Source organism: Sciurus carolinensis, chromosome 6 (assembly GCF_902686445.1).
Source record: "Sciurus carolinensis chromosome 6, mSciCar1.2, whole genome shotgun sequence".
In the NCBI taxonomy this organism is placed as follows: domain Eukaryota; kingdom Metazoa; phylum Chordata; class Mammalia; order Rodentia; family Sciuridae; genus Sciurus; species Sciurus carolinensis.
Window position 1 is genome coordinate 107,060,890 of NC_062218.1, and position 116,508 is coordinate 107,177,397.

Sequence of the window (116,508 nt, forward strand, 5' to 3'; positions counted from 1 at the left end):
AACACAGTCTTTGGGCAATGACTAAATATATTCATGGAATAGTTCTATTAACTTACTTGAACTTTCTCCCAGGCGGGGGGGAAATATATATATATATAATGTATATCTTTTCTCCAAGCGTTAGGACCTAGCAAGTTATCTGCAACTTGAAAATTGAATAAAGAATCTCAACATGACTGTGTAGGTAATCTCTAGAGAGATCTTTTGGAATAATTTAAATATTTATTAATCACTTATTGTTTTAAAAGCTATTTTAGGTCTCTTGTCTTTTTCAACAGCAAAAATCTGTTTGCAAACTCACAGGAATAGCTGTTTAAAAGCCTAAGCAAGGGAATCCATAGCCTAGAAATCTTTATTCTTTCTGGTATCTCAGGGCTTGTTATATATACGAAAACCCGAAAACCACTGTGAAGAGGTTAGGGCTGCTTTTGCTCCCACTCACTGGAAAAAAAAAATCTTAATAAGCTATCAAAATATGTTCCAAATCCATTGTTCCTTCAATTTATCTAAAGATTCTTTAATTGCTATCATGCTTTGGGATCATAAGCCATATTAAAGTTTTCTACCTGTGTAAGATAGAAATACTGGACTTATCTAACAGGTGTTTTTTGTCCAGTTTTAAGAGGGTGGCTACTTTACCTTCCCTGATATGCCAGACTCTAGTGTGTTGAGTTACTCTTACACAGGACTAAGCTAGAAGTGAGATCTGGTTCAGGTCTGCCAAAAGATGCTGTGTCTCATAAATCAGAGAGCGATTCTGGCCCACTGTTTCCTTGTCTATTAGTTGAGGGTATGGTATTCTGTACATGTTCTTAGTTAATGTCATTAATTCTATGGACAGGGATTTTCCCAATCTTGTTTTTCAACACTGGAAAGTCACACTACATTTATCATGAATTGAGTTCAGAAGGTGGCGGTATTAGTAGTCACAGGAATGTAAAGAACCCCACCCTATTTTGGTTAATTGTGACTAAAAATATTCAGAAAATAAATTTCTATGATACACGCCTATAAGAACTAATTACCAAACTAACAATAATAATAATTTGGGGTAAGAGCTAGTTGACCATGCAAAAGCCAGGGTGGATCTGTGAGGTTAGTCATGAGGTCATATACCTGCTGTTTTCCTCAAAGGGGGAAGTGACTAGAGTGGAGGTGCCCACTCTACTCTTAGAGCTGTGTAGTATTAGAGTCAAAAAAGATCGGGGACATCCTGTCCCAAAATATTTATTGATACCTACTGTTCTAGGTAGTGGGGGATAGGAGGTGAACCCTGCTAGCAAGACCATTCCTTCATTGAACCAAGGTTCTAGTAAGGAAGAGATGAATCAGTGATAAGGGCACAAAGAGAAAGGATGGGAAGTGGGGACATAGGTAGGAGACTGTAGGAATCCCAATACCTCACCCGCTGGTCCAGCCGCCTTCCTCAGTGAGGAGGACCAGGCCCACACAGCAGTGACAAGCTCAAGACTAGACTACACCCGCCTTCTCAGCACCAGGGCTGGGGTGGGAACCGTCTTCCTGCAAAGTCTTTCCTTCACAGCCCCTCCCAACAAATCTCTTTCCCTCTCATTGTCCAGCCGGTAGAGTCAGTATCAAGAGAGGGAAGACAAGCACTCAAGCACCCTCTTGTTGGTCCCAGGACACAGGGTCCCTTCCAAGCCCCAGGCCCCCAGGAGCCAGGCAGAAGCCCGGCGGGGCGGGGCCTCGGACTCGCGCCCGCACGTCCAGCAGGTGGCAGCAGCGAGCGGCCGCGCCCCCCGCGCTGCCAGCCCGTGAGCCCACATCATGGATGGCGAGCTCTCCTATTTCGCTTTGCTCGCCCTGGAATCCCAGACCCCAGGTGACGGGCAGGATTCATGAGCCGGTCGCAGGGGCCGGGGCAGGAGCCTCTGGCTCCCGACGCGGGCCGAGAGGTGGGTCCCGGGGCGGGTCGCTGCTGCCCGAGGCCAGGCGGGGACGCGCTGCCCCCGCCCTGCCTCCCTGTGGTCCACACCCCCTTTGGGCTCCAGAGCCGCTGGGCTGGAATAGTGCGGGGTGCGCGCGAGCAGGCGCTGCCAGTCCCGCCGCTGCCCGGTGTTCGGGTCCCGGGAGCGGGGGGACCAGGCCGCCGGTGTCCTCCCCACCTCCTCCTCCTTCCTACTCTCACCTGCGCCTATTAGTCCACTCGCCTTCCAGGCCAGTGGCTCCAGCCCAGACGGAGAGGGGACAGCAGAGGGAGAGAGCACCTGAGGACACAGAGCTGGCCCTGGACTGCCTTTTCACCCCCAGGTGATGAGTGAGGTCGAGAGAACGGAAGATTTAAAAAGCAACCGGGGCCTCCGTATTGAATGAAAGACCCAGTGCAAAGGCATCACCATGAACACGAGCAGTAAGTGGATCCTCCTCTCCTTTGCCATGGGAACAGGGGTGGGGGCGGGAGGTGCAGGAGCCTGCGCGGGGCTGCCTGGAAGGAGGAAGGAAGCCTGCTGGCATCTGCGTGGACACCTGACCCCAGACTCCTTTGGGTGCTTTCTGAGTCCCCTGACAGAGGAATGGTTTTTGGGTCTGGCTTTTCGTGATGATTTTGCTAATGTTTAATCAGCGGCGCCAGTTGCCTCTATCGGAAAGGCTGCTGTCTCCTTCTAGCAATGCCTGAGAAGGCCTAGGCAGCAGTACGTGGCCATTGTCTGATGTGGGGGCTCCAAGAGACCTCCCCGCACACATCTGGAAAACCGTGGAGCTTTTATCCATGATCTGCAGAGAGCAGGGAAACTGGCTGGTGGGGTGGGTGGGCATGGACAGGCAATGGGATAGGATAGAGCAATTTCATAAACAAATCCTCATGAAGCCACCTTTGAGTCTGGAGGCTGTGACAGATCCAGTCCCTGTGCCCCTCAGCCCAGTGAAGTTGGGGCTGGTTTCTCCACCTACCTACAGGCTTGTTGGCCATCCTGAGAACCAGAGAAAGGGCAAGGCCTTGGGGCCACAGCTCTAATGTGCCAGAGGTAATAGTTACAGAACCAGAACCAGACATTTTGCTTCTGGGTTGGGCCTCTGCTACAGAGAAATGCATTTGGCAAGACAAGGAGGCAATCTGTCTCTTCAATGTAGTCCCCTGACCATGGACAGAAGTTGGGGTGTTGTGACCTGGGCGATGACCCTGGGAGGGCAAAACTAGGTTCAAGCCTCACTCTCCTGCCCCGTTGTCAGCTTGGATTGTCTAGGTCACTCCAAAATCAGGTTGGGGCTGTTGAAGCAGAGGACCCCTACCAACATTCTCTTCCCTGGGTCTCTGACTTTGTTATTAGTCCTAACTCCACATTTCAGATTGTTCATCTGTAACATCACAGTGGTTATGTTAGAGACCCTTCTAATCTAAAAACCTACAAGTTTTTTTCTTTTTTACTTTTTTTTTTTTTTTCTGAAAAAGCTAGAACTGAAGCAGGGTTGGAAAAATCAGTACCTTACTGAGGTCTTGTGCAGCCCAAACCTACTATTTCCTCACCCTCCCTCCATTTCAAGGCCGTTGGCATAGAGAAGAGGAAAACAAAACAAAAGCCACTGAGATGGAAATTGAAATATATTTATTTACTACGTGTTTGTATGACTCATCTCTGCTGTCTTCCTTTGTGTATTGCATATCTATGCTAAGCAAGAGAGTGAGGCTGGACTCCCTCTGCCTCCTACAGCCAAAAATTTTGCCTCTGATTTTGACTGTCTAGAAGGATGTCTGTCTTCATACCAAGTTCAGGAAAGGAGCAAAACCCTGTAAACCTATTCACCTAGTGGGCCACATGTTTGCATCTGTGTGCCTCCAGGCAAATAAAGATGTGAATTACCTGTCACTTTTCACTAACTCTAGGGGTAAAAAAATATGTATTGGGGGGAGTCCTTTCCCACTAAGTGATAAAAGAGAAAAATGTCTATTACTCATGGAACTAAGGACAGCAATAAGCAACTGATTATGCACTTTCCCTTAAGAAACTCTGTCCTGTTAGCAACACTGAGTATTCCAGAAAGAAATAGAAATTTTCCTTTTTTTTTTTTTTTAAGAAATAACAATCAGGAGAGTTGAACACTGCAGATGAGGATGGGCAAAAATGCCATTCCAACTTCATCTACTTTTTCTAAGCAGGGAGAGTGTTTATTTTGCAGAAGTGGTAGAAAATAAACAAGAATGGCTCAGGTAGCCTCAAGAGCCCCTGAGTTCCCCATGAGAGGAAATGCTTCTCTGAGTGGGTACCTGGGGGGACACTGTGGGGGAGTCTTAGGCTCAGGGCTTTGCAACTGGATCCAATCATCATTGAGGTTCCTCCCAACTCTGAGAGTCTGCAAATGGAGAGACTAGAAATCAGACCTCACAAGAACGACAAGGCCATAAGGTCACAGGGACAGAGCATTGGCAAGAGGTCCTTAGCAGAACCCATCTAAGCAAAATGCTCCCCTTTGAGAAGTGAAATTTCATCTGATTCTTATGCCTGAAATTGTCCCTAATAGAAACTCCCACTTAGTTTCTTTATTTCACTTTCCAGTCCTGTGGTCTTCACTCTTCCTTAGGCCACAGCCAGGCACTTCCCTGCTGGCTCTCACTGGACTCTCCCACCAGAGCTGTGGCATGCTATTATTACTCCAGTTTAGTTAGGTGACTTTGTGGCTACTATGTTGCAAATTCAAGTCACACTGTTAATTATTGGCTTGTAAAAGATGTTTGGAAGTCTAACATATTTAGTAGGGGGTACAACCCCTAATCAGTGGTTCAAATGCCAACAATGAAGTGCAGATGAAGCTTGATTTTGTAAAGTTAGTTTAGTGATAAATTTTCAGTATAATTTTTGATACCAGTATAAAAGTGAATTCTGTAAATAACTATATAGGCATGTTTATGGGAAGAAAGCTGAGAATTTTCCGACTCTGGTTTGTCTTTAGAACCCTGCATGGGCTCCACAAGGGGCATTGCTGGCCAGTACCTGAGCTGTAACAGTTTATGTCTGGGCCAGGTGGGCAAAGCCTTTTCCTCCATGTTGCAGAATAAAGCCTGCTTCCTGGGGGGGCGGGGGGGATCCTAATCACTTCATCTGGAGAAGAGCAAGGGCTGTGGTCTTTGGGCAGCTGTTGGTGTCAATAGGGCTCAGGCCCTGGAATCAGTGTCCTGAGTTCCGTTCTTTTTCTCTCATTAGCTGTGTGGTTTTCAGCACAGTTGTCTCATCTGCAAAAATTAGAATGGAATGAAGACTAAATGTTCATGTTTCACGTAAAATACCAAGTGGGGCACCTTAGCTGTGGACATAGCTGCCTCCATGTCTACGAGGGGGTGGTCAGGCTGCCATTGTTACTCTGGGAGTTGTTGTGGCGATAGTCACTGTTGACTTTAGGACATTAGCAAGGAGATCACTCAACCTTGCAGATGTCACACCTTCACTATGAATTGAGAAACATACCTGGAATGTGAGTTTTGAGGATTAAATAGGATTATGAGGAAATGGTTTGTAAACATGTGTAAACTATAGTTATTAGTAAGAAACCCATTTCTCAGTGACAGGAAGAGGAACAGGCTCAGTCAGTGACTCCCCAGTGTGAATTTTAGAATCCCTCCTTCTGAAATCACACTGAGCATCAGTTTGCTAAACAGCAGGCACCTGGGAGAAAAGGGGTAATTTGGGAGCTGATAGGACAGGGTGGCAGACAGACCTGACTCTGGCCCTCAGAGCCACTGAGGGAGGGGGAAGAAGGGCCCTTAGAGGAGAGAACAAGACTCCAAAGGCAGGAACAGGCCACCAAGGTTCAGGAAAGCCTGGACTCCTAGAGTGCTCCACTCCCTTGGGTGGAGGACTCCAGAGGAGAACAAGGGAAGCAGGCCACTCATTGCCACTTTGGCTTCTTGGGATGCCTCTGCCATCTGGCCTTTCTCTCTCCTCTTGCACGCTCCCCACCTAATTCCAAGACTGTCATTTATCTGCTGATCTCCTGGGGCAGCCCCTAACCAGTCTCCCTTCACCCACTCCAGCACCTCCAGTCTTCCCTCATCCACTCTGCAGTTCTCCCTCTGGGTCCACAGCCTGTCCTGCCTTCTCAGCAGCCTGCTCCTCCACACTGCACCCTTCTCCCTGCACCTGTCCCATCTGCCTCTTTCTGTTTCCTCTACGGCCTTGCTCCTGCCCACTCCTCCTGGAGAGCCCCTCCCCCACAGCACCAGCCCCGCCTGCTCACCCTCGGAGCTGCAGAAGCCCTCCCCAGCCTCCCCGTCCGGCTAATGACCCCCTGAGGTATGCCTGCAGTGCATCTTGCCCTTTCCTTCAGAGCCTGGTCTCTGTCATTATACACTCCCCGATGTGGTCACCGCATTGAAGCCCGTCACCCTAAACAGCCTACTCCACACAAGCTGTGGCTTATAGCTGTGGACTGCAGCCCCCAGCCATGATGCATTCTGGGGTGTTTCTTCATTCCGGTTTATACATTGGTCATTTTCATGACCCCAGACCACTCACTCTCACACAGTCCAGATCCACAGGGGCACCATCCATCAAGTGTGTAAGTTCTCAGAAAACCATCGATCTTTGGTTATTCCCTCTGTATCTTCCATTCTATGTTGACACCAGGCATTCCAAAATCATGGGAGCCTGGGTGAACCCCAGTGAGCCAGAAACCCTGATCTGTGTTCCATAAAACATCTTTCTCCTCACTCACAATTCGCAGAGCTCCTGAACACTGTGGCTTTCCTATGTACAAAACCCAGGGCTGGTTCATCATCAGGGTTGGGTGAGCATCGTGTGTACCATGGACAACGGTACCATCCATCCTCCCTGGTCTCATAGGCTTCCTCCTGCCTCTGGCCCTTTCTTTATTGTGGATTGGCATGCTAATGAATTACTTTCCTTGGAGTAGACCTTGTTTTTGTTTAAGAGAGTATTCAAGGATCACATAATCCCACAAAGGTGTTACAGGGCATGAAGAACCTGAGCTTCAGAATATAGATTCCTGAGTTCACATTTGGGGTCTATGATATACTCTGTGCTCTTGGACAGAATGGATTGTTTCTCTGAGCCTAAATTTTATCCAGTATAAAATGTGAGCAATAATATGCCAACTTGCAAGGTTCTTATGAGGATCAAGTGGAATACCATGGGTCTCAGGGAGTGGAGTTGAATCTGAGGTTGAGTTGGCACTGAGTAAAGCAAAGTTCTGAAATGACAGTAACATAAAAAACCAAACTCATAGTGAAATTGTGCCTGTTTTGATGGTACAGTAGCCAGTGCAGGATTTTGTACATAGGAAAGTAATAAGCTTCAGGAAAATCATTTACCTGGTGTTGTATGTGGTTTGGGTTGAAAAGGGCAAGATAGGAAGTTAAGATCCTAAGTGAGGCTGGGCGTGATGGTGCACGCCTGTAATTCCAGCAATTGGGGAGGCTGAGGCAGGAGGATCAAAAGTTCAAAGTCAGCCTCAGCAACTTAGTGTGGCATTAAGCAATCCAGCAAGACCCTGTCTCTAAATAAAATACTTTCTTAAGAGGGCTGGGGATGTGGCTCAGAGATTAAGCACCCCTGGGTTCAATCCCCAGTACCAACAACAACAAGGTCCTAAGTGAAAGACAGTCGCTCTAGTTCAGAAAAGATAGATGAGCCAGGATTTGGGAGGTTATAAGATAGAAAAAGAGGGAAAGAACCTTTAGAAAATAGACTGCACAGCCTACTGCCTACTCCTGCTGTGGGACAAAGAAGAGGATTCTTTCAGCTAGGGTCCTGGCAGGGCATGACAGGTAACAGAGAGGGCTTCAGTAGAAAAAAAACTCTTCACATGTGTGCAGGAAGGATGTAGAAAAGAAAACAAGGAGAAGCAGGGGTGGCCCAGTACTAGGAGGCTTATTACCTGCTTCCCCCCCCCAACTGCCCCCAGCATGAAGGGGTGAAAGAAGGAGCCCAGAGACCCAGCTGGCTGTGGGGTGAGGGCTACCTGACCAGACCCATGGCCCTTGGCTTCAGGAAGGCAACAGCCTAATTCCAGGGAAGGAGCCAGGAGATAAATATCCTGACCTCTCTCCTCCCTTCCCCTGGGGACTCCCTGTTGGCCCCATTCAACCAGAAGCCAGAGGATTAGGAAGGCAGTTGACGCCCGTGATGGTGCGTCCCAGGGTACAGTGTGAGTAGGAACAAGGCCAATGGGTCTGGAAGGACCAGGGGTTTCAGAACAGAAGCCACCCCATGCTGGAGCAAGATGAACTTCCTCTCTCAATGCTACTGCCTAGATCAGGAGTTCTAAGAATTCCTTAAGAAAAGGACCTGTTCCAGACACAAGCACAGGAGGGTGCCTTAAATTTGTGAAACAGATAAAATAGAGGTGATTATACACATTATGAAGGCAGAGGATTTTTTTCTTGGGGGAGAGGGCATTTTAACAGTGCTTCCCAAATGCGTGAAGCAATTACAGATAAATGATTACTTGAGACTAAGGGGGCTTCCAGGAATAACGTAAGCAACAATCTTAAAATCATCCAAAATGAATATAACACATCTCTGAAAATCACAATGTGATTTCAAGAGCACTTGGATTACATACAGGAAGTGATATCAATTCTGAACTCCAACTTTCCTATCTGGCAAAGCTTTATCTTGCTGAGATAGCATCTGCTGTGGTGAATGGTCACCAACTGGCTCTCACCCAATGTTAGCCAGATACCATTGTAAAAGAATAGAAAATAACCAGAAGTGTGTGAGCACCTTTGACTTTTGGGTTACTTTGCCAAGTAAATTGTCGTCCTGTGGTTCTTAAGGGCACAGACTGGAAGTAGATGCCTGGGTTTAAATACCATCCCTGCCCCTTACATGCTGAGTATCCTTGGGCAAGTCACTTACCTTCTCTGTACCCAAGTTCTTCATCTTTAATGATAATCAGTGGGGTGGATAATAGTGCCTCTCTCATAGAGTCATTTATTAAAAATAAATAAGTTCATAGTTGTGAATTGCTAAAAACAGTGTCTGGCATATTGCAAGTGTTTACAAAATGACTAAAATTAGTATGTGTTAGTTTACTAGGGCAAAGTAGTATGAACTTGGTGGCTTAAACAACAGGAGCATATGGTTTCACAGTTGTGGAGGCTAAACATCCAAAATCAAGTGTTGGAAGGAGTGGTTCCTTCTGAAGGCCTCTGTCCTGGGCTTGTGACTGGCCCTCTTCTCCCTGTCTCTTCAGCTCTTCCCTCTGTGTGTGTCTGCGTTCACATTTTTCTCTTTTGATAAGGACACTGGTCATATTGGATTAGGGCCCATACTAATGACCTCATTTTAACTTGATTAAGCTCAGTAAAGACTATCTCCAAATAAGGTCACATTCTGAGAAACTGGGTGTCAGGACTTCAATGTATGAATTTGAAGGGGACACAATTCAATCTCTAACATCGTTTCTATTAAGGAAATGACTATTTGAGAAGAATACTTCCCTGTGGCATGGCTTCCCCCCTGAATACCAGCAACTTCCCTGGGCGAGTATGAGATGCTGACAGTTAATTATTAAATACAGATGTCACAAAAGCTATCCACCTATTCCTGATGTTTAAACAATAGTTTTGTCATCCCTAATGAACAGAGGTGGACCCTCTTCCCGTGAGCCTGAAGGAAAGAGTTCACATGTCAGAGGACCCCACATGGGAGGACTGCAGGTGACTTAGTGTGTCCACAGGCAGTCTGTTTGCTGAAACACACTCCCACCCCACCCCCACAAGGGTCGTTATGCACAACTGTGGTGTTTGGATAACACGAGGGAATTTACAGGCAAGGTATTAGTTTTCAATCTCCTTAGTTCCTGGGAGTGTCCAACATGGGGAATAAGAATTGGATCATTTGTTCACTCAACAGATATTTACTGAATACAGGTTTGCACCAGGCATGATGCTGAGGACATGGAAGCAAATATAACCAATATGGTTCTTTCTTTCAAGGATCAAACAGGTGGGCAAAATGTGCCCTTTGTGGTCAGCATAATGGGACATGTTTTATTTGCCCTATGACAAGTGTTGAATAAATTTGAATTGTTCACCGACATTGAGAAATTGGGAAATTAAAACTTGGATTTCTAGCTTCTCTTAAAAATATAAAGCTGGGAAAACTGCAGCCCTGACTATTTTCCCATGAGGCAATGGTCGGTAGGAGTGCTGGCTTTGGATGGGCATATAGTCATCTCTACTTTGCCACAGTGCTGACACTTCCTATTTAAATTACACAATGACAGCTTAATATTTTTACATTACCTTTCCACTGTAGGCATCTGAATTTTTAAACCCCAGTCTGGTAGATGACCCATATAACATAAAATGTGGAGAGTGTATCTTCACACAGGCCTGGAGAAACTGCTGCTGATCCATTGGATTACGGTAGCAGGTCCTTGTCTGGAGTTGGCAATTAATTAACACTGCCCTGCTACTGAAGTTCTCTTGAAGGGAGCAAAACCCCACTCCAGGACCTTATTTCCCCAGCTGGTTCATTCCCAGAAGGGCAATATCATATCCTGCAGGATAAAGTTGGACAAGTAACAGGACACACAGTGTCCTGCCTCCAGCTTACTTTAGGGAACCGAAAGTAAGTAGTAGAAGGGACCCAGAGCAGAGGAGGCAATTCTGGATCAGTGATCACACCTCTGGGTACCTTTTCCAGCCAAAGAGAAGGCATCCTTGGAGACAGAGACATTCCAACATTGTTCTGCCATAAAGAAAATGTGTGTTCCAATTGAGGATATGTAGTCAGTGGTATGGGCTGTGTGTCAACAAAGTCAGTTGAAATAGCCAACCTACCAGGGGCAGTGCTGGAAGCCCACAGCAGTGATCCCACATGGTCATCAAATACCTTTCTGAAGATATAATTTCTTCCATTTAAGGCGTATTCTTCCCTATTGACATGGAAGAAATCAAGGTAGCAAATAACTCACAGAAAGCAAAGTACAGTGCCTGTTACATAGCAGGTGCTCAAAAGATATTTGATGAATTAGTTCATTAATGAAAAAAAGAAACCTGCTCTCTCTGCTAAGCTCTAGGATAAAGACAATCAAAGTATCGCTACTAAGCCTTAGGTTCATCTTTCTGACTATCCCTTGAGATTCTAATCTGGATAGCCTGAGGCTCTTCAACCTCAGAAAAAAGCCTGCTTCAATTCTTGTGGTGCCAGCTGATCCACAGAACCCCCATCTACTCGGTCACCTAAGTTGGGTAGGAATGCCATCCTCTTAGGCCTTTCCCTTTTCTCCACTCTTCCATGTTCTTCTAGTTATTTGTACCTTCAAAACATGACTTGAATTCTTCCTCTCCTCAACCATTATCACTTCCCAGCATCCACAACACCAAGCAGGACAGCCATGGTAGTACCCAGATGGGGAAGGTGAGGCTGGGTCTCAAGCTCAGCAAGAGGCAATAAAGCAACATAGGCTGCTGGAAAATGTGATTTCAGGCTTTGTGGACTAAAGGAGATCAGAGCACCAATCTGCAGAACTCCATTCATGCTCTTTCTGAAGCATTGTGTTCAGGAAGGACAGTGATCAATGGGTGCATGCCTGGGAAGGGGTGACCAGGGTGGTGGAAGGACTTGAAGCCTGCTAGGGAGAGGGCCTTGAAAGACAGAAGACAGCAGTCAGATCCACACCTTGGTCTGTCTTCCTGAGAGTGTGGATGACCCCTTGTCAATTTCAAACAATGCTACTGGATTGTGCCAGCTCCCTAGACATCTCCAGGCCTCTTTTCTAAGTGTCTCAATAGTCAGACAAGGGGTACACGCAGGCTTCATATTGCTGTTGCCTTACTCCCAGGCTGTGGTTTCTGCTCATGTGCTTGTACAACAGCCCCACCCCCATCTCCTGGCTGAATTCCACTCTCTCCTGCCTGTATCATTTCCAAAGCCTCTTCCTTGCATCTGCTTAATTTTGTGCAAAGCACAGGTCTTTCTCCATGGGCTATTATCTCTTGCCCTCACCAGCAGGGCCAATGAAACGACTGCTTTGCAATAGTCTAATGACACCGTTGATCTATTTTAAGCACCTGAAGCACACTCCACCAAGTGTCAATCTCCCTGCTACAAGCTGCTCTCAGCATGCAAGAGCAGGGACTGCCCAAGGTCTGTCCCTGCGTTTTGAAATCTGTCCCTGCATTTGGAGACACAGCACAGGGATCTCAGTCCTGCCTGTCTGAAGATGGTCTAAAGTAACCATAACATTAGGTATTTTCACAGCCAGCATGAGTCATTCTGGAAAGAGAATTGCCTGGGATGTCAGTATTGTATGGTTCAGGTACCTTAGGCAACCATAAATCCCTCTTTCAAAGGGCAGAGACAGAACCTGGGACTGACACAAGTACGGAGAAGGGACCGGGCAGACAGCATTTCTGAAACAAAGATTAGTCTAACCCCATCAGAGATTCCTTAACCTGGGACTAGATTTTTCTTGCCCTCAGAATCAAAAGACATTCTTTTCCATGCTAGTCTATCTGAAAGCAAATGGTTAGCATTTGGATTTACCTTATTTAATTCTCAGAACAATCCTACATGGGCCTTCCCTGAATTCTATGTCTAAGGAAGATCCCCACATTGCATTGGATCTCACCATTCTTCATAGAACTAACCACAGTCTATAATTATTTCGTTCATTAGCCCACTGACTTCATTGGCATCCCTATCCACTTCGTACTCTAAGCTGCGTAGTAGCTGTGTGGCAGACCTGCCTGCTTTGCTCACTGCTGAGTCCTTCCAACACAACACAGTGTTTTGAGGGGGAGTGATGGAACACAGGCTGACCTCCTCACTGGCGTTAGCCCACTTGACCTCCCAAGAGTCCTGTGAAGCTGATGCTCATATTATCCTCATATTATGCTCAGAAAAAGAAATGGACTCCAAGAAGGAACAGTTGGGTCCAATCTGAAATTTAAAATAGAACCTTAAGTGAATATATAAAAGGATGAATCTAATGGGGACTATTTCAGTATTTTCATTTTACATAAAAGAAAAATGAGACTCAGGTAAATCAGTTGTACAGGGTCTGGTGAGCGAAGCAGCAGTGATGCTAATGTCTAAGCTATGTCCGTCTGACTCTGGGGCCTCCTGGCCCTCCTTCCTGCTCCTCCTTTTCACCATCTTTCCCTTTTTTTTTCTGTGATGGAGGGCACCAAGGGAACACATGGGTGGGATGCTGGTCTAGCTGGTGGCCACCCCAGCACCCTTGGCTCATTCCATTCCTTCACTCAGTGCTCTCCTTTTATTCCAACTCCTGAGTCCTGGCCCCTTAGGTAGAAACTGGGGTCCAGAGCAAAATACAGAGGCACAAAGCATTTTGGGAAGTATCAGGAAGATCAGTTTGTGTATAATTTATAGGGTGTGAGGACAGTGAGGAACTAAGACTGTGGGCTTGATGAGGATCAGATCTTTGAGTCTTAGATTCTAGACTGAAGAGTATTTGTTACAGTTGATAGACTGAGGAGTCCTGAGAGGTTTTGAGCCAAGTTGTGACCTGACCAGAGCTGTGCATTATTTAGGAAGATCTCCTGGCAACACAGACCTGATGCATCACACAGCCCAGAGGCAGTGAGAGGCCAGGGAAATGCAGTAGAGCTGCATGAGTGGACGATAGGGAGAGTGTGGGCATCAGCAGGGATGGGTGGCACTGGTTCTGCTAGTCCACTGGGCAGCATGGTCCGCATCACTGCGCTTGGGCTCTTGGTGGATCTGTTATCTGATTCTGATTTCTGGGACCATGCAAACTGATCCTTTGAACACTAGGTTACTGACCCAGTTGGGAAGCCTAGAGAGTGTGTTTAGTGAGTGCTTGAGCTGTGTGGGCAGACACCCGTGTTCACTTTCCAGCTTGGCCACTTACCTGTGCAGTCTTCAGGGAGGTGCTTGACCTCCTCCAACCTAAGCTTTTGTCTCCTCTCAGGATGGGAATAAAAGGTGAGCACCGCGTGAGAAAGTGAATGCAAAATGCTTAGCCCAGAGTCTGGAAGGTGGAAAATACTCCTTAATGATTGGTAATGATAAAATGATGAAATACATTTGAATGTACTGGGAAACTTCTTTTAAATATACAAAGTAATCACCATGTGGTATTGCCATGATACTGTCACCTTTTGAACATTCCATTAGAAATGAGGAACAGAGGTACCCAGTGATATCCTAGGACTTAGTTAGCTAACATTGAAGGAATATTTCATTATGTATCAGATCCCATTCTAAACACTTTCCCTGTATAATCTTTTATTATTCCAGGCATGAATCAGGGGTGAAACTGATGTTGTAGAGGGCAAGTATAAACTTGACAAGTCTATCCATCACTAGTCCCACTATAAGACCCCTGTTACATCAATACACAAAAATCAATTCTGAATAGATCATAAACATAAATAAACTGAAAGGTAAAATTGTACAACTTCTAGAAGAAAATAATGGGAGAATATCTTGTAACCTTAAGGTAGGCAGTAACTTTCTAGACACTAAAATCAATAAAAATTGGTAAGAAGTCTCACCAACACGTCACAACACAGATGGTCAATATGCACATTAAAAAAGAGCTCAACATCATTAGTAATCAGGGGAAGGCAAATTAAAACCCCCTGTTTACACCAACCCAGTGACTAAAATTTCTCATATATTTCTGGTGGTACGGTAACTTTGGAAAGCTCTTTGGTTGTTTCACAGAAATTTGATAAACACCTACTTGTGATCCAGCAACGCCTTTCTTAGCTATTTACCCACGAGTGATGAAAACATACCTGCAGAAAGATTTATGCAAGAATGTTCCTGGCATCTTAATTCATAATAGCCCAAAGCTAGAAACAACCCAAATGTTCATCTACAGAAAAATGGATAATCAAATTGTGTTGTATTTACACAATGGGTTAGTACTTAGCAAGAAAAAGTAGCTAACTATCATTACATGCTGCAACATGAATGAATCAAAGAGATGCTGGGTGAAAGAAGCCAGACATAAAAGTTCATAATGAAATTGACCAAATTATATTATGTGCATGTGTGAATATATCACAATGAATTACACTATTCTGTATAATCATAATGCACCAATAAAAATTTTTTTTGAAAAGTTCACATACTATATGATTCCAATAAAACTATACTATGGGAACAGAAATTACAGTTTGCTTTAGGTTGGGAGAAGAGTGGTTGATTTCAAAAGATTGCAGCAAGTTATCTGGAGTGATGGAAATATATCCCATCATGATTGAGATCTTGTTTCTGTATGTGTCGAAATTCTTTGTATTTAAGATCTATATGTTTTTTGTTACTGTAAATTGTACCCAGTTGTGTGTGTGTGTGTGTGTATGTGTCTCCTCAGAATTTTATGCTTGCAAACATAACTGACTTCAAATCACTGCCCAGCTGCTAACTCTGGGACCTCTGAGGCTCATTTTCTCCTCAGTTCCACTGGTCCATCAGTCTAGCTTACCTCAAATGGATATTTCTACTATACCACCTGTAAAAGTTCTTGGTAAACCTTTAAGCATCATACATTTCAAAAACCTCCTCTCCAAATCATCCTTTGCTGCTCTCCCTGGCCCCAGTGTTCCAGCCCTGCTAGCCTGGGGCTCACCATCTCTCCAGGGTCAGGGCCCCTGCATGTGCTGTTCCTCCAGCTAGATGGTGCTTACCCCTGGTCTTCCACAGCCAGCTCCATATACCCACCCTATCCTCGCAGTCTCAGCCAAAATATTTTACCTTCAGATTACCTGTGCCCCTTACACATTTCCTTCATTCTACTTGCCCCATTTTATAAATACCTATTTGTTTAATTACTCATCATGGATCTTTTCCCATGGAATTATAAACTCCTGAAGGAAAGGAAATCTGGCTGCTTACTCACTAGTATATCTATAGTCCCTAGCACATAGAAATTATCCAGTAAATATTGATGAATAAATAATTGGGCCAATGCGCAGGAGCTTTAGTACATGGACTTTGTAATTTGGTACTCAGTGGGGACTTTCTACTTGGAGCCACATCTTCCTTGGGGATTGGTGGATGCCCAAAAGAGTGACACCATGATAACGCTTACTCAGGAAAAGCTTTTTGTGTCAAGGAACTCAGAGAAATCTTAAGACATATTGTCCTTAGGAAGACTGGAATGCTGTTTATGGCTATGCTGCATGGATTCTCTGTTGGGCTACAAACCTGGGAGTTCTATATGCATCTCCAGGTTGAGAGGATTCTGAAGCACAAACAAGGTAACTACATAACACACAGAAATTGTCCCCCATCTCCAGGGCTCTCCTTTTCTCACACCCCGCAGTGGGACTAAGAGCAAGTGGAATGAACAAATGTCCATATTTGTCTTTTTGTTCAGCACCTTTCAGTCCTCTGGCCAGTCGTGGGCCTCTTAGTCCTAATTCCCTTGCTCTGTTTTCCTATTAAACAGACCATCTTCTTTTGGGTATTTTCTGGATCTGATTGTCTCTGCCCTTACTGAGGTCATCTCTCACCAAGTTAACCCCAGGTCCAGAAGCTGCCCTTGAACCTAGGGTAACTGGGCATCCCCTGTAGGTCATCTGCTCAGGGACCTGAAACCTTCTGTTTGCAGCTGGAATGGTGTGCTGACCCAGATTATTTTGGCATTATGACATCAGTGCTATGGGGAAATGCTTCTTAACTGGTAGCAAAGTCCACTTGAGAGTACAAACTCTAAGAATGCTTTGGGGAAAATCCAAGGTGCTTTGAACTAGATGAGAAGTCCACCCTTCCTCCCACCTGCTTCCTACATTGACAGAATTCTGCTTTCTCTCTTCCTGGCTGTCTCCCTTAAAATCCGTATTCTTTGCAATAGGTAATGTCAGTGAGCCCTTTGTGTGAGTGGGATTTGGGGCTTCTGTGTTTCTCATCTGAGAATCATCCTGTGCCAACGAGTTTGGGCTCTGGCCCACATGTTAATTATTGTACCAGAGTTCCTGGAGTCAGCTGAGGACAGGATGCCTCTTCAACTAGGAGAGAGATATTTTGGTAGGGTTTTTTTTTTGTTTTGGTTTGGTTTTTTGTGGAGTTTTTGTGTTTTTTGGTTTTTGCATTAATCTGTTTTATAGAGGCTGAGCAGGTAAAAATAATGGTTTGCTTCATTCATATCTGCCCTTTCTTTTCTTAACACCACACTTAGCTTAGATTCGAGAACCAAATGTTAATGAATATCTTGAGGTTTTTTTTTTTTTTTTTTTTTTTTTGCTGCCAGTAGTGCCAGGAAAATCCTCCCGTGTTTTAGGGAGCAGGACGATAGAAAGGGGGCTGCTTGTGTGCATATGGGTACGTATGGCATATGTGTAGAAAAGGAAGCTCACTACCGAGGCCTGTGTTGGCGTCTGGCACATCTCTTCAGCTTCCTGTGCCTCAGTCTGCTCGCCTGTTGAACAGGTGGAGTGATCCTTGCCTCACCCACCTCATATGGGTGGTGACGACCAAATGAGGCAATGGATGAGAAACCTCAGTTAGCCTCTGTTTTGCTAGTTATTAAACAGATGCCCTCCTTGGCTGTTCTTTGAGAGAAAGAGAAGCCAGCAAACATTTGAATTTTTTTTTTTTTAGTACCAGGGATTGAGCCTGGGCTGATTAACTACTGAGCCACATCCCCAGCCCTTTTTATATTATATTTAGAGACAGGGAGACAGGGTCTCATTAAGTTGCTTAGAGCCTCACTAAGTTGTTGAGGCTGACTTTGAACTCACAATCCTCCTGCCTCAGACTCCTGAGCCACTGGGATTATAGGCATGCACCACTGCACCTGGCTAAATTGCTTTTTTATTCTTTTGATTGTTGGCTATATTTCTTTTTTTTTAAGATGCTCTACTTGTGGTTATATTTCTTTTAACCATTAAAATTTAATACAGAAACTGAGCACAAAGCAAAGCCAGCTTTATTTGGGTTACAGGTAAATGGGGCAAAGTCAAGAGTCACTTCACTGTGGGTCTACTGTGCTCACATATGACTGTTCTAATTTCAAGCATTTTATCCCCTTGTTGGGCCATGCATCTGATCATGTATTTCAGTGCCTTATTCAGAAAGCATGGTCTGTAGAACTAAATGATGATAAAAAGAGATAGAACAGTAGCCATAGGAGAGAGGCTTGGCTGCTTCTCTTTGTGTCTGGAAGGGCAATGAGCAATCCAGACCAAAAAGAAAGAACTCTTTGATCGCACCCAGCAGAGCAGGTGACTCGTTTTGGCCAACAGGCCCAGAATGTCACACTTCAGCTCCTTTTACAGCTCCCAGATGAGTGATGCTGGCACAAGAGCTTAGAGGTGTCTAGGTTGGGAAGAACATCCTGTGTACCACTTGGAGGCCTCTTTTTACCACTCCTCTCGTGCATGCTCTTGACACTTGGCAGCTCCTCCTGAGACAGTTTCTACCAGTGGCTAACCTGACACAGGCAGCAGGACCTGCGCAGTCAGGACCTCTCCCTGCTGAAAGCCGTCTGCATTTTCCAGGACGTGGAGCTGGAAGTAACTCTGGCACATCTCCTTTGCAGTGGGAATCTCTCAGTAAGCAAGGGAGCAGGAAGCACTGGAGGGAAAACAAAGAAGGCCAGTGTGGCTGCTGGGTGGGAGCAGTTTCTGAGATGAGGCTGAGGAGGCCAACGGGGGCCAGATTGCACAAGACCTTGTAGATATTGGCAAGGAGTCTGACTTCATCCCAAGAGTGAAGTGAAGCCTTTGAATGGTGTTAAATGCCACTGGAGATGGTAGGAGTCAGGGTTAAGCATCACTGGATTTGCATTTTGAAAGCATCATTCTGACTGCCATGTGGAGAAGGAATGGAGAAAGGAAACCAGTTAGAATCTGTTGGATCCTCCAGGCAGAGGATTATGGGGCTGGGACTAGGAGTAGATAGGGCAGGGTTCCTTCTCTTCTTGGGCCATTCCACAGTCCTGGTTCTGAGTCCCTGGCATCTTTTATATCCTCTGTATACTACTTAAAATAAATGATTGTGAGCCTATATTAGTTTGTGTTATGTTGGAGATCAAACCCAGGACCTCACCATGCTAGGCAAGTGCTCTATCACTGAGCTACTTCCTCAACCCTGAAGTCTATATTAGTTTGTTAGAGCTGCCATGACAAAATACCATACAACAGGTGACTTAAATGTAAGAAATTTACAATTTAAGAATTGACTTAAATTCTTAAATTGTAAGAAATTTATTTTCTTATAATTCTGGAGGTGTAAGTCCAAGATCAAGGTGAGGCAGGGTTCTTCTGAGGTCTTTCAGCTTACAGAAAGTCCACCCTCTGTTCCCTGTGCATTCACCTGGTCTTCCCTTGGTACATGCCTATGTCCTTATCTCCTCTTCTTATGAGGGCACTGATCACATTGAATTTAGCCCCACCCTCATGACCTCATTCTGAATTAATTTTCTCTTTAAAAATCCCTATTTCCAAATATAGTCCCCTTCTGAGACACTGGGGGTTAGGGCCTCAACACATGAATAAGGGAAAGGGGTACATAACAGTCCCTCAAATTTTGTCTTCTCCTAGTTTGAAGTCTGTGCTTCTCTGTCAGTCTCTGGGGAATGGGGGTGTCTCTGCTTCCTCCGTTTTTGTTTTTGAAGAAGACAGTCTTTCCCCAGGTGAGCCCATCTCATTGGGTCACCCCCAAGATGATCATTTTTATTCCAAACATACCATTTTTCTTAGATTCCCTATAAAGGGTATGTAGGCAATCTTGAGTGTTTCTGTTAGTTGTCATTGTGCACACCCATTCCCCGCTCCCTCGTTCCCCCAACCCCGCCCCATCCCCACCACACACGTGCACACACACATACGCAGGAACCACCCAGTAACCACGTTACTGATAGTGGAAGTTACATGATCATTTGATGGATTTCATTTGGGTTTTGGTCTTCCACCAGAATGGTAAACTTGACCATGTTATGATTTCTATTACAGCGTGGTTTAGCCACAGGAATTTCCTGTACTGGTTGCTTCTTGGGAACGGGTTTGTTGCATTTTACCTTCCTTGTGGGTTCAAGAAATACCTGTTGTAGGAAACCCATGTCAAGTTCATCCTGACCAAAAACTTGACTCCTTATCTCATCCATGGGTGTGTCCAAATGTCCCTTGAGTTTATTTAGTACCCTCCAGGATATATAGATATGAGTAACATCCTCAAGTAATTTACAATCTAATGGTGTAACAAACAAGTGTAAAAGTAATTATATGACAGGTAAACTGTGCTGTAGGTCAGTGGTTTGCAGATCTGGTCCCCAACCCACAGCATTAGCATCATCTAGGAACTTGTTAGAAATGCAGATTCTTAGCACAGCCTTAGATCTGCTGAACCAGAAACCCTCAGGGTGGGGCCCAGCAGCCTGTGTTTCACAAGAAATTCACAGATTCTGATACATGCTCAAGTTTGAGAATTCTACTGAGTCCTAAGAAGCCCGTCACAAAGCTTTAAAGAAAGAAAGCTCATATGTGGAGGGGGATGAAGGGAGAATCTGAGAATATTTCTAGAAGTGTGGTGCATATGAGATGGGCCTTGAAGAATGGGTAGGCTTTTTATATTTATATGTAAGATGATCATATTTACTACAATTGCCATCTGCATGTTTATGTATTTCTTTCTACAAAAGTAATTAACAGCCTGGACTCTAACTCAGAAGATCTGCTAGCTGTCCCTTCGTTGCATTTTAACTGGCTTGCTGTGAATGGAGGCTTCCACCAACATATGCTCAGTTACAGAACTGGTAATTATGGTTGGAAGCATTTTGTTGGAGGACACATTCCATTCCAAACATAGCTTGAACCAGAGGTGGGGATTCTACCTCTATATCCAAGACAAAATCAGTTCAAAGCATCCTTGAAGCTCACAGTGGGAAAAGACTCTCATAGTCATTTAACATAGCCAAATAACCTCTGAACTGATCTTGAAAGATAGTCAATATCGGGACACTCTGCACAGACACACACCTCTTCCCCAGCCCCCAGTGATCCTATGTCAAGAATGGAAAAAGTACAATCAGAAAAATGAGGTATTATACTCCGTTTATGTATGATCTATCAAAATGTATAAATGCATTCTACTGTCATGTACAACTAATTAGATCAAAAATTTTAAAATATTTTTTAAAAAGAATGGAAAAAAGTATGACTTGAGGGTAAATTCTGACCTACTGCCTGTCTTTGTAAATGAAGACATGTCTATTCATTTATATATTGGCTACGGCTGCTTTTAAGCTATAATATTCAGGCTTTTAACCCCCTTCTTAAGGCTTTATATTAGTAAGAATTACTAATGTAAAGATTATAGGTGACCAAAGTTCAATTCAAACTATAGTTAAAGAATCAATTAACTCCTGTATCTTTGAAGTCCAGGGAGGAACTGCCTGTAGTAGCTGTTCACTTAAGATCCCTATGCTGGTTCCAAATGGATAAGCTTTTGTGTAGAAGCTGCTTAAAATGTATCTACACCTCCTGCCATGAGATTTCTCCCTGGTCACTTGGTCTGTTTAACTGCCTGACTTCCCTGCCCATACCCATTTCATTCCACCCAGACCACTCTGCTAAATGCCCATGTTTCTACTGGGCTAGTGGCATCTGTAGCCATCATATGAGCACTAGACTTGGAGTCAGAAGTCCTGGGTGCTAGTCCTGACTGCCCTACTAAATCGCAAAAATATGAGCCAAGATGACAGGATACTTTGAAAATTAAAAAGTCTCAATAAATGTAGGGGTGGCTTCCATTCTCTTAGAATCAAAGCATATTTAATCTGGCAACAGGATTAAAATTCATGTTATCCTTGTTGATATCCTTGGTCTTAATGAAAAAAAATGATTCATAAATGTGTTTTAGTTGGCTCGTATAGTATTATTTTGTTTGTTTAAAACTTGAGCCAACATATAAAAACTAAGAGTTTTACTTTAAAATCCAGATTTTGATTTCACAGAGACCTGTCCCCACATAGCAGAAATCAGTTGGCACTGCATCCATGCCATGCCTGTTTGGCCACTGTCTTCCATTCTTTGTCTTGTCGCAGCATATATCCCTTATTTGCCCCTGTTAGCACTGAATTGATGCTCCCTGACTTAATACAACTAGCATCTGAGTCCCAAAGAGATGATTTCACATGTCTCTGTACCTCATAATCATGCAACCTTAGCCAGTGCTAGAGGGGCAGGCCATTATATCATGGGGCTGCTCTAACATCCAGGAAGTTTTCTATATTGTTCATCCTACTCAGCATCACCAAATGGGCATGTGACTTACCTCCACGTCTCCCAGTGTGTCACAAGTTGAGAAGTCAGAGACCCAACATGACTGTAGTCTTTTACCCCATCTGATGGAGGTATGTCTATCCCACAGTCCTTCTCCAACCGCTTAACTCCTGTCCAATTTAGGGATGGTGATGCATTTAGAAAGTCACTTGGCATCAATTTTTTTTTTTACTAAAATCTCTACTTTTACAAACATTCTAAAGAACAAGAGTTGGCACATTGTTTCTGTAGAGAACCAGATGGTGACTATCTTAGGCTTTGCAGGCCATATAGTTTCTGTTGCAACTATGAATCTCTGCTGTGAAACCACAGAAAATGCATTCGTGAATGGGTGTGGTTGTGTTCCCATGAACTGATTTACAAAGGCAGGCAGTAGGCCAGAACTTATCCTGAGCTATGGTTTGCCCATTCATGCCATGGAATCATGCAGTGGTCAGGAAAAGAGGGTGGGTCCCAATGCCATCGGATTTCAAGAGTAGCCCAGCTGGAACATTTTCAAGGAGTTCACCCTGATTACTTTGCAGGATGTTACCTCTATAGCATCAAGATTCCTATAGTATAACACTTTTCAAAAATATTCAAGGTATCTCTGAGAGACCTTGAGACCCTTTGAGGGATCCAGAAGATCAACACCATTTATATAATAATCCTAAGAAGTTATTTTGCTTTTTTACTCCTATTCTCTCTTGAGTATACAGTGGAGTTTTCCAGAGGCAATAAATAATGAGGTCATCACTCTGATAACAATGGTACCTGTTTTTGTATATTTTTGTTTTTAAAAATTTTCTCAAATATGATAAATATTTACAGATGCAACCCACATAAATAAAAGCTCTTTGGAGTTCACAGTAAAACATAAGAGTATAGAAGAGTCCTGAGACCAAAAATTTCCAGACCTGCTGGCCTTATAGGACTCTGACTATGCTTTCTCTATACTACAAAACACTTCTCATCTTAGTATATAGGTTTTTCAGATACTCTAAACAAGAATGTAATTTTCTTATAAACAAGATCTATACTAATCATTGTATTTCATGATTGCCCATGAGCTTGCAAAATACAAATTCATTTATTTTACAAATACTTATTGTAAATCACTGTGAACCAGGTATATGTAATGCCTGACATTGGGACTAGAGAGGTGAGCTCAATAGACAACATCTCTGTCCTCTTCAAGCTTAGGATCTGATGGAGAAAGCAGAGATTAAGCAAATAATCACAACCCACTATATCAGTACATATTGAAAAATGTTCCCAGGACTATGAGAACAAATGGCAGTAGGGTTTATACTGTTGAGGGAAGCCAATGAAGGAGCCATAGGTGGAGGAGATCCTTCTCAAGATGAATTTCTCAGTCTTGGCACTATTGATTTCTTGGACTAGATAATGTCACATGGAGGAGAGAAGGAGCAAGTGTTCCACATGCTGTAGGATATTCAGCAGCATCCTGAGCCTCTACCTGCTAGGTGCCAATAACATATGTGTACACACCCCAGTTGTGACAACCAAAAATGTCTCCGGGAATCATAAAATGGCCCCAAATGGGCAACTGTCCCTAGCTGAGAACTGGTTATCTAGAAAAGAGGATAGAAATGTTATTCTGGCAGTCCAGGTGACAGAGGCTTATGACTGGGACAGGGCTGGTGGGGATGTAGAAAGGAGGCTGAACCTGGAGAGCTATGGAAGGGGTCCATCTATCTACGTACAACTTAGTAACAGGTAGACTATGAGAGGGCACAGGAAGAAGGGGTCAAGGTGAATTTCATGGTTCAGTATGTTGGGTTAACTTTGGTTTGCATAAATGGCACTGTCACACACTGGATTTAAAACCTCAAGGTCCAGGGTTCAGAATCCATGATAAAGTGAGGGAAAACACCTTTAGCCATCTCTCTGCCAGCACATCTCTCTATTCATCTGTGCCTGATGGGAGATGGCTCTAATAACAGACCAAAACAGCTCTTCCTAAAAGAAATGACAACTTTAGAAAAACCATCTGCCAAGACTGAGTGAATTTGATGTGTGTTTAATCTAGCTGTACTAGGACATTATTTCAATGCCAGTTGACTTGTTTAAACATTGAAGATTGGCAAACACATTGGAGAAAACATACTTTGCAATACTAAGAAGGAGATTGGCACATTATCTTATGACTTTTAATACAAATTAGTATCAAATATCAAGATTTCTGAAATTCTCATCTCAGGACTAAATAGTGTGTGGATCTTCCTTCTACTTGCTAAACTAAGAGTTCTCAACCTTGACTGAGGAAAAAACCTTCAGAGGAGTTTGTTCAAAATGTAACATCTGAGTGGGGCTTAGGAATCTATTTTAGCAAAATACAGGTGATAACCCTCAGGTGATTCTGAAACAACTAGTTAACTGACCACTTTGAGAAATCTTGTGTAGTGAGAAGCACCTTGAAGGAATTTACTGCAATTCTTTCCACCACTGAATTTTGCATTGTGACTCCTTCATCTCATTCCAGGTCTGAGGTGGCCAATATGCTCATATCCAGAGCTGCTCCCACAAGCTTCTTCAGACTGCATAAATGCTGACCCTCCACTGGATCAGTGAAGGGCTTACAGTAACAAGTGACTGGCCCCGACTGAAATTGGCCAGACATATTTATTTTACATTGCAGGAAGCCCAGAGAGGGCCAAGACAGATGAATTCAGATTCAACAACACCATCCAGCCCCCAGATTCTTCCACCTGCAGCGACTCCCTGAAGAGTTCATCAGGAACATACAGTTGCAGTCACATGTCACATATGGATGACAACATCCATCAAAGAAAATTTTCCTGGGGCCAGTTCCCCCTCCAGGAGACCTCTGCTCGAGTCTCCTTGGCCAGGAGTGTATGTCTGCCTAAATCAACTTTCTAACAAAGGAAGGAGATTACAATGATCTGTTTTCACCAATCAAGTTTCCCTCCCCAAATCTGGGAAAGGATACAATCTTTCCCAAAAGACTAGGCTACTCCAGGAAGAGTCCCCTAAGAGAGAAAGTTTCTGTTAGAAGCAGAGGGAGGAACAGCTATTGGAAAGGCAGCAACTGGATCTTCTTTCTCTCTTGTGCATTTTTTCCAGTCTTTCCTCCTCTGGAGTCCAAGTCACATGTGGGCAGGGGCCAGGTCTACCTCTTTCATCACTATGTGTTCAGAGAGATGCTACTGATCATGATAGATACATGAAGTCCAGCATAAAGTGGCCTTAAAGTATTTGTTTCATTTAAATTGATGGAAGATTATAATTTAGATAGAAACTATGAGTATTAGGATATAACTTAATTAGTTGCAAGTGAGAAAAATCCCAACTCAAATTAACTCCATCTTTTTTTAAAAAAAGGAATACACCATATTAGAGATTGTCTAATTGGGAAATTCAAAAGCTCAGTGGCTTCAGGCCCATGAGGATCCACAGATTCAAATGAGGCTCTGAGGGACCTGTTCACTCTCACTTCACCTGGCTCAATGTGGGGAGCAAGATGGCCCCAGGAACCCCAGCCTATCTCCTCCTGGCTTAACAACCCAAATGGCTTCCCAAGAGCTCTTCTAGGAGAAATCCCAGAAAAAATTAGGTCATATGCCTGCCATTCGCACAAGAAGAATTTTGTAGCTCTCTGCATTAGCCAGGTCTGGGCTACTTGCCCACCATGTACATGGACAGGGTCAGCCCCACCCAAACTCCACAGAATGGCTTCCCTACAGGAAAGAGAGGTTCTTTTGCCAGAAGAAGCAGAGAGCAGATGCTGAGCAGGCAAAACAACAGATGTCCACTACACTTATGGATAAAAAAAATGTTAGCAGGGCATTATACATGGGTGAAAACATAGCTGAGAACTGCTCATTGATACCCACAGAGATTAACATTTCCTCCCATCCCCCAGAATGTACAGGTTAAATTTGAAACTTCGAATGATACTTTGTTTCCTAAAGATAAATAAGAAAATTTGGTCTGTTGATTTGGGGGGAGGATCTTCAAATTCTTTTCTCATAAAGGATGTCTTAAAGTGTTCTCTATCTTTCCTCTGTTATCTTTTGATTTTTTTCTCTCTTTCCTTGATTACTTATCATGCCTTGACTTCTTAGTCTTACAGATCATGAATCATCAACCTAAAAAATATTAAAAAAGCACCATCTCTCCATGGTGCTTTCCCCAAATTTACTCTTTCTCTATTCTCCCCTTCCCAATCAGAAATCATTTACAATCTTATCACTCCATGTATAGAGCCTTGTGATTTTTTTACCATGTTCTACCTTAGATTGCAGTGACTTAGAGATATATTTTAATCAGTCATTCACTTGACAAATAGGAATTGAGTGTCTACTAGTACCAGGTACTGGGTTGAACCTTTGAGATTCAGTAAAAAGTCATCTCCCCTACCTCAGCCTGAAGTTTCCTTTAGGGTAGAAGCATCTCCACCATGTTTACCTTCGTTGTAGCAGCAGCAGCAGAAGTGGAATTACTATTATTATATTATAATCATTATCGTTAACACCATACACTAGACAATGTACTAGGTGCTTTATGCATATTGCTTTCTGATTCTTTCAAAATTCCTGAAGAATAAATACTATTAATCTCATTTCAAAGATGGAGAAACTAAGGCTCAGTGACATGAAGCTCAAGCTCATACAGCCTGGGAGGTAGAGCCTGGATTTGAACCTGTATCTGACAGATTCTTTCCAGCTCACAGAGCTGCTCCATAAGGGCCCAGTAGAAAATGGAAATTGGCTGCTGTTCTTCTGTGAAGGTTAAGGTTTGGGTCCACCACACTACCTGTGAAATGCAAGATGTGGACTTTGAGTTGCGATTCCTGTAGTGAGGGAAAAGCTACAAGGGCTACTCCTTACCCTTGCTCCTCTGATGACAGACAGACATCCTGAAGTTTCATCAGTTTGGCCCAATCCCATGCATTCCTAAACTCAAATATATCTCTCTGAAGAAACCTGGGCCTCAGTTTCTTCATTGGCAAAATCCTAAAACTTATTGTAGAAAAACATGTTATTTCTGCACTGTCAATACAAAAGCCACTAGCCCATGTGACTGTTGAGTACTTGAAATTGACTAGTGTGACTCAGAACTGAATTTTTTATAGTAATTCATTTTAAATATCCATATTTAACTAATGGCTGCCATAGTGGATAGTACAAAGCTAGAATCATCTTTGTCATTTTTTTGACCACTATGTATAGCCCAGAGCAGCATTTTTTAAACGGTATTTTGCAACCCATTAGCCAGTACAGAAATCAATTTATTTGGTTGCAAACAACATCATTTAATAAAATGGAATAAAGTAATGAAACAGAATGGAACAGAAAAAGAAAAGAAAATATCAGTATATATTATGCATGCTAAGAAAAGTTTTGAATGTGAAATTTTTGTTTCACATATTAGTGCACTACAAAATAAATTTCTTCCATTATGTCATGGTCAAAAAAAAGTTTGAAAACCACTGCCTACCCCTGAGTAATGTCACTGAGACCTTGAGAATGACATGCTAGTGTGACACTTCCTTATTCAGCCTGGGGCTCTACAAGACCTCATTTCAGGAGTATTCTGTTCTTCCAGATTCTACCAGCATGTGGTGAGCATAAAACTTCCCTCAGATAGTAATTTAAAGAGACTTTGTGATCATCTGTCTGCCTAGATGCAGAGACCCAAACTAGTGACCCATAGGCAGAATCCAGCTCACGCAAATAGGTCTCTTTGGGCCCTGTTTGTGCATGACTACAATCCCCAGAGGTCCAGTAGCTTCTTCCACTTTAGGTAGGTCAGTCTCTTCAGCTCGGTCCCCTTGTTGGATTTTGCCATTTGCATTACCTTCCTGGCCCCTGAAGGTATTGTGTGTTGGGTCTTGTGTTTCACACACATGGAATAATCTTACCTGAAAGGAAACTGCAATCACCAACTGCAACCATTCTACTTTATGGATAAGAAAACAAGGACCCAGGGATGGGGAGCAGCCTGGTGAGGCCCATACAATGTTAATGGCTGAGAAGAAGATGGTCTTCTCATAAGGAGAGACTGCAATAAGACAGACAGTCAAAAGGAAGGAAGGGAGAGAAGGAAAGAGGGATGCAGAGATGAGTGAATAGGGAAGATGAAGAAGGTGAGGAGGAGTTGGAAAGATAATGAAGGTTTCCTCCCAGCCTGGGGAAGGGAAGGCCTGACCTACAGGTGGGATTTTTTTTGCAAGGGAGGTCCTCTCACAGTTGCATGATCATGTCCAGTGAGCCTCCAGTGTATGGATAACAGCAGAGGCCATCTGGGGGATCCATGCTGAACTTTGAGCATGATGGGACAAGAAATTTAGATCCCAAAGAGTGCCCTTAGGAGACCTCTGTCATCTGAGAATTGAGTGTGCTTTAAATGGTAATTCCACAACTTGGACCTCATCATGCCCTACCCCTAGGGAAGTGTCCCTAACTTGAAATGATGGCATTTTTCCAAAGTTTCCTACTGGTCCTCCTGGGACCAGCATGTTGAGGACCCTAAGAGAATTCTCCCATCATTTAACCTCAGGGCTGCTGATGGTGGGCACGTGGGTGAGATGGGGCAGAAAGTTCCCTGGGGGCTGCCTTGGCGTGGGTTTGGGTCAAAAGTAAGTGGCCCTACTCCACTTCCATCATAGAGGCTCTGAGTCTATCTGCCTGGGTTCTATGCTGGGATCACAACTCCAATGACTTCAAGTGCCTGCAGTGCAGGAGAAAAGCCAGCCAGGAATAAGGCAAAAGGATGAGGTAGGAACCATGGTGATCAGCAGGAACTTGAAAACAAACACCAGAGCACCCAAATAAAGCATGTCTGGAAGCCACATCCAATGCAAGCAACCCTGGTCTAGGGAATTTCCCTGAATGACCACCAGGTCAGTGTATGTTTGCATTCCATGCATGGTTTGCAACAGAATCAATATAACCTAGAGGCCATTTCTTCATTTCATTTTCAAGATAAAGTGTTCATAGCTTAAAAAAAAAGTTCAGAAACTCAAGACTTGATGTTTTCTGTATTTCCTCCACTGTGATGCTGAGAACTTGTGAGTCGAGGAGAGCCAGGCTGACAGCTGATACTCCTTGGATTTCCCTGCAGTATAGCAGAGCTTGATGGCCTGCCAGTGTCTCAGGAAGCAAACATTGTATAAGTATTAAAACCTCTGGCTCGGAGGCCAAGGGACTTAGTCACCCATAGCACAAAGACAATTGCTAACTTCCTGAAACAGTTCCTCTATTTCCAACATGGTTTCCAGGGCCCCAGACGAAACCCAAATAGTATTTTTCAGATAAGCTGTACAGACACTGGAAAGGTGCTGCCAGGCTTGGGTGCAGGGCAACCCCATTCTCCCTCTTGGGGATGCATGGGCAAAGCCCAGGCAGCTCAGCAGGGAGTAGACCCCTGTCCTCTCCCACAGGATGCACTGGGCAGGTGAGCCTGCTGGAACACCCCACAGCAAAGGGAGGAGAGAAGAGAAAACTGAGTCTCTCGGATCTGCTCATGCCCATCTGAACCCCAGCTCTGACCTTTACTTGTAGGGTAACTTCAAATTAATTACCCTCTGTGCCTCAGATTCCCTATATAAAATGGGGATCACGTGGTGCTATGCTCATGGAGTTGTGAGAATTAAATGAGATGACACCTATGAAGTAGTCAGCACAGTACCCACCACACAGCAATTGCTTAGTTGATCTTAGCCATTTTTTAGCTACTTTTCCAGACTCCTCGTTATCACTGACTGGGAGCTTGTAGAGGTAGTGATGGATAGTCAGAGTGACAAGAGAATTAGTGTTGATTGACAGGAGCCCACTCCAAAGTAGAAAAACAGCAAGGTTGGCAGACACCCAGGTATATTTCCCCTCCTCTGTCAAGCCTTCTTGTCCATTCCTCAGCCATTCGTACCCAGCTCTGTATACCAGGTTTTTCTTTTGGTTGTAGATGGACACAATACCTTTATTTTATTTATTTATTTACATGTGGTGCCGAGAATCGAAGCCAGTGCCTCACACATGCTAGGCAAGTGCTGTATCACGGAGTCACAACCCCAGCCCATGTACCACATTCTTAAAACTCATGACCAAGAGTAGCCAGAAGATATTTCTGAAATATGAACTGGCCTCTCCTTCGCCCACCCCTCTTTCTCCTCCTCTTTATTCAGTGAGCGAGCCTCGGGCCAGGATGGGCAGCAGAAAGCAGAGACAAAGAACAACTTCCTAGCTTTTGAATTTCAAAAGCCTGTGCCCTCAGAAGAACAGCAAGCCTTCCCTACAGCACCACAAGTTCTGGACAAAGCTGAGCAGGGAAGAGAGAAAGGGCTCCCATACCCAGGCTACCAAGATCTCTTCCCTGGCCCAGGGGTAGGGAGGAGGATCTCAGGAAAAGAAAATGAGAACACAGATGCATTTGAGTCCTGAGAAAGAGGCGCTGTGCTGGCCCTCTGGGTTGAGCCCATGGATGCCGACCCAGTCAACAGGGAGGAAGGGATGGGCGGACTGACTCAAACATAGTTTCCACTTATCTTGAAATAGATATAGATATAATTCACCCAAGTTGAACTTTAAGAAATAGAAAGCTCCCTGGCATTCTGGACTGCACGTGTGCCTCCTTGCTGGTGAGGCTCCCTGCTGTGGGGCTGCTTGGTCTCACCCAGATGCTCTGACTACAGCTGTCCCAGGGCAGGGGGACTGTCAGACACAAGTGTCTGTCCGGCCAAGACCTTACCATTCTGACACATGTACTGGCCACTCCCCTGGAAGAAGGCAGCTCAAGCCACGTTGCCAGCTACAGGCCGTGACCTTGGAACATACTGATGAGCCTGGCAGGGAGGCTGCAGAGGAGGACTCACTGTTCCTGCAGAGGTTTTACAATATCCTCTTGGGTGTCAGACTGTGTTCCTGACCTGCTGGCATGGGAAATTGTGGTCAGGCCAGGGTCATCTGTGGAAGGACCCTGGGATTCCCAGAGGACTCGTAGCTCTGCCCTGCTGCAGCTGCCAACAGCTGCAGAGCTTACCTCTCTCAGAGACCGGCATGCACACCTGTGGCCTGCCCACGCCAGGCAGGCTGCTCAAGGCTGCCTGGGAGCAGCAATCAGCATCTTCATCCTCCCTCCAAGGATGCTGATGGCTCTTCCCTGCTTTCCTCTCTGTAATTGCCTAACCTCCAGTCATTTTTTAAGTAATTTTTAACCAGCTGAGTAATGGATGATGACTATTGGGGGGAAAGTTAGAGACTCCTGTAGGTCCCCTTCCCCAGTGCCAACCCCCAGAGGTAACCACTGCTGGCACATCTGTGCTGCAGGCAGTTAAACTCAGCCGTAAGAGCCCAGGTGTAAGGGTCAGACTGCCCAGGTTCAGGTTGTCTCTGCCATTTACTAACTGTGTGACCTTGGACAAGTGGCCTCAGCTCTCTGGGTGCTGTTTTCTCATCCATCAAATAAGGAGAGTATGTTCTTTCTCATTACAAGAGATGACAAGGGCGATGGCATATGTAGGTTGCTGAGTACAGTTCCTGACACAGAGAAACCCCTCCAAATATGACCTATCAACCTTCCAGAGCTGCACCTATCCATTCTTCCCCCACTTCTTCCTACACAGCTTCAACTCCAAATACTCTCCCGTGCTTCTGCATCTTGGAACACTGACCCCAGGCCCCCCCCCCCCCGCCACTCCAATGCTAACCCTCAGCATGACCTCCAGATGTGGGATAATTTAGCCTTTCTGAATTCTCTCCCCACCTTTCCCTGCCTGGCCCTGGGCTTGGTGCCAGCCCAGTCCACCCTCTCAGTTGCCCACCTTCATCCTGTCATCCTAGGACACATCCTTGTGCACTGAGGTCAGCCTAAACTGCTGTGCAAGCAACGTGAACTCCCCAGGCCCCTGGCTTAAGACTCTTATTCTAGTTATTCTCTCTATGAACATGGATGTAATGACACAGTGAAATGACACACGCATGGCCCTCAGAGGCTACCAAAAGCAGCAAATCATTCACTTATTCTAAGTTAGCACTCGCAGCAAACACCAAACACATCCCCCTAGAAACCGCAGATGTTCCCAAAATACACCAACCCAGGATAACATAGATCATAGCCTCTCATTCCCACAGCAGGAAACACCCAATTCACACATTCCTCTGCAGGATATATCAAGAGCATGTCAGCCACCCACCTCTGCAGCCCACAGATACCCATAAACAGAGCTCCAGGAGAAATAAAAGGTTGCTTAAGGTGGCGAAAGGTCTGCAGCCAACAGCTTTTATCTTGACAGTCAGCAGGAAGAGAAAACCAGGAAACAGACCTTTGTTGGACTTGTCTAAAGAAGGATTGGAGAAATGTTTGAGCCAAACTCAGGTTAGCTGGTAGGGGTGATTGAGAAAGAGTTCCTGCACTGCATTTGAGGTGAGGATACATAGCTTCAGAGATTCTTTGCCATTAATGATTGCTTATTGAGTCCAATTTTATGCAAGCAATGCACCAACCACTTTTATATGATTTAAGTAATTTAATACTCAAAATGACTTGAGTTATTCCCACTGTAGAGATAGGGAAATTGAGGACTCAGAGTTTTGTATCTTGCTTCATCATACAGCCAGCAAGCAGCAGGGCTATGATTCAGCCTCAGCCCACCTGACTGGAGATCCATATGACATAGCCATCCCGTGTGCTTCTCACCCCTTCCAACGCGTGTCTCAGCAGTCTCTACATAGAGACAGCATGGTGCCACCAATCCTGATTTAACTCTAAATTCATACCCAGTGCCCTGTCATGAACTACAAGACTTCCTATACAGACTACCTTAACCTTTCAGGCTGCTGCTTCCTACCTGAGAAATGCCTGGATCCATACTTGGGTCTCCTGAGTATTTAGGGAATCACTGTGAACACACTCAGGGTACTTTGGGCTTTAATGAAGATGTGTGAAGCCTCAGTGTGACAGATGCTGCTCCCTGGCCCCTTAGGTGTGCATTTCCCTGGCTCCAGGTGGCTGCTAGCTCATTGCTGAACTGGTGGCTCCTCTGCTTGATGTTTCACCTTTCAACCAGAGCTCCTCTGTTGTTGTTACACTTCCAGCCAATTATTCACAGTTGTGATGCTATCTCCAAGTCAGTTTTGTCGCTTTTTAAATTATGCTCCAGCATGGCGTAGGTACTCCTACCTTTCAAAGACTATTTTAAAGACACTCTATTAAAATGTGGGAACATTTTTATCTACAAGGTCAAGTGACCCTAAAGAAATTGTGCAGGAGGCACATGAGTAAAACGAACATACCTTAGTTTGTAGTGCTTACAAGAGGAATCATGCATGATCGACTTTTAAAAGAGACTAATAAATCTGATAGCATAGGACACTGCCTAGTTTAAAAATGGGTCCAGTTAATGGAGAAGAGAGATGGTGGAGGGAGGAAAAGAAACAGAGGTGGACACACAAAGGCAGAACCACTTGTTAATCGGAGGAAATCTTATAAGTCATTTGGTCCAATCTCAGTGATAGAAGTTAGATGATTTACCCAAGTCCAGAAAACTAGGTAAAAGCAGAGAAGAAGTTGAAACCTAGGTTAGTGCCAGTACTATCTGTCGGAGAGAAAGAGGCAAAGGTGAAGTCAGTGGGTGGGTGGGGAGAGGGCAGGTGCAAGAAGCAGATCACAGCCTCCTAGCAGGCTCAGTCTCACTTGCCCTGCCCATGTCTTGTCTTGGTCCAACATAAATAATCTTCAGATGATCTCTGTAATATATGGGGAAAGCTTTTAAAAGATTGGTTGTGAAATTGAGGCACATTTTCTTATAGAACTCTAAAAATTCACTATGCATATAAGAGAGAGCTTGCTGTTTCCAGTCCTTAATTTTTAATCTCAAAGTGAATTGTCTGTCTTAAAAAATTCTCCTGACTGCATCGCCAACTGATTTTTCTTGCTTTTGTTCTTGGAAAGATTAAAATTGTTTAATCATTCAGTGCCTGAAAAAGTGTGATTTTTTTTTTAAATCAGTACTTACTACACTGCTCAGAATCTTTTGTTTCCAGATCAAATTCAGGATGGGTGAATGTGTATGTAATTGATTCCAATTGCAAATCATTTTTTAATTACAACTTTAGAATTCTTCAGGGATAAAAATGAATAATTTAAGTCAGAGGTCGTATTAGTGACTTAATTTGTACTTGCTATTTATATATGACTAGGACTCAACCAGGTTTAACTTCTTATCCCCTGCCTGGTGTTCTATTTTTTAAACTATGTGGCTGAACTTTTCAGTATGGTAGCCACTAGCCACATGTAACTATTTAAATGTAAATTTAAGTAAAATTTAAATTAAATGAAAAATCCAGTTTCTCAGTCACACTAGTCACATTTCAAGTGCCCAATAGTCAAATGCGGCTAGTGACTATTGTGCTGGACACTGTAGATATAGAACACTTCCTTCATTTCAGAAAGCTCATTTGGAGAGCACATCTTAAAGACTGGTAATGGGAATGTCTTCCCTGGGTGCCCCGTGCTGGCCAAGCAATTCTAAAAGAAGCCAGAGATTTCCTGTATGCATTTTAGGAACATCTCACGTAAGCCGTGTGTCTCAATTTGGTAATACTATGGACAGTCTTGTGAGGCTTATGGCTGTTCTTAAATGGTGCTCTCAAAGCTAGAAGTTTCTAATGTACGAAGTAGTTTGAAATTTTTCATGTTGTTTTAGTCAGTTTTTTTCACTTCTGTAACTAAATGACTTGACCAGCACAATTGTACAGGAGGAAAAGTTTATTCGAGGGCTCAAGGTTTAAGAAGTCTCAGTCCATAGAAGGTTAACTGCATTCCTCGGGGCTCGATGAGGCAGAACAACATGGCAGAAGAGTATGGTGGAGGGAAGCAGCACACATGATGATCAGAAGGCAAAGAGAGAGACTCCACTAGCCAGATACAAAATATATACCCTAAAGACATAACCCCAAGGCCCACCTCTCTAGTCATACCCTACCCACCTTCAACCACTCAGCTAATCTCCATCAGAGGATCAATTCACTGACAGGGTTAAGACTCTATAACCCAATCATTTCTCCTCTGAACCTTCTCACACATGATCTTTGGGGGTACACCTCACATCCAAACCATAACACATATAAATCAATTATTTCAAAAGACATTTTGCCCCTAATACAAATGTTGTAAATCATGTGAGTGAACTTTAATTTTAATACTTACTGGGATAAACATTGGTGGAAATAATAATCAGCAGAAAATCAATAATCAAATTTCAGCATTCAGGGGATGTGACTCAGTGGTAAAGTGCTTGCCTACCATACACAAGGTCTTGGACTTGATCCCTGGCACAACAACAACAACAAATACACACACAAACATACACACATATCAGCATTTCAAAGGAACCCCAAATTGGTGGAAAGAAAAGACAAACACTTCCCCCCAGAAATACCTACACAAACACAGAATAAGGTTGGATTATGTTCCTGATCTAATTAGCCAAGAATATAAAATCTTATTGGAATGAGCTGGCTTCCAGGGTAGCAGCAGATGCAGCCGATCTCAGCCTAGCTTCCCTGACCCCCACATTTCCTATTGCTACTGTCTGGAGAGGGAAAGGTCTTGTCACACGTGTACAATGGAATCTTACTGTCCTTTTAGAGTCACAGCTTGCATCAGCAATCTGGAAGAATCTGTGCCAACGATGCCTGGAAGCATGAACTTCTGCTTTGGGGCCTATGTACAAGCATCAGACACTCCTGGATCCCTGGTCACACTCAGCATCACCAAAGCAACATCCTCAGCCTAGGGCAAGCCACAGAGTTATTCCTTCTGCCCCAACAGGCCTGTTTTCCTAATCCATCCTCTCTTTCTGACTGTATATCTTTTTATCTGGGTGGTTCAAAGACTGAGTTCTGACTGAGGATAATTCTCACAGATATATTTCCCCAGAAAATCAAATCAAATTAGAAAAATTAAATCGATTTTGGAAGTTAATTCTTGAACCATAAGGCAGGTCAAATTAAAAAAAGTAGATGAAATTCTGTGCAAGTGACTCTGGAGGGACTTTAGGAGACATTCAAGAGCCCTTGTCACTGGTGGGGATGATTGGATTATTTGTTCTTATTTTATTTTCAAACTCTCAGCTTTGCTTCCCTTGGCAATGGTAGATCACCACACTGCTCATATAAAGAGGATTTATATTTTTCTCATAAATGGGGAGGGGAGAGTGAAATATTTTCCTGGGGGCATTGAGCAGGAATCAGAAAAAGAAGAAAAGAAGATTGGGCTGAAGAGAATATTTATGAACATGCTAGGGATGGGGAAGAACCGCTCTGAGCTATGGGAAGGGTGTGATGGTTGTGAACTGGTGAACATTTGCAGTATATCTAATGCACTTCTTCATGTTAACCCACTTAAAGAGTTAGTTAAGGCTGGGGTGTAGCTTAGTGGTAGAGTGCTTACCAGCATACATGAGGCCTTGAGGTTCTATCCTAGCACCACAATAAATAAATAAATAAATAAATAAACCCAAAGAACTAATGATTTAGTTAGCTAATTAATTTGTTTGGTTTTATCTTGCATTTAAGACAAAAAAAAAGAGTTGCATAGGAAGGAGAAAGATTGTGAAATGGATATTTTTCTCCCACCCTACTTAGCAACATTGTCAGAAGCCAGTTTCAGGGCTCAGTGACCAGCTCTTTGCCCTGCAGCACACTTTTATTCAGGAGATAACCAGAAGTCCTGTTTCCTTGTTCCCTGTTTTTAAATAGAGGGAAGTGGTTGAAATCAGTTATAGAGACCATAGTCCTCTTTGAAAGTATGAATATAGTTATAGGAAAATGTACATAACATAAACTTTATTTAGACAGAAGAATCCAATCCCAGGTGGATGAAATGGGACAGTTTAGGTTGTGCTGCAGTAACAAAAAGTTTTGGAGGCTATGACAACAAAGACTTGATCTTGTTCATGATAGATGCTCATCCTGAGTTGGTGTGAAGTTCTGCTCCATGATTCCTCTTTTAGGGATCCAAGCTGATGCATACTGCACATCAGCAGAGACATCTGTCTCTTGTTGGCGGGTTAGGGAAAAGGTAATATGGCAAATCACCTGCTGACTCCAAAGGTTTCCAACCAGAAGGGACACTTGCTGGACATGCAATTCTTCATGTGCCTGGAGGAAAACATTCAAATTTCAGTTAACAGACAAAATGACTACTACACTGTCAAGAACCCCTGTAGGGTGTGATTTCTAAATTCCTTTGTAGTTCAATGTTGCTGTGAGTCCAGATTAATTTACAATATTCTTATTTAGAATTTAATCAGGAAGTCAATGTATATAGGCAATAGGTATTAATTCCTCTTCAATCAGGTAGTTATCTTTATAACTCAGAACAAGAGTAAGCCTTCTCCTAATAGGATCTGAGCAGATGTTTTTGGATTAATCATCTTCGAATGTGAATTAAGTAACTTTCTCCCCAGACCATTAGGAGATGCCTACAGGAGAGGTTTGGTTCCTCACTGGCAAAATTATCTTGACAACTTATCCATAGTGAAGTTGGACCAGACAGCTTATAATATCTCTTCCAACTCTGGGGTTCTGTGATCTAGGCAGATCCAATTATTAAATGCCAGATAAACAGATTTAAGATGGTCATGCTGAGCATATTTCAGGGAAAGGAGATATCTATTGGTAACCAGGAGCAGGTTAACAAGACTTAGTGTTTTTGTGGAGCTCCTCAGCATCATCAAACGCTGTCCACAGCAGTCTGGTTCACAGTGATTTCAGCCCTATCACAGTTACTACCAGCCCTTTCTTCTCAGTTGCACACATTGAACATTTTCTTAATATTGTGGAAAGTACTATTCAAAGGCAGCTTTAAAATGAGTCCCTTCAACAGCCCCTTCCAGCTAGGATGACTTACTTCATGCCTCCTGTACAGAAAGTCTGTGCTACCATTGACCAACCACCTTCATTTTATACATGTGAAAACTGAGGCCCAGAAAGGGACTGTAACTTGCTTAACTCAAAGGCCAGATGGAAGGAGAGCCCACATCATTCCTTTGAGACCCATAAGTTACTTTCAGGATCCAAATTCCCCTTGACAAGTTTGGAGCCTAATTTTGATCCAAAGATCACTTAAGAAATGGTATTTCTGGATGATTTAACCAGAAATACAACCATGCATAACTTACTGAGAAATACATTTTAGATGATTTTGTGATTGTGCAAACATCATGGCATGTACCTATTCAAATCAAGATGATATAGGCCAATCACCTGACATGGTCTCTTAATATAGTCAATAAACCTGATAAACACAAGATGCATTAGACTATTGCTAGCATACTGTTCTATGGTAAAGTTTTTCTTTTAAGTAGAATGATCCCCTTCTAAAATAAATAACAGAAAGCTAGCATGATATGACCCAATTATTCCACTCCTTGGTATTGATCTTAAAGAATTAAAGTCATCATACTATAGTGATACATGTAAATCCATGTTGACAGCTACACAATTCACAATAGCCAAATTATGGAACCAGCCTGTGACCATCAACAAATGAATGAATAAAGAAAATGTGATATAAATATATAATGCAGTTTTATTCAGTCATAAAGAAGAACAAAATTATTTTCAGGAAAATGGATGGAACTTGAAAGTATTATGTTAAGTGAAATAAGTCAGAATCAGAAAATCAAGGGTTGTGTATATTCTCTTATATGTGGAAGCTAAATAAAAAAAAGGGGGGTGTCTCATGAAAGTAGAAGGGAAACCAGTAGAATATAGAAAGGGAATCAGGGAAAGAAAGGAGGGAGTCATATATTATCATTGTCAAATAATATGTCCTGTACATAATTCTATATGCTATAGTTTCATAGGATTAGCAATGCAGCAGGTTTGTTACACCAACATCACCACAAATACATGAATAATGTATTGCACTAGCACATTACTACAGCTACAACACAACCAGGCAATAGGATACCCAGTGGCATCCTATTCTGATGTCATTCTGATGCCATGGGACCAGAATTATCTGACATTGACTGAAACATTGTTATGCAGCACATGACTCCACTTTATTGCCTCTTTTATTTATTTTTCTATTCAGGAATTTAGCTTACCTTACTGCAAAAAAAACCATGCTCTCTCCTAAGTCTTTGTTTGCTAAAGGAGGTTTATGAACTCACATCCTACTGCAACTCAATGCTGCTGAGCTTGGCACACTCACCAAGATGATGGGTTTGGGGTAGGGGGGCAGCTAAACATTTCTACCCTTTCTGCTTTTCTACCAGTTAAATTATAATGATGTCTTATGGAAGTTGTTTTGAGTTTCTGGTTTTGTTTTTGTTTTTAAGAATTTGCACCTCCTGAATAGTGACCTCTTGTTTCTTTCCCCAGTTCCTTATCAGCAGAATCCTTACAATCCCCGGGGCAGCTCCAATGTCATCCAGTGCTACCGATGCGGAGACACCTGTAAAGGAGAAGTGGTTCGAGTCCACAACAACCACTTCCACATCCGATGCTTCACCTGTCAAGGTAGGAGGCCTGATTTCCCAGCTCGCTGCTCAGATTCCTGGTCATGCTCTCTGCTAGAACATGCCCAGGGACAGGAAGAACAAATGCAGTTGGGATCTGTAAAGGCCTGAAGAGACTTTCCCTGAGCCTGTTCTCATGAAATTCTCCCTTAGACAGTGTGGAGTACAGCAAGTGAGAGCGAGGGCAGTACTAGGTGGAGAGCCAGGGAGCCTGGTGACCTTGGAGGAGTGGTGTCCACCCAGGGGAAAGGCCATCCTGCAAGCTTAATTTACACATCTGAAAAGGTTCCTGGCTTGTGCCTGCCTGTAAGTCAGCTTGAGAGTAAATGTAGTACATGCTATCCTGGCTAAAATCAGCCTGGATCTGATGAGCACCTGTTAGGTGACAACATGACAGTCCTTAAAGAGTAAGTTTAACAAGGGAGAAGAATCATCTTGACTTTAGTCAGGTTTGTAATGTGGAAGCAGGAAGATGTTTGGTTAGCGCTGATTTGGTACAGTTGATCCATAGCTAATTATAGGACCCTAGACTCAGCCTAGTTTCTTAACTTACCCTTCCTGAAGAAGGGTAATGGAAGCAGGAATGGAAAAGGGCTCAGGTGAAAGAGGACAGGGAGTCCTCTGACCTAAAGGGCAATACACCCTTCCACAGTGTACTGACAAATGTCTCTCCTGCCTCCATTTCCTGTTCTCCATATCCAGGCCTCCTTGCTCACAGAGTGGACATTCTCATTGTGGATTGTTTGTGGGTTTAGAAATGTTTGGCCTGAAACCTGTAATTCACACTTGCTGATCCTAGGTTTGTCCTCATAAAGTTTGAAGAACATTCTGTGTTTGATTTTCTTGGTGACTGCCATTCAGATACTTGTAGCCAGCTCTTCCTATGTTGAATGATACTGCAGGTCCTTGAATCAGGCCTCATCTGAAGTGATCCCTTTGGACTACATTTCTTCTAATGTGACTGATACTGAATTGACTTCCTGATGAGTCACTTCACACAATTGACTTATATTGAATATATAATTGAAACTCCCATATCTTTTCATATCAGTAACTACTTCAGTCTCATATATTTGAGATTGGCTTCCCCAATTTTTCATGGAGAAAAATCCTGGACTTCTTTCTTTGTGATCTAATTGGACACTGTCCTGAGAAAATAAATTATACATTCATATTTCCCAATTTGTTTATAGAATCATGTATGGGATATATTTCAATTGGTGTGATTTAAGTTTTATGCCAATAATTGGTAAAACCTGTCAGTCCAAAGTGAACTTCAGTAGTATCTCTGTGAGTGACTATTTTTACATCCTCAGAAATTAAGGCAGGACAAAGGATATAGACAGTAAAATTGTTACAGGGAGGTTTGGGATATGACTTTGCAATTATATTCTTAAGAGAATGCTATTACCTGTTGTTTAAGCACCGTTGACTTATACTTCCATGTGGCTTCTCATCCTCCAGCAGGCTAGCTTGGGCTCATTCTTATGGTGGTCTCAGAGCTCTAAAGTTCAAAAAGAGAGCAGGCTTCAGTAAGTTAGACCTTTCAAGCCTTAGCCTGTGTCACACTGTTAATGTCTTGCTATTGGTAAAACAAGTCAAATTACCAACCAGATTCAAGATCGTGAGATCATGATTCAAGAAAGAGACTTTGCCTTTTTTGGAAGGATCTGCAGCATCAGTTTTCAGGAGTGTGAATGCAGAAGACGGGAATAATTTGACCATTGTGACAATCTACCACAAGGAGGTCACAGAATCTCTTTCAATGGAGATTTTATAGTGGGAGTTGGAGGGATGAACCATCATTTTTCTGAATATTTTCCATGTCAGCTTGTTTAGAGGCAAAACACCTAACAGGATTTTTACTTCCAACAGTAACCAGTAAGTAAGGAGATTGGTTACCTTAAATAGCCTCCTCATTTAGAAATTCTAAAATTATATATATTTCTTTTACTACTCTTTTAACATATGATACTGTACAGGCATGAAAGGAAGGAACCTACAGAAGTTAAAAAAGAAAAGAAAAAGAGGAGAAATCCTGGTGTGACTACCAGTGCCAGGTTTCATCCTGATGGGTTTTGCTGAACCTTGGAGACCTTGAGCTTTTACCTTTGTGTCTAAGTGGATCATGGAGATAAAGAGAATCCTAGAGTCTGGACAAATGGGGATATAATAGGAGACCTCTGTGTATATCTGAGATTTCCCATAGAAATCTTACTTTTAGTGTATTCTGGGTGAGAAATAAATTGGTTCTGGAGAAGGAGACAGCAAAGAAACTTGCCCGACCCAATTCTGGCACAGAGTAAAGGGGACTAAAACTTGTACAAAACTATCTCTCCATTACATGACTCATGGATGATATTTATGCTATGTATTTGGTGTCAAATAATTTTTTAAAAAGTAAAACAGAGAATTTAAAGAAAGTCACATGCTTGGCAAATGGCAGAAGCAACTGATAATCCTCTTGGGAGGGAGTCGACTTTACTCCAGGTTTCTAAAATATTCCTATAGATAATGTTAGTAGGAAAATGAATAAATCAGTTCAAAACATACAAAGCATAATGGAGAGTGAACCAGGAGAAACAATGGTGAGAACCAGAACCTCAAAGACTTTGTACACTGAAATTTTCTACTATTATATTATAACTATATAATAAAAACCTTTCAGGAAAATATAAAAGAAACACACCTACACACATCAGAGTGAAACCTTGGATCATCAAAAACAAAGAGATAATGTTAAAGGTAGCCAGAGATAAAAGACAGATCATCTGCATATGAATGGTAAATAGGCTGACAGCTAACTTTTAATAGCAACAAAGAAGCCAGAAAATGGTAGAATAATATCTTTAATGTACTGAAAAAAATAACTGTCAAGGTAGGATTATGTATTCAGCAAAACTATCTTTCTAGAACAAAGGCAAAGCCACAGATAAACATTATTCTTAATGGTGAAAGATTGAATGTTTCCCTGTAAGATCAAGAAAAAGACAAGGATGTCTGCTCTCACCATTTCTAGTTAACAGTACACTGAAGGTTCATGCTAGGTTAATTAGACAAGAAAATGAAGTAAAAAGCCTCCAAATAAAAAATGAAGGCACAACATGATCTTGTGCTTGGTAAATCCTAAGGAATACACTAAGGAACTATTAGAACTAATAGACAAATTCATCAAAGTTTCTATAGGCAAGATCAAAATATCAAAATCAATTGTTATTTCTATGCACCAGCAATGAACAACCTGAAAATAAAATTGATAGAGCCATATGATTTACAATAGCATCAAAAATAAATACAGAAATAAATTTAATAATATAGGTGCAAAATTTATACTATAACACCTACGAAAGAAATCTGAAACAAATAGTCATCCAATGTTCATGAATCAGAAGATTCAATAATGTTAATATGTTTATACTCTTCACAGGGATCTATAGACTTAATGGTGTCTTAACTCTTCATAACAAAATACTACAGACAGGGTGGCTTAAACAACAGAAATTCATTTTCCCACATTTATTTCTCCTCCCCACCCCATCTTCTCACATTTCTATAAATTGGGAAGTTCAAGATCAGGCTGCCAACATGATTGGGTTCTGATAAGGATTCTTCCTGATTGAGGATGACCACCATCTTGCTGTCTTCATATGGCAGAGAGAGAGGAAGACAGAAGGACAGATGGTTCTCTGGTTGTAAGGGTACAAGCCCTCATCTGAACCTAATTATTTCACAAAGTCTACATCTCCAAACACAATCACATTGGAGGTTAGGACTTTAGCATTTGAGCCTTGGGGCTGGCACAATTCAGTCCATAGCAAATGTAATCTCTGTCAAAAGACTTCTCTGCAGAAATTGACAGAAGGTTCCTAAAAATGCATATGGAATTGCAAAGGACATAGAATAACCAAGCAATCCTGAAAAAGAACAAAATTGCAGAACTCATACTTCTCATTTTCAAAACTTGCTATAAGATTGCAATAAACCATACAGTGTGGTAGTAGCATAAGGATAGACATAAATCAATTGAATAGAATCAAGAGTCCAGATATAAACACTTACATTTATGATCAGTTCATTTTCAGCAAGTTGCCAAGATAATTCATTAGGGAAAGACTAGTTTTCTCAAAAACTGGTATAGAAAAAGGAAATCAGACTTTTTTTTACACATACATAAAAAATGAACTCAAAACAGATCAAAGATTTAATAAGAGCTAAAACTGTAAAACTCTTAGGAGAAAATATGAGAATAAATCTTTGTGACTTTGAGTTGAGCAATATCTTTTTAGATATGACATGAACAAAAGAAAAAAGAGATAATTAAACATCATCAAAATTTAAAGTTTTCGTGCTTCAAAATACACCATCAAGAATGTTGAAAGATAACCCAGAAAATGGGAGAAACTGCAAATTATCTGAGAAAGCACTGTGGGCTGAGCTATATAAAGAACTATTACCACTTAACAATAAAGAGACAAACAATTCAGTTTCAAATGAGCAAAGGATTAGCAAACACATTTCTCCAAAGAAGTTATACAAATATTCAATAAGTCTATGAAAACATATTTAATATCATTAGTCATCAAAGAAATGAAAACATCCTCTAGGACAGCTACAATCAAAAAGATAATACAAGTATTGCTTTGGATGTGGACACATTGGAACCTTCATACATTGTTGGTGAGAACATAAAACAGTGCAGCCACTTTGGAAAACAGTCCGGCAATTCCTCAAAAGGTTAGACACATGGAGTTACCATATAACCCAACAATTCCAAATTTTACTCCTAGGTGTATACTCAAAAATAGGAAAACACATGTTCACACAGAATATTACACGTGAGTGTTCACAGCAGCATTATTCATAATGGCCAAAAGAGGGAAATAACCCAATATCCCTCAAGCAATGAAGAGATAAATATGTTATATCCATACAGTCAGATAGTGTCCAGCAATGAAAAGGAATGAAATACTACAATGTGGATGAACCTTAAACATGTTAAAAAAAAAAAAAATCATGGGCTGAGCTTGAGGCTCAGTGGAGTGCTTGCCTAGCATTTGTGAGGTAGTGGGTTCAATTCTCAGCACTGCATATAAATAAATGAATAAAATAAAGGTTCATCAAACTATAAAAAAAATCCATCACAAGAGGCTACATGTTGTATGATTCCATATAAAAGAAATGTTCAGAATAGGCAACTATGTAGAGACAGAAAGCAGATGTGGTTACCCAGGGCTGGGGGTGTGGAAGAATATGATGAGCGATGTCTAATGGGTTTGTGGTTTGGAGGTGATGAAAATTCTAAATAAATTAAAAATATATTAACTAATGTTGAATTGTATGCTTTAGATTGTTGAGTTATATGACATATAAATTGTATATCATTAAAACTGTTTAAAGAACAAAGACAAAGTAAAAACATTTCCAGACAACAAAAACTGAATGCTTTTCAATAGATCTTCACTAAATAAAATTCCAAAGTATGTCCTATAGGCGGAAGGAAAATGACCCCAAGACAAAAGAACTAAGATGTAAGGAGGAATAATGTAGCAAAATCTTAATTAAAACTGTAAAATGCATAGAAGAGAAAGATAACAAAAATACTATAAATCAGAAACTTGCATCATGAGGGACTAAGGCTATAACTCAGGAGTAGAATACTTGTCTTACATACACAAGGCCATGGGTTCAATCCCTAGCTCTGGAAGATAGGAAGGAAGGCAGACAGGAAGGCAGACAGGAAGGAAGGAAGGAAGGAGGGAGGGAAGGAAGGAAGGAAGGAAGGAAGGAAGGAAGGAAGGAAGGAAGGAAGGGAGGAAGGAAGGAAATGAAAACTTACATTATGAAATGTAGTTTAAAGTGGTACTCCGAGAAAAATATATAGCCTCAAAAAAAATCACAATAAAACTGGGCATGGTGGTTCATACCTGTAATCCCAGCAGCTCAGGAGCCTGAGGCAGGAGAATCACAAGTTCAAAGCCAGCCTCAGCAATTTAGCAAGACCCTGTATCAAAATAAAAATAGAAAGGCCTGGGGATGTGGCTCAGTGGTTAAGTACCCATAGGTTCAATCCCTGGTACCAAAAAAAAAAAAAAAAAAAAAAAAAAGACACACACACAATAGATTAGAAGTTTAAAAATTATTGAACTAAGCATTCAACTCTAAAGGGTTGAAAAGCAGACTGAATCCAAGGAAAATAGAAGGAAGGAAATAATAAACATGAATCAAAGAAAAAATATAATGAACAGGATTAAGAATGCCAAAAGTTGGTTCTTTAAAGAAACAATTAAAGTAGACAAAATTCTGGCAAAACTAGGCATGTAAAAAGAGAAAATGTGCAATTGAGCAATCTTAAAAAGAAAATAGGGACCTAACTATAATTTCTATTAAAATTAAAATCATAATAGGAAATATTAGAAACAATTTTAGAATAATAAATTTTAAAACATAGATAACGTTGATATCAATTATCAATTCATAGGACATAACCTACCAAAACTTACCCAAAAAGAAATTTTAAAACCTAAATTAGTCCTAAAACCATCCAAGATATTGGACTACTGAATTAGTAGTTAAAACTCTTCTATGCCAGTCATGGTGGCACGCACCTAAAATCCCAGAGATTCGGGAGGCCGAGACAGGAGGATCACCAGTTTGAGAGCAGCCTCAGTAACTTAGCAAGTTCCTAAGCAACTTAGCAAGACCCTGTCCCAAAATTAAAAAATAAAAAATAGAAAGGGCTGAGGATATGGCTCAGTGGTTATGTACCTCTGGGTTCAATCCCAGTACCAAAAACAGACAAACAAAAAAACTCTTTTACAAAAAAACAATTCAGCATCTCAATCAAGTTCTACAAAACATTCAAAATCGGATCATTTAAATCCTTCAGAAATTCTTTCAGAGAATGGGAAGAAAATATTCCCAAACTCATTTTTTGAGCCAGCATAATAACAAGCAATGTAAGATAATTATACATCAATAAAATTCACAAACATGAATTTTTAAAACCCTAAACAAAATGTTAAAAATCCAACTCCAGAAAATTACAAAAAAAATATAACATAACTGAACAAGTGGGGTTTATTTCAGAAATTCAAAACCGGCTACCATATTAGAAAATTGTGTAAGACATTATGAAGGTATCAGGGAGTAAAAATCATCTGGATATCTTAATAGAGGCAGAAAAATATTGGATACATTTAAAAATAGTACCTATCTATGTGAGTTTTTAAAAGCAGGACTGATTGAATAAGCCTATCATACCTGGCACATGCCTGTAATCCCAGTGATTTGGGAGACTAAGACTGAGACAAGTTTGAAACCAGCCTCAGCAACGGAGCAAGACTCTGTCTCAAATTTTCAAAAGGACAGGGATATAACATCTCAGTAGCAAGGCACCCATGGGTTAAATTCCCTGTACAAAAAAATAAATGGCATATAGCTTCATGGTAAAACCCCACTGGGTTCAATCCCCAGTACCAGGAAAAGCTGTCATAGCTGATGAATGATGCTTAATTAATTAATTAGCTAATTAATTAAAACATGTTTAATGGTAAAATGTTGAAAGCATTCCCTTTGATACCAGAACAATGCTCACTGTCACATTCTGATTCAATATTGGCCTGAGGGTCCTAGGAATACAGTTATGATATAGAAATAAAACTTTCATTGTCTGAAAAGGAGAAAACAAACTTTTGATAAATTTTAGATGACATAATTGTGTAGAAAACCTAATAATCTACAAATGACTTAAGAAAATGAGTTTATAATAAGAGAAAAACCTATTGGTAACTTTTAGATAATGCTAGTGAAATAATTAATCTGAAACAAGTAGGTTAAAAAAAGTTAACCTGTCTCTTGTACAAAATGTACTTATATGTAGGCAAAAGGTTGATAAAGGAAATTTTGTAAGGAAACACTCCACTGAGTGTTAAATAATTAGAACACCTTAATTTTGCAAACCTGTAATGAAATGATGTATCAAGGTAGTAATCAACAGCAGCCATTTCCATGAATCACCACTACCCCCTAAATTACAGAAGTACACAACAACAAAGTATTATTGTTGCCAAAAATCAGACCTAAATCTTAATTCAAACTTCTAGATATAACTACCAATTTATAGGAAACAAAAGTAAGGGGAACAAGTTAATCAATACCATTGAGACACAATCATTAAAATCCAAACTCTGAGAAATATTTCAAGGAGAAATGACCCAGTTTCTGCAATAAATACTTTGCAAAGAAGGAAAAAGAACATGGAAATTAAATGCTTAAGAGGCATATCAGCCAATGCAATATATGGATCTTGGTTAGGTCTTGATACATTATTATTAATGGTTTTAGGTTATTGCAGTTAGTTTTTCTGAAGAATTCTATTATTTTAGAGATGTACTAAATACTAATGCCAAAAAGAAAATCAAGGCGAGTGTATCAAAGTTACTAGATACAGAATAAATTTAGAAAAGAAAATTGTACTTCTATACGTGATTAATAGCTAAGAATTAAGAATTTTTTAAATTTAAGAATAAATCTTATCAAGTCATGTAAGTTTTTATAATAGAAATGATAAAATTTTAATTTATAAAACATCATAAGAAAGACATTAAAGAAGGCCTAAAAGAAAGAAAGAAATATCAATATGACATTTCTACCCTATTGAACTATATTTATGGTCAAGGCAACTCGAATACATTCCATAAGGTTTTCCATAGAAATTAAAAAATCAATTAAAATTATTTTTTGGCAAAGACTCAGGGATCCTCTGCCTCTAAAGAACAGCAACTACACCAGGAAGCCTGTCCTACCAGATATCATACACTTATTACTGCTGTATAAACTATTATGGCAGTGTGTCTAGACCAAAGACAGTTACACAGACCAATGGAACTGAGTAGAGAACCAAAATAAACTTCCACACATGTAGAAACACGCTTTCTTACAGAGCAGTGGGGAACAATTAAACTGCTTGATAAATGACACTGACATGATTAACTAGCCATATGGGGAGAAATTGAATCCCTACTGTATACCATTCACTAACATCAATTCCAGATGAAAAGATTCTCAATTTCATTAATATTAAGAGATGTGGAATTTAAAAACATAATAAGATACAATTTCACATATATCTTATTGTGGAATTCACATTATTTATTTATTATCATCTTATAGCGAATTTCACATACATCTTGACTAGTCCCATGTTCCCAAGTATCAGAGATGAAATGGATCCTTGGGATCTGTTGGTGGGAATATAAGCAGGGTACAAAATAGAAAATAGTCATCACCTCACAAATACAAGAAGACTCATAGCAGCATTTTTATAAAATAAAAAAAATGCATGCAGCTCAAATGTCGTTCCACAGTGGAATAGATTGATTGTGATTTATTCAGACTGTGGAAAGCAACAGCACAGTGAAAGTGAATGAACTGCGGTTGTGTGCATTGTCACAGGTGAGTCTCAAACACCACGCTGAGAAAAGGAAGAAAGCACAGAAGAATAAATGCAGAAATATTCCATCGATATAAAGTTCAAACACAGGGCACAAAACAATACAGTGTTAATGGGTACGACACAAGGGATAAAACTACCAGGAAAAGCAAGGGATAAAACACATGATTAGGACCATGTGGGAAAGAGGTCTTAGGAAGAGGGCTTCTGTGGCACTAGTAACAACCTATTTCATAAACTTGGTAGTGAGTACATGGGTGTGTGTTTTATTACTCTTTAAACTGCACAGGTATATTTTATATATTTTATCCACATATATTTTGCAATTAAAGTGTTTCAAATAATGAATTAGATCACCCTTGGAAGCCCTTCTAAGTCAGATTATGAAATTTCATAAAATCTAGTCTCATTTGAACTGTTGAAAATCAGCAGAACTATATGGCAGAATCCTAGACTTACAGATCAGGATGTGCCCTCAGTTACTCACTACCACCCTTGTTTTACATGCGAGTGCCAGAAAGTGAGATCAATTTCTCAAAGTCACATGCATCTGAGTGGTAGACTAGGACTCTGGACAAAGGTCCAGTAAGCCCTGAAACCTGGTATTTTCCACTCACATGTGGCTAAGGCTGAGTGCTAGGCTTCCTAGGCACTGTATTTACAGTGAGCATTCATTCTGGATTTTCCTAAAGAAGTTCTCTGTGTTTTTAATTGGTTATTTTTAGTTATACATAACAATAGGATTCATTTTGATATAATTATAAAAGCATGGAATTTGTTCTAATTCAGTCACCAGTACTTCCCCTTCCCTTCCCCTCCTCCCTCCCCCTGTTCCTCTTCCTTCTACTCTACTGATCTTTCTGCTATTTACTTATAGTTTTTTTTTTAATTACTGTATTGTGGATGCATATGATGGTGAGATTCACTGTGGTATATTCATATATGTACATAGGAAACTTAAATCAGATTCATTCCACTGTCTTTCCCTATCCTCTCTCTCCTCCCTTCTCTTTAACCTTTGTCTACTCTACTGATCTTTCTTCTATTCTTTTTTTTAATCCCCCCATTATTTTGAATTAGCTTCTGCATATCAGAGAACACATTTGACCTTTGACATTTTAGGACTGTCTTATTTCACTTAGCATGATAATCTCCAGTTCCATCCATTTTACCAGCAAATGCCGTAAAGTCATTCTGCTTTATGGCTGAGTAATACTCCATCATGTGTATACATACTACATTTTCTCTATCCATTCATCTGTTGAAGCTATGGACCTAGATTGGCTCCATAGCTTGGCTATTGGGAATTGTGCTACTATAAACATTGATGTGGTTGTGTCACCATAAAATGCAGATTTTAAATATTTTGGATATATACCTAGAAGTGGAATAGCCAGGTCATATGGTGGTTCCAGTCCTAGTTATTTAAGGAATCTCCATACTGCTTTCTAGAATGGTTGCACTAATTTTCAGTCCCACCAACAATGTATGAGTGTACCCTTTCCCCCACATTGCATTCTTGATAATTGTCATTCTGACTGTGGTAAGATGAAATCTCAATGTAGTTTTAATTTGCATTTCTCTAATTGCTAGAGATGTTGGACATTTTTTTCATGTATTTCTTGATCATTCATATTTCTTCTTTTGAGAAGTGTCTGTTTAGTTCCTTTGCACATTTATTGATTGGGTTTTTTTTTTTTGTGTGTGTGTGTGTGTGTGTGTTAAGTTTTTTGAGTTCTTTGCACATCCTGAATATAAATGCCCTGAGGAGCAGGTTGCAAAGATTTTCTCCCATTCTGTAGGCTTTCTCTTCATACTATTAATTGTTTCCTTTGCTGTGCAGAAGTTTTTTTTTTTTTAATTTGATGCCATCCCACTTATTGACTTTTTGTTTTACTTGTTACACTTTAGGGATCCTGTTAAGAAAGTTGATTCCTGAATTAATTTGTTAGAATGTTGAGCCTCATTTTCTTCCAACAGTGACAGAGTTTCTGGTCTAATTCCAAGGTCTTTGGTCTGCTTTGAGTTGACTTTTGTGCAGGGCGAGAGATAGGGGTTAAATTTCATTCTACTACTTATGATTTCCAGTTTTCCCAACACAATTTGTTTAAAAGGCTATCTTTTCTCCAATGTATGTTTCTAGCACTTTTGTCTAGTATCAGGTAACTGTATTTATGTGGGTTTTTCTTCTATTCCATTCCATTGATCTTCATGCCTGTTTTGGTGCCAACACCATGCTGTTTTAACTTTGCACATTCTGTCCTACTGTCTAACCATAGGATCTGCTTTTTTTTTTATTTTTCTGATTCACAGAATAATGACTGGTATGGATACACTAGTTCTGTTAAATCTATATTGCTAACCCTTTTCATTGCCTTTCCTGTTATTTGAACATCTGACTCTGCTCAACCTCAACTGCATCTGTCATGCTCATATTGCTTGCTATATACATACATTTTATCCCTGTATTCTCCACTGTACTTCCAGGAACCCCTGAGATTCTTATCAACATTTACATCCTTTCTACCAAAAGCTTCCTCCTTTAGCTCCTTGGGGGAAATGGAGGAACTGATCGTTCCAAGTTTTCTTGTGGCCTCCTGGTTTTCTGCACTGGGAGAGGTAGCTCTGCGGGTGGAGTTGGCTAGGAAAACAAAGGGGAGAAAAGAAGGGAAAAAACAGGAACTGTTTCCAATGAGGTCGTAGGCCAGGACCCAACTAATTCCATGAAGCAATTGATCCGCCACCTGCACACCCAGAACAGCCTGTCCTCTGACTTTGCCTGCTCTGGGATTAGGCATTGTTTGATATGATGAATTCTCATGATGACTGGTGGAAGAGGAACCCTCCCCCACCTCCTGCCACTACTGTCCCCACCATGGCCCTGCCTCTCCACAGGGGTGGCTCAGGGACCACAAACAAAACTTCACACTGAATTTAAAATGTCTGGACACATGGTGCACCCTGAGGAAGTTCTCATGAACTCACAGGTAGCCTCTTCATTTTGCACAGAAGTGAACGGAGGCCCCAGGGAAGGAAGGACCACATTCATTGCCTTCCAGAGACTCAGTGGCAGTGATGAGACCAGAGTCTAGAAGTCTGATTCCCAGACCACTCTCCATCTCCAACTGCCCTGCTATGATTTTTGGAGTCACCTCTTCCTCTCTTGCCCTGGCCCTTTAAGCCTGCTTCTAGCCTACAAAGGTGAATAAACACTTGCGAAATACTTCTGGCATTCACCTGAAAGATCTTTCCTGTTTTTATCCTGGCTTCTTCTGCAGAACAACTTTTCCTGTTAATGATGCGGTGTTATTTACTGGGTGATTTTGCCTGATTCCAGGCTGGTCCTCAGACCTACAGTCTGGGAAACTGTCTCATTGGTTTCCCCACCATTAACCACTCCTGAAAATGTCGACTTATGTTAAGCAAATCCTCAGAAAACCCATGTGAAAGACCAGAGTACCTGTTCATTAATGTACATGAGAGCTGTAACTCTTCTGTTGGACCGGTTTGTGTTGGCCCGGCCAGCTCTTCCCCTCCCGAAGGCAATCTATGTGAAAAGCCAAGCAGCCAGGCCGTCTCCTGGTGAGGGCAGGCTAAGAACATGAGGAGCTGACCACAGGATTTGAAGAGGCTTTCCATTTGCCTTCCTTTACTGCTGACCAGCCCTCCTTAAGGGATCCATCCTTGTGTTATTTGAATGAATGCACTCAGTGGGTTGCTGTACTTCTGTTGGTCCTGGTCATTCTATGGAAGAAACTTTGCCTCTTTCCATTCTGCTCATGGTGTTTTGATTTCATAACTTAACTCCTTCTGAGAAAATCTTATTTCCCATCAGTCAAAGTCCTTTCTTGGAGCTTGTTCCCACATAATTCAGTTGTTCAGACACTTATAAATCCACCTCTTCTACTATCTGACTTCAATATATTTATTCATAATATCCACAACGACATTCCAAGAGAACTTATGAAATGCCTTACAAATTCATATTATGGCACTATTGAAGTCATCAGTGCACTTGATCATTTTTGCAGCAAGTTGATGAGGAATGTATTCCTGTCTCTACATTTATTTATGCTTGAGGTTTTTTTTTGTAATTTTGTTAAAATGAGGGATAAAACTGCTGTGGCTTCTCAGTATCCCACAAAGCCTGAGCTTCTTGAATTAAGGCCTTCCTGCAATTGGTCTAAAACCCTTTTCCTGTATGACTTCCCTCTATTCCCTATAAACACCACCCCTACCCCAGTCTCTACACCACTCCTGCCCACAGTATGTCCTGCCTGTACCTACCCCAGGGCCCCTCATCCATGGTATATGGCATCTTTCTGTGGGATCTTCCCTCTGCATACATTTTTTGCTCTTTGCAGTTTGGGGAGTACTTTCTCATTCTTGCTGGAACAGACCAATCCTCTGTGGCTGTGGTGAGGATTCGAACCACCCATTCCATTGCCATGGGAAACTGTCTGCAATTTAGAATGTGGAGCATGTGGTGTCCACACTGCTCTTCACCTAGCAGAGTCATGCACATAGGAAGTACCCAAGAGATTTTTAACTGAGCTATTCTTTTATATAATTCATGATACTACCAGCTATGTAGCACTGCATGAGTCACAGGCCTTAAACTTGAGTGTATTGAAAGGATTGTACCACATCAGTGGTGTTGCATTAGCATCAGCTGGGCGCTGTGCAGAATGCAGATGCCAGGTCCCAGGCTCAGGGAATCTGACCAGGCCCACGCATCTGCCTCTGAAGAAACTCCCACATGACTCTGAAACAGGTGGTCTATCAGCCATACCATAAGGTAACAGTGGCCCAAAGTCCCATACGATCTGTTTTGCTACCATTCTCTGGCCACTCATGACAAAATCGGATACCAGCCTTTCCCCCAATGAGGAACTCATGCTTATAGATTCTCCCCGGACTCAACCTGCCCTTATTTCCCTCCTTGTTTCCCCCAAGTGTGTGGCTGTGGCCTGGCCCAGTCAGGCTTCTTCTTCAAGAACCAGGAGTACATCTGCACCCAGGACTACCAGCAACTCTATGGCACCCGCTGTGACAGCTGCCGGGACTTCATCACAGGAGAGGTCATCTCCGCCCTGGGCCGCACCTACCACCCCAAGTGCTTCGTGTGCAGCTTGTGCAGGTGAGCAGGTGGCCAGCAGGGCCTGGGCCCTCAGTGTGAGTCCCAGGGAAGGGGAAGAGATGGCCTTTCCCAAGCAGTTCTGGGGCTAGCTGGGCTTATGCTAGATACCTGATTTCAAGAACCGCAGGGATGAAAGTATCTGAAGAGCCAGTGGTATTCAAACCTTTGAGCAGCTGAATCCCTCCCTTCCTATGATATAAAACACTAGTTCACCTTATGATGGAGGCAGAGTGAGGATTCAAGCCCCAGGCTCAATCTCCCAGTCCTATCAAAAGCCCCACCTACACCCCCCAAGAAAAACCACTAAGTACCCTCAGAATGCAGTCTGGAAACCACAGATCTGGCTCAGCCTCCCATGTCTTCATCCACAGGTGGTACTAGGATGTCTGGTTTTTGCCTTCCTCCACCATCCCAGTACCACCTTCTGCTTTCAAGGTGACTCTAGCAAGGGACCCAACCTCTGTACATTTCAGTTTCTCTCTCAGTAATAAGGATTCAAAACCACAGCAACCTCACTGGATTTTTGTGAAGATCAGTGAGATGATGCATGCAAAGACCTTACTCAGTAACTGGTGCATAGTGTGTCTGTTATAATTCTTGTGTCTGTTATTATTCTTCTCATTGTCATGATAACCATCTAGCTTCTCTCAAGACCTCTCCAAAGATGGAGAGTGCCTCCCTCCCCACTTCTCCACCCCAGCATCTCAATCACTTGTTAATCTAGCAAATGTACATTAAGGGCCTGCTGTATGCCAAGTACCACATTAAGGAGATGATAAAAAAAAAAAGAAATAAAAACCTCAATCTTACCCACAAATATGTTAAAATTTAATGGACATCTCTGATTAAGTAATAAGTAAAGCATGATTGATGTATATCTGCATTTTTTATTTGGGAAAAGAACTTATAGATTGATTATTATTCTCAAAAAATAGCCACTGGTTAGTTACCAACTAGAGAAACTAACCAATTGGAGTTTCTAATTGAGACTAATAGCAGAGTATGTAAGAAAATATAATCAGTCAATTAAATTCATTCATTCATTCATCTCTTAGGACTGGAGCCTGGGTTCTGGATCCCAGACCCATCAGAGGTCAGCACAGAGGGTCCGTATGGCTCCAGGCGAGGTTTCAGGCTGCATCTTTTTACCATGAGCTAGTGACTGGGCCACAACGAGAGCATGGTTCCCCTGCCTCCTGCCCAGCATTCCTTTCATTGTCCCACACTGCAAACACAAGGACCGGAGAACTGCTGGAAGACTTTGCCAGTGGTTATGCTTAGAGACCATAGGACAGGTGGTCCCAACTGCAGGAAGAGCCAAGCAACAGGAGTGGCAATGTGGGAATTCTGTGCATGGTTGATAACTGAGTTGGGGAGGCAGGACCTGGATGAGCTTGAGTCCCCTGGGCTGAGCAAACCGAACAAATACAGAACAAGAGGGGAAAGGGTTATTTGTGGACTTTAAACTTCCTGTTGGGATAGAGGATTTTGAGAAATGTCTGGATAGTGAAAGCAAGAAATTTCAGTGAGTTCAGAAGTTGAATGACTTTTTTTTTCATGTGGGGGATGTCAAGTGGTGATGGAAAAAAATCTTTCCAGGAAGAAGAACCACTCTGTGAGGAGTTAGTAGCCTCTTCCTCTTAAAGTTGAGATATGTAAGCCCAGATAAGCAGCATGATTTGCCCAGTGTCAAATCATACAAATGACTCTTTGGGACATCCAGTTCTGACCCCCAGGACCTCATTGAGTGGTTTAGTCAGTCTGTCACTGTGAACAGCATTTGAATTTTCCTGGTGCTCTAAAAAGACAAGCAGTATGTGTTAATGCATTGCTCTGAGCATGTGTGTTATCAGGTCACCAGAGTCACAGAATCTCAGGAGAGGAGGCATTGACTTTCTTCCTCATTCCCTTTGCAGGAAGCCATTCCCCATTGGAGACAAGGTGACCTTCAGTGGTAAAGAATGTGTGTGCCAGACATGCTCCCAGTCCATGACCAGCAGTAAGCCCATCAAGATCCGTGGACCAAGCCGTGAGTCCTCCCCACCAGGCACCTCTGTCCGTGGGTGCTGTCTCCACAGGCTCCACTGTTCTGACACTGTCCATAATTCCAACAGGCATGAAGGGGTGCAGAGGAGATTTCCACCCTGGAAACTCCTAAGTGTGACCCACTTGGCATAGTGCCCAGACACACAGCTTCACAAGCATACTGCAGGGAAGACAGGCTGCCTGACTGGAAACAGCGATCGCCAGTGCCATTTGATCAGTCACTTGGGTGGCTCTGTCCTATGACAAGCTAGGTTCCTGCTCTTATGTCCCAAGGATGCCATGACAGGGTTGATCAAGTGTTTTGTCACCAGTGGTCCTCAACTTTTACAAACTCCACTAAGAAAAACTTTGCAGTCGTGCCTCACAAAAGACAAAGTAGGGAGCACCTGGGAGCAAACAAGAGATGAGCTAGTGCTTTGCAGAGAATGTTCCACAGACCCCTTTGTCAGCTTCATTGTGGAAGTTGTGAAAATGAAAATTTCTGGACTTGCCTTGGACCTCTAGGGATGGACTATAAGAGCCAACCCTCTTAGTAAGCTTCCTGAGTGATTCATTTGGTGTTCCTAAGATTGAGAACCATTATGTAGGGATGAGGGGCATCTGCCATGCCATCTTATATTTTATCAGCAAACCACAGATTGGAGAAATAGTGAGGATCACAAGTGTGTCTCAGAGCAGTGTCCTCATGATGGAAGTCCATCCCACTCAAGTGTGTCTAGCAACAAGATGTCTAAATTACTGTTCCCAGACGCCCTCATCAGACCACTGACTTCATGCGCCCACACACACATGGACCGGCCCCCTGGGTCTCTGTCAGCCACACTAGGCTCCAGTGTTCTTTCATGTTATATGACACTCTGGCTGGCCCCATGGAGAGAATCAATGAAAACCCATTAGCTTCCTGGGATGTATCACGGTGCGGTGCAGAGGCTGCCAGCCATGGTACCAGCAGAGTCAGCATGCGGGGGCTGCATCCCATGGAGGAGGGTGAGCAGAGAACATCCCGAGTCAGCAGGGTTCAGTTCCCAGGGGCTCCATTAGAGTCTGCCGGCCGTGGTCAGCTGAGCGAAGGGCAGGGGGAAGGCTCCCTCCCAGGCTTGTCCTTCCCTTCACTCAATTGGAATCTGTTCCTGGAATGTGCAGCGCCATTCCTTCGGTGTCCTTGGTGATGCCCAAGAACAGTTTGCTGTTCTAACCAAGTTTCCATCTCAAGGTGGCTGAGTGTACATGCTGTTATCCTTCATAAGTCCTTGGAAACATCATCCGGAAACACTCAGAGGCCGGAATTGCAGGTCTGTGGCCCTGTGACTGATGTTGCTGAGAACCCCAGAGGCCAGTGGAACCAACATGCAAATCAGCAGAGAAGGAGGCAAACTTGAGTCAGGAGGCTGCCAACCTTCTGCACGATACAAAATCAGTCATGGAGCCTTCCTGAGACTCATTTTACCCAACCATGAAAGAGGGATGAAATTTCTTATCCTCTCAGGATTGTTGTAAAAGCAAATATGTTAATATGTAAGAATTAAGCTAACATACAACATATGCTGTAGTATGTAAAATATAAAATGAGCACACCAAAGGAGCACTGAGATTAAGATTCCTGTTACTTCTCTCAGGCTGTGCCACACGTTTCTGTGAGCAGGGGTCTGGCAGGAGGCGGGTTTCCTCAGCCGAGTGTGGAATCTTGTGTATGAACTTTTCTCAGAGAAAGTCTCCTAAATGTCTCCACCATAATTTTGCAGATCAGGAGGTAGAGAAATAAGAGGGAAAGTGAGTGAAAAGGGATGCATGAGTTTGTGAACAGTTTTCAGAGGGAGCTTTCAGGATTGTGGCCTCTCGTTACTCATCACAAACACACCAATCCACGGATCCATGTTTCGTAGTAGTATTTTCTCCTAGGGTGTTCACCATTCATGCTGCAATGCAAGGGAGGCCGACTAGAGAGCATGCTGGAAGATTCCCTGAGTTCCCAAGGATGAAAGAGGAGTCAAGAGATCAGCCAGTTCCAAGAGGTTGCTAAGAAGAAGAACATGTCATGGAAGAAGAAAAAGAACCTTTTTTTTTACCCTTAAACTACATCAGTGTGCAGTTTTATCTTTGCAGGGTAAATAAAGATATTCTTGAAAAACAGGAGCCGTGTTTGCTCAAAAGAGATCAAGAAGAATACTCAGGAACTGTCAAGAGGAAAGAATCATGTTACTTTCCAGAGGAAAAAGAAACATCTTCTCATAGATCTCACAGACAATAATCAGCAGCAGTTGCAGCATCAACATCACCACCATCACCATCATCATCACCACTACCACTACCACCATCACCTTAACCACCACCATCACTACCATAACCACCACCATCACTACCATAACCACCACATCACTTAACACTACCACCACTACCACCATCACCATCACCACCATCATCACCAACACCACCACCATCACTACCATCACTACCATCACCACCATCCCCATAACCACCACATCACTACCATCACTGTCACCACCACCACATCACTTAACACCACCACCACCATCATCACCATCCCCACCACCATCATCACCACCACTACCACCATCACCACCACCACTACCACCACCACCATCACCATCACTACCACTATCACAATAACCACCACCATCACCACCACCACTATCATCATCACCATTACTACCATTATCATCACTATCACCTTCATTACCACCACCACCACCATCACGTCATCATCACCATCACTAGCATCACATCTCCATCACTGCTCCTATTAATACCAACTTCCACTATCAATGCCAGAATCACCATCATCACTACCATCAGCATTGATTATTACCATTGTCAGGCACTGCATTAAACATTCTACACAAAACATTTCATTTAATTACTACAGACTCAAAGGGCAAAATGATTTCCCCAAAGTGACACAGGTAATAAGACATGAGAACAGGCAGTCTGATTCTAGAGGCTATTCTGTTAACACCCCTACCAGAAACATGACTTGCTAATTGGAAGGGGTATGTCTTCCTGGATTAGTTGCCTGAAACAAAGCGGGTGGCTTGCTGTGACTCATAAAACCCACTTATTTTTACTGATCTAAGTGGAATGAATGACATAGTGTACTAAACTAAAAACAGTGGCCAGAGGTCTTTAGAGGTTTTAGTAATAAACTAAGGGACTTGAGGAACAGGTGGTGGCATCAGACTTTGTGCCAGCTAGTGATTGTAATTTTGGAATGGAGAGGAAGGTATGAGGAGTGGACAGCTGGCTCTGCAGAAGCCAACTCAGTGTAGGGTGGTTCTCATGACTCTGCTCATGACACCTGATCCTTGGGCTCCCAGATGGGATGTCTGAAGCTCCACCAGTAGTCAAGAGTGAAAGGAAGAGGAAGAGGGAGAAAACCACCCAGATAAATATGAAACCAGTACAGTGGAGGAACAGCAACATATCATGAAAAGAAATGTGGAGAAGTCATCCCAGAACTTTGAGGAGGAATAAACAGAGCTTCGCCATAAGAGGAGCATTGCCTGTAGCTTCAGATCAGAAATCAAGCATCACATGGGATGTGGGTTAAAAACACAAGAGTGATAAATAATGACAATAACCATTTATTGGATACATATATTACTTATGCCTGCTGATCATAAGGAAGGCATTCAGATGAGGAAAACAGGGCTCAGAAGTCAAACAACTAGATAGTTCTCACCTAGGCTGGTTTCTACTCACTCAACCTCGCATCTAGAGCTAACCCCTGCACTGTACTAGCTCCTAAATTTTAGCTTAAGGTGCTAAATTCATCTCAGACTTTCACTTTAATTTAGCGGGAGGGGCCTCATCACTGGAATGTGACCATGAAAGGATGCAGCTATTAATTAAGTTTTATTGACAAGGTGGAGGACTGTTTCATTGGCCAATAGCATTCCCACCTCCCTGGCCTCCACAAGTGAACTGGACCAATGCTGACCAGAGCCAGTGAGGCACAAAGAAGGGTACAGAGGAACCCTTTATTTGAAAGAAACGCCATGTGGGGAAAAGAGAGAATTACTCTCATTTGCATAAGGGTAGAGGAATCATAGGAGTGTGGCGTCAGCTCCACATAAAGATGGCATCCATGGCAGTCACACCCGTCCACACAGAGTGGACTTCCTCACGAAGGGCTGAGCTGCTCGCCCCTGGATATGATTAAGCGGGGGTAAGGGAGGCACATGTCAATAATGTGGTAGATTCCTGCACTGGCTGGGATATTTGACTAGGTACTTTGTAAACTTAGAGCCCCTGTGGAATTATTAAACCCTACTAGAGAGTCCCACAGACACACAAGTTCAGTCTCTGTGGCCTAGAAATCTTGACCAGATGCCTGCAGTGTGTACGTTAAGGTTGAGCACATCACTTCAGACACCAACACTTCAACAGGACTATCCCTTCCTTGCAGCCAACTGGACCCAGCACCCCTCCTAGACACCCGGACACATCATCTTCTCTCCCAGGACAGGCTCCCAGTGGGAGAGGGCTATCCGGTCAGGCTTCCCCAACTGTACTTGTGACTCCTTTTTCCTCACTGCTACAAAGTGTGCATTTGTCCTGTGGTGCCAACAGGGAGGTTTGTCCTGTAGTAAACTTTGCCCAGTGACCCTATCCTCCTCTAAAGTGGGCCATCCGGTCAGCTAGGCCTGAATTCCCAGCATCTCCCAAGTACCTTGGCCGCTGACTCCATTTCCTGCCCCTCCCCTCCTCAGACATTCATTGAGCAACAAGCAGACCGCTGGGCCTGCCCCACATTCTGCTGGCCCCAACACACATTCCAGAGTGACAGTGACAGGGAGTGAGGGCACATTTCTAGTTTGGGACAGACTCATCAGACTCTAATCTTTGCTTCTTGGGAGGCGAATATTTGCTATATAAGCACATTGGGGAAGGGGTGGTGGGACAAGTCCTATCCTTTGCTGAGGACTCTAAGGCATGCTTTGAATTCTTACTGTGCACCTAGCACCATGCTGGGCAAAGGAATGGGTTCAACCTCAAAACACAGACGTGGCCCTCGCCACTTAATGTACAGCAAGGAGAGAGAAAAAGAAAGCATACTGTCCCTTGGAGGGGTGCTTCTCCAGCTTCATGGGACACAGAGATCTTGCTGAAATCCTCAGGTCGGGGCGGGGCCTGCCATGCCACATGCTGCAAGTTCCCAGGAGGTAGGTCACAGAGAGATGCACAAGCTCAGTTAGCCACTGGAGGAGGCAAGAAGCCTGTAGGACCATTGTGGGTGAACAGCAGGCACAACGATAAGCAGGGAGGTTTCTCCTTCTCCACTACAGCAAGTCTCCTGGCGACAGACCAGGTCTTCAGGGGCCTTTTCTCTCACCTGGCAGTGTCTCTGGGAAGCTGCCAGTGCCAAGGTGGGAAACCGTGTTCAGGAAGGGGATCCCTTGTTGTGGGCATGAGTTGATGGCAGGAGGGCCAAGAAGCCAGGGTGTTTTGCTCAGCTGTGTCCTCTTGTCTTTGCAGACTGTGCTGGGTGCAAGGAGGAGATCAAGCACGGCCAGTCACTCCTGGCACTGGACAAGCAATGGCACGTCAGCTGTTTCAAGTGCCAGACCTGCAGCGTCATCCTCACCGGGGAGTACATCAGCAAGTGGGTGTCCCTCTCCCTGCCGGTCCTGCTTCCTGGGCCTCTGCATTCTGCATGGCCTGCACCACTGGGCCCCTGGCTGAATCTCCAGCATTGCCCCTCTTCACTCCTAGCTGCCACACTCGGGCTACAAAGCCTCTCTCCACCTGCGGGCCCTCCCATGTGTTCCCTCTGCTGTGATGGTCTCGCCCTCCTCAGCACTTGCTCCTTCCCTGTGCCTCCTGCTCAGAAGTGGCCTCTACACCACTCCTCACCTCCACTCCCCCGGCCCCAACCCTCAGACTGCCCTGCTTGTTTCCTTTGCACAGGCTGCCAGCATTTATAATTATATACTTATCTGTTCTAATTTTTTAATACTGCTAATAATTCTAACTACCATTTACTGGCTTTTATTATATGCAAGGAAGTTACTAACTGCACATTAACCCCCCTTAACTCTCCCCATGAGGGGTCTGTGTCCATGGGATACTGAAGTCAGGGGAGTCGCTTACTCTAGTGGTGGTGTTTACCCTCCCCACCTGGACAGGACTGTGGCATCCTCTTCCCACAGTCAATAATGCCAGATCATGGTCAATAATATAGTTGTTGAATGCTTTTAACTGAGACAAGAGGACACAGAAAGGCTGCAGGACAGAGGAGCCAACCCCCAGGGAACTGCACACTGCAGTTTCGGATAAGACCCCCTTGTTGCTAGGTCCTAGTGACCACATGTACACATTGAAGTACCCAAAAGCACACTAACACTTTCTGACCCCAGATGCTTCCTAGGCCCATCTCTGGCCTGATGCCAGGGGGTGGTGAGCATGTAGATTTGCTGCGTATATGGTATCCACTTTCAAGACACAGTTTAAGAAGGCAGACAGGCTGTATATATGAAGAATGAGGACACCAATGGGATGTGTGAATGGAGTTACGAGAATATTAAATCTTAAAACCTTTTCAATCATAAGTGACAGAAAACCCAATTCTAACTCACTTAAAAGCAACAGCAGTTTATTGACTCACAGAAATGGGAAGGTCAGGCACGCTGGCTTCAGGCATGGTTGCATCTAGGGGTTTAAAGATGTCTACAGATTCTCTCTCTCTCTCTCTCTCTCTCTCTCTCTCTCTCTCTCTCTCTCTCTCTCTCTTTCTCTCTCTCTCTCTCTCCACCATCCACCCTCCTCTCTCTCCCTTCTCCCTCACTCCCTCCCTCCTCTGTGTGGATTCATTCTCAGGTAGGTCCTACCTAAGTAGCAAAGAGGATAGCCAGCAACACCAGGTGGTTTTTTTTCTTCTATCAGCTTAGCAAGCCTAGCAGTCAGAGACCTGTTTTTCAAGGCCTCCAGCAAATATCCCAGGGCTGCCTCTGATTTGGCTACCCTTGGGTCACATACCTGTTCCTGATTAATCACTAGCAAGGAGAATCCAATCCTAGAGCCATCAAGCAGCCCTTGTGATCTATAGTAACCTCAAGTGGGAAGGGGTATCTTCCAAGGGAAAATCCTGGGACTGGTACCAACAGAAGGAGAGATGGCTACTGGCCAAACAATACCTGCCTATGTCCAAAGTGCAAGTGAAAGACTATGAATATTCAGAAAATGGGGGATCACGTATGTTTTGCAGGAGGCGGAGTCTGGAATCTGTGAACTTCATAGCAGGTGGTGGTCTTTGAGGTGGATGTTGGAAAAGGGAATAAGATTTGAAAATGCAAAGGAGAGGTGTATGCCTAGCCTAGCAAGACAAGGGAGGTGGGTGAGTGTAAGCACCCCACCCTGTTTGGGAGCTTGAGTGTGTGCAGAGGTGATGCAGAGTCCCAGACTGCAGGGGTGAGCTGAGGTCAGGTCACCAAAAGTTCTAAGTGCCATGTCAGCGGGAGTTTGGCATTCCCCTCTGGGCCTGCCAAGGAAGGAGTGTCCTTAGTAAGTCATCAGCCCAAGTCAGAATTCTCTGGGGCGGTAAGAGCTTCCTCAGAGTTCCTCTCGAGGAGGCCCAGCCCAGGTTACCCACCACACCTGGCACCTCTACAGTCTGCCTCTGGGCTCCTCACCTGGCTGAGGCAGAGTGGCAATGGCATCAGATGCCCAGGGTAGAAGCCCAGCCTGTGTGACCTAAGCCAGGGACTCAGAATCTTAACTTTCTCATTTATGAAAATAGGCTTAATAAGATGACCTCCTGGTGGGGATGTGTAAAGGTTCAGAGGTCTGTGTTTGTACCTAATGAGTGTCCAATAAATCTTCACTTTATCATCTGTCTTTTCAGAACCATGTATATTTCAAATTCCTTAAGGCCTCCCCAACTCAAGCATCCAAATGAGGTCGTGTTGGCATTTATACCCCAAATTTTTCTGGCTCATTGTACCTGCCTTTTGACGAATGATTCTTTCCCCCTGCAAAGCAGCCCTCTTGCACTCACAGAGTGAGAACTTGTTTGGGGGCTGGGAGACTTGAAGGGGTTGGAGGAGGCTTGTCTCATTGAGTCACAAGAAAGTCCTTCCTCTGTAGTCCTAGCCTCATCTCTTGTCCTTTGCCGCACGTTGGCCATCCTTGTTGCTTCTCCTTCAGGAAGTGCTGGCTGTCCTGCTGCCCAGGCAGGGTTCCCAGCAGCCCCAGCATGGCTTTGAGATGGAAACATGTCACGCCTGTCCTTTACGCAACTGTTTGAACCAAGTTCTCATACACCCAAAAGTGGGGGAGTCATCCCTCTCTCCTCAGGGTTCAACTCTACCCCTGAGAGCTAGGCAGGTCCCAGAGGCCGAGCTGAGCTCACCAACATCCCCAACTGTTTCTGTGTCAGCCCTGGAGAGCTGAACACCACACATTCTTCTCAAAAGCCCCTCTAAGCAGTCTTGGCAATTGCTGCCCCTTGCTGAGTACTCACCATGGGCCAGGCACCATGCTACACCCTCGGATACACAGGCTCTATCTCCTTTAATCCTCATGTAAACCTGGATGATAAACCAGACTGTCTGGATTCAGATCCCAGCTTCATGTCATCCTGGGAGACCTGGGACAAGTCACTCAACTACTTCCTACTCAGGTTTTCTTGGCCACACGTTGGAATCATAGCATTGGACTACCCTAAGGACTAAATGTGAAACACCACCAGAGGGCCCGGTACACACCAAGCAAGACATGCTAGTGGTTATTTGTAGTAAGAGGTAGTGTAAGGATAATTGATGGCAGTCTTCTTTCTCTGTCTGCTGAGTCCTAAGCACTGGGTAGAAATGGAGAGTGTAGGAGGTGTTCAGGGAAGCTGCTGATCTAGCAGCACAACCAGATGGTTCTTTCACTACAGGTGAAATGTTTGATTAAAAGAGGAGCCCTTAAGGATATGTAAAACATTGATCATATCTATTACACCTGGAAGGAACACTGGGCAGGACTGGAAGGAAGGTGGGGACTTCTCCCATTATGCCTTGAGAATGCTGTGCCACAGCGATATTACCTATTCTAAATGAAAAACACTTAGATGTTTTAAATAACTTTCAGAGTCTTTTGAGGGCTAAGGGAAGAGAATGGACTTGGAGAGGGGAAGAAGGAGGGTGGAAAAGGGTCACCTGAGGCTGGCACCCAGAGCAAGAGCTGCCATCCATGCTGGGGAGCTCGCCAGATGCAATTCCTGGGCCCCATCCCAGGGATTCTTAGATGCCACAGTTCCAGGGAGGACCCGAGGAATTTGCATTTTAAACAAGCTCCCCAAGCACTTCCCACCTTGGCCCAGACACCTTAGGCTGCAGGTCCTGGCACTGCCACAGGACACCCCCATGGATCCCCCTAACTTTCTCATGCTGTGTCAATTTCCTCTTGCAGGGATGGTGTTCCATACTGCGAGTCTGACTACCACTCCCAGTTTGGCATTAAATGTGAGACTTGTGACCGATACATCAGCGGCAGGGTTTTGGAGGTGAGTGGCCCAAGTAACCATGAAGATACGTGAGCAAGATGGTCTGTGGCTCCAAAATGCCATCACCAAGGAAAGAGAAAGTCACCCCAGGCCCCTTCTTCCATCGCCTAAACCTCCCCCAGCTTTGCTTGCTACATCACCTCAAACAGATAACCTTGCCAAGATCTCTGAACACCCCCAGAATGATAAAGTAGACACAGTTATTCCTGGTTCAAAAATTGCTGTGCTGGAAAAATCAGTTGCTTCTTTGGATTCAGACCCAGACAGATTTCTGGGGAGTAACAATTAGGATTTTCCTGCCAGCCTTGCCTAAGGATGGAAGCTTTTTTTTTTTTTTTTTTTCATTTTTTAAGTCTTTGGTAATGTGCTGATTTAAGAACCAGCATGTCTAGCAGCTTGCTCCCTAAGCCCTTCTTTGGCTGGTCCATCACCATGGCAACAGTTCTCAGCCTCTGATGCACAGCTCGCTCTGCCAGTGACAGACAACCTGCAACACCTTGCTGAGTCCTTGCCTGAGCCCCCTGTCCACTGGCCTTACTGGCCTTCCTGGCCTTCCTTTTCATACCATGTGACCCAGAAGCTGCCTTCTCTAATTCACCTTGAGGATTTAGAAACAGAAAAAAGTTGGGTACAAAGGAAAAAATAACAGAAGAGAAGGAACAATTGGGATCTAATATGGACTCTACTGCTAACTCATCCTCAGATTTGGGGTGAGGATTTTCGTATCTCTAGGCTTATTTTTCATCTGACAAGGGCTGGGATGTGGCAGACTAGGTGAGCTACTATGAGCAGAATTACTAGTTTTGCCAAATTTGGCCAGCTGATGGTGGTTACCATGAGTGCTGAGTTGAGAAGGATTCTGTGCCACATGTGAGCTCAGCAGGAGAGTATGGCAACCAGAAAAGGACTCTCCAAGGAGATGCAGTGAAGAGAGCCTGAGGGTGGGGAGACCAGCACATGAGCAAGGGGAAGGATGGGCCTGACCCCTGCAGGGAACAGAGAAAAGGGTCAACATAGCTGAATTCATAAATTGAGGGTAGGGAAGATGGAGTATATTATAGAGGGCAAATCTCATAGAACTTTATAGACCATATTTAGGAGTTTGGGCTTTATAACAAAGTGCAGTGAAAAGTCATTGGAGAGTTTTAAACCAAGGAGCAACATAAGATTACATTTTTAAAAGTTTGCACTATGTGGAGAATTGACTATAGGGAATCAGAGGGAAGAAGATGAACAAATGCACCGAGTTGTTAAACTATGCAGCATCTCAAAGGAGCAATGGGGGGTGCAAAGCAGAGGATAGGGCATGAGCACAGGAAGGGCTGTTGGGCCCAGTTTCACAGACCTGGGATTCAGGACTGAGGAGTTTGTGTGTGATTCATACAATGGGGAATTGCAGAAAGATTGGGCAGGAGGGACCTGGCTGGAGCTGCACCTCCACCTCCAAGAAGATAACCTGATGATGTTCACAGGCTAAACTTGAAGGAAGGAAACTGGAAGAGGAGACAAGCAAGGAGGCCATCATATGACAAGGGCAACCATCTTTGTCTCCAACATTAATAGAAGTAGAATTCCAACAACTCTGTAACTATGGGGCAAATTGTAGATGTGGGGACTGAAAGAGAAGAAGCCAAGAGTGGTACCAAAATATCGAGCTGGATGATGGGAAGTCTGTTGTCTCCATCTGCTGAACTAGGAATGACAGAGAGACAAGTTAGTCTGGGCAGAAACTTGCCAAGTGGACAGGTTGTGATTGCAATCCAGGAAGGGTGCAAGAAGGCAGTCCAAAATGTGGATCAGAGCTCAAGAACAAAGCTCAGACTTGAAGGGGCCAATCTCAAAACAACAAGATTTGAATAATAGCAGCATGGGCATTGTCAGGATCTCTACAACAGAGAGAGAAAGAGGAGAGGAAGGGAGCTAGAGCCAGCTTTGGAGAGTAGCTGTCTACAGAGATGGAGGAGTTATCAGAGAAAGAAGAGGGACAGTCAGGGATGTGGGAAGAGATCAGAGGGGACAGTGAAAGGCCAGAACTTCAGAAAATATGGCAAGGTCAATCAATGTGTTGGCCAAACTCTGTAGAGCTGTTAAGGGTCATGGGGGCTAGTAAAAAGTTGTTGGGGGTGGGGAAAAGTGGCCTTGAGGAAGAATTGCTGGATGCATCTGCCTGACTGTGATGAAGAGACATCTAGAATGTAGTGGAGCCAGTGGAATGGGAGATCACAAAAGCTGGCTTTTCTTTTGAGAAGGAAAGAATTCCAATTGTACACAGGACTTTGGATGGGGAGCTGTTCCAGCATTTCCCAGCTGCTTTGAAATTTTATTGATGGTATCTGTCTTTTCCCCAAGCATCATTATTGTTTAGCATGGTGGTAATCTCTTCCTCCAAAGCAACTGTAACTGAGTTTTGATTGATTTCACTTGTACAGGGCTCCATTAGCATCTTGGGCTTATTGATTTTTTTTTTCTTAGAACTGGAAAAGACTTAGAAATCAACTAGTTCAACCTCCTCATTTTACAGATGAGAAAAGTGAGACCTGAGACTTGAGGTTGCCTTTTTCAAGGTCACAGACAGTATTCCTGGTAGGGACAGAGGTAAAATCTAGGACTCCAGGATCCTGTATCCTACACTGATGCTCACAGCTCTAAGCCACTCAGACGGGTTTGAGGTAGCACAATGTCAAGAAAAAATCCTGGTTACACTGAAACAGACTTGGATTCTAATGGTGCCATGAAACCTTAAGAAAGTTACTTTCCCTGAATCATTGTCTTTGTCTATCAATAGAGACTACTTCTATCATTTCATTCCTAACAGATATGTTAGGACTTACTTGGATACAAATATAGAAACTACTCAAATGGCTCAGGCTGAAAAGGAAATGAAGCCAGGAATAGTTCTGGCTTCAGGCATAGTTGGATCTAGTGCCTAAAGGAGAATTACTTGAAAACTCTGGTTATCTCAGTTCTACTTTCTTCTACATTGGCTCTGTTCTCGGGGGGCACGTCTCTTCATGATGAGAATGCTGAACACCATTCCCTCCAGGCTTACATCCCATCAGCCAGCATCCTTAGTGGAAAGCAATCCTGTCTCCTATTAGCTCAGCAAACATCCTGGGACTGACCTGACTGGACAATTTCAGGCCCGTTACTGAGTCCATCATTGTGCCCATAGAATTAGAACAAGCTTATTGGTGCAGTCAGCACTACTTCACCAGATGGACTGAGGTGGGAGACAGGTAGTCCCACCAAGGAAAGGCTTGGTGCTGTTTCTGGTGCTGTTGACCAGGCAGGGCCCAGCTTTTGACTGGTAAACTATCGGCGCTTAATTAAATTGTTTCTCCTTTTCTCATCTCAACCCTTCCTATTCACTCCTCAAGCCATCCCACAATCCCTTCCTTGGTGATAGCTCAATGTGCATAATGTCAGTCCCCATCCTTCCTTCCCTGGCCACATCCTACCATTGGAACCAGAACTTGGGCTCCTTGCTGCATCCCTCACCTTGGTTGCCATTCTCAGTCTTTTCCAACATGGACCCATTTTTCGGGTGCCAACTTGGCTGGTTTTCTTCACTATTTCCTTGATTTGGGCTGTTGACAGGTGCAATGGTCTTATCTCACCAGCTTGGGTGCAGGCTGCTCTAACAGCCTCCCTTCCCTTGACTCATTTTCTACACCCTCAGTGGCCAGGGTTGCTGAGATGGGCACAGAACCTCTTTCAGCTCGGGTGGAGTGGTGGAGTGTGACATTTAGGAAGATGCTATGCTTCACTTTTGCCAAGGCACTATCATCACCCTGGGGAAAAGGTCTATAATTCAAATGATAAAAAAGACATAGAGTAGGAAGAGGCTACTAATTAAACCTATTATCTTTGTCATGATACCAGAGAATCAGTCCCACGACTTCCCAGCTTGGGAAAATAGCAGGTTCCTTCTAAAGTTTGAATGTAGTTTGCTTGGATGATGACAAGGACATTTTCTCATTGGTGGGAACCACATAAATAACCAAGAATGACAAAAGGGGACATTGAAAATATTTTTTTCCTTTTGTAAAAAAATTTCCCTTTTTGCATTCTTGCTAGGTTTTTAGAATAAATCGAGTATCTCCAGAATAGGTAAGCCCAACACCCCACTCTCCCAAAATGGTTGGCAATAGGCTTATTATGCAATTATAATTTTTGAGTTAGAAGCATCAGACCAAGTGGTAAATTGGAAAAGGGGACTTTACAACTCCCAAATATCCATCTGTTTCCCCCAGGCATTACCCACCACCCTGCCCCTGCCCCCAAAAAACCTCTTCCCTAACATGCAAAATATTTCTTCCAAACAGGTCCCACTTTCCAAGCCAGTTGCTGCCCCACACTTACCATATAAAAACACAGGAGCTGCCACCAAAGGGCCTTTATACACCAAGTTCTCCCAGTTGGGATGTTAGTGTCAGACTTATCAGTATGGAATGCAGTATTGATCTGGTGGCTGCTCCCACAGATCTGGCCCCAACCCTGCTGCTGGCTTCCAGTGAGACCTTAAGGCACAGCCTTCTCGGAGGCTGTTTCTTCCCTACATAGAAGAATTTGTGGCTGCAGTCATTTCCATTTTTAATGTAAATACTAGTGGGGGATAAAGGTGGAGAAAGGGAAGGGGACTCGCCAAAGCCAAATCAGGGTGGACTGGACTCAGGGCCAAGGTACCCAGGTGCAACAGTTTGGCCTGGGGGTGAGGCGCTCCCAGGAAGCCTTGGCTTTTTGAGTACCACTGAGCACTAAAAATATGTCCTTCACATGCCATTCACAATTTGTACCATGTCTGTGAACCTTGTATGTTCACTCATTCTTTAATACTTTGATTTGTCCTTCAGTCACCTCACTGACATACAAGAAAACTTATACTGCAGGAAAGCCTGTCTCACTTGCCATGGTGCAGATACCTCCAAATTGAATACAGTGCTAGCTAGATGCTATTGCTTGTGGAGGCTGCAAGCCTCACACCTGTTCTCATTCCTAAAAGGAGAGATGAGTATGTTTTGGATAAATGTTAAACATGTACTGGCATCAAACTGGCACTTTGTCTTTGATAAAAGAAGAATTGATAGAAGATTTAAAAGGAGATCATTTCTTTGTTGTAGTTGAATGTTATCATATCCTAAGTTCATGAGCCATTTAAAGCCATTTCCAGTAAGTACCACTAGTAGTAAAGGCCCCACATGTAGGGAGATGCTGAGATGTCCTCAAAGGAAAACTATTTTCTCATGGAAATGAGGAGATGGAACTAGTGGCCTCTGCAGGACCCTTTTCCCTGCAGGTGTCCATGGAAGTCCCTTGAGTTTCCATCAGGGAACCATGGAGGGAGTCACCAAGCTTCCTGGGTAGACTCTCATATGTTTCTGGATTTAGTTGCCCACTGGACAGTTGCCCTAGCTCTGACATCCTATTTCACCTCTTGATTTCCATAGGCAGGAGGGAAGCACTACCACCCCACCTGTGCTAGATGTGTGCGCTGCCACCAGATGTTCACAGAAGGGGAAGAGATGTACCTCACAGGTAAGCAAATCGGACCCTCTATAAGGCATTCTGATCCACTCATGACTGAAAAGGAGATGTGGCCTCCTTCCATTTTGATATTATCTTTGCTTGTTGGCTTGTCCTCAAAATTGCAATTAATTCGCCTCTCTCTGGGTGGATGGAAAAAGTTGCTGGTGTGGCTAATATAAAGTGACATGTAATCTGCCTTCCGTCCTGTGCGCCTCCACCTGCTGCTCAGCTGGCCTGCTTCCCTGGCAGTGCTCTGAGAAGATCCTCTGGTTCTGCCTGGGGGTGGGAGGCCTTGCACAGGGCCACGGGGCCAGAGAACTTCAGAGAGATGTCTCAGTTGCAGAGTCTACAGCATCACGGCCTTTACCCAGCATCTATCTTATCCTAGTCCTTCTCCCCACATCTCAGAGCATCACACTAGGCTGCTGCTTAGACCTTTCAAGGCTCTCAAAGTGCATGAAGAGGAATGCAGTACCCTAATATCCCCCAAGAGCAAACCAGGGCTGCTTCCCCACGGCAACCTCCCAAGGTCCAGCCTCCTGCCCCAGTCTCTTGCCCCAATTAGAAGACCTAATTGGTCTACAGATTCCCCTCAGTCCTCCATCCTCTGCCCAGCCCATCATCCTGCGGCATCACAATACTCTTGGCTTTGCCCCACTGAGAGGTCTTCCAGGTCCCTCCTTGCCCACCAGTTTAGGTACAGACACTTCAGCCTAGCAAACTCGGTCTACTCACCAAGGTCCTAAGCTAGCCTTGAGCCTACCCAACACTTAGGCTGCCAAAGCCAATTTTCAATCCACTTATTCATCCCTTCAACAACTATTTCTTGAGCCCCTACCACGTGCAAGCTGTGCCATGATCCATTGAGAGATATACCACTGCCCTACAGTCCAGTGAGGAGACGGGCAGTTAGTTATGATCCCAGGAAAAAAAGACCAGCAGGGGTGAGTGCCAAGAGGGGAGAAAGAGGGGTGCTGAGCACATGTGGCAGGTTGGGGGAGTTCTAGGAAGTCTCCCTGAGGAAGAGCCAGGAACTCAGGTCCTGGATGAGTGGGTGTTCACTCGTATCTCTGACTATACAGGCTACTATAACAAACTACCATAGACATGGTGGCTTATAAACAACAAAAATTTATTTCTCATAGTTCTGAAAGCTGGGAATTCCCAGGTCAAGGTGCCAGCAGACTCAGTATCTGGTGAGGGCCTGCTTTCTCCTGTGCCTCCCTGCTGTGCCCTCACATGGTAAAGGGGAAGGCATCCCCGTGGAGCCTATTTTATAAGGGCCCTGATCTCATTCATGAAGGTGCTGCTCTCATGACCTAACCATCTCCCAGAAGCCCCACCTCCTAAGACCATCACCTAAGCATGTAGAATTTCAACAGAGGGATTTGGGGGAACATGCACATTCAGACTAGAGCAACTGGACAAAAAGAGGAGGAATGGAATATACCAGCCTGAGGGGACAGAGTCTGCAAGACTCTAAGGTGGGTGAAGAGATAATAAGTTGTGAGATAAGAGGAACTGTGTGGCCAGGTGCAGACACAGAAGAGGTGTGGCCAGAAGATGGACAGGTGTCATCCAGGACCTTGGAGCAAGATGGTGTTCAAAAATGAAGTGACAGCACTTCCTCTTGTCTTCCTTTGCCCTCCTTTGGAAATTCTACCACTCTTGGTCCTGTTCATTCTCTACATGCTTCATAACCCCACCCACAACTTAACACATGCCCTCCTCCCTGAGTCCCCACAGTTCTTTGTTTGCAGCTGGTCCCCTCTCTTGTGGAAGAGTTGTTGGTCCTCTCCCTGAGACCCCCTGCTCCTGACTTTAGCCCCTCAACCTGACACTGGCCCACCTTCCCTCACTGCACAACTGATCACTGCTGGTTGATCGCTGTGCTCAACCCTGTCTATGTATTTGAATAGCCATCTTGGAGAGGAGGGAGAGCCCTTCCTTCAGGTTTCCCCAGAAGGTAACCTTAAGACCAGAGGGCCATGTTTTCCTATCCGACTTGTCCTGGCTATTGCTACCCACAGTCATGAGGTCCCTCAAGCTATAATGAGGCCCATGTGCCTTAGCACTGTTGATATTTTGGGCTGGATTGCTCTTTGGTGTGGAAATTGTCCTGTGCACTATAAAGTAGATAGCAGCATCCTTCCCATGGTGACAACCAAAAATGTCTTCAATATTGCTAAATGCCCTCAGGGAGACAAAATCTTCCTCAGTTGAGAACCACTGGCCTAGAGCTATTCAACAGAAACCTGTGCCATCTACTAGGAGTGCTGAAGCAGGGATTCCTGCGCTGGCTTGGATGAGGTCACCATTTCTAAGATTTTGTGACTCTGTAACTACTTACTTATATGTACTCTCATACAGGTTTGGGGCGGGTGGAAGGATCCCAGGGGTCACTCTAAACTGTAACTTGACTGCCCTCATTGTATAGATAGGGAAAATAGGCCCAGAGAAAGGAAGAGACAGGTGAGAACCAGAGTGTACTGGGGCAAATCAGGATGTGGCCCTGGGAGTCCCCTTCTGGGGTTCTCTTCATCTTTTCTCCTGGGACCCAGGCCCTGGCTGCTATTCAGGTCCCTGCCCCTTCCCATGAGCACCAATCCCCCAGTGCCTGGGTCCCCAAGTGATTCCTACTGCAGGACCCTGTGTTACAAGTCAGCACAAACTGCATGACATCTTAGTGGGCACCATGGGAATCTGGCATTTGCATTTGTCTTGAAAATTCGCTGCACAGTGTTCTTTCCCCCTTCTCTAGTGAACACATCTCCTAGTGTCAAAATTGTCCACATTCCTACCTATGAGTCACTAGCATAACCTCTTCACCTTCCTACCTGAATTCCCAATTCTAACTTTTCCCCCTTTGTGCTTTGACACAAACGGCCTTGGGTTGAATCCTCGTTCTACTGCTTGCTAAGTTTGTGACTTTGGACAAGTCTCCCAACTCTCTGAACCTTTTTTACCTAATCTGTAAAATAAACTAGTAACAGTTGAGACCCTGGCACTTACTTATCCCTATAAGTACAGGCATATTGATACATGGGAAGTTCCCTGTCCATTTAACAAATATCTATTGAAACTACTGTGTGTCCAGTGTGTGCTAACAACTAGAAATGCAGCAGGGATCAGCTCAGACAGCCCCTGCCCTCATGGAGCTCACAGTTGATGAATTAGTGTCTTCGCTCATCCAATTTCACACAGAGGCTGAGGGAGTTAAGTGAACAGCTTCGTGATCGTGATCGGGAATGCACCAACAAACCTAAGGAAGAAATGCCTCCAGGAGGCGGGAGCTATTCTTGGTAGGGAAGAAGGGCCTGTCACCCTCTCATTAAATATCCCCATCCCTACCCTCCTGGCTCCTGGGAGAGTGGGAGTAATTGCAGGGCGTTCAAGGACCTGCCTCAAGGGGTGCTGAGTGATCCTGGAATGAGGGGGCTTGAGTCGTGGGGTGCTAGACTCATGCTGACTCTGGCCGTGGGTGTCTTGTAGGGGTGGCAGCCACCAGGCATTTCTGCTTCCACCAAAAGTTGGCCGTGGACACCTCACCAGGTAGGGGCACCAGGGACACAATGACCTCCTTCAAAAATGGCAAGAAAGGGGGCCCGGCACAGTGGCACACACCTATAATCCCAGGGGCTCAGGAGGCTGAGCCAAAAGGATTGTGTGTTCAAAGCCAGCCTCGGCAACTTATCAAGGCCCTAAGCAACTCAGCAAGACCCTGTCTCTAAATAAAATATTTTAAAAAGGGCTAGGGATGTGGCTTAGTGATTATGGGCCCCTGGGTTCAATATCTGGTACCAAAAAAAAAAAGGGAAAAAAAATGACAAGAAAGCCCTCCTCCCAGGCAGCAGAGAAGTGGAAAGAGCCAGCTGAGAGCCAGAACTTCCATTAACAGATTGTGACCTTGAGAAGTGACTTCCCTCTCTGGGTTTCTTCCTTCACAGATCCAATGTAGACAATATCACAGCCCTTCGTTGATCCACTCCACTAGAAGCCGCACCATGTATCAGGCTGTGGGTCTGGTGCTTGGAGCTAAGCATGGCAGGCATGGCTGCTGCCCTGGTGGAGATTACTTTCTGGAAGGAGAGATTGGCATGAATCAAATGAAAGCGAAGGGAAAGTTTGGGGACAATGGGAATATGTCATCTAGTCTTGGAGGCCAGGGAAGGCTCCCCTAAAGAAGGACCATTTCAAACCAAGATCTTGAAAATGTGTAGGAAGGGAGAGCACTGGAGAGTGGGGGAGGTCAGGCAGGCAGTGAGAAATGCTGGGCAAAAAACCCCAAGGGAGGAGAGAGACATGATGGAGAAACGGAGACAGGGCCACATGCCTGGTCGTGGAGGGCAAGCACACACACAGGCTCTCATGAACATTAGCAGAGAGGATTAATGGGAAAGTGATGAGGACCCCATACAGCAATTCAGAACAGGAGGGAGGGAGAGAGACAGAGGCAGAGAGAGTCCCGGAGAGTGTGTGTTCTGATGCCTGCAAAGTTTATCAACCTTCCCTCATCAGTTCTGTAGCTGGACAGTCCGGTCCTGGCAAATGGTCCTCAAGAGATTCTTTGGTCAGTTTGTTTGCGTTTTAATTGCGGTGTGATGGCTTTCTGATGGACTCTAATTGGGAGAAGTCTGACGTCTGTCTGGAGGAGAACTTCCGGGGCCCCAGGAGACAAATCAAGTTTTCTTTTGTTTTTTAAGTTCAGTTGCGTGTTCAGTCTTTTAACTGTTTTTTGTAAAGATGCCAGACTTCTAATCTGTTTGTTATCCAAACCCTTCATTTGGACTTCACCAGGAAATTAGGTCACTGATTTTTGTGCGGTAAAATAATAGCTAAAATGTTGCAGGTTCAGGGCAAAAACTCACACTGAAATCACAAAGGTTGCAGTTGCTGGACCAGTGGGAATTTTTTTTTAACTCCAAATATGGTTCATGAGATAGATTTTGCTCTTGTTCTAAATGTGCCTGTGCCCAGGGCGAAAAGGAAGGATTCTGCTTCACTTCTTCTGTCTACAGGAAATACCAACTCCACCTCCCACCCCATCCCAAGGACCTACAACAGTAACACTAGAGATGAGGGGTTCCGCTACATATTTAACAACAGTTCTCTGTTATCATTTGTATTTTCAACTAAAACCCACAAGGTAGGAAATCAGTTATGAAATCCTGGGACAAATCCTGCTCTGCTAATGAAAGTATTGTAACACATTGTAGATTCTACCAATAATAAATATGATAAAATAATAGTAATAATAAAATGTCATCAGCTGATATTGACTAAGCATTGACTATGTGCCAAATACTATACTAGGAGTTTTAAATATATCCCCCTTTTATCATCACAACTACTTTGTGAGCTTAAAAAATTCATTAATATATTAATATCTTCATTTTAGAGAAGAAAAACAAAAGCTTATAGAGGTTACATTGTCTGACCAAGGTTAGCTTGCCTGTCTTGCTAGAGTTTCTGTTTTCTTGTGTAGTACCAAATTCTTAAGCTATGTGACCTTCTGAATTCTGAGTCTCCTGAAATTGTGTGCCAAATTCTGCATATAGGTGTGTTTCTCTAGGAAGAAAATCCATAACTTTCATGATTTTCAGAGGGGTCTGTGGTCCAAAATAAAGTAAAAAAAACCTCAGCTCTGTGTTAATGCAAATCCAGAATGCAGACTTGAGGTTCACTTTGATAATTACACCAAACTCCTCCTTTATATAACTGAGTCTATTTCGGACCACTTATTTTTTTAGTTCAGATGATACAAGGCCCTGGTATCAGGAGGGGTGTCCTGGCACAGCTGGGGATGCCATTGATATTTATTTAGCAAAGGCCTCCTTTTCCTCTGACAGGTAATTCAGAATAGGAGCACTGAGCTATAGATGTCCCAGAGAAGTGCCTCCTGCTGTCACAGGTTGTGGCAAGCCAGCCCTCAGTCATGATCTTTGCCTGTCATCAAACTACTTTCAAAGGCACTATTGTAGTATTGGTTGCTATCATTTTATAGTTCAGCATTATTACTTTAAATTGGATCTCTCTACTGACAGCTTAGGTTGTAGGAGTTATGCTTAAAAACTTTAAATCTTATGTTTCCCCAATCCTGCTACATAATTTTAGATTCTTCAAACATATTCTGTTCCTGTACTAAATTGATATTTCCTAAAGTCTGACTGTACTAAGCATATTTCATTTTAAATAGAGTACATTTTAATTTTTGATAAGCTGCCATTTTTTATTTTAGATTTTTAAGGGTTACCAAACATCTTGAATCATATAGAAAATATCACAGTGTAGTAGTCTCAGACTTGTTTTCTTAAAGTCTGTTTCCAGCTTGCTTCTCTCAGGTCACCACAAACTCAAGACGATGTAGCACTGTTCTTGCCAGTTACATGTCACATCTACTTTACCAGCCAATTTGTCCATGTTGGTCAGAATTAGGTCCAGAGCAGCAATTTCCCTGGTTGCTTCCTCTATTTTCTGAGAAACACTATTGCCCGTGGGGTAAGTCAAGAACTTGTCAGATACTCAGGTTTAGCCTGATGAAATGTTTTATTAGTCTGGACTTTGTAAGTGACAGAACCCCAGCTCAAACCACGTTAGGTCAAAGAGAATTGATGGCTCTCAGAACTGAGGAGCATCTAGGAGAGCTGGGTTGAGGGGCCCACAAGTATCATTAGGCAGTTCTTCTCCCCACTTCTTTTTGTATTTGGCCCATGATCTCCTGCCTCAGACTGCTGGGGGGCACTATGTGGGGGGAAGGAGGCCATGGCCAGCCCCTAGTCCCCAGCCATACAAAGAAGTAACACTCTTCACTGGGCTCAGAGAGAAATCCCAGAGACTCCAACAACCTGACCTGTGCTATATGCCAGTGTTCAGGCCAGGGCAGCAAGACAGAGGTAGACAAACAGGTGAGACATTCCAGCTCCCTAAATCCCTGTTGTCCTATCTGTAGAAGAAGGATGAGATCAGGCCCTGCCACTGAAGGCTGTTGTGAGGATCAGCTGAGCTGCTGCAGGGTATGGGCTTAGCACAGAGCACGGCCCTGCCAGCTCTGCCAGTCTGAGCTCCTGATAAACACCCAGAGATGACCATGCCCCAGGATGCAGACTGGATCCTGTCATTATTAAGGATGCTCGAGCAAGATTCAGCATATATGCTCAGCAAAGATTAGCATTATAATTTTTTATTTAATTACTACTGCTCTAAAATTGGTACATAGCATGAGGCCAGGCACAGGCACTCTATAAATGTTAGCTATAATAATACCAATAAAAATAATAAGAACACTTAGTGCTTGGCATAAACTAAGCATTCAGTACCTTTTAATCACTGTCCCAGCTGTTCCTATCAGCAGTCATTACTTGGCCTGAATTACTAGGCACCGCGTGACTGCTGCTCTCCTTGCCCCTCCAGCTGAAACCCTCCATGGTCGCCAGCTTCATAGTACTAGGCACTTTTCTCCCCCTACATCTTTATTAAGTTTCAAGCCCCCTTCATCATGGCAACCCCAGGCAAATGGGTCTTTCCCACTTCTCCCAAGGTGCCCTCCTCCCTGGAACAAGCCCAACCTCCAGAAGGGTGTGCTGGCAACCAAGCAGGTTTCTGCCCAGCAACTCTACCTGCACAGCCAACCTGTCACTCACTGCATCCCCCTCCTCACCCAGGACCTAATGGGAACAAACACTCCCCACCCCAGCCTCCCAGTGACTCCTTTCCCCTGCCCAAACTAGCCCCTGGCACAGACTATAAGTGACACAAAGCACCAACTACAGGTGGATACTGTTCTAAGTGTTATACTCACATTATCTGGTTGATCCTTTAAATGAACCTACGAGGCAGATACTGTCATTATCCCCACTGTATAGACAGGGAAACCAAGGCCCAGAGTGGTAATTGAGTTGCACTAGACACGCAGCTACTAATGCAGTAAGTGACGTAACCAGGATCCAAACCTCATAAGAACATTATATTAAATAATGAATAGAGTGCTGGAGGCCTGGGGAAGATTGCTAATGCCCAAGATGATGGTAATGATGACATTGTTGTCTCATGGCACATTCAACAAAAGATTCTGCTTGTCTCCCTCCTGCACAGTCTGCTCCCTAGTGACAGAGGAAAAACAGGGTACCCTGTGGTCTGCAGCAGCAATCCTCTACTGGGGGATGTGGACAGGGATTTTCTTTTTCATTGAGATAACATTCACATAACATAAAATTAGCCATTTAAAGTGTACAGTTCAGTAGGTTATAGTGCATGTTGTGTGACCACCACCTCTATCTAGTTTCAAAACATTTTCATCATCACAAAAGAAACCCCAGACCCATTAAGCAGTTGCTCTCCATTCCCAGCTCCCCCTTGCCTCTGGCAGCCATCAGTCTGCTGTGGGTCTATAGATCTCCTTATTTTGGGTAGTTCATGTAGGCAGAATCATACTATATGTGATCTTACTCTATGTAACTTCTTCCCTGAGCATGAAGTTTTCTAGGTTCATATATGTCATAGCATGCATCGGTATGTCGTAACTTTTATGATTGAATAATATTCTATGGTATGGATATACCACATCTATTTATCTGAATGAGGATGTTAAAGGAGAAACTCTAGTCTTTGTCACAAAGGTAGTGCTGCTGTCACAAAGGCAGAAAGCTGAGAGATCTCCCCCTGCTGTGGTCAAGAGAAATATGGAGAAGAAACCCACTGCAGAATTCCCTGGCGGGAATCAGAGACTAAAGACTCAAGTGTCCACTTCAGTGAGTGAGAAGGGCTGGGAGTTTGACATGGGGAGCATCCACAGGGAAGATCACAGCAACCTGCAGGATCTAAAAACATTCAGATTCAAAAAATGTTTCAAAGCACAGTGCTGACCAAACAAGAACCTTCAGGCTTGCCACTCTCAGTCACCATTGTGTTTATAAACCCTGCCTGGGGATCCTGGAAGATGATGGTACCTGTTCTGGCTTTGGCATTTGAAACAAAGTCTTTGACAAACTGAATTTCAAGGTCCAGCAGAGATGTACTGGGTTCCGGACCACTGAATCAAGCCCTGATGTTACAGGTGTGGGGTATGTTGTAACCAGTCAGATGCACCCCTGTGGACCCTGCTCAGGATGAAGAACGACCCTAATGGCAGCTGAGGGGCCCTTCAGGAGACTGAGGTCTCCATCTGAGTCAGCTGACACAGAAACAGCCAACACATCAATTCTGTGACCGTCCAGTCGGTTTCACCTGCAGAGCCTGGAGTTATGAATAACAATCTCAGAAAGAAAAAAAAAAAAAAAAAAAAAAAAGAGCATGACTTGTGGAACCCGGAGTCCAACAATCAAATAGTGTTGCATTCTTACAGGATATTAGAGTTGTGTCTTGTATAATTTGTTTCTTTTCCTCAAAGAAACCAATATGGAATGTGATCTGATAGTTAGCCCTCTGTTTTTTGTATTTATGGTCATCAAATCATGGGGAGCTGTTGAAGCATCAATTCCCAGGCCCCTCCTCTAGGAAGTTGGTGTCAGTGGCTCCAGGGCCCTGGGAATCTGCATTTTACCAGGCTCTAAGACAAGTGGTGCATAATGTATGCCTTAACACTCAGCCTGGAATTGTACCTGTCAAATCAGAGTCTGGATTGTTCTACCTGTCCAAATCTTTGGGCCCAGCTTTCAGAATTCACATGGCCTAGGACAGAATCTCCTATTTCTTTTGTTTATTCATTCATTCAATGATTATTTATTGAGACTTTTCCATCCTTGCAGTTAAGATGGAAGTGAATCCCTCTCATAGAATTTACACTCTCATTGCAGTTATTGGATAGGAGCAGGTAATTATTTTCTTTATACACAAAAGACTGTTACAGTGGAAACAGAATCTTCAAGGATTGAGATGGTTGGTCAGACACCTTCAGTGTAACTACTAAGTGATGAGTCTCCTCCACGATATCCCTGCTGAGTACTGAAATATTTCTAGGCCCAGGAATCTCACTGTCAGATGGAAGAGACCATTCAATTCTCAGATGTTAATTTCCCTTCCCTGGAACTTATGCTTCTTAGTTCTTGTTCTACTTTATAAGATTTGCAAAGCAAATGAAAACCTCTTCCCACAGAGAGCCATTAAAATATTCAAAGACACACTTTGCCATTCTGTTCAGTTTTCTCAGGGTGAAGACCCTGCCTTAGGACCTAATTTGGGGTATCCTCCCTACTCTGGTTATCATCCTCCTTGGATGCCTCCTCACCTTGTAGCTTTTTAAAAATACAAAGATAGGATACAATCAGTCATCCAGATTAAAGAATTTTTAAACATACATGGGCCAGGCACAGAAAGAAGTGAATAACCACCTTCTTTCCTGTGGACATTGTTATCCTTCTGTTATTGTCAAGTGACTGAGCTATTGGTCAAGTACATAGACTCAGCAGATGATAATTTCAGTCATCTTCAAGAAAAAAAAATTTTTTTCCCTTCAGTTATCTCAGTTTACTGCTAGCTACCAACAAATTCTTTATTGACCCTCTTTTATTTAGATGATTCACAGCCAACTCCTAAACTTACCTTTTTCACTTCTAGTGATATTTCCATTCTTTTGATCCTTCCCCCACCTCATTTATTATATAAAGATGCTTTCCCATATGCAGAGTGCTGAAGCTAATGGCCACTCCTGGCTCAGTTTTATTTCAGATCAGACATGTCAATGTTATGGAGTCAACAAGCCTGAGCTCGCCCTCCTACTGGACACATCCTTTCCCTGCTTGAGAACTTCTGCCCCCTTCACCCTTCCTATGTGTCTTTCACCTACTCCATTGACCCCTTCAGACCTTTGTGTCCACCTAGTCCATTTCCTATAGTGACCTGTAACATGTGTTTCCTGCCAGAGCCACAGTTGTAAACAACTCCTGGTAGATCCAGGAGCAACTCAGAGAGGAACCAGAAACGCTCTCTCCAATAACTCCCGAAAGCAAAGATCCCGGCCAACAGCTCGTTAGTGGACACACCCTGTGACTGCTGGCTCAAGTCACTGATCCAGAGTCCCTCTACTGGGCTCTGAGAGCCATTGCATTTACTCTAGCAGGACTTAAACTCCTATTGAAAAATTAAGAGCCCCAAAGAATATCAGCAGATAAGAACTGAAGATTCCTACTGCACAAAAGACAAAACTGGTCCTAGAAGATGAAAATAAGCTCCAAGATTAAGTCTCTCCATATTGGTATTCAGATGGAGAAACTGGGACCCAGAGAAAGGATGTGTTAGGGGCTGAGCAGAGATAAGAACCCAGAGCTCCGTACTTAGAGCCCATCCTCTCTCTTTTCTTCTGGGTCTGATCATATGACCTTATACCACCCTCCTGTCCCTAGCCAGTATTCTGGTCCTGGGGGCTCCAGGCAACAAACCATAATGGAAAGAATATCCTAGAAACAAAGTTAGACAAACACATGCCATCTGGGTGCTCAGGAATCCAGCCATTTGCTGGTTCCTTTCCTTTTAGGGCTGGTTACAAGAGCAATGGCTCCAGAGGGATAATATGTTCCTATTTTTCCTTCTAATCCAGGACACCTGTCCCTCCTTTGGGGAATGTGTAATATTAGGGGCTTCATGTCAACATGTGACTAGCCACCTGTTGCTCATGCCTTTCCAAATTGGCATCTCGAGTTTGGGGCTGGCCAACTGGACCCCCACCCACGATAAAATGTGGGCTTTAGCAACACAAATATACTAGATTTGAAGAGTCTGTAGTCCCTGAGGAATTAGCAGGTCAAGGCAATGCTCTTAAGCAGAAAAAACCATGACACCTCCTCCCCTTCAACGTGATAGCTCTGATAAGTTTTAAGTCTGTCCTAAGTCTTTGAAGAGAAGGAGGCTGGAGTTCAACACAGTCTGTCATTTTCTTTCATCCCTCGCTGCCATTCATTCATTCGACAAATATTTATTGACCACCTGCTCTGTGTCACTCATTGCCAATCATCCACTCATCTATTTACCCCACAAACATCTATGGACCTCCACTAAGAGCAAAGTCCTATGCTGAGTGCTGGGGGAGATATGGCAATGAATAAAGCTCAGGTCTGCCCCAGAAGGAGTCTTATTTAATTGGGTTGGGGAATTTCAAGCTACTGGGACTTGAGGCTCTTTGGGTGAAGAGAGATACAAAGAACTATGGAACACAGAGGAGAGAAAAGTCACCCCCAACTGGCAGGTAAGAAAGTTTGCAAGAGGGTGTCGTGTAAGACCTGAACCTTGAGGAACGGGTAGGATTTCAATACACAGAAAACACACATGGGCAGTCAAGTTGGCATACAGTGGCAAGGTGCCAGGAGGGAACTAAGAAAGCAGAGGGGGTCCTCCCAGTGATGTGTAGGGCGCATGTGCCGCTGGAAGAGTAAGTCCAGTGGGGAAAGGGTACATATTCAGAATATTGTTGGTTTCAAAAGTCTGAGCCTTTGCTATTTTCTTGGCCCCTTAGGTTCTGAGGTTTGGCACCCCATCTGCAAGCAGGCAGCCCGGGCAGAGAAGAAATTAAAGGTAAGCACGCTAGTAATGATGCCAGAACAGCAGTCCTATACAGAGACGTTTAACCTGTGACTCTGGGTTCCTGACACTATGGGGAGTGGGTGGAGCCACCCAGGCTGCAGAGAGAGCCGGGCTCCTGGGTTCTTGATGCTGTGAAAGGGATATCTGGGGTGTGGGTAGGGGATAGGGATCGTAGTTGACCTCCAACGTGTCTTTATACCCTGACACCTGGCTATCATATTTCCTGCTGGAGTCTCCTTAACGAAAAACACACCTATGCAATTTCTGACCAGCTACTTACATGTGTCTCCTTTGCCATTTCATCCACTTACTGTAAATTGTGTGGAAGAACTGGTTTATTGATGTGTGATTTCTTTTGATCCATGCATGAAATTTTTACTGTTTCTTCCAAGGTCTCTTTTATTTAAGGTGTCAGAAAACATAACTTTTCTTCCTCAATCTCTCCCTCTTTGAGGGCATTTCCAAATTTGAGTCATTCTTTAAAGCCCTGGGGCTAGCTGGGCACCATGGGTCACACCTGTAATCCCAGCAGTTTGGGAGGATCATGAGTTCAAGGCCAGCCTCAGCAATTTAACAAGGCCCTAAGCAACTCAGTGAAACCCTGTCTCAAAGTAAAACATAAAAAGGGCTGGGGATGTGAATCAGTGGTTAAGTGCCCTGGGTATGGTCCCTGGTACCAAAAAAAAAATGAGACTTTTTGCTATATAAATGCACTACCTCTTTGTATCATTATAAACTCGATATTTTTCTTCAAATCAACTCATTACTTTGAACTTAACTAAAATTATTTTAAAATAAACTTTATATTGCCAAGTGGAAATTAACAGTACTTGTTGTAAATAAAAGGCTACAATAAAATAAAATAATTCTTGAGATTAAATCTTAAAACTTCTAGATAACATTGCCTGCACTCTCCTTAGTAAGGAAGAAAAAAAAAAGGTAAATTAGCTATTGTTGAGACAGTTGTTGAAATGTATTAGCACCAAATTGAGAGTCCTCTTTGATCCAATCAAAAGAATTGAAATAAAACATTACATTTTACTCACTCTGTGACTCAGTGTTACCAAACGTTCCACCTACACTCATCTCCCAGAACCACCGCTAGTTCACAATTCATATTTTGGAAAAGACTGCTCTGTAGCCCCACTCAGAACACTTTAAATTGCAGGATGAGAGGTCTGGGAGGGAACTGAGCAATCTTGAAGCTTAGCCCCTTCATTTTACACATCAGGGATCCAAGATCTCTAAAATCACAGGCTTTACCAGTGGTCCTTGATTCCCAAGCCATTGACTTTGTCACCACAGCACGCTGCCACTCTTGTGGAGGCATAAGATTGACATCATGCTGTTCTGCTGAGGGAGCTATTAATCCATCATTGTCAATATTCAGAGAGATTTTTTTTTAATTTTTCTCTTAAGTTGGTATCAATTTGCAAAGGGTACGTGATAAAGAATCAGCATATTGTGCAATTACATGTAGTGAATAAACAAACTACTGAGGAATGAATATTATACACTTTTACTTCAAGTAAAGACAGTATTGACTGGGATAATCCAAAATGAAAAGTTTATGAGTAAGTTTCTGTTTAAAATGCTTGCTACAAATATATAGAAAATAAATTCATATTCTATCCAACAGCCTGAAATCCTATGCATTTTGGATCTCATTCATACTCAGACATTGATTTAAAAGGCAGAAAATAAAAAGAGAGTACAAAAGTAGCCAGAAAATACGTAGTGCTGCTAATGTACCAGGTCAACCCTCCCCACCAAGCCTAGGGTGCGGCTTCTCACCTCTTCTGCTTTCCTCTCTCCCACAGCATAGACGGACATCTGAAACCTCCATCTCACCCCCCGGATCCAGTATTGGGTCACCCAACCGAGTCATCTGCGTATGTATTACTTTTCATCCCCTGAGGGGCCTTTCCCATTCCTTGCCTGGCGTCTGAAATTTCTAAGGATGAAGTAACCATCAGGTTTTCAGTCAAATGATATTTGGTGAGTGCCTGTTATGTGCCAGGCCCTGAGGATACAGTGAGTACAGAGAGGACACTGACACAATTTGGTAAACCAAGAGTCACAAAGATAGTGCAGAGCTCCATGAAGCAGGAGAAACCAAGTGTAATGATAGTGAGCGCCTTTGTTGAGTTTTGAAGCCAGCGTGAGGCCCCTCCTAACCCATTCCTTAACCAAGACAAGGGTAAAGTAAGCATTGGGACCAGAGAGGCATTCAGAGTGCAGATCCGGTGGAATGTTGATGTGAAGGCAGGAGTGCGTGCGGATAAGGAAGGAAGATGAAGGAGGCCGTATGATGTGGAAACAGCTACACAGATTTGGGAACATGCAGAACAGTTGTCTAATCGTGCAAGAAGTCCAGGGATGAAGAAGATCACCTGCAGGTGTCCGAGCTGCCATCCCCAGAGTCATTCAAACACAGACAGTCTAATCTGCCAGGGATGAGGCAGAAGAAACAGAGTTAGATGACCTCAGAGGTCCCTTGTGTATGTGATTTATTCATTCATTCAACAAATGTGTGCTGAGCTTCTACTCTGTTAATAAGCACTGTGCTCCATGCTGGGGAAACAGTGGCGAACAGCACACACCTGATGCCTAGCCTCCTAATGTAAGACATAGAAGCCAGGAACATCAGATGCAGTTATGATAAGTTTCAGGAAGAGAAAGCACAGGGTTCCCTTGATGCTCCAGATGAATAGAGAAACCTGAAGGTCCAGGACCAGGTTGGGGAGGAGGCATCCTGAGGAAGAAACATTTAAACTCAAACCTGAGGGGTAAACAGGAGTCAGTCCAAGGAGGTGAGGGTAGCAGAGCCCAAGAGAACCGAATTGAGCATCAGATAACATTCTGATTGACTCCTGCACTGTACCAGCCTTCCACAAGACCAGACATGTCAGGGAGTGGTCAAGGGAGGAGACCTGTGCCTAGGGATAAGCTCGAGATACAGTCCCCAAACCCACTAGCTTGGGGTGGGTCCTGACACCAAGACGAGGTCGTTACTCCAAATCCATATCCAATTTCCTCTTTGATCCCTGGATAATGCCCATTGATGAGACTATTTCCTTTCCTTTCTTCTTTTGGTCAATTAAAAAAAAAAAAAAAAAAAAAAACATAGAAATCATTGACTTCCATTTCAATGTGGGTCAATACTACCATGTGGCTGACACAGAAGACAAGCTACTCTTTCTTTATTTGTGGTACTGGGGATCAAACCCGTAGCCTCGCACATGCTAGGAAAGTGCTTTATCACTGAACTAAACCCCCAATCCAAGAAACAGACTTTTTCTCATTGAAGATTCCTGTCCTGCACAAGAAAGAAGACTCTCTTCTATGCTATGAATGGGACCAGACAACAGCAGGATCGGTTGGCTGTTTCAGATCCTGCTCTGTGAGGTCATTAACAAATGTGAGCATATCTCCAGGAAGTGAGGGCTCAGGAAGCTGCAGCACTAGAATGCCATTATTCACCAACTGGTCTCCCTGTGTTACCTGGGAGCCTTGTTAACCCTGGTGAAATAAGTTGATCCCTGATGTTCACCTTGGAGTTGTGGAGAAAGCCTGCTAGACTTGGTCCCATAAGAAGCAGCTTCACTGCAGATGATCAGTAGGAACTGGGACCCCTGCGCTCCTGCCTTCCAGCTGGGGGCTGATTGTCGAGATCAGTTGCCCCTCACATCCAAGTCTTACCTTGCATGTGCTCCTTTCATCTCACATACAGACGCTTGTCATATACATGTCATATCAGCCATGTTTAACTCAGACCTTTCCAAACATGGCTTCCAAATTTGACAAAGCATCTGTCTGCTCACATTAGGGATATGCAATAACACATAGAAAGATGGAATATTGGTTTCATAGATAATTGATATTTTCATATTAAAATAGAATCATCAGTGAACATGGAATAGGCAGATTCTTTTAAACTTGCAAACGTTTTTCCATCCCCACTGACTTCTAGAATTATCTTGGGGTAGCTTAATTTCAACCAGCCCCACATATTCTCTTCCTTCCTGGCTAATTACATTAGGATACCTCTAATCAATCACTGTGCCTCCAGACCTAAGGTTCATTTATAGCACTGTAAATAAAGCAGCTATAGGAAGAAACATAAATTTAGTAATTTTGAGGTTTGGAGTAAAGTGCCAAAATGACTCAGTATTCATCAAGATGAGTTTGTAAAAGGGCAGGAGCTCTCAAGGTCAGGATCTAACATCCCAAGACCAAGGCATCAATTGCTTCAGGAAGTTGCCTCCTCTAAGCAGCTTCCCCTGGCCCACATACCCCAAAATTGATGGACATGTGGGTGTCTGCACCATCTCTGGCAGAAATTAGATGGTACAACTCAAGGAGTTGGGCTGAGCAGATTTTCATGGAGGGATAAAGGTACCCACAAGTAATAGGAAGGCATCCAAATACAGCAACAGAGGGATATTGTCACCACCCCAGGAATAATGACACAAGAGAAAGGAACAACATTACCAGAGTTGGCAGGAGATAAAGCTGTGAAGAAGAGCCACCAGACAGAAGTTATGCTCAGTACCCATCCAGGCAGGAAAGTTGCAAGGGGAATAAGTAGCGCCATCTTTCCTTCCACTCACCGCCCAGGCTGCTGGTGCCTCCAACTGCCAACCTACTTACAAAGAGAGGCTGTGGTGCAGACAGGGGGCTCAGGATACACAGCCAGGCAAGAAGCGTGGCCACAGGTTCTAGGGGCAATGAGATGAACCTGGTACCCAGATAGCAGTAGGATGGACCAGGGATAAATACATATTGAAAGGGTCTTGAGAAGCTTTTAAAACATCAAAGTTTGTAAGATCATTTGAAAGCTGCTCTCTCTAGAGTAGTCATGACCCTGAGACTCTGTCTGGTCCCTCTGGCACTGGGAGGACATTACAAGTATATTACAGTCTCCTTAGATTCTCTATTAATTAATTCACTTCACCCCAGCACATTCCAAACCATAGTTGTTACCAGAAAAAAACAGATCCTGATTGACCAGAGCAGAAACCAGGTCACAGAGGGAACAGATGGAGGACATAGATGTGGATAGGACATGATTTCAGGAGCCATGAGAGATGGGTTGTCCCATGCAAGGGGAAGCTGTCTTCTAATCCACATGGCCCTATAGGGTTCTGAACTCTGGTGAAGTCAAGTACAAGTTAAGCTCTTTTCAGTTCACTGTGAGGAACTGCTTTCTGGGCCCAGCCCTCTACAGTATGAGATAGTGATTTCCCTATCCTTGGAGGCCACAGGGAATGGCAGGCTCTCAGGTGAGACCTCCTGGTTTCACATTCTGGAGTTTGCCACTTACTGGCTGTGTGAACTTGGGCAAGCTTGTTGATTTCTCTGCTCCTCTGTTTCCTTATCCAAAAAAAGGATAATATAACTCTACTATTGTGAGTTGTGTGGATTAGCTGAGTAAATCTGCATAAGAAACTTAGAGCCTGGCTCATAATAAGTACTTGCCAAATGCTAGCCAGTGTTGCACTGTTGTGATTATTTTAGTCTTTACTGTTTCATGGAAGCTGGGAATGGGGATATCCACACAGCATAGGGTTCGAAGGCAGTCACCCAAGTTGTGTATCAGACTGAATTCAAACCTACTAGCTAATTGGTTTGATTTATGGAGCTTTTCAAGCACAGAAAATAGAAACAACTTTGATACTTGGTCCACAGAGGTGTTATGATATTTAGAGGAGATAATCCCTGTAAAGCACAGGGCCTCTCAAACAACATGTGCCCAATAAATGTTAGCCCTGTTGGAATGGATGACCTCTAAGACCTTTCTTATTCTAGCATTCTATGGCTCTTTGATTAGATCCTAATATTTTGCTTTTAGTGGAAACTAGCAAAGCTTGTTCTTCTTTTATCTCGTTTTTGTTTCCTCATTCCTTTCTCGTTTTCCTCTTATCTTTCTACTTCTTTCCTGTTCATTTCCCTTTTCCCCAGGCTAAAGTGGATAATGAGATCCTTAATTACAAAGACCTGGCAGCTCTCCCCAAGGTTAAGTCCATCTACGAGGTACAACGCCCCGACCTCATTTCCTACGAGCCTCATTCCAGATACACATCTGACGAAATGCTGGAGAGATGTGGCTATGGAGAGGTATTGTGTGTGGCCCTTCTCTCTGGGGCTGTTGGAGGAACCACAGTCCCATTTCATCATAGACAAGTTGATCTCCAGTATGGGCCCCCAGACTCTTCAAAACTGGAATTTATAGCTAACATTTAAAAATCAAGAGATTTCATCCGAAAATCTGGCTTTCTGATTTTTCTTTAAAAATCAGACATTAAATTTAGGATTTCCACCATCTGGAGATGGGTATCAGCGCCCTCTATGGACAGGACTTGATCTTCCCATCCTCCCCAGCTCCAACACTCCCTGTAAAACCCCACATGGAAGCTGAGAGCTTGTGATCACTTATCACTTGAGCTTTTGTTTTTCTTATAATGGAGAAATTTTGCTTCTACTCAGCCCATGGCTTTCACCCCCTGCCAGGCTTACCAGTCACTAAAATTCATAGTCTCTGGTTAGGCATGTTCTCTTGGTTTTGCACCTGCCATTAAGCCCCTGTGCTCAAAGCAAAAAACACATTTAACAAGACTCAGCATCCAATGACTTTAGAAATCATTACATGGTTTGGAGAGGAGAAAAAGCTCTCTGGGGAAGGCAGGGTGATCACCACCGGGAAGTCCTGAAATCAGGAGATTTCTGACCCCATCTCAGGCCTCCTGAGTTACAATGGGCAGAAGGAGCCCTGTACTGATGGGCAGGTTCCCAAATTCCTGTCCCAGCTCCACCACCAACTAGCTAGCACCCTCGGACAATCTCCACCTCTCAAAAAGGGATTGGGGTTCCATTTAGTTAAGAACCTAATGCTGAGGTTCTCTGTATTCTGAACCCTGAAATGAATAAGGAAAAAGGAATCAATATTTGTATAAGTTGATTCTCCTGAAGTTAGACATGGCCAGCCAGAGCCCATGGGCCACAGCCAGCCCCCAGATGTTTTGATTCACTCACACAGAGCATCTCTCAAAAATGTAAATTAGTTGTCAACATGTATGTCGGGAGACTTCATATAAGAAACTGCATTTCTGACTTGTCTTGGAAATTAAGAAGCTGGTTAATGTCGGGTAGGCATTCTAGCATGACCCTGACCCTGTGGAGCTGAGGGGCAGCTACCCTGATCAGTCCATTCTGCTCTCTCACTAGTGACAGCAGCCTGGGACTTGCTTGACCTTATTTTTCTATTCCCTTCCCTGGGCATGATCTTCATGAACACCAAGGGAGTCATAAGCCAGGAGAGAGACAGGGGAGGGTCATGAAAATAACTTCTGAGTTTGCAGTAGAGGAGCCTGGGTCCAAGTCAGGAACCAGCCCCTTCCTCTCTGAGGGGTCCTGAGTGGCCCTGAGACCCCTCATGCCTCCCTAGGCCTAGGTTTTCCCATGGCTAAAGGGGAGGGGTGGTCATGATCACAATGTTTCCCGCCACCTAGAGAGCGGTGCCCAGGGGCAGCTGCAGGCCCTCTCTCTGACAAACCATTTAACCACATTCTGTCCCTTCCTCTTGCCCTCCTCTCTCTCCCTTCCTTCTTCCATGGCTGCCTTCAACCTCTTCGCTTCTAAGTCGCTGGGAACATTATCTCCCTACTCCCAGGTAATTAAATGACATGCAAAAGGTCAGGAAAACGTTTTATGTAATTGTGTCCCTTTAAGCTGTCCAAAACGGGCCCTGACTTCACCCCTCCCCAGGTCCCCAAGGGTCCTGATCCTTTGCCCAAGGTGCTCCCCCAGTCAGGGCAGGGCACAATGATGGGAATGGTTGGGAGAGAACTTGTGTACCCCAAGAAATGACCTCCCTCATGTCTCTGTGATCCTTGGGACTGACTCATGGGTTCTGCCCAGACTTTGGAGTGATGCGTGACTCTCCGCTGCCCTCCTCAGGCTGTGTCACTCAGACAGGGGTCTCCCTCTTCATGCCTAAGCCACAAGAATCCCAGAACCCATGTCATGCCCCACCTGCCTGTTGGACTCTTGGACCACAGACCTTGCTCACAAACCCATCTCCTTTCCCAGGACATCTATGAGAACCTGGACCTCCGGCAGAGACGGGCCTCCAGCCCAGGATACATTGACTCCCCCACTTACAGCCGGCAGGGCATGTCTCCCACCTTCTCCCGCTCACCTCACCATTACTACCGCTCAGGTAAGACAGGGAGAGGCCCCAGAGGGAGAGGAAGAGCAGGTCTTCAGAAACAGCCCTGGCTTACCCAAGATTTCCACCATAACACAGCTCTCTGGAGGCCTGTGGCCACCCAGGTGACCAGCTGGGCCTGACAGAGTTCCTGAGCTGCTACTGGCTAGGGGAAAGATGGGGTTTGTGATGCTGAGAAGCAGCAAGGAGGTGGGTAGGGAGCTGCCAGGACTCAGGGGTGGCAGAAAGCCCAGAGCCTTGCTGGATGGAACAAGCCTCCTCCACCCTCACCCTTTGGCCTGTGCACCATCTTCCACCCAGGCCAGAAATAGGGCTGGCTGTGGCCTGGCCCTCACCAAGGGCCTTGTCCCACCCAGCCACCAGCCAGTCAAGGTGTCCACAGTCACCCAGGGGGTAGGGGTGCAACAGGTGCCTGGATGGAGGAAAGGGGCAATTAAGGGAGGGGCCCAGGCAGGGAGGGTTGGGGAGTTAAGCAGAGAAGACACCTTACTGAAGCTCAGTAGAGTTGATTCTTACAACCCACAAAACCTGACTTTGGGGTCAAGCAAGGAAACAGGTCGAGCTCGTTCCTGCAGATGCAGTGCATGAGAGCTCATGCTTCTTCCACTCCGGAGCTGAGCACGCCGGGACGCCCAGCCCGCCCCATCCCCGCTGTCATCACCTCACCGCTTCCTTAACTGCCACCGCGTTAATGCCTGTTTTCTCTGTGCCTCTGTTCTCTCTGGGGACCACTGCCTGCGTGCTCCAGGGCCCGAGAGTGGCCGGAGCTCTCCATACCATAGCCAGTTAGATGTGAGGTCCTCCACTCCGACCTCTTACCAGGCTCCCAAGCACTTTCACATCCCAGGTAGGCACTGCCAGCCTGGCATTCCCAGCATGGGTGCATGCTCCGTGGGGTTGTGGGGCACCTGAGCCATCCACTCAATGCTGTTCAGGCATGGAGGAGAAGCCAGTTCCGGGGTGACCCTCCCTAATAAGTCGCCCATGCTAACCCCCCCTCCAGCCCAAATCTGCCCACGGGTTTGTCTCCTACTTGACGGAACCAACCTTGATCAGGACCACAAGTAAGCAGCCAAGGGAAGAAAAGTTACAGGGAGCTGGGGTGAAATGCCTGGGTGTTCAAGGGCCTGATGGGGCGCAGCAGTAATACAGTGGTAAAGGCTGCTTGCATCCAAGCTCTTGGGACTGAATCCCAATCCTGCTGCTTGTAAGCTGGTGACTCGGTCCAGTGACTCGGCTTCCCTGCACCTCCGCTGTTCTGCCTGTGCAGCAAGGCACTGTTTGGACCCTGAGGTTGCAACTGTGTCCCCCGCCCCCAGCCCCCAGCCCAGACCCTGCCTTCATGGAATGCATGTTCTAATGTGGGGACAGAGACAATGAAAGAATAAACAAATAAGTAAAAAGGAGAATTTCAGGTAATGATAGATACTATAAACATTTTTTAAAAAACAGGGTATTGTGAGACTGGAGTAGAGGAGGCTACACTAGGTGGGGTGGTCAGAAAGGGCTTCTTGGAAGAGGTGACATTAAAGCTGAAATATGAGAAGGAGCCAGCCCTGTGAAGATTCAGGGAAAGCATCCCAGGCAGAGGGAACAGCACATGTAAAGCCATTGTGCCTGAAGGTGGTGATAAGGTGAGAGGAAGGCAGGGAATAGGTGTGGTCTTAGAGGACAAGATCTCACCCTGAGCAACAGCAAAGCCAAGTCTAGACCCTGTTTCCCAACGCAGCTCAGTTTCTCACTCGCCACTTTCCCCACGAGTGTTCATCCTGCTGCTTCATCTGCACCTTTCTCAACTGCCCCCAGAACGGTCCATTCCTGTCTGGTTTTGAGGAAGGGGCAGAAAGATAATGCTGAAATTTGGCTGACGCATCCTAGGGACTTTCACATGGAATGAGGTGTGACCACTGGGAGGAGCAGTGGACACTCCCTGCATGAGGATCTGCTGAGCATGCACTCCGCCCTGCATGCCCACCATTCAGCCCCACGTCCCTTCCTTGGCACCATTTGTATCCATCCATCTCTCTCCCCTCACCTTACTTGGTACCTGTTGGGGTGAGGTTGAAAGTTCAACTGTGGAAGAGGAAGTCTACATGGGAAAGATGGTGGCCCCTCGGAAAAGGTTGCTGACTGTCTCTCTCTTCTGAGATCAACTGACCAAGTGCTGTCTCCTCCCCTGTCTCTCTTTCTCTCTCCTCCCCTTTGTCCCTTCCTGATCTGTCTGGCAGCTGGAGAAAGTAACATCTACCGGAAACCCCCGATCTACAAACGGCATGGTATGGTCAGAGGCAGACAGGGCTTGACCAGACAAGGAGAGGGGGGATGTTAACCCTCTGTGCAGATGCTCTGCACAGGCCAACAGGAGCAACATGATGCAAGGACACAACTTGGTCCTTCTTCTTGGTTGACCTCCAGTCACTCAGGGTGACACTGTAGAGGAGATTGATATCATTTCAAAAGAAGAAGGCAGGCCTCATGTCCCCTAATCCTTTCCCATCCCCTCTCCAACCACTGTTACCTGCTGTCTGGTGTTTTAAATCCTATGACCAGGGTAATTTATATATATATATATATATGAATCCCATGATCAGGGTAATATGTATATACATATATATGTATATATAGATGTATGTATATATTATTTGTCCTAATTAGTTAAACATGACAGAATACATTTTGATGTATCATACTCAGGGTAATTCTTATAAAATACACATGCCCCTGGGAGAGTTCCACTCCAAAGCATTGATATAAAAAATGTTTATTGGAATCACGTGAATGTACACAAATTCCTCAACCCCACCCTAGACTTACTGAGTTGAAATTTTGTATTTATAGCAATGCGTCTAGGTGATTCTGATGTTTAGTCCAGCTTGGGAAAAACTGTTCTAAGCTGTCTCAGTCATCCTGAGAATATATGGAAACTCCTAGAGGACACACAGATGAGAAAAGAGCAGGGAATCCCTTCCTTCATTCATTCATTCCTTTAATGTTTATTAAAGAATGGCCCTTGGACCATTTGTTCCTTTGAGACTTATTATTGAAAGGGCAGATTCCCTAGCCACTTCCCTGCCCCCTGACTCCCTAATTAGAAATTCTAAGGATGGTGCCCAGGAAAGCATTCAACTGGCTTCATCCACGATTCCTGCCTGCACTTGGTATGAGAACCACCAAGTCATTCACCACGGAGACCTCCTGTTCATTTTTGCAAAAGCCCTTATTGACCTCAGCATCCCTCCCTTTGCCAATGCAGAGGGGTAGCTGCCACCCTAGGTACCCTTGCCTGCTATGGGTCTAGCAGGTAACAGAGAGGAGCACAGACTTGGACAAGCTTGGAGGTGTGGAGCAGTCCTGTACCAGAGTCTGAAGTAACCAGCTGGTGGAGGGGTCAGGGCAAGTATAAATAGTGGTTCTGGATGCTAAAGACCCTGCAATTCAGACAAATATCCTCAGTTTCAGCAGGGGCTGTTCAGTCCCCACAGCAAGCCTGTGCATGTGTACAAGTGATTGTGAAGGACACACTATGTGCCCCCAAGCGGCCCCAGGAAAGCACCAACCCCAACAAAGGTGACTTGGCTTTCTATGCAAAAAGGCCTACAGGTCCCAAGCTTCTCAGAACTTGGTAGGATTTTCCAGGTGGGTTCTGAGTGGTACCACCCGTGCAGACCCAGGAAGACTCCAGGGTGGAGATGGCTGCATGGGAACAAGGCAGTGAAATAGCAAAATGCAGTTGCCAGGAGGGACTTTCCAGGACCCAAGTCAAAGGAGAATTCCAAAACTTCTTAGCACAGGCTCCTGGGAGAAGGTGCTGAAGATCAACCTGTCCCAGGACCTCTGCTGCTCTGGCTCCATGGAACAAAGAGCTTGTTGCTAAAGCCTCCCTATAGCTCTCCCTGAGAAATGGTTGTGGAGCCACGCTGGTTTCCCCAACCTCTCTCTCTCTCTGCCTTGTCAACAAGCACCAGTCTTCAGGCCACCCTAAAGTCACACTGCCTTGTTACTATTCATGCTCACCATGGGTTTTTTGGTCACTCCTATTACGGGTTTACTTCCAAAAGAAGCTTGAAGCTTCTGAGTCAGCGCACCAATTTCAACAATTACAGATGAGGAAACCGAGGCAGAGGTGGGCAGGATTTTACCAGTGTGGAGCTGCACCTGAGTTAAATGGCAAAGTTAGGACCAGAACCCAGCTTTGCTGACTCACTGTCCAGTGCTCCTTCCTGTGGGCCCTGTAGCCTCCATGGGGGAGACTGCTGCCCTGACCCCACTCACACACTGTGGCCTTGCCTGGTGATTCCCATCTAGGTGTGGTTCACGTCCATAACAAAGCAGGCTCCTGAAAGGCCAGAAAGGAAAGGTTGGACTCTCCGGAGCCTATTGAGTCTTACTGTTCTCTAAAGAGCAGACCTGGGAGACCATGGAATGTACTGGAAGGAGCCCTCGGCTAGAGTCTGGCCCAGTTCTGATTCAAATTTTCTGTGTGGTCTTAAGCAAGTCCCTTCCCCTCTCAGATCTTTAGATTCCCAAACATAAAATGAGAGGTTGGCCCAGAGCTTTTCCACCTCCAGTGCTCCATGTCCCAGATCTCCGACCTCTGACCTCAAAGTGGCCTCACTCCCATGTGCTAATACCTGACGGAAACAGGGAAAGGGTCCAGATTCCCAGCCAGGACACTACCTTCCTGAAGAGCTCCCCTTGGATCCTTTGCAGGTGATTTGTCTACAGCAACCAAGAGCAAAACGAGTGAAGACATCAGCCAGGCCTCCAAGTACAGCCCAGCCTACTCACCAGACCCTTACTATGCTGCAGAGTCTGAGTACTGGACCTACCATGGGTCCCCCAAAGGTAGCAACCCTATGGGTCCCTGAAGTCAGAGCCCCATTACCTGTGCGGGGGACTCAGGAAGTCAGAATAGTCACCAGCTCCTTCACATGACCATCCCGAATAAGAATGCTTTGCAGGGATAGGTCTCAGAATTTCTATTCACTACATAGCAGGTATGAAGGGCCAGCCACAGGCCCTAGGATACACTGGGGGGCAAAACAGGCCAGGTTCCTGTCCTTGTGGAGGAGACAGAGCTCCCAACCATGAGGTAGGAGAGCTGATGGCAGAGGCGGGTTATCCAGCCAGATGAAGAGGTGGCCACAGGAAGGGTGACAAGGGGGCAGGTCAGCAGGGAGTGCAGACTTTCTGACATTTTCCCAGACCTGAGAGGGGAGGGCCTCTCAGGAAAGGAGGAAAGGAAAGGCTACCCTCTTCACCTTGATCTCAGAGAGGGACCAGAGCAAGTGGGTGGTGAGGGAAGATGTTCCACAGGTCTTGTGAGTTGAGAAAAAGATTTGGGTTATTATCCTAAACAGTGAGAAGCTATTCAAAACAGTAACATAATCACAGTCATGCTTTTGAGAGATCACATTGGCTGTAGGGTGAAAAATGGTGGAGAATGGAAAAAGAAAGGATGTAGAAAGATAAAAGGCTCTCATGGGCACCTGGTTCTTGAGTCACCTCCTTGCCCAATCAGAGAACCCAAGCTGATCCTTTCAAATATTGTAAGGAATTTTCATCAAGTACTGATACATGTCACTTTGATTCAACACCTGGCTTTACTAATTGAATGCCCATTCTGAACAAAGCTTCATGGATGCTCAGAGGTGAGTCTTCCATTACCCTCAGAGAATTCTCCATTTAGAAAAGGAGGCAAGACCCAGAAATAGTATAATCCAAGGTGGACAAGAACCAGCAACCATGGGAGGTTATGTGTTCAGAGGCTTCAATGATAGGAGAGATCACACCCAGAAGGTATCTTAGATTAGCCTATTTCATTCCAGGAAGGAAGGGAGAAAAGGAGGGAGGGCCTAATGGCTTAAGCCAGGGCAGGCTGAGTGAGGTGCACAGGATGGATCTGATCCCATCTGTCCCTTGACAGTGCCCCGAGCCAGAAGGTTCTCATCTGGAGGAGAGGAAGATGATTTTGACCGCAGCATGCACAAGGTGAGCAGCCACATCACTGAAATAAGATGCTTAGAGGGTAGATTACTGAGGATTTTTTTTTCATTTGCAAGTGATGGAAATCATATTCAAACTCACTTACAATAGAAAAAAGAAATGTTTAATTTTGCATAACTGAAAGTCAAATGGTAGGATTAGCTTCAGGTATGACCAGATCCAGCAGCTCAAAAAAAGAAATGTCAAAGGAAAGTTGTCTCTTTACCTGTGAAGTTTGCCTCTGTTTTCGTTTCATGTTCAGACTGGTTCTTTTCATATAATGGCAAATGGGTGCCAACAGCTCTCATAGATGGCTCGTGAGAACATAAAATGGTCCAGCCACTGTGGAAAAGTTTGATGTTTCCCCAAAAAGTTAAACATAGAATTATCACAGAGCAGCAATTCCACTTCTGGTATAAACCCAGAAGAATTGGAAACAAGGACTCAAACAAATGTATGTAGACACGTGTTCATGACAATACTATTCGAAATAGTCGAAAAGTGGAAATGACCCAAATGTCTACACAAATGGATAAACAAAATGTGGCAGCTCCATATGACAGAATATTACTACTGAGTTGTTAGAAAGAATGAGGTACTGACACATGCCACAGTGTAGGTGAACCTCAAAACCACTGCCTGGGCTGGGGTTGTAGCTTGGTGGTAGGATGCTTGCCTTGTATGTATGAGGCACTAGGTTCAATCCTCAGCACCGCATAAAAATAAATAAATAAAGGTAGTACATCATCTATAACTAAAAATATTTTTTAATTGTGCTTAGTAAAAAAATCTAGAAAATTAATCTAAAGTTTGAAATATACAGGAAGATGTGCATAGGTTATATGAAAATATCATGCCATTTTATAGGAGACTTGAGCATCTGAGGATTTTGGTATGAAGGGTATGAAGTGGGATAGACCTAGAATCAATCCCCTGTGGATACTAGGGATGACTGTACTTCAAAATGGTTAATTTTAAGTTACATGATTTCTACCTCAATTTAAAAAAAAAAAAAAAAAAAAGATGGCTACCTGCCCATCTTCAAACCAACTGCTCTGACAAGGGCAATGTGATCCTGTCATGGACAGACCTGCTTTTTTGCGCCAACTTCCAGAGCCTCACACAGACTTCAGGACTACTTGTAGGAGAGAGATGAAGTTCAAAGGAAAATGTGGGTGCAGTAAGGGGGGAGGAATGCTGGGAAGGCAAAAATGGCAGAGGTTCCCCCAAGAGGGCCCAACAACTCAACCCTTCCCAGGGTTGTCCGCTTCCTTCTGTCTTCATCTTGCTCCTTCTCCACCCCAGCTCCAGAGTGGGATTGGCCGTCTGATTCTTAAGGAGGAGATGAAGGCCCGGTCGAGCTCCTATGCGGATCCCTGGACCCCTCCCCGGAGCTCCACCAGCAGCCGGGAGGCCCTGCACACAGCTGGCTATGAGATGTCCCTCAATGGCTGTAAGCACTCCGCTGGGAGCCAGTGCCTGCTGGCTGTTCACTTTGAGCCAGGCACCCTGTGAGGCACAGTCCAAGCACCCCCTTCTTCCTCCCAGCACCGCTGAGCAATAAGTTGCCCCCACATGCTACAGTCAGGGGACCCAGGCTCAGAAACCTTCAGTGACTTGCCCAAGACCCATGGGTTTGTAAGTGAGGAAACTGTCTCCATTAGGTCCCATTCCTGAAGGATGTGTTGCAACTCAGTCAGCCCCAAACTCAATCCCCTGGGCTAACAAAGGGATAAGTATAGGTTGCCTATCAAGGGAAATCCCCCACTTTCCTCCATCTCAGGTGTCTCCTCTGGGAGCCTCCCCAGGTCTGGAACACAGACTTGATAAGGGACTGGATGGGGCACCAACAAGCCCATCCCCTACCCTGAGCAGTCACCCCACTTCTTTGGGCCATCTGAAGCTGTGACATCCGGCTGGGTTCAATGTAAAGAAAAATATCTTCCAACACTGTAATCTGAGGGGCTCAAATATATAGGGGCCTGTTTCCTGAGGTGCTGAGCTTCCCATCACTTGGAGGTATACAAACAGGCTTCACTCAAGCATGTCACTTGGAGAGTCTCCCTCTTCCTGGACAGGCACACATGCTCTATCTGCCTCCTCTTTTCTTACCCTCTGGGATTCAGTCCTACCAGGAAATACTATCTCACATCAATATGTGATGGACAATAAGAGGTATCATTTATTATGCATAGATACATTATCACTCCTGGTCCTCACAAATCCCTGCAACATCAAGAGTATTATCACTTATTTTATAGGTGAGATATAACTGAGGTGAAGTCACTTGCCAAGGTCAAAAAGCCAATAAGTGACCCATCAGACCTGGGTTGGAGTGACCCTAAGTCCATGAGCTTTTCCCTCTTCACCTTACTACACCTTGAGCTTGGTGAGATTAAAGACAGTGGTGATGATAAAACCAGTTGTATAGCATGTTAGTATGCACCAGGCACGGTGCTGAATTTCTTACTGTGTTATGTCATATATTCTTCACAGAAGCCCTGTAGGGTAGACACTATCACTCCTACTTTATAGATGAGAAAAACAAAGCATGATTGAGTAACTCATGTGAAGATAAGCATCTACTAATGGCAGAAGCAGGATGAACTGATGAGCCCATATTCCCTGTCTGACCACCCAATCCCCAGCTCTAAGCCCTACACAGTGCACCAAGGCAGCTCAAAACTCACACTCAGTGACAGAATGACCGCATGTGTGAGGCCCTGGGTTTCTTCCCCAACACCACAAAAAAAAAAAAAAAAAAAAAAAAAATCACTTCTGCTCAACTACATCTGTGCAACAAGCATCCCAAGTCACCTATTCCACACTGGGAGCTGGTGGGAAGCGGGAGGGGATGCAAGCACAATGGTTGGAAACCAACCAGCAGTAAAGGAGTTGCTAAGAAGGCCCCTCCTCCCCACCTGCCAGGTAGCCAAGCATGGGAGCCGTGTGTCCTTGTCCCCAGGAACTGTCTCCCTCATGTCTGTCTGTCCCGTGAACCCTGACCTCCAACTTTTCTTTCTTGCAGCTCCTCGTTCGCACTACCTGGCTGACAGTGGTATGTTCTGCCTGCTCTGCTTTCAGCTCATGGTGTCCCGGGGGGGCAGAGTCAAGATGGCTACAGTCTCCCAAATCTCTGCTGGCCATACAATGTAGATGTCTCAGCACAAACCTGATCTCAAAGAGCTGACCCCACCATAGTTGTGAGATTGCAAGCCTCCATTTAGGGTTCTAGAACCAAGGTTACCATGTCCAACAGCTCCCAAAGAGAAAGAAAGAGCACCTGCCTCTTCCACCCAGCTCGGAGCCTTCCTCTTTGCTTCTGAGCTCAACTCCAATTTCTGGTCCTTTGACCAGAGCCACACTGTGGCCAGAACAGAGGGGTCCATCATAGGATAGATATGTATAGGTCAAGGCCAGAAATTTGTGAGTAGGTGTCTCCAGTGGGCCTAGAATTCTGCAGGGAAGGGGTCAAGTTGTAGGTCTAGAAGGCATCAGAAAAAACCAGGGCCTCTGGCTCCCACCCCACACACACACTGGATTGTGGGTAATACTGGTTATTTACAACCAAATGACTCCAGAGAGAGTGACCCCTAGCTTAGGGCTTCTGGTAATTGCTCTGGATCCTTCTTTTCAGATCCTCTTATCTCCAAATCTGCCTCTCTGCCTGCCTACAGGAGAAATGGGCTGCACAGGGTAAGAGGGGCTTTGCTGTAGGGTGGGGCCACCCCCAGATGCTAACCAGCTGAACACCAGGTCATTATTTTGGCAGCTGCTTATGAGTGAAACTGGGTCAGAGGGGCTTGAAAGTGAACCCAATGAAGGAATCCAATGGTAATGACCTGTCCCCCTCCATTATAACTCTTGTGTGAAAAGAGGCCCCCAGGGGAGGGACTGGGCATAACTAGTACTTATTGAGTAAGAATCCTGTGCCAAACACTCAAATTTACCAGCACCTACTCCTGTGACCTTCACAGCCCAGAGGAGGTGGTTACTAGTATTGACCCTATTTTGTGGATGGAGGAATGGAGGCAGAGGGCTGAGGTGACTAGCCCGAGCTCACACCCAGCAGTCCCAGGAGCCAGGCCTGGAGCCCAGACCAATCAACCCTAAACCCACACCCAACTGCTGTGCCCCCGTGGTATACCGCTAACACAGCATCTAGTCTTCTGAGCTGCATGAACTCTAAAAGCCTGTGACATAAAAGCTTCATGGAAGCAGTGAGCTGGTTTAAAGACTGAAACGGAATGAAAATTTGTCTTGTTAGCAATGTGAGCTAACAAGTGACAGGAACCAAGGGCGGGGACTTTGAGATAGATATTGATTTATTGAGCACCTACTGAATCGCAGGCACTGTTCCAGGTGCTGGGGATCCTGCAGTGAATACAGCTGCTGCTCCTATGGAGCTCATGTTCTAGTTGGGAGATGAACAATGAACAAGAAAATGTGCAACATGAGGTCAGGTTGTTGGACATGCTAGGGTAGAAAACAAAGCCAGCGGGTAGAGAGAAGGGAAGTCAGAGAGGAGGTGAATTAAAACAAAGGCTTGAGTGTGGGGAGGGAACCTCACCACCTGATGACCTGCAAGAGCCATCCAGATGTAGGGAAGTCTAACATCTAAGGTGGGGAGGGCAAAATGGTACTGAATCATGTGACCAGGATAGAGGTTGTGAGGAGGTGAAACCAAACAGGAGTGTCATTAGGGCCTTGTACACCAAGTCAGGCCTTCAGAGTTCAGTACATGCACCCTGAGATCCAGTGCAGATTCCCAGTGGGATCCCTCTACCAGATATGCAGCATGGACACTGTGGAGGGGCAGCAGTGGAAGCCACAGATCCATTAGGAGACTATTGTAGGGGGGAGCACACAAAAATGACCAGAGCGCCTCTGCTGAGCAGTGGCTGGTGTTGATAACCCCTGCCTGCTGAGCATGCTGCCCTCCACACACTCAGAGGCCGGACATCCGTTCATTCAGCAGAGGTTTATTGAAAGGGACTACTCAGGGTGCCTGGAACACAGCAGAACAAAGATGCCTGCCCCTCAGAGCTTATATTTTTCTAGGGAGAACAGAAAGTACAAAGTACATAGAAAACAAGTCCAATTATATAGAATGTTAGAAGATAGTGCTATTAAAAAAAGAGGAGCAGGATAAGACTGAGAGTCAAGTTGTCAACGGGACAACTTGAAATTCTCAACAGAGTTGTCAGGAAAGACCTCATAGGAAAAAGTCTTACATCAATGAAAGAAAGCACCAGGTAAAATTAATCAAATGAATGGAAATATATTGAGTGCCTACTATATGCTAGGAATAGGCACCAGAAGCTGGCGGCAAGCTCAATTCCCCTGACTTTAGACGGGGACTGCTGAGCAGGCCCCAAGCCCCACCCACACCCTGGCCCATGTCCTGAGATAGGTAAGTGCCCTGGGGAGGCTCAGGGCAGTCCTGGCTTTGTCTCCCCTGCAGACACCCAGCGCAGACCTCTTCCACTACGACAGCATGAACGCAGTCAACTGGGGCATGCGAGGTAAGCGCACTGGCTGGGGTTGCAGGAGGAGGCCCCTCTTGGGACTTCCCAGGGACTCCGGATGCACTGCTCATAACTGCTGCTTGACCTTTGGCAAACAATTCCTACAGATTCTGTCCCCATGCTGGGCTCCGTCCAAACCCCGAGTTCCCACTCCCTTTCACTTCCACTCCCTCCTTTGCCCTGCTCTTCCCTCATCCTCTCAAGTCCCTGGCCTTGGGTGATCTCCAGGCCATCTGTCCCATCTGGGTTCCCAGAGCCATCACAGAGTGCTGCTCTCCCTGTACTGCTGAACTAAAGCTGCCTGCCAGCCCCAGTGGAGGAAAACACTCAGAGCCAAATACACATGGTTCCCAAAAAAATAAAAGTCCACGAGCTTCATGCTTTCTGTTCGGGAAGCTCCCATACCAGCCTCCACCAGCTCCTCTGAGCAGGCACATCAGAACCTTGGAGGATTTCCCCGGAAGGTGGAAGATCCCTTCCACGTGCTTCACAATCTCTCATTCTTCTCATTTCTATCCTAAATATGTCAAAAGCTATTTTTCCCTTGAAACCATCACAAAATCAGCCCAGCCCCTATCTCCAGCCACCCTCCATGCTCCTACTAGCCCTGACTATCCTCCATGGTGAATTCAGCAAAGGCAGGATCTCTGAATGGTCAGGAGCAAGATGTGTGGAGGCCAGTCCTCCCAGGAGAATAAGGCAGAGGCCACTGTGGTAACAAAAAGCAAGAACTATGGATTCTACTCTATGCATGTCTTTTCTCTCTACAGAGTACAAGGTAAAGGACACATGGGCTCTGGAGGTCTCCTGATGCTCAGAACCACTACCTTGGGGACCAGCAAGAGGATGACAGCACTGTCACTATTCAGGAAAGGGAACATAGAAGAATAATGCCTGGGTCATTTTAGACTAAGAGTCCCTGTCCCTCCTTGGTCCACCATCCCTGAATCCTGTAGGTCTCCTGACTACTGATTAGACTATTTCCCTGGTCCTCAAAGACTGGTGGATGACCAAGCCACCAAATATTAGACACTTAAATTCAGGAGGCTCTGTGTCCACACTAATACTAAATGCTACCAAGCTTGTCCCTAGTAGTTTTAGGGGATGCTGTGGGAACTTGCCTTTGGGGAAAAGATGCTTTAAGACCACCACGCAACCCAAAGATGGCAGGCCCAGCCCTTCCTCCAGACTTAATTTCTGACCCTTTGTGGATAGAGAAAGGAGCTGAGACACAAAATATTGTTGAAAGAGATAGGCCCACCTGCCTCGCCCAAGCTGGAAACTATCTTTCTCCTTAGATCTATCCTTATGAGCTGCTGCTGGTGACCACAAGAGGGAGAAACCGACTGCCCAAGGATGTGGACCGGACACGCTTAGAAGTAAGTCCAGAAAACTGAATGGGAGCCTTTGAGTTTGAAGGCATCCAAAGTTGCCTGGTCCATCCAACCCAGCTCTGGAGGCGGGACAGAAAATACATGTCTTTAAGGCCCCACTGCGTGTTGGAAAAGCCATGATTGAAGCAGCTTTCTCAGTCCAAGGCTGTTCCATGCTGCTCTGGGCTGCCTCCTCTTCAATACAAATGACACCTGAGATGCTCGACAGTAGCATGTCCTTACTCGGTACTGACATTCTGCAAATACTAGACACAGGATGACAGCTAGATTTGGTCCCCATCCTCAAGAAGCCCAGAGTCTCAGGACTGTACATAAAGCTAGTGCTTGTGATGGGGCGACAGTGAGGCAGCAGAGTCAAACCCCCAGGTTCACACTCTGCTTCCGCCATCACTAGGTGGGCAGGTGTGCCAAGCCACAGCCTCAGTAAACCTTGGTTTTCTCTGTTGCCGCCCAAGGCAACAAATCTGCAGATATTTTTACCGCCTGCAGCAACAATCTTGCGCGTATTTATCGGAGGTGGACTGGAAACTGAGCTACTTCTACTATCTTTCTCTTTAGTGTGCTGCTTTCTTGCTTGTTCACTTGTTCCCTAGCTTATAGAGGAAGAAAGGCTTTGAGAGGAGAGAGAGAGAGAGGCTTTGCATAAGAGAGAGAGACTACACTTTCAGAGATCTATATCTTCTTAAAGTCCTGCATCCTGCAAACTAAAGGTGCGTGCTATCAGAGGTGCTTCTTCTGTGATCTGCCATCTGCCTTCTGCAATCTATCAGAGGTGCTGCTTCTCCGTACTTCTCCGTGCTTATCGGGTTATCCTCTCTACTAGCTGCTTATCCGAGGTGCTGCCTATAGGTGCGTGTCTTATATACCTAAGGCAGCCAATCAGCTTAGGATCAATTGAGGCACGCCCCTCGGTACCAATCAAGAAAGAATGAGGAATATCTGTTGACCACTAGCACAAAGGAGACATTAACTAATCAGGCAAAAGTAGATCACGCCGTGTTAACATTAATTATGTGCCACCTCCTGGCTCAACACCAGCCACCATCTTAGGGTTACCCAAACATGTCTTCTGCATTTCTCCTTGTAGCAGTGAGGGTGAGGGTGTAGTGCTTCCCTCAAGTCACCAGGAGAAGTAAGTAAATGAACAATAAACAATACACATCAAGCCCTCAGCACAGCTTCTGGCAAGGGACCAAGTATTAAGTACCAGATAGAGGTTAGTTTGCTGCTATTCAGAGAGGACTATGTTGGTTGACACAGGCTGACAGGAACAGGAAGGATCTGGACGGACTTGGAAGAGGGTAGGGTTTGGATGGAGAGGGGAAGGGAAGCATCCTAAGCAGTAGCATGACGTGGAGATAAAGACGTAGTCCTTGGTGGCTTGGGCATGGTGTCGGGCATTCAAACAGTGCAGTTCACTTGGTGTAGGGGGCCAGTCCCTGGTCACCTGTGGTCTGCAGCATGCTTCACCCTCTCCCTCAACATGCTTCTCCCTGTTCTTCCCTCTCCCTAGAGTGCCCTTCCCAGGCTGGGAACCTTCTCACTTCTCAGGGGCCCAAACTGGTGATCCCAGTGCTCCACGCCCTCTTCTGGTCCTCCCACAGGGTGGATCACTCACCTGTTCCTCCAGCCTCCCTTAGCCTGCGTCCAGGGGGTGGATTCCACATTTCTCATTCTCCTTTTATTACAACATCAACTTACCCATTTCCTCTACCTGACCCCGAGCTTCCAAGAGGCAAAGATTGTCTGTCTTCTATCACAGGACCTGGGGCTGGGAGAGATGTCAGCAAGTGTTTGTGGAATTGATGCAGTCTTCTAAAAGAGGAGGCTCAAGCTCTTCCAGAAGAGCCACCCTGACCTGATGCTAGGAATTCTCCCAGGATAGAGGCGGAAGACAGGGTCTGCAAGCGGGTCCTCCCAGCTCTAGCTGCATCAGCCGCTGAGAACATGAGTGATTCTCCCCCTTCCTCTCCAGAAGTGTCTGCCGGTGCTGAAGGGGACAGCGCCCAGAGCAGCTCAGGGAAGCCAGCAGGAAAGGATGCAACATCTCAAGTCCCCAGAAGCTCAGGCCTGGGGAGCTCAGTCTTTCTTGAGCATCAGAATCAATACAGGGTCCCCACCCTACACCAATTAAGTTGCAATCTTGAGAAGGAACTCGGGCATCAGTATTTTTAAAAAGCTTCGAGGAATGGAGTGCTGAACTCACTGGGCTAGGAACACTGCCTCAGTCCTTGCCCCAGTTTCGGGAGTAGCCTAGAAGGAGACCCCTGACCCTGTGCTCAAGTATATGAGTATAAATACTCATTCACCCAAAAAATATTAGAAATCTATTACATACACCATATACTATTCTAGAGGCTTGCAATGTATCAGTGAGCAAAACAGCCTACCTTCTTGGAGCTTGCAGACAGACACTAAGGAACACAAAAAACAAATGCCATAGTGCCTTAGAAGGTCACAAGGGAAGGAAGAAGGTAAAAGGAGATTTGGCTAGGCCTCATTGACTGTTTTACATCTGAGGAAAGTGGGGGAGGGAGTTAGCCATGCTCCCATGAGACACAAGAGCATTCTGAGCAGAAGGAACACCCAGGGCCAAGGCTAATGCGGGAGTGGCTGGCATGTTTGAAGACACAAGAGGTGAGTGTGGCTGGGGTCATGTGAACACAGAAGAGAAGATGAAGCCTAGATGGCATCAGAGAAAATGGGGACCAGATTGCTCTATGTGATGGGCATTTGCAGTAGTGACAGTGAGCCATGATGGAGCACTTTCCATGTGGTGGCCACATGCTGAGCACATACCTGTGTCCTCTCATTCACCTTCATGGTACCAATGAGGTAGGTGCTATGATGCTCTCGCTTTGCAGAGGAGGAAATTGAGGCCCAGGAGCAGTTAAGTCATTTATCCAAGGTCACACACCTATGTCCACCTTGTTCTAAAAACCATGCTCTAAATGTTTTTGCCTTAAAGTCCATGGGGAATGTCATGTGCACAAGACTGTTAGGGACTCTGAGGACTCAGGGAGGAGGGGGGCTCCAGTTGGCTCTTAGTGGAGGGAAAGTGAAGTCCTCGTCTTCTTTCAGTGTGTCCTACTTGTGAACACTTTACTTGGGGACAAGGCTACTATCCATTTATACCATGTCTTATAAGATTTTTGAACACAGTAGAAAAAAACAACTAGAGAATCAGTAGCAACCACCACGCTCCGATAGAAAAAGAATAAATGAGGCTGAATTATTTTTTCCCTCCATCTTTACTATGGAAGAAACAGAGAAGAAAATTTCCTCATATACAAATTATTTTTCAGCATTCTCTAGAGTAAAACAGTACAGACAAGTCAATACTGTGAAAGGAAGCAAGGGTCACTGAAGGGGCCTACCCAGAAGCCACATATGGACACCCTGCAGGTCCTTATTCAGACAAGCCAACTATCAAAAGACACTGAGACAAGTAGGGAGTTTATCATGGTCTGGAATTTGGGTTTTTCTGAGGGATTGTTAATTTTTCTTAGGTTCACTCATGGCATTGTGGCTATGTGAGAAAATATGGAGTAAGTTTTGCCATCCATACTGAGGTAGATAGGAATGAGCTGACAGTGTCTGGACTTCACTTTAAGGACTTCAGCAAAGAGCATAGACAGATGAACCCAAGGCAATAACCTAGATAACTCTTTAATCTGAGCAATGGACATGTGCTCTGTACTGTTGTCCCTCTTTTGTGTAGTTTTGAAATGTTTCATAGTAGACATATATTTATGGATTTCTTTTAATGGGATGGACCATGAGGGGCAATGCACTTAGAATCATAAGACCTGGACCCAGGTCTCAGCTCTGCTTTCTTCCCTCCCTCGCTCTTGGGCAAGTAGGTCATTTTAGTTCTCTGAGTTTGAGTTTTCTCATCCTTTAATCCAATAAAATAATTCCTGGTTTTCAGAATGATCAGAAAGATTAAATGAGAACCTGAGGGTGACGGTGAATTAGGAGTGACTGAGCAGAATAGGAGCAATGCAAGGAGTTGCTGTGTTATTAAATATTGCTAAGTGCATAAAAATTAACTCAAAGTCACCAGCAGCCAGTAACATCTATCCAAATTATAAGTGTCACCTTTGCTCAAAATTCTGGAAATGCAGCTAAAAATACATGCCTACTCACAGTAGACCTGAGAAGTGCCTAATTATTGTGTGGCTGTATAAATAATTCTCATTGAATTCCTTCAGTACCCCGCACCTTCAAGGCTGCTGAGGAGACAAAGCGGGGAAGCCTGCTGTGGAATGCAGAAGTGTTCGACCACGTAGGAGACTTGTTCTCAAATAAGAAAGAGATGAGAGGACCTTTCAGTGGGTGGAGAAACGAGAGCAATAGTTTTTTTAAACCCTGTTGGGCTGATGAACACACAGCTTTGCAGATCATTTGTGAAAATATGAATCAGAGGGAAAACAACCTAAAATCTTAGGTACGCCTCCTTTTCTGCCAAAGAGGAATAGGACAGCATTAATCCATACACACTTCTGGACACACATGCATGCAGCAGGTTGCAGACAGGTAAAGCCAACCAACATGCACGAGGGGTGCTTGGGAGAAGCCAAAGTCCCACCTGAGCCAAGGGCAGTGGGTCCCTCTGCAGCCAGATCAGCTCCAGAAGCCCCTCCAGGGAAACTTTCATATCCACATTCATCCGCTCAACACATAGTCATCACACACCCCACTGATGGAACCACGCACCAGGCACAGGGCACTCGAACACCGAGATGGCTGTCGCGCCCACCCACCCCAGCCCACACTCCTGTCCTCATGCTGTTCTCTCTCCATTCTTTCCTCCTCCCCCAGCGCCACCTGTCCCAGGAAGAGTTCTACCAAGTCTTCGGCATGACCATCTCAGAGTTCGAGCGGCTAGCCCTCTGGAAGAGGAATGAACTGAAGAAGCAAGCCCGGCTCTTCTAGGCAGAAGTTCTATACATATAGATGCATTTATATAAAGATTATGTAAAATCTCTATCCCGAAGCGCCGTGTCTTCCCCCTGTGTGATGGGACACGCTGCCTCCGTGAGACTTGCTTTTCTGTACTGTCAGGCAAGCCCACATCATCAAGGTATTTTTATGCTCCTTACTTCTCTTTTCTAAGTGCTGTGGGATCCGGGAAGGGATCTGAGGGGACCCCGTCCTTTTGCTGGGGATCCTTTTTATACTAAAACATCTGTCCCAAAGTGAATCCCCCAAGGTCCAACTCTGTTCAAAAGGTGCCTGGAGAAGTCTCTCTGCTCTCTGCTTCTTGGCCCTCTCCCAAGTCTCCAGGGCTGATTTTGACCTTGCAGTTCTCACACACGGTTGGCCCCCCAGGCCCTCCCATGGGAGGATCCAATCTCCCCAAATCATCGAGCACTTTTGAGGGCTCATGAAGAATTTTCTCCACACCCCCAATCAGGAGTTCATTGCTCTTGGGGTGATGCAGTTAGAAGTGTGAGCCTCAGATCCACTTGTTAACACCAGTGGACAGAAGTGGATAGGGTCTTGGCCTCTCCTCAGCTCACCAACCCTCCTCCTTCTGCCCTTGACCCTGACCACCCCCTGTCCAAATCAAGGATTCAAGGTAGAAAAAGAAAAAAACATGCTTCCCTTCCCTCTACCACCTCCAACTGGCCTCTTTGCCTGGCCTGGACTTGGAGGAACATAAAAGAGGAGAGGGAGCTGGAGGCAGGAGTGGTGCCAGGCAGCTGGCTGAATCGGAGCTGCAGGACCTCTGACCTCTTCTCTCCCTCACTGCTCCCAGCACCTCCTGACCCTTCCCCCTCCTAGGAGAGGCCCATGGTTGCAGCCTGTATTCTTCAGCCTTATTACAATCTATGTGCCTGATGATCTACATACCACAGGGCTAACGTTCCCCCCGTAGCTCCAACCCAACAACCAGAGAGACAGCTCTCACCACCCTCTACATGGAGAAGAGGCCACACCCCAAAGAAAGGGTCTCGGCCTAGGCCACTGGTCCCTGGGCTGGTAGGGCAATCATACTGGACCCCCACCAATCCCGGGTCCCGCTGCCAAGTTGGCCAGGTCTCGTGGGGGAACTTTCAGATCATGGCTTCTTATAAGATTCCAAAATGAGACATTGACCAACACTGCCCACGGTCATCCCGGATTGCCCCAGTGGCTGCCTTTCCTGTCTCTGGAACAGGGGTGAAAGCTTAACCTTCTCTCATCCTCTCTCCAAACTTTCAACCCTGAATTGGCAATGTTTGGGGGAGGGCACTGTTCCTTCTTGGAGATGTGTTGTTTCAGACCATCTTGAGATAATGGAGGAAGGATGAAGACGTGGAGATGACAACTGTGACTCTCAAGTGGCTGGTGATGCAGTGTGGCAAATGTAAAACTGAAGTCCATCCAACAACCTTCACTGAGCACCTGCTGACTACTGAGCACTACATGGGGGAGGGGGTGCTGGGGTGCGTCAACGTGGGCCCAGTCTTGGGGCATACCTAATAAGAGTGGGCATCGTGAGGCATGCACCCAAACATAAGGAACGTAAGGCAGAAAGTGAGAGAAGGCCTGAGAAAGTGACATACTGAAAAGCCAGATGCAGTTGATGCAGACCAAGGAGAGCTTTCTGGAAGGAACTGCATTTGAGTGAAATCTGAAAGGATCTCTGGGAGGAAACTGAGATTTGAAAGGGTGATAGGGTGGAGGGACCAGAAGGGAAGTCTAATGTACTCTCATTTAAGATGTCAATTCTCCCTGCAACTTCTCTTCTTGGCCAATGTCTTTCAACTTTCCTGACCCATGAGAAATGTCCCCAGCCAGACACAATCATTGAAACTGCCTCATTATCACTGGTTAACAACTTGCGAGATTGAAGGGCTTTTGTTATTGTTGTTGAATATTTTTGTTTCCCATAAAAGCACATCAATTCAACCCAGACCTGTGTCCTTCTGTGGTTTCTAGTGTGAGTGGAAGTGACTGACATGAGAAAAGACTGAACCATCCACATTTTTTTTCAAAATAAATAAACCTAAAGAGCAGGCACTTCTTTGGCCTTGGTTTCTCTTCTGTAAAATGGGAATATTTGATGAGACAACATTATCCAGATTGTTTTCTGCAGAATGCAGGGTACCTCAAGATAGCAAAGGTTGCTCCAACAACAAATAAACTTCTATGATCAAAAATAATATTAATTTCCAATAACGTGTCCAGGTCTGTGCTGAGGACCTTATACATCATCTTATTGAAGCCTCTGTAACAACACAAGAGGTGGCCATAATTAATAAACCCATCTCACAGATGAGAAAACAGCTTAGAAGAAGACACATGATTGCCACCCAGTAAGAGCCAGAAGTCAATCCCAGCTGGTCCTGCTGGACAGCCAGCCTATCACTCCTATCTGGCAAAACCCTTTCCATTGCAAGTAAAATACACCTTATTAGAAGTGACATCAACAATGAGGACAATGTTAGTAAATTCATCAGCTCAATGATGCTGTCCAGAACCCAGGTTCCTTACTCCCCTTCACTTCACTACTCACAGTATTTTTATTTTGTCCTCTGCCAATGTGTTCCCTCATGTTTACAAGAGGCTGCTGTGGCGCCAGTCATCATATCCTCATACAACCACATCAAGAGACAGGAAACGAATTTCCTCTTGCATGTCTAGTTTAATCAGAAAAAAACTTTACCAGAAGACCTCATTGTACCTCTGTTCAAGTTTTGCTGACAAGAAATAGGGATTATGTCCATAGCTTTACTGCAATAAAGACTTGGAAATAAGCATTTTCATCCTTGATAGTGGGAGGCGGGGACCCTACTGACAAGGGAAAAAGGAGACAGGCTGAAAGGAATGATCTCTGGGCGAGCGAGTCTCAGAGTCTCTGCCACAACCACTGTGCCATTAAAGAACCCATCATGTCCCTTCCCTTATAGACTCACAATGCACATTACCAAAAGTCCTCAGTACCTTTGTTTAATCCAGTATTTCATAAACAAATTTGCCATAAACTCCATTTAAGAAATTAGACTTAACTATATTTCGTCTATTCTAAGATGCACACTTTGTTCCCATTTTGACATCTCTAAAATGAAATGTGGCTTAAAAGTATCTCCTTTCCTAACCTCTCATTCTATGATTAAGAACCAATTCCGTCACCTCCCTTCCAGACCAGTGGTTCAAATGGCAAAAGATACTCAAAAATGTGCCTTTTATCCCTGTGCACATATGTAACCAACACATACTTATTTTCTGAGCATCTGCTACCAGGGACACTGAGGATTCAGTGTGAAGAGCTCTCCTCATGTACTCTGGTCAGGAGGAGAAACAAATTATCCATAAGTAAACAGAAAAAGAGAGGACACATGAAGATAACTGCTACAGAGACAATAAACAGGGTATCACAGGAAGGGAGCAGAAAGGAACCCACTTCAAATGCTTACCGAGGGATGAGAACCAAGTCACCAGGGAAAGTGGGGTGGGCACATTCTAGGTATAGGAAACAGCATGTGCAAAGGCACTGGGGTGGGCAAGAACTGGGCTTATTTGAGGAACTAAAAATTCTGGGGAGCATGGAGTAGATTCAGTGAAGAGGAAAATCAGGTTAGAAGAGGTGAGCAGGCAGGTGGTGGTCAGAATATGAGGAAGGTCTATAGGGACCTCTCTCATTCATTCAGGTCTTGTAGAGATAGTCTGACTTGCACTGTGGTTATCAACATGCTGGATGTAGAGAGACCTTGCCACCCGAAGTGTAGTCTAACCAAGCGCATCAACATCACCCAGGAGTCCATCAGAAATGCAGAGTCTGGGGCCCCACCCTGACCTCTTCCATCAGCCTCTGTATTTTAATAAGTTCCCCAAGAGACACCAGTAGTGAAATTTCAGAAGTGCTGCCCCAACCCATCTGCCTTTTACAGACAGAAACAACCTCTTGAATCGAACTTTCTGAAGTTCTAGAAGGGGGCCTTTTCCCCCTGTATGTAACCCCTTTGGACACTGGAGGGCAACATTTCATTGATAAGACAGAACCCAACTTTGGGGGTCACCTGCATCAGACAAGGTTAGACTTTAAAGCCAGTGCAATGGGCCAGCTGAGCGTTGGTGTTGATCTGGACAAGGAGCCAACTGCTGCACCAGGAGCCCCTCTCCTTCACGCCCAGAGACAGGCACTAGCTATGGAAGGTGTCAATGGCTGCAGCTGGCCACTGAGCAGAGCCACACATGGAACAGAAGGGCTGCTATTCAGCACTGATAGCAAAACTCAAGAGGAGAAAATCACAGTTAAAATTAACTAGTAACATCCCAGAATTATGCCAACTCCATTAATGCCCCACATGGGATGAAGTTTTAAGTGTAGTGTTCTACATCACTAACACCCTTGACCACACAGTGATGAATACCTTGCTTACATACGCAGCTAGGAGCCACTGCCCAGCCATTTAGAAGCCCTGGAGTGGAACTCTAAATGGACAAAACCCAGAGGTGTGAGAGGGGACCAGCCCCCGTTACCTGCCAGGAACTCTCCTGCCTCTTTCCCTGGCCTGGTCCAATGTGCTGGCACAGGGACACAGACAAGGGACACCAAAGGCCAGAAGCCACCACCCATACTTAGTTCTCAGGGCTTATTGGGACCACGTGTGCAGATAAATCAGGTTAAAAAGTAATACATCTATGCTCATGGCCTGAAGTGTCTCCTTGTCAGGAAGAACTATCCACTCAAACACCACCTTCAAATTATTTATGAACTCAGTGCTATCTAAGGAATATTTTTTCTTCAGTGCATTCATCTGATATTTCTATTTTAATATCAGTGAAACTATCTGTTTATAGGACTGGTTATACATTTTTAATACAAATTCAGATAAATTTCCTAATTCTCCAAAGACACTGGCCTGTATAGTGCCTGAACTCAGCTCACATCTTCTGAGCTGAATTCTACAGTCTGAATTCTACAACTTGGGAGTCATTGTTTTGGTTGATGGGAGTGAGTGGGGAGAAGGTGAGCTTATTCCCTCAGGGTCCTCATGTCACCTGGTCTCTGGGGAGCTGGAAATGCTGCAGAGAGAAGAAAACGCAAGATTCTTTAACAATCAAGCTTGATCAACCACCGAGGCCAAGATTTCACATACCGTTGCTGGTTCCTGGGGCTCCATACACACAGCTGGTCCCTGGACCTCACTGAGGTTTCATTGGACACAGTTCCTCATTTCCCCTGATGCTCTAGGTTGTAAGGTCTTTGCCTCCTTGTGGACGTCACAGCTCCATGGAGCTATGTGCTGCCAGCCCCAGCCTCCCTGGCAAATCTCAGCCTTGCCAGTTACAAGCTGAAGCGTTCCTCCCTCTGCCCGCATCTTCGCACGTCAAAACCCCAGCCCTCGGCACTTGAGAATGTGACTGTATTTGAAGACAGGGCTTTTAAAGAGGTGATTAAATTAGAATGAGGCATTCGAATGGGTTCTGATCTGATCTGCCTATTGCCAGAGACACACAGAGATCAAGACACACTGACAGCCAAGGCGTATGTGGGTGGGCCCAAGGACCAGCTAGGAGGCAAAAAGAGCTTCCCAGGAAACTAAAGCTGCCGGCACCTTGATTTGGACCTCCAGCCTCCACAACGGATAGAAAATTAATTTCGGTTGTTGAAGCCATGTATTCTGTGGTATTCTGTTCTAGCCATCCTAGCAAACTAATATACCAGGTGAAATTAAGTTTGCAAAACAAAGCAATAACCGCACTTCCTGGTGGATGATGGGCTTCGCACGGCACATGGCCACAGGGGAGGAATGCATTTGGGTACTCACCCCAACTGTCCCATCATGAGGGGTGCCCAGGCTGGGAGTGCCCCCTCTAGGGCATTGCTGAGAGGGAGGCGGGCGTCCTCACCTGGAGTCTCCAGCTGTCAGCACAACTCAGTCTAGAGCTTCCCGACCTTCTTTGCCACAGACTGGGAGACTAAACAGAGGAAGGAAGCGCTAACAGATGAAAGGCAGTGACTGCTTTGTTTGCATTCCTGGGTCTGGTGTTGCCTTAAACCAGCACCACCCTTGAGCTCCCCGGGACCCCTTGAAGCAAATAGATTGCCCTTGGTTTCAGCTGGTTTGAGTTGTAACTCACATGGAGTTGGGACAAATACACTGGCTCCCTGGGTGAATTAATGGTAACAGCGGAGTCTCAGGTGTGTTCCTTTGCTGTCTGTGAGTGAGCGACCACAATCTAACAGTGCAGGCATCACCCCCCACCCCCACCCCATGCCCCTTAGGAGCATGCAATGGGCATGGGACTCACTAGGAAAGCAAGAAACACATGTGAAGGGGGGAAAGCTGTCCTCTGTTGTTGAGAAGTGCTGGTAGGGCCGGGACCAACAGCCTTCTCATTTTCCAAAGCCCCTATTGCCATACAAAAGAAGTGTGCCTGCCTCCCTAACACATGGTCTTGCTCACCTGGATTGGGACAAACCATGCACCTTACCCGAGCAATTTGCCCTTCTGATGAAATCAGTGCACTAATTTTTTTCAAATATGCATACAAAACAT

At 44.6% G+C, this 116,508-nt stretch overlaps 1 protein-coding gene across 6 annotated transcripts; it reads left to right on the top strand.

Moving 5' to 3' along the window:
• Window positions 1–1,755: 1,755 nt before the first annotated feature.
• On the top strand, window positions 1,756–112,021 carry Ablim3 (actin binding LIM protein family member 3). 6 transcript variants are annotated; one of them, XM_047555145.1, is made up of 24 exons: window positions 1,756–1,916; window positions 2,272–2,371; window positions 39,562–39,699; window positions 54,106–54,289; window positions 56,206–56,318; window positions 61,829–61,955; window positions 65,744–65,837; window positions 71,285–71,372; window positions 83,806–83,864; window positions 85,694–85,765; window positions 89,838–89,993; window positions 91,516–91,545; window positions 91,965–92,094; window positions 92,852–92,950; window positions 94,332–94,379; window positions 96,814–96,948; window positions 98,030–98,094; window positions 99,394–99,541; window positions 101,117–101,146; window positions 101,726–101,784; window positions 103,553–103,613; window positions 104,387–104,394; window positions 104,915–104,995; window positions 109,835–112,021. In XM_047555145.1, exons 2-24 carry the CDS (start codon window positions 2,359–2,361, stop codon window positions 109,946–109,948), a joined length of 2,052 nt encoding a protein of 683 aa, XP_047411101.1. In that variant the 5' UTR covers window positions 1,756–1,916; window positions 2,272–2,358; the 3' UTR covers window positions 109,949–112,021. The 6 variants fall into 6 exon arrangements, with proteins under 6 accessions (XP_047411101.1, XP_047411102.1, XP_047411103.1 ...); XM_047555146.1 differs by lacking the exons at window positions 1,756–1,916; window positions 92,852–92,950 and having other exon boundaries at window positions 1,952–2,371; XM_047555147.1 differs by lacking the exons at window positions 1,756–1,916; window positions 92,852–92,950; window positions 94,332–94,379 and having other exon boundaries at window positions 1,953–2,371.
• Window positions 112,022–116,508: the final 4,487 nt, after the last annotated feature.

Excerpts from the sequence above, each read along its gene's own strand:
- Ablim3 (XM_047555145.1), top strand. Across the intron at positions 92,951-94,331 it reads CAAGCACTTTCACATCCCAG|CTGGAGAAAGTAACATCTAC; the intron begins GTAGGCACTGCC and ends TCTGTCTGGCAG. Across the intron at positions 101,147-101,725 it reads GCACTACCTGGCTGACAGTG|ATCCTCTTATCTCCAAATCT; the intron begins GTATGTTCTGCC and ends CCTTCTTTTCAG.